At 50.8% G+C, this 140,937-nt stretch overlaps 2 protein-coding genes, 1 long non-coding RNA gene and 1 other non-coding gene across 10 annotated transcripts; 3 read left to right on the top strand and 1 right to left on the bottom strand.

Annotated features, from left to right (window-relative positions):
* The first annotated feature begins 24,801 nt into the window (after positions 1-24,801).
* Positions 24,802-24,871, top strand: LOC115835757. Its single transcript, XR_004030778.1, has one exon. It is a non-coding gene; the product is annotated as a small nucleolar RNA SNORD77 (small nucleolar RNA).
* A 23,493-nt stretch (positions 24,872-48,364) lies between these two features.
* UBL7 (ubiquitin like 7) lies at positions 48,365-63,627 on the top strand. 4 transcript variants are annotated; one of them, XM_030814753.1, is made up of 12 exons: positions 48,379-48,395; positions 48,774-48,884; positions 50,639-50,851; positions 52,922-53,041; positions 57,231-57,313; positions 58,093-58,177; positions 58,754-58,811; positions 59,545-59,678; positions 59,939-59,988; positions 60,253-60,420; positions 61,006-61,128; positions 63,377-63,627. In XM_030814753.1, exons 2-12 carry the CDS (start codon positions 48,794-48,796, stop codon positions 63,512-63,514), a joined length of 1,263 nt encoding a protein of 420 aa, XP_030670613.1. In that variant the 5' UTR covers positions 48,379-48,395; positions 48,774-48,793; the 3' UTR covers positions 63,515-63,627. The 4 variants fall into 4 exon arrangements, with proteins under 4 accessions (XP_030670614.1, XP_030670613.1, XP_030670612.1 ...); XM_030814752.1 differs by lacking the exon at positions 48,379-48,395 and adding an exon at positions 48,401-48,445; XM_030814754.1 differs by lacking the exon at positions 48,774-48,884 and having other exon boundaries at positions 48,365-48,445.
* A 9,032-nt stretch (positions 63,628-72,659) lies between these two features.
* SEMA7A (semaphorin 7A (John Milton Hagen blood group)) lies at positions 72,660-100,642 on the top strand. Of its 4 annotated transcripts, none has more exons than XM_030814750.1 (14): positions 72,660-72,679; positions 91,031-91,182; positions 91,673-91,714; positions 92,005-92,097; positions 92,299-92,383; positions 92,526-92,636; positions 93,257-93,396; positions 93,975-94,159; positions 95,010-95,118; positions 95,211-95,409; positions 97,919-98,046; positions 98,221-98,375; positions 98,575-98,636; positions 98,946-100,642. In XM_030814750.1, exons 5-14 carry the CDS (start codon positions 92,329-92,331, stop codon positions 99,305-99,307), a joined length of 1,506 nt encoding a protein of 501 aa, XP_030670610.1. In that variant the 5' UTR covers positions 72,660-72,679; positions 91,031-91,182; positions 91,673-91,714; positions 92,005-92,097; positions 92,299-92,328; the 3' UTR covers positions 99,308-100,642. The 4 variants fall into 4 exon arrangements, with proteins under 4 accessions (XP_030670610.1, XP_030670611.1, XP_003267255.2 ...); XM_030814751.1 differs by lacking the exon at positions 72,660-72,679 and adding an exon at positions 72,787-72,849; XM_003267207.3 differs by lacking the exon at positions 72,660-72,679 and adding an exon at positions 75,651-75,895.
* A 14,537-nt stretch (positions 100,643-115,179) lies between these two features.
* LOC115835401 lies at positions 115,180-131,086 on the bottom strand. The gene is made up of 4 exons (XR_004030365.1): positions 130,987-131,086; positions 128,532-128,614; positions 118,854-119,414; positions 115,180-116,629 (listed from the first exon to the last, which is right to left on the bottom strand). It is a non-coding gene; the product is annotated as an uncharacterized LOC115835401 (long non-coding RNA).
* Between the last annotated feature and the right edge of the window lie 9,851 nt (positions 131,087-140,937).

Raw genomic sequence — 140,937 nt, 5'->3', positions numbered from 1 at the left:
TCCCTCAACTTTTCTGGTTACTCGTAAGTATTAAAAGTCTTCCTAGGCTGGGCACAGTGGTTCATGTCTGTAATCCCATCACTTTGGGAGGCCGAGGCAGGTGGATCACCTGAGGTCAGGAGTTCGAGACCAGCCGGGCCAACAAAGCAAAACCCCGTCTCTACTAAAAATACAAAAATTAGCTGGGACTGGTGGCACATGCTGTAATCCCAGTTACTTATAAGGCTGAGGCAGGAGAATCGCTTGAGCCCAGGAGGTGGAGGTTGCAGTGAGCCAAGATCACGCCACTGCACTCCATCCTGGCGACAGAGAGAGACTCCATCTCAAAAAAAAAAAAAAAAAAAAAAAGTCCTGGCCGGGCAAGGTGGCTTATGCCTGTAATCCCAGCACTTTGGGAGGCCAAGGCAGGCGGATCATGAGGTCAAGAGATCGAGACCATTCTGGCCAACATGGTGAAGCCCTGTCTCTACTAAAAACACAAAAATTAGCTGGCCGTGGTGGCACGCACCTATAGTCCCAGCTACTTGGGAGGCTGAGGCAGGAGAATTGCTTGAACCCAGAAGGCGGAGGTTGCAGTAAGCCCAGATCACACCACTGCACTCCATCCTGGCGACAGAGTGAGACCCTGTCTCAGAAATAATAAAAAAAAGAAAAGAAAAAGAGAAAAAAAAGTTATTGTGTCATGCTAGTTTCCCAAATAATATCAGTTAAGTGATAAAAAACTTCCAGCCCCCTCTAACATCCATTACTGTAAAATTCATTTATACAGAGGCTCCACCCTGTTTCCCAGATTGGGCCTCTACGAGGTGGGTCCTCTATGGAAAAGGAGGGTGTGGCAGCTTAGCTCCTTCCTCATTCAGTGCTTCCCCTCCTCCCTTCTCTTGCTAGTCACTGTCTCTGAGACCCTCCAAACTGGGTGGCTGCTAGTCCATCTGGTGCCTCTGTAGATTAGGAATATGTTCCTCTTCTGGGTGTATGCAGCCCCATGGTGACAGAACTGTACCTCTGTGTGAATTAGGAAAACACTGCTCTTATTCCAAATAGATACAACCCCATGCCAGGGCGTACAGTTTGGAGAATGGAACTCAGACTAGGTTGCAGCCACCATATGCACCTTCATTTAGGCACCCTTTAGCAGTGAATGAATCACACAGCCATAAGGCCTGTTAAGGTTGGAACATATGGTGAAAGTAATAAAGGAGACGGTAAAGTTCACACTTGACTAGTATTGTCATGAATGGCATCTGTACTCTGGCAGGTGTTTAAGGCTTACTCTTTTTGTATGTGGGCTGTATTTCTGAGTTCCTTAAAGCTTCCTCCTCCCATCGTTGGGGATCTCATCTCTGCACTTTCTTTTTTTTTAAGATGAGGTTTCACCATGTTGGCCAGGCTGATCTCCAACTCCTGACCCCAAGTGATCCACCTGCTTTGGCCTCCCAAAATGTGGGGATTACAGGGATGAGCCACTGTGCCCCGCCTACAGTTTCTTCTGCATAAATGAATACATGGCTTTTACAGTTGTTTATTTACAATTCTTTCTCGAGACTCTAGGCATCTGGTGCTATGCCTCCACCTTCCTTCTGCTGAAGTCCACTTACTTTCCAGGCAGCTTTCTTGAACAGGATCTAAGGCAATGCTTCTCAGGAGTTCTTGCATGTTTGTGTCATACTTAGATTAGAGAAAATATGTTCATTTGACCCATTGTTGCAAGTGCTGCTATATCCCAAATCACAGCCTCTTCTCTACCCCACAGGATGCCTGCATTAACCCTTAACCCTTTACACTTCCCAGGCATAACTCAGACTTCAGCCACTGTGCCTCTCAAAGACGAAGAAACACATATTCTACTATGTGATCCCAGTAAAATTCGTTTTATTAGTGTGAGGTGAGGGGTATGTACCCCTTAGTATGAGGTTGGGGTGGAGGCAATGACTCAGTGACTCAGTTCAGCAATAGCTTTTTCTAAAACCTTGAATCTCTCTTTTTTTTTTTTTCAATCTCTTCAACGTCTTTTGCAGGCTGCGGATAGGTAGTGAATGAAGATTGAAAACTGGTTTTCTTTTTTTTTTCTTTCTTTTTTTTTTTTTGAGATGGAGTCTTGCTCTGTCACCAGGCTGGAGTGCAGTGACACTATCTTGGCTCACTGCAATCTCTGCCTCCTGGGTTCAAGTGATTCTCCTACCTCAGCCTCCCAAGTAGCTGGAATTACAGGCGCGTACCACCACATCCAGCTCATTTTTGTATTTTTAGTAGAGATGGAGTTTTACCATATTGGCCAGGATGGTCTCAATCCCCTGACCTCGTGATCTGCCCGCCTCGGCCTCCCAAAGTGCTGGGGTTACAAGCGTGAGCCACCGCGCCCGGCCTCTAAGGTTCCTTTAAATATCTTATGTATGACATATCTCTGGAAGCACACATAAGGAACAGGAAATATTGGTTACCTTTGGTGGGGAATTTGTTGGCTCAGGGCAGCAATGAGAGTGAGAATTTTTCACATATATACTTTTTTGAACCATTTTAATTTAAAACAATATGGTATGTAATATCAATTCAAAAATGTAAATTAAATGTACCTCCTAAATATATTATAGTCATACAATGGAACACTTGGCAAATCTTAAAAAGAATGAGCTATATATCCCGATGTACAAAAATCTCAAAGAAGCTGGTGTGGTGGTGTGTACCTATATAGTCCCAGCTACTTGGGAGGCTGAGACTGGAGGACTGCTTGAACCCAGGAGTTTGAGTCCAGCCTAGGCAAGATAGCAAGACCCCCCCTCCACCCCACAATTACCTCTAGGGAAAAAAAATAATAAAAAGAAAAATCTCAAATATCTTAAACTTGAATCTCATTTCTTAACCACAAAAAAGGCTTTTTTTTTTTTTTTTTTGAGACAGAGTTTCGCTGTTATCACCCAGGCTGGAGTGCAATGGTGCCATCTCGGCTCACTGCAACCACTGCCTCCCAGGTTCAAGTGATTCTCCTACCTCAGCCACCTGAGTAGCTAGGATTACAAGCACCTGCCCCCATGCCTGGCTAATTTGTATATTTTTAGTAGAGACGGGGTTTCACCATGTTGGCCAGGCTGATCTCGAACTCCTGACCTCAAATGATCTGCCCGCCTCGGCTTCCCAGAGTGCTGGGATTACAGGTGTGAGCCACCGTGCCCAGCCAGAAAAGGCTTGTATTTCTTGTACATGGGCATGTGTAGTGCAAGATGGACAACTTTTCAGGGCAGCTGTTTCTGCATCTGGTGACTCAGGGATCCAGGCTGTTTCCATTTTGTGGCTTCACCATCTAAACGCATGGCTTTCACAATTGCTGCAGCAGGGCAAGAGAGAGCTGGAGAGTCATAAAATGGCACTACATGCTTTGGCCCAAGAGTGCCCAATATCATTTCTGTTCATAGCCCTTGAGCCAGAACTAGTCTCATGCTCTCAGCCTCACCGCAAAGCAGGACAGGAAATGTCATCCTTTATGCCCAGAAAAAAGGAAATGAAATGAGGTTCAATATCATATGGCATCATGTCTGCCACAAAGACACAAACAAGTAACAAGAGGAAGGATCCTGAGGATCTAATATCAGGAGATTTACTTTATACTATTTACTCTATTTCTTTCTCTTTTTTTATACAACAAAAAGTGAGTATGTATACATACTCGTTCACTGTATTGTTTTGAATTTTTTAATCATTGGTTTGTGTATACCTTTTCAATGAAAGACTGTAATTTTTGCAATGGATGCTAAGATTAGTGGGTAAAAGTTTTATGAGGAACAGGATATAGTCTCAAAATATCTCCCCACAAGGTACTTATTGGCCGGGCATGGTGGTTCATGCCTATAATCCCAGAGTTTTGGGAGGCTGAGGCCAAGTTGGGAGGATTACTTGAGGCCAGGAGTTGGAGATCAGCCAGGGTAACATAGCAAGACCTGTCTCTACAAAAATAAAATATTTAGCCAGGCCTGGTGGCGTGTCTGTAGTTCTTGTTACTCAGGAGGATGAGGTGGGAGGATCACTGGAGCCCAGAAATTTGAGGCTGCAGTGAGTTATGATTGCGCCACTGCACTTCAGCCTGGGCAACAGAGTGAGACCTTGTCTCTAAAAAAAGAAAAAAGAAAAGATACTTATTAACTAAAAATGGACAAAGAATAACTTTAAAGTGGAAAACTGGCAGACACCACCTTGACCTAAAAATAAAAATTAACATCACCAGTAGTCAGTAATGTGACAAATAGATATCATGTGCCTCCTGATTTAATAAACCAGCTGATTTTTTTTTTTTTTTTTTGAGACGGAGTCTCGCTCTGTCACCCCGGCTGGAGTGCAGTGGCGGGATCTCGGCTCACTGCAGGCTCCGCCCCCCGGGGTTCACGCCATTCTCCTGCCTCAGCCTCCCAAGTAGCTGGGACCACAGGCGCCTGCCACCAAGCCCGGCTAATTTTTTGTATTTTTAGTAGAGACGGGGTTTCACCGTGTTAGCCAGGATGGTCTCCATCTCCTGACCTCGTGATCCGCCCGCCTCGGCCTCCCAAAGTGCTGGGATTACAGGCTTGAGCCACCGCGCCCAGCCAAACCTGCTGATTTTTAAACACAGCATCAGTTTTAGAATATTCCTGCCAAAATGTATAGCCTGAATCTAATCATGAGGGGAAAAAACAGATAAACCTAAAACAAGAACCTCATACAAAATATCTGGCCTGTATTCTTCAAGTGACAAAGGATTGTGGGAGGAAAAGTCAGACTGAGGAATTATTCCAGATTAAAAGAAACTAAAGAGACTTCTCAACTAAGTGCAGTGTGTGATCCTGGATTGGATCCTGAACCAGAAAAATAATTTTTCTTTCTTGTTTTTGAGACAGAGTCTTGCTCTGTTGCCCAGGCTGGAGTGCAGTGATGCTATCTCGGCTCACTGCAACCTCTGCCTCCCGGGTTCAAGTGATTCTCCTGCCTCAGCCTCCTGAGTAGCTGGGACTACAAGTGTGCACCACCATGCCTGGCTAAGTTTTGTATTTTTAGTAGAGACTGGGTTTCACCATGTTGGCCAGGCTGGTCTCGAACTCTTGACCTCAGATGATCTGTCCACCTCGGCCTCCCAAAGTGCTGAGATTACAGGCGTGAGTCACCATGCCTGACCTTAGAAAAATAATTTTTCTCTTTGCTGTGGAAAACATTATCAAGACAGTGGAGGATATCTGAATAAGGTCTCTGGGTTAGGTAATATTATTATATCAATGTTATTATTTTTATTTTATAATTGTGCTATTGTTATACAAGAGAATACAATATTCTTGTTTTAGGAAACACATACGTAAGTATTTAGAGATACAATTTCATCCTGTTTGCAATTTATTCGCAAATGGTTCTGGAAAAATAATTTCATATATCATACATATATTTGTGTGTGTATATATGTCTGCATGCATATATATTGTGTGTGTGTGTGTGTGTGTGTGTGTGTGTGTGTATATATATAGAGAGAGAGAGAAATGATAAAGCAAATGTGGTAAAATGCTAACATTTTGAGAATCTGAATAAATGTTACATGGGGCCGGGTGTGGTGGCTCATGCCTGTAATCCCAGCACTTTGGGAGGCCAAGGCACGCAGATCACAAGGTCAGAAGTTCATAGACCAGCCTGGCCAACATGGTGAAATCCTGTCTCTACTAAAAATACAAAAATTAGTCAGGTGTGGTGGCACACACCTGTAATCCCAGCTACTTGGGAGGCTGAGGCAGGAGAATTGCTTGAACCTGGGAGACTGAGGTTGCAGTGAGCCACGATTGCGCCACTGCACTCCAGCCTGGGCGACAAAGCAAGACTCCGTCTTGGAAAAAAAAAAAAAAGAAAAAAAGAAAATGATAAAGCAAATGTGGTAAAATGTTAACATTTTGAGAATCTGAATAAAGGGTATATGGGGCCAGGTGCCGTGGCTCACGCCTGTAATCCCAGCAGTTTGGGAGGCCACGGCGGGCGGATCATTTTAGGCCAGGAGTTTGAGACCAGCCTGGCCAACATGGTGAAAGCCCGTCTCTACAAAAAAAAAAAAAAAAAAACGGGCTGGGCACTGTGGCTCACGCCTGTAATCCCAGCACTTTGGGAGGCTGAGGCGGGCGGATCACGAGGTCAGGAGTTCAAGACCAGCCTGGCCAATATGGTGAAATCCCGTCTCTACTAAAAATACAAAATTTAGCATGGTGTGGTGGCACATGCCTGTAGTCCCAGCTACTCAGGAGGCAGAGGGAGAAGAATCGCTTGAACCCGGGAGGTAGAGGTTGCAGTGAGCTGAGATTGCGCCACTGCACTCCAGCCTGGGCAACAGAGTGAGACTCTGTCTCAAACAAAACAAAACAACAACAACAAAAACACACAAAAATTATCTGGGCATGGTGGCAGGTGCCTGTAATCCCAGCTACTCAGGGGGCTGAAGCAGGAGAATTGCTTGAGCCTGGGAGACGGAAGATGCAGTAAGGCGAGATCGCACTGCTGCACTCCAGCCTGGGTTACAGAGTGAGACTCTGTCTCAAAAAAAAAAAAAAAAAAAAAAAAAAGTACATGGGATGTCTTTGACCTTTCCTGAAATCATTTTGTAAGTCTGAAATTATTTCAAATAAAAAGTTGTAATAAGTCTAGGTGCAGTGGCTCACACCTGTAATCCCAGTACTTTGGGAGGCCAAGGTGGGAGGATGGCTTGAGCCCAGGAGTTTGAGACCAGCCTGGGCAACATAGTAAGACTCTGTCTCTACAAAAATTTAAAAAATAGCCACCCATGGTGGCACATGTCTGTAGTCCCAGCTACTTGAGAGGCTGAGGCAGGAGGACCACTTGAGCCCAGGAGGATCAATCTTGCCACTATATTCCAGCCTGGGCAACAGAGCAAGATCCTATCTCCAGAAAAAAAAAAAAGTTGTCATAAATGACTAGTAATTAACTACACTTACTAAATTTGTGAACTTTTGCATGAGATGTAGTGCTTGTTAGTAAATTCTATTTGTAATAGAATTAAAGTCCAGAGTAATTATTTTTCACATAATATCTCACAGAATTATTGTGAGGAACAAATGTAAATATGTATGAATACAGTCTATAAACCATTATTTGAATGCATTATTTGCACTATTATTGTTATTATTATTATCATCATCATCATCATTTTAGTTAAAGTGGGTAATTCTCATTGGGGAGTAATGGGTGCTGCTGTCAGAAAGTAACAAGAACAATATATGGAACAAGATATTGAATGCCAGGCTAGGGCACTTGAATTTTGCCTTCTGGAATACTGAAAAGTCATTGCTTACCAAAATGGCTGGGGAGAAAGTTGAATTCTTTTTCCTTTTTAACACAGACTGCTCATCTGCAAGAAAGTTTAAGTTTTTTTGTTTGTTTGTTTTTTGTTTTTTTTTAGACAGGCTCTTGCTCTGTCACCCAGGCTGGAATGCAGTGGCTTGATCTCGGCTCCTTGCAACCTCTGCCTCCCAGTCTCAAGCCATCCTCCCACTTCAGCCTCCCAAGTAGCTGGAACTATAGGCACACACCACCACACCTGGCTAAGTTTTGTATTTTTTGTAGAGATGGGGTCTCGCCATGTTGTCCAGGCTGGTCTCGAACTCCTGAGCTCAAGCAATCTGCCCACCTCAGCCTCCCAAAATGCTGGGATTACAGGTGTGAGCCACCATGCCCAGTGGTGAATTCTTAACATTTCTAAAAGGTATCCATAGAGATCAGATGATGGTTCAACCTCCTCATTTTGCAGTTAAGCTGATGGATTTGGCAGATGAAGCATGTGAATTAGAGTCTTGTGGATGAAGCTGTGCAGATTCAAAGATTGAGAGGGCAGAAAAAGAAAAACAAGGAGATAAGAAATGTCACATCACCAGGACCAATTACATAATTAGGAGGGCCCAGTGCAAAATGAAAATGTAGGGCCCAGCCGGGCGCGGTGGCTCACACCTGTAATCCCAGCTCTCAGGGAGGCAAGAGGCGGGAGGATAGCTTGAGCCCAGGAGTTCGAGACCTGCCTGGGCAATATAGCGAGACCCCGTTCTCCCGAAAAAGGAAAAAAAAAAAAGACAAGAAAATGCAGGGCCCAGGCCAGACGCGGTGGCTGACGCCTGTAATCCCAGCACTTTGGGAGGCTGAGGCGGGTGGATCACCTGAGGTCGGGAGTTTGAGACCAGCCTGACCAACATGGAGAAACCCCATCTCTACTAAAAAATACCAAATTAGCTGGGCATGGTGGTGCATGCCTGTAATCCCAGCTATTTGGGAGGCTGAGGCAGGAGAATCACTTGAACCCGGGAGGCAGAGGTTGCGGTGAGCCAGGATCGTGCCATTGCAGTCCAGCCTGGGCGACAGAGTGAAACCCCATCTCAAAAAAAAAAAAAAAAAAAAAAAAAAAAGAAAAGAAAAAAGAAAATGCAGGGCTCCTTGTTCGTAAGTTATTAAGAATTTCAGAGATATACCTAATGTAAATGACGAGTTAATGGGTGCAGCACACCAACATGGCACATGTATACATATGTAACAAACTTGCACATTGTGCACATGTACCCTAGAACTTAAAGTATAATGAAAAATATATATATTTATAAAAAAAAGAATTTCAAAACCATGAAAGCAGAACATTAAACCAAGTGTGGGGCCCTACTAAGTGTGGGTCTGGTGTGACAGCACAGGTTGCACACCCATGAAGCTGGTCCTAAACGTCATAACACACCAAATAAATACACATTCAGTAATTCATCCAAGGTCAGTTAAGGTCCTACTAGTGAGGTGCTTTCAGTTAAAAGGGACAGAAACCATGATTCAAACTGACTTCAATCATAAGGAAATGCAGACCAGCAGAAGGTTGGTTTTTAAAAATTATTATTATTTCAGACAGCCACCTGCCTTGGCCTCCCAAAGTGCTGAGATCACAGGTGTGAACCACTATGCCATGCCGAGCCTCAGATTATACATTTATTTATTTATTTATTTATTTATTTATTTATTTATTTATATTTATCTTTTTTTGAGATGGAGTCTCACTCTTGTTGCCCAGGCTGGAGTACAGTGGTACAATCTCGGCTCACTGCAACCTCCGCCTCCTGGGTTCAAGCCATTCACATGCCTCAGCCTCCGGAGTAGCTGGGATTACAGGCATGTACCACCACGCTCAGCTGATTTTTGTATTTTTAGTGGAGACAAGGTTTCACCATGTTGGCTAGGCTGGTCTCAAACTCCTGACCTTAAGTGATCCCCCCACCTCAGCCTCCCAAAGTGCCGGGATTACAGGCATGAGCCACTGCTCCTGGCCTTTAAAGTATTATTATTATTTTTGAAATGGAGTCTTGCTCTGTCACCCAGGATGAAGTGCAGTGGCCCAATCTCTGCTCACTGCAACCTCCATCTCCTGGGTTCAGGTGATTCTACTGCCTCAGCCTCCCAAGTAGTTGGGAACTATGTACCACCATACCCAACTAATTTTTGTATTTTTAAAAATTATTATGTATTTTAATTGATTTTGAAGATTGGGGGTTCCTGTGGCTCCAGCTGGTTGCCCAGGCTGGTAGAGTGGCAGTGGGCACGAAACATGGGCCTCACTGGCATGCAGCCTCCACCTCCTGGGCTCAAGCGATCCTCCTTCCCTGGCCTCCCACAGTGCTAGGATTACAATGTGAGCCACCATGCCCAGCCAGAAGCTTGTTCTTTAGGCAGAGTATGATCACTGGCACTCCATGTCACCAAAGGCCCAGCTTCTATCAGACAAGTCTCAGTGCTGTCCTCAGTGTATGGGATTTATCATCCAGCCTGACAACATCCAACATGAGTAATGATCTAACTCTTCCTGTTCTCTTTGGCAGGAACAAGGATGACTTTTCCAGGAGCCTCTTGCATCTCATTAGCTAGAATTGGGTCCCATGTCCATGGCAGGAGGAATGTGGAACCACGATTGGATTAGGCCATCAGGATGCCCTTCCTGTGGCTCAGGTGGGGGCATCTTGCCCTGAAGCACAGGGCTGTGTGGGGGAGAGTGGACACCTATGCAAAGTCAGGGCTCCAGTGGGAAAGGGGAGAAGGAGGGTGGGCCACAGTGTCCGACACACTGTTATTTCCACATTGCTGGTGCAAAGGCAGGGTGGTTAGCAATGCCATGCTGTGTGACAGCTGCTTGGTTAGTGGAAGGATGAAGTGCAGGGCAGGGAGCAGTGGGACGGGGCTGGAGGGCTTGGCAGGGGCTTGATCAGGTGTTTCACAGTAGGCAGTTGGGCTTCATCCGAGAGGCCAGTAGTGTTACACAGTATAATCGTAGGTGGTTCACAGAAGAATATTTTTATGTCGATAGGTGTATGTTTATTCTTATGTGTATTTTAAAAATAGTGGGCAGAACACAAAAAGCACTAGTCATAAAGAAAAAGATTGGTAATTTGAATTTATTAAAATGAAGAACTAATCAAAAGACACCATTAAGAGGGAAAAAAGGCAAACCATAGAGAGGGAGACTATATTTGCAATCCACACGTTCAACTTCGAGCCCTTGTCAAGAATACATGCAGGCTGGTGGCTCATGCCTATAATCCCAGCACTTTGGGAGGCTGAGGCAGAACGATCACTTGAGCCCAGGAGTTGAAGACCAGCCTGGGCAACATAAGGGGACCCTCATTTCTCCAAAAACAATTTTTTGTTGTTTTGTTTTGTTTTGTTTTGTTTTGAGACAGAGTCTTGCTCTGTCGCCCAGGCTGGAGTGCAGTGGTGCAGTCTCGGCTCACTGCAACCTCTGCCTCCCAGGTTCAAGCGATTCTCCTGCCTCAGCCTCCCAAGTAGCTGGGGCTACAACCGCCCGCCACCACGCCCGGCTAATTTTTGTATTTTTAGTAGAGATGGGGGTTTCACCAAGTTGGCCAGGCTGGTCTCGAACTCCTGACCTCAGATGATGTGTACACCTTGGCCTCCCAAAGTCCTGCTATTACAGGCATGAGCCACTGTGCCCAGTCCAAAACATTTTTAAAAAGTACCTGGGTGTGGTGGCAGGCACCTGTAGTTCCAGCTACTCGTGAGGCTGATGTGGGAGGATCACTTGAGCCCAGGAGGTCAAGGTTGCCATGAGCTATGATTGCACCACCACACTCTAGCCTAAGCAACTGAATGAGATTCTATCTTAAAAAACAACAACAACAACAAAAAACATACATACACATACACACCCACACATTTGTGTGGGAGATGGGAGAAGACATTGTGTGTAATTTGTGGCAAGTCCTAGCAGGGTCACTGGGGTTCTGGAGCAAGCCCATGCCATCTGGAGAATCACCCTTGGAAAAATACATACATACACCACAATACTACAAATCAATAAGGAAAAAAACAGACAACTAAATTAAGGGCAAGAAGCATGAACAAGCACTTCACAGAAAACATGAACAAGCGCTTCACATCCAATTGACTGATAAACATAAAAAGTCTTTCAACCTCATTAGTCATTAGGGAAATACAAACTAAAACCACAATGAGATACCACTTTACACTAATGAGAATGACTAAAATTAAAATAACTGATGATATCAAGTGTTATTGAGGATACCAAACAACTGGAATGCTCATTCAGTGTTCTGGAGGAGGTAAATTGGTATAGTCATCTTGGAAAACTATTTGGCAGTGTCTAGTAAAACTAAACAAACATAATCTACGACCCAGCAATTTAACTCCTAGGTGTTTACATCCAGAAATGCATACATGTGTATAATAAAAGACACCAACAAGACTGTTTATAGCAGCACTATTCATAACAGATACAACCTGGAAACAACCTAAATGTCCATCACTGGTAGATGGAATAAACAGATTGGGATGTGATTATACAACGGACTACTATATATCAATGAGAAAAGTAAACTATTGCTACATGTAATACGACAGATGAATTTCACAAACATAATGTTGAGGGAAAGAAACCAAACATAAAATAATACACATGGTAGAATTCATTTCATTTATATGAAAAGCTCAAAAGCAGGTAAACAATCTACTTGTGTTCATAGCAGTATTATTTATACTAACCAAAAGGTGGAAGTAACCCAAGTGTCCATTGATGAATATATGGATAAACAAAATGTGGCATATAGATGCAGTGGAATTTTTTATTATTATTATTTTTTTAGAGACATAGTTTTGCTCTTGTTTCCCAGGCTGGAGTGCAATGTCGCCATCTCGGCTCACTGCAACCTCTATCTCCTGGGTTTAAACCATTCTCCTGCCTCACCTTCCTAAATAGTGGGGATTACAGGCATGCGCCACCACACCTGGCTAATTTTGTATTTTTAGTAGAGATGGGGTTTCACCATGTTGGCCAGGCTGGTCTCAAACTCCTGACCTCAAGTGATTCACCCACCTGAAGCTCCCAAAGTGCTGGGATTTCAGGCATGAGCCACTGTGCCCAGCAAGATGCAGTGGAATATTAGTTGGCCTTGAAAAGGAAGGAAATCCTGTCACATGCTACACCACAGCTGAAACTTAAGGATATTAGGCTATGTAAAATAAGCCAGGCACAGAAAGATGCATACTGTGTGATTCCACTTACATGAAGTACTTTGAACAGTCAGATTTATAGACACAGAAAGTAGAATGGTAGGCCAGGCGTGGTGGCTCACACCTGTAATCCCAGCACTTTGGGAAGCCAAGGCGGGTGGATCACGAGGTCAGGATTTTGAGACCAGCCTGGCCAACATGGTGAAACCCCGTCTGTACTAAAAATACAAAGATTAGCTGGGCATGGTGGCGGGCACCTGTAGTCCCAGCTACTCAGGAGGCTGAGGCAGGAGAATCACTTGAACCCGGGAGGCGGAGGTCACAGCGAGCCGAGATTACACCACTGCACTCCAGCCTGGGCGAGAGAACGAGACACTCTCTCAAAAAAAAAAAAAAAAAGGAAAGAAAAGAAAAAAAAAAGAAAGTAGAACGGTAGTTAGTAAAGGCTTGGGAAAAGAGAATGGGGATTTATTTAATGGGTACAGAGTTTTAGTTTTGCAAGATGAAGAGTTTTGGAGATTAGTTGCACAACAATGTGAATGTATTTAACACTGCTGCACTGCACACTTAAAAATGGCTCACATGGTAAGTTTTATATTATGTGTATTTGACCACAGTTAAAAATTTAAAAAGCAGGTAAATGAGTCTATGGTGATAGAAGAAGGATAGTGGTTACCTTGGGAAGAGAGATTGACTGAGAAGAGGAATAAATGGGGGTTCTGTGATGCAGATAATTTCTGCTTTTTGAGCTGGGTGAGTTCACCAAATTGTATACTTAGGATTTATGTCCCTTCATGTCTGTATGTCATTGTGAGACACATGGTGATGTGTTGCCCAGATCACCTTCAAGAAAGGACCTGCTGCCTAGCTGCAGAGAGAGGGCAGCAGACAATACCAGCTTTCAGTTCCTTCAGAGCCTGCTTCAGCTGCAGGACTGCCTCACCTGAGATCATGCCCTTCCTGGGGTAGCCCACATCTGGTGACTGAGCAAGGCAGAGGTATAAAGGTTCAGCCATTTAGACTTGATGCTGGAAAGCCCTGATGAGCACTTCTCATTCTAGAGTGACCTGCTGATCGGCTGAGCTTGGTCGAGCCTGCAGCACAGGTTGACTTTCCCTCTGCCCAGTCCTGCTTTCTCTTCCTTCCTTTCACAGGTATGGATCCTTAATAAACATTTTGCGTCCCAAACTCTATCTCAGCATCTCCTTCTTGAGAATCTGGTCTTCCACAGTTGCTACCAAAGTAGATGAGAAAGGAGATGGTAAGATGGGGTTTGGAACTGGTTCACCACCCATTAGTGGAGGTGGGCAGAACACAGACAAATGGTAGCAAATTGGGAGAATGTACCAGTAGAACTGGATACTCTAAGGGCACAATGTGCCACGTACTTGAGATGTATGGAGGGAGTAGTAGCTATGAGGATGATGGAATTGGTGGCTATTGCCAAGCTCCATGGATGTGCTACAGGATAATAAACAACTTAGGTCCAGTAACATGCAATTAAAATCCAGGTTATGGGGCCAGATGCAATGGCTTATGCCTGTAATTCCAGCACTTTGGGAGGCCAAGGCAGGTGGATCGCCTAAGGTCAGGAGTTTTGAGACCAGCCTGGCCAACATGGCAAAACCCCATCTCTGCTAAAAATACAAAAATTAGTCAGGCGTGGTGGCACATAACTGTAGCCCCAGCTACTTGGGAGGCTGAAGCAGGAGAATTGCTTGAATTCGGGAGGCAAAGGTTACAGTGAGCTGAGATCGTGCCACTGTACTTCAGCCTGGGCAACAGAGCAAGACCATCTCAAAAAAAAAAAAAAATCCAGGTTATGAAAAGGAAAAGGCCTCTTTGGTTTATACAAATAAGCCAACATCTCTTGCAGTGAAAGGGTGGAGAAAAGCAAGGACAAAGCCTAGGACTTAATAATCTAAACAACTGGCCAGGCGTGGTGGCCCGCACCTGTAATCCCAGCACTTTGGGAGGCTGAGGTGGGCGGATCACCAGGTCAAGAGTTCAAGACCAGCCTGGCTAACATAGTGAAATCCCGTCTGTACTAAAAATACAAAAAATTAGCCAGGCATGGTGGCATGCGCCTGTAATCCCAGCTACTCAGGAGGCTGAGGCAGGAGAATCGCTTGAACCCAGGAGGCAGAGGTTGCAGAGAATGGAGATTGTGCCACTGCACTCTGGCCTGGGGGACAGTGCAAGACTCTATTTAAAAAAAAAAAATAATAATAATAATCTGAGCAACTGACTTCAAAGACAGTTAAATGTCCAAATAAGGCACATCTCTTATGCTAAAGTCAAAGTCCTGGTTGGAAAAGCTTGGGACCCTGACACATGGAATGACGATATCAGAATGGATGCTCCTAATGATTTATTTTTTTTTTGAGACGGAGTCTCGCTCTGTCTCCCAGGCTGGAGTGCAGTGGTGTGACGTTGACTCACTGCAGCCTCTGCCTCCAGGATTCAAGCGACTCTCCTGCTACAGCCTCCCCAGTAGCTGGGACTAGTCATGCGCCACCATGCCCAGCTAGTTTTTTTTGTATTTTTAGTAGAGACGTGGTTTCGCCATGTTGGCCAGGTTGGTCTTGAACTCCTGACCATACGTGATCCACTCGCCTCGGCCTCTCCTGAAGATTTTGACTCTACAAATTCCTCTGAATCTTCTGAGCCTACAGAATTGGCCCACTCTTCCCTATTAAGAGTTACCACTCTCTCCCTGCTGAGAGACAATTCAGTGCCTTTCTCCACAAAGCAACAGATCCCCCTCAGAATCTGCCCTCACATCCCCTCCTAGCCTATACTAGGTTAGCTGCAGCATAACCCAGCTGGAGAGGTGCTGGGTATCATGGGGTGAAAAGGGACTATATGCCACAGAAATAGCAAGACCTAGCAAGCATGTATTGGCAGAAGCCAGGGAGATACATGTGGAACTGGATTCTGAGAGTGCTTGATGGAGGAGAAGGAATATAAAATTGGATAGGGAAGAGTTTATTGACTTGGGAATCCCTCTTTGTTTCTTTTCGTTTCTTTTTGAGATGGAGTCTTACCCTGTCAGGCTGGAGTGCAATGGTGCAATCTCAGTTCACTGCAACCTCTGCCTCCCGGGTTCAAACGATTTTCCTGCCTCAGCCTCTCGAGTAGCTGGGATTACAGGCACCTGCCACCATGCCCAGATAATTTTTGTATTTTTAGTAGAGACGGGATTTCACCATGTTGGCCAGGCTGGTCTCGAACTCCTGACCTTGTGATCCGCCCGCCTTGGCCTCCCAAAGTGCCGGGATTTCAGGTGTGAGCCACTGCGCCCAGCGGGAATCTCTCTTTCAAAATACAAGACTTAACAGCCTGGCAAGGACAGTAGGAGATGGTACAATCTCACTACCAGGATGGATCCTAGAAGCATGGAAAAAGTGATGACCCATGCCAAAGAAAGCTTAAATGCCGGCATTGCTATGGCAGATAGTGATGGTAGAATTAAAAAGACTCAGGGAAATGGGTGTGCCAGAATGGATAGACTATAGGTAACCAGAAGATCTGCTAGCTAATTATGCCCCATGAGAAGGCCCAGAGAACACGTTTTCATCTGTTTTCTGTTGCTCTCACTGCATACCACAGACTGGGTAGTTTATAAGAAGTTTACTGAGCTCATAGTTCTGGAGGCTGGGAAGCCCAAGAGCCTGACGTCAGGATCTGTAAGATCCTTCTTGCTGTGTCATAACATGGCAGAGAACATCACATGGTGAGAGTGCAACCAGAAAGATTCTGGTTACTCTTGCTTGCTTTTATAACAAAGCCATTCCCATGAGAGAGCTTGCTTTTATAACAAAAAAGCAAAAAAACAAAGGTTGTTTTTATTACAAAGCCATTCCCGTGATAACAAACCTACTCCCATGATAATGACATTACTCCATTCTAGAGGGGAGAACTCTCATTACTCCATATATTCATTCATGAGGGCAGAGCTGACATTAATCCATTTACGAGGGCAGAACAATTAAGTTTCTAACACACATATTTTTAGGGGCCACATTCAAACCATAACAACACATTATTTATCAAGGCCATAAAGAATTTGCTGCCCGGCATGGTGGCTCACACCTGTAATCCTAGCACTTTGGAAGGCCGAGGTGGGTGGATCACTTGAGGCCAGGAGTTTGAGACCAGCCTGGCCAACATGGTGAAACCCTGTCTCTCCAAAAAAATACAAAAATTAGGCCGGGTGTGGTGGCTCACGCCTATAATCCCAGCACTTTGGGAGGCCAAGGTGGGTGGATCACTTGAGGTCAAGAGTTCGAGACCAGCCTGGCCAACATGGTGAAACCCCGTCTCTACTAAAAAATACAAAAATTGGCCGGGCGCAGTGGCTCATGCCTGTAATCCCAGCACTTTGAGAGGCTGAGGTGGGCGGATCACAAGGGCAGGAGATGGAGACCATCCTGGCTAACACGGTGAAACCCCATCTCTACTAAAAAAAAATACAAAAAATTAGCCAGGCGTGGTGGCGGGCACCTGTAGTCCCAGCTACTCCAGAGGCTGAGGCAGGAGAATGGCGTGAACCCAGGAGGTGGAGCTTGTAGTGAGCCGAGATTGCACCACTGCACTCCAGCCTGGGAGACAGAGCGAGACTCCTTCTCAAAAAAAAGAAAAAGAAAAAGAAAAATACAAAAATTAGCCAGGCATGGTGGTGTGCACCTGTAATCCCAGCTACTTGGAAGGCTGAAGCAGAAGAATCACTTGAACCCAGACGGCGGAGGTTGCAGTGAGCCGAGATTGTGCCACTGCACTCCAGCCTGGGCGACAGAGCGAGACTATCTCAGAAAAAAAAAAAAAAAAAAGGGCTGGGTTTGGTGGCTCATGCCTGTAATCCCAGCACTTTGGGAGGCCAAGGCAGGTAAATCATCTGAGGTCAGGAATTCGAGATTAGCCTGACCAACATGGTGAAACCCCATCTCTACTAAAAATACAAAAATTAGCTGGGTGTGGTGGTGCATGCCTGTAATCTCAGCTACTTGAGAGGTTGAGGCAGGAGAATCACTTGAACCCAGGAGGCAGAGGTTGCAGTGAGCCAAAATTTTGCCATTGCACTACAGCCTGGGCCACAGAGCGACACTTTGTCTCAAAAAAAAAAAAGTATATATATATATATATATATTAACACACACACACACACACACACACACACACACACAAAATTAGCTAGGTGTGGTGGCAGGTGCCTGTAATCCCAGCTACTCGAGAGGCTGAGGTTCGAGAATCGCCTGAACCTGGGAGGCAGAGGTTGCAGTGAGCCAAGATCGTGCCACTGCACTCCAGCCTGGGTGACTGGGTGACAGAGCAAGACTCTGACTCAAAAAAAAAAAAAAAAAAAAAGAAAAAAAAAGAAAGAATTTGCTGGTGAGAGGCTCACCAGAATCTCTAAAAAGGTAAGTACTCGCTCTCCTCTGTAGGCTAGGACTGATAATAGAAGAGACTAGTACAGAACTTGATAGCAATGAGGATAACTGGACACTGAAACAAACAAACAAAGACCAGATGGCAGTGCTTAACTTCCGGAAGCTAGGCAATGGCAATTATCATCATGGCTGGTGAGGTTTGAGTGGCAGCCAGGAGGACCTGGCCAACAGAGAGTTATGGAGATGACTAATAGAGCAAAATGTCCCTAGGGGCAAATTAGATGGGCAGTTGTTAAGGGTACTACTCAGCTTGTACTAGCAGAAGAAATTAAGCAAAGATGACTAGAAGACTGCAGGCCATCGCCCAAGAAAAATTCATAATCCCTTTCCTAGTGTCCAGACTAGAGCCAGCTTTAGACTTGGAATCCCATGATTAAAGAGGTGGCTGGGTCCCTAGAGGAAGGACCCTCAATACTATAACAAGAATATGTGATAATGATCCCCTCAGTTCTTTCTCAAAGAGACCAATGGCCATTTATTTGGGTAACTGTGCACCTGGGAAAGAAAAATACCTAGACATATCAAGGTCTGTTGGATGTAGGGTCTGTGTTGACAGTGATGCTGGAGGCCTGAAGCACCATCATAACCTCTCCTTGTTAGAGTGCAGGAAGCACATGGGGCCAGGTTGTAAGTGAAATCCTGTCTTGGGCCTGGCTTACAGTGCAGCCATTGGGTCCTTGGAGCCACTCAGTGGTCATTTCCCAGTCTTTGAGTTCATAACCAGGATTGGTTTACTCCTGGGGGACAACAAAGAAAAGTGTTGAGAGTAGGTACAGCAGAAATTAGTTCCATCCTTAGGATATAAAGGATACAGGGATGGTGGTTTCTATCATATATCTGTTTAATTCACCATTCTTGACCTTATAGAAACCAGATGATCCTGGAAGGTGACTGTAGACTGCCATGAGTTCAACCAAGTACTATAGCCCCAATTACAGCCATTAGGTAAGATGTAGTATCTTTGCTACAGCAGATTACTTTGGCCTCAGGAACATATTATACAACCACTGAATTGGCAAATGTGTTCTTTTCTATCCTAATCAGAAAAAGAAAGAGTCAGAAAAAAGTTTGCATTTACATGGAATGGGCAACAATATACATGTGAGGTTTTCCTCCCAGGGCTATGTCTTCCACTGTATGTCAAATACAGTCTGAAGAGATTTGGACTATCTCAACCTTGTCCAACCCATAGCTTGCAGGCTGCACATGGCCCAGGAGAGCTTTGAAACTTTCTTAAAACATTATAATTTTTTTTTTTTTTTTGAGTCTTGCTCTGTCATCCAGGCTGGAGTGCAGTAGTGTAATCTCAGCTCACCACAACTTCCGCCTCCCGGCTTCAAGCGATTCTCCTGCCTCAGCCTCCTGAGTAGCTGGGATTACAGGCGCCGTCACCATGCCCAGCTAATTTCTGTATTTTTAGTAGAGACGGGGTTTTGCAATGTTGGCCAGGCCAGTCTCAAACTCCTGACCTCAAGTGATCTGCTCACTTTGGCCTCCCAAAGTGCTGGGATTACAGGCGTGAGCCACTGTGCCTAGCCTTTTTTGTGATTTATTTTTTGGCTCATCAGCTACCGTTCGTGTTAGTGTATTTTATGTGTGGCCCAAGACAATTCTTCTTCCAATGTGGCCCAGGGAAGCCAAAAGATTGTATATCCCTGAACTATCTGGACATACTTTAGAGTTTCATGCTGATCTATTGCACTGATGACAGTATGTTAATAAGCCAGATGAACAAGAGATGGATAATACACTGAAGGCCTTGGTAAATAAGACAGGCACTTCAGAGGGCGCTCTGTAAACATTCAGGGACCTTCTACATCTATAAATTTTTTTTTTTTTGAGACAGTCTCACTCTGTTCCCCAGGCTGGAGTGTAATGGTGCAATCTCGGCTCACTGCAAGCTCCCCCTCCCGGGTTCATGCCATTCTCCTGCCTCAGCCTCTCGAGTAGCTGGGACTACAGGCACCCGCCACCACGCCTGGCTATTTTTTTGTATTTTTAGTAGAGACAGGGTTTCACTGTGTTAGCCAGGATGGTCTCGATCTCCTGACCTCGTGATCCGCCCGCTTTAGCCTCCCAAAGTGCTGGGATTACAGGTGTGAGCCACCATGCCAGGCAAAATTTTTATTTTTTTATTTTTTTGAGATGGAGTCTCGCTCTGTTGCCCAGGCTGGAGAGTACAGTGGCACGATCTTGCTCACTGCAACCTCTGCCTCCCAGCTCCTGCTTTAGCCTCCTGCCTCAGCCTCCTCCTTACAGGCACCCGTCACCACGCCCAGCTAATGTTAATATTTTTAGTAGAGATGGGGGTTTTGCTGTGTTGGCCAGGCTGGTCTCAAACTCCTGACCTCAGGTGATCTGCTCACCTCGGCCTCCCAAAGTGCTGAGATAACAGGCATGAGCCATTGTGCCAAGCCCCAACATCCCTAAAATTTTTAGGAGCACAGTTGTCAGGGGCATGTTGGGATATCCTCTTCAAAGTAAAAGACAAATTATTGCATTTTATGCCTTCTCCCACAAAAAAGGAAGTACAACACCTGGTGGATCACTTCAGATTCTAGAGTCAGCATATTCTACACCTAAGGACACTGCTGTAGTCTATATACTAGGTGTCACGAAAGACTGGAAGCTTTGAGCAAGGCCTAAAGCGGGCCCAGGGCATGACAGAGCTTTGCAGTAGATACAGGCTACAGTGTAAACAGTCCTACTCCTAGGACAATACAATTCAGCATACCCTATGGTGCTGCAGATTATCAGAAGTGGGAGAAGATGCTGTGTATAATTTGTGTCAAGCTTTGGAAGTGGCCTTGGGGCTCTGGAGCAAGACCCTGCCATCTGCAGTGAAGATTTAAACACTCTGTTGAAAAACAACTCTGGGCCAGGCGCAGTGGCTCACGCCTGTAATCCCAGCACTCTGGGAGGCCGAGGTGGGTGGATCACTTGAGGTCAGGAGTTCGAGACCAGCCTGGCCAACATGGTGAAACCCCGTCTGTACTAAAAATATAAAAATTAGCAGGGTGTGGTGGTGTGCACCTGTGCTCCAAGCCACTCAGGAGACTGAGGCAGGAGAATCACTTGAACCCAGGAGGCAGAGGTTGCAGTGAGCTGAGATCGTGCCGCTGCACTGTAGGCTGTGTGACAGAGCGAGACTCTGTCTCGAAAACAAAACACCACAAAAAAGCAACTCTGGTATGCTACTGGGCCTTAGTAGAAACAAAATGGTGGATCATGACCAAATGACTATGCAGCTGGAATTTCCCATTATGGTTTGAGTCCTCTCAGAACAGCCAATTCATAAGGTCAGCAGTGCACAGCAACACTGCATCATAATAGTGATGTGATATGGGCCAGGTGTGGTGGCTCATGCCTGTAATCCCAGCAATTTGGGAGGCTGAGTGGGCTGATCACTTGAGGTCAGGAGTTTGAGACCAGACTGGCCAACATGATGAAACCCTTCCTCTACTAAAAACACAAAAAGTACCTGGGTGTGGTGGTGCATGCTTATAATCCCAGCTACTTGGGATGCTGAGGCGGGAGGATCAGGTAAAGGATGCAGTGAGCCAAGAGGGTACCACTGCACTCCAGCCTGTTAAGACAGAGCGAGACTCTGTCTCAAAAAACAACAAAAACAACAACAACAAAACAAAAAAGAAAACAAAACGAAACCAAACCATTGATGCGATATGTCTAGTATCAGTCACAAGTAGGACCAGAGGACCTGGGAAAGCTGCATGAGCAGGTAGCCCAGACTCCCATGGTAGAGTCAGTTACTCTCCCTCAATTCATGCCTTTGACTTTATGAGGAGTCTTATATGAAGGAGCTGAAGGAGGAGAAAAAAGCCTGTGCTTTTTTACAGTAGGTCAGCTTAATATACAGGTGCAGGAAACAAGTGGGCAATGGACAGCATTACTCTGAGATAGTCTTGAAAGACAATGATGAAGGGGAATTCTCCCAGGAGCAGAACATTGGGAGATCCACTTTGGTGATCCACCTTGTGTTGAAAGAAAAGTGACCTTAAACTAGAGTATACATATATAGACTAATGGGCAGTAGCAAATGTCCTGCTTAATTTTATTTTACTTTATTTATTTATTATTTTGAGACGGAGTCTCGTTCTTGTCGCCCAGGCTGGAGTGCAATGGTGCAATCTCGGCTCACTGCAACCTCTGCCTCCCGGGTTCAAGCGATTCTCCTGCCTCAGCCTCCAGATTAGCTGGGATTACAGGCGCACGCCACCATGCCCTGCTAATTTTTGTATTTTTAGTAGAGATGGGGTTTCATCATGTTGGCCAGGCTGCTCTCGAACTCCTGACCTCAGGCGATCCACCCACCTCAGCCTCCCAAAGTGTTGGGATTACAGGGATAAGCCACCACGCTCAGCACCCAGTGCTCCTTTCTTTCTAGAAATACATCAAATAATTCTTTCTGGGAGCTGACAATTATTTTGTATTGAAGTATGTATACAGGTACATGTAACTACAAGTTGTTGCCCATGCTGGAGTGCAGTGGCTCGATCTCGGTTCACTGCAACCTCCACCTCCCGGGCTCAAGTGATCCTCTCACCTAAGCCTCCTGAGTAGCTGCGACTACAGGCATGTACCACCACACCCAGCTAATTTTTGTATTTTTTGTAGAGATGGGGTTTTGCATGCAGGCTGGTCTCAAACTCCTGGGCTCAGTGATCTGCCTGCTTTGGCCTCGCAAAATGCTGGGATTACAGGTGTGAACCACCCTGCCCAGCCTAGAAATTCTAATCGTGCATGTGCAGCTTTGTTTTATGTTTATTTCCCCATTGGGTTAGTAGTTAAAACAATAATTTTTCCTTTTCTTTTTATTTTGAAATAATGTTAAACTTACAGAAAAATTGCAAGACAAGGGCAAAAAAATTTTTTTTTGCCTTGAGCCATTTAAGAGTATGTTGCCAACAACATGCCCTGTTGCCCACGAGAATACTTTACTGTGCGTATTTCTTACAAACAGCAACATTTCCTTACATAAGTATAATACAACCATCCAAACTAGGACACTGACAATGACGTTTTACTACATTTCCATCAATATACTCCATTCAAGTTTCACCAATTGTCCCAATAATGTCCTTGCAAAAGAATCCAACCCAAGATCAAAACTCTGCTTTTGGTTTTCATCCCTCTTTAGTCTTCTTTAGTCTGGAACAATTCCTCAGTCTTTCCTTTACTTTCACGACCACTTTTGAAGATAACAGGCCAGTTATTTTATAGAATGTCCCTTGATCTGCGTTTGTCTGATGTATCCTCTTGTCTAGATTCAACATGGTGAAGATATTTAGATCAAATGAAAACCATGGGCTGGGTGCGGTGGCTCACGCCTGTAATCCCAGCACTTTGGGAGGCCAAGGTGGGCAGATTGCTTGAGGTCAGGAGTTCGAGACCAGCCTGGCCAACATGGTGAAATCCCGTCTCTACTAAAAATACAAAAATTAGCCGGGTGTGGTGGCGCGTGCCTGTATTCCCAGCTATTCAGGAGGCTGAGGTGGGAGAATTGCTTGATCCCAGGAGGCGGAGATTGCAGTGAGCTGAGATTGCACTGCTGTACTCCAGCCTGGGTGACAGCCAGACTCTGTCTCCAAAAAAAAAGAAAAGAAAAAAATAAAACCATGAATCCACCCCTAATACCTTCAATTCCAGTCTAATGCCACAGGGTTTATTCTAGTTTCCTCATTACTATATTTATTCTTTCATTTTAAATAGAAGCTTCACTCCCATTATTCTCAAAATATTTATTTATTTGATCAATCTCTTGTCCTGCCCCTCCATGAACCATTTCCTTACCTGGCTTGGACTCTGACACTCTCAGCTGGGCAGCTAGAGTCACTACCCCTACTTTCCTATAGAAACTCTCCTCATGCTTGGGCTCCAGCACCCCATTCTTACCACTACCAGTCCCCCTCTCCACACCACGGACTCCCTCTTCATTCCATTTGGGCTTTCATACTCTCAGCCCAGTTGCGAAATGGGACTTTTTACAACCAAAAGATTAAGAATGTACACTATACATTGTGACTCTGATGAAATCAGCCACGTCTTCATATAGGCATGAGGACCAAATTAACTATATTCTGAACTTAGTTGGGGTTCTAAAAGGACGTGCTGGCCATGCATGGTGGGTCACACCTGTAGTCCCAGCACTTTGGAAGACTGAGGTGGGCGGATCACCTGAGCCCAGGAGTTCGAGACCAGCCTGGGACAACATAGCAAAACGCTGTCTCTATAGAAAATACAAAAAATTAGCCAGGCATGGTGGCATATACCTGTCCCAGCTACTTGGAAGGCTGAGGTAGGAAGATCGCTTGAGCCAGGGAGGTTGAGGCTATGGTGAAGCAAGATTGCGCCACTGTACTCCAGGCCAGGTGACAGAGTAAGACTCTGCCTCAAAAATTCAAATATAAATATAAATAAATGAATAAATAAAAGTACCTGCTATGTTTTAATATTTAATCTACTTGGAACTTATTTTTGTATGATATAAAATGGAGGTCCAATTATTTTCCTGATAGATATCATCATCATTTATTATATAATCCATCCATTTCCCACTGAATTAAAATTGCACTGTTCACATTTTATGTTCTTAAAAACAGATATCTATTCCTGGATTCTCTTTTCTATTCCACTGGTTTATTTGTCTATGCCCAGGCCAATATTATATTGATGCTATTGTCGTATCTTTATAGTGTCTTCTGAGATCTAGTAAGCCAAGTGCACCCTTAGTGTACTTCTTTCTACATTTATTGGCTATTTACAAGTACTTTATTCTTTCCAAATAAATTGTCAGATAATTTAATCCAATTAAAAAGAAACCTGTTGGATACTATGACAGTTGAGTCGTTCAGCAGATTGAGTCATGAAGAGATGTATACCATCTGTCTGATGTATCTGGGGTGGTTGGGAAAAAAAAACTGTTGGGATTATATTGGAATTTTTTTCTTTTTTTTTCCTTTGCCCCAGCTGCTGGGATATAATAGGAATTTTATGAATTTTATATATATTTGTAGAGTTGTCCTTTTTGTGATAGTGTCTTGATATTCAAGAAAGAAACAATGAAGGTCATACAATGCCTGCTCATTATTCAGATCTTGATTCATTTATTTCCCCAACATACATATTTGAGCACCTACTATAGGCTAGACACTGTTCTAGATCCTGGGGATTCAACTGGGAACAAAACAAAGTTTCTGCTTTTTCAAAAAAGCAGAAACTTTAGTAGTAGGAGACAGGTAATACATATAAATACACACACACATATATATGTAAATAACTATGTAATACGTCAGATGGTATTAAATACTATGGCAAAAAATGAATCCAGCTAAAGGGGATATAGTGTGCTGGGAGGAGGGCTGTTTTTTTATTTAGTGCAAAAGATGATGTGGTGATATTTGACACAGATATGAAGGACACGAAGGAGTCATCTGTGCATTCCAGGTGGGGGAGACAGCAAACGCAGAGGTGGGAGTGTGCTTGGTGGGTTATGCTGGCAGAGGAAGAGCAGGCAGCCCGGCGTGGCTGCAGCAGGGTGAGCAGCCGGGAGAGGGGCAGGAAGTGGAGACAGAAAGGTCGCTGGGAGGCGCCATACCGAGTACAGCCATGGAGACCACTGTGAGTACTGTGGCTAAATAACTCAGGGAGAAGGGAAATTACCCTGAATTTTGAGCAGAGGAGTGACATGATCTGACGATCTTAACAAATCATTCTGGTGGACAGGAGTGGAAGCAGGCAGACCAGTTAGGACTCTGGCTTTGTCTTGCCTGAGATGGGGGTGGCTGGGAGGAGGGTGGGGGTGTGGGGGGGTGAGAGATGGGGATTCTGATCTGCCTGGCTCACGTGCCATTGCAGGCCACCAGAGGGCACTACACATACGTCCTTGGTGAGGCTGAGCTGTGACAGCCAGTCCTTCCCTCACCCTCCCCAAATGACAGGTTGTGATACCTCCTTATGCAATAACCACCCTACCTGCTTTGCTACTAGAATTTAGATTCTGGTCCAGACTATGATATGCCCATACTCAAAAGATGAACCGTGGTAGTACAAGCACCATCTGAGTCTCCGCGATTGCAGTCATCTAATGTCAGTCTTCGCTTGTTTCCAGGACCCTCCTATCTCTCCATCAACCTCTCCTGCATCAACCAGTGCATTAATGTAGCTGGGAAAACAGGTTTGCTGAATGTGACTGGGAGTTCCTTTCTTTACCATTATTTCTTATGGGAACACTGCCTTTTAAAACCTATAGTGCTGAATGAAAAGAGTGTTTTTAGACCAGGCGCGGTGGCTCATGCCTGCAATCCCAGCACTTTGGGAGGCTGAGGCTAGTGGATTGCTTGAGCCCAGGAGTTTGAGACAAGTCTAAGAAATATAGCAAGAGGCTGTCTCTACAAAAATTAGCCGGGCATGGTGGTGTGCATCTGTAGTCCTAGCTACTCAGGAAGCTGAAATGGGAGGATCACTTGAGCCCAGGAGGTTGGGGTTGCAGTGAGCCAAGATTGCACCACTGCGCTCCAGCCTAAGTAACAGAGCGAGACTCTGTCTCTACAAAAGTACAAAAATTATCCAGGCATGATGGCGGGTGCCTGTAATCCCAAATACTCTGGAGGCTGAGGTGGGAGAATCGCTTGAACCCGGGAGGTGGAGGTTGCAGTGAGCCAAGATCACACCATTGCACTCCGGCCTGGGTGACAGAGTGAGACTCCATCTCAAAAAAAAAAGAAAAAAAAGATACCCACATGTGGTTAGTGTGTACTGTATTGGACAGGGCAGGTTTACAGTGTGTGGAAGAATGTCTTATCATCTCCCTAGTATTCATGCTTCTCTTTCTTTCATCATAGAACTCCTCCTCCAAGTTTAACAATGCACATAAATATCCAGCTTGAGACACCATTTACCAACCTCTCTCAGTTAGGTGTGGCCATGTGTTTGTTTTCTATTGCAGTGTGACAAATGACTACAGACTTAGCAGCTTAAAACAACACCCACTTATTATCTCAGAGTTCTGTAGGTCAGAAGTCTGGGCTTGGCTGGGTTCTCTGCTCAGGGTCCCAAAAGGCTGATACCAAGGTGTCCATGGGCTAGGCTCTGGGGAAGAACCTACTTCTAGACTCATTCAGGTTGGCAGAATCCAGTTCCTTGTGGCTGTAGATCTGAGGTCCTGATTCCTACCTGGCTGTGAGCAGCAGGGGCTGCTCTCTGTTCCCAGAGGCTGCCGGGATACTTCCTGTGGTCCCTACATCTTTTCTTTTTTTTTTTTTTGAGACAGAGTCTTGCTCTGCCACCCAGGCTGGAGTGGAGTGCAGTGATGCTACCTTGGCTCACTGCAACCTCTGCCTCCTGGGTTCAAGCGATTCTCCTGTCTCAGCCTCCCAAGTAGCTGAGATTACAGGCGTGCACCACCATGCCTGGCTAATTTTTGTATTTTTAGTAGAGATGGGGTTTCACCATATTGGCCAGGATGGTCTCAAACTCCTGATCTCAAGTGATCTGCCCTCCTTGACCTTCCAAAGTGTTGAGATTACAGGCGTGAGCCACTGCACCTAGCTGGTCCCCTACATCTTCAAGGCAGCCTTGGTGCAGTGCCTTTCTTATGCTTGGAATCTCTCTCTGATGGTTAATTTTAGGTGTCAACTTAACTGGATTAAGGAAAACCTAGAAACCTACTAAAGCATTCTTTTGAGTGTTTCTGTGAAGGTGTTTCCAGAGATTAGTGTGTGAGTCTCAGTGGACTAGGTGGGAAAGATCTACCTGCAATGTGGGTGGGCACCATTCAATCTGCTGGGCGCCTGGAGAGAAGACAAACTGGGGAAAAAATGAATGTGCTGATCTACCTGCTGAAGCTGGGACACATTCTTCCTCTCCTGTCCTAGGACAATAACTCCAGACTTCTCGGCCTTTGGATTCCAGGACTTATATTAGTGGCTCCCCTCCCTGAGTTCTCAGGCCTCTGGGCTCGGCCTGAGAGTTATACCCTTGGCCTCCCTGGTTCTGAGGCCTTCAGACTTGGATTGAGCCATGCTACCAGCATCCCAGGGTCTCCAGCTTGCATATGGCTCATTGTGGGACTTTTCGCCTACCACAATCACATGAGTCAATTCCTCTAATAAATCCCCTCTCAGCCAGGTGCACTGGCTCACATTTTTTTGTTTCCCAGTGCATGTAAAAGTTATGTTTACACTATACTGTAATCTGTTACATGTGCAATAGCATTCATTATGTCTAAAAAAAACACAGTACACACCTTAATTAAAAAATACTTTCTGGCTGGGTGTGGTGGCTCATGCCTGTAATCTCAGCACTTTGGGAGGTGGACACAGGAGAATCAGTTGAGCCCAGGAGTTCAAGAACAGCCTGGGCAACCCTAGTGAGACTCCATCTCTTTTTAAAAAAATGCCCCCTTTATCTATCTATTTATCTATCTATCTATCTATCTATCTATCTATCTATCTAATCTATCTATCTATTCATCCATCCTTTCTATTGGTTCTGCCTCTCTGGAGAACCCTGATTAATACACTCTCTGTCTTCCCCTTCTGCCCAGCAGCCAGAAAAACTGATTTTCGAGGGCTTGTGATTAGATTATACCCACCTGGATAATCTTTTTGCTTTATAACAGAACATAATCTCAGGAGTGAGATCATGTTGATTTCTACCTATCCTCAAAGAGGACGAAAGGGATTATACCAGGGCAAGGATCATAGGAAGAATTCTTAGAGTTCCGCCTCCTATGCCATGTCATTAAATTCTGGTCAACAAGAAGTTAATGGCAACTCTGTTCTTCCAGTTGCTCTAAATACTGGGTGTCCTCCTTGGCCTCTCACTTCTCACACCTCACTGGTCAGTCAGAAAATTCTGTCAGCTCTGCCTGCAAAACACACTCAGCATTCAAGTACTTCCCATGCCCTCCTACTTCCCAATGCTGGGCAGGTCACCATCATCTCTCACATGGATTAGTGTAACTTCCTAGCTGGCTTTCTCTCCAGCATTCTGTTTGTTTTTTTTTTTCCTGAGGTGGAGTCTCACTCTTGTTGCCCAGGCTGAAATGCAATGGCACGATCTCGGCTCACCACAACCTCCGCCTCCCAGGTTCAAGTGATCCTTCTACCTCAGCCTCCCCAGTAGCTTGGATTACAGGCATGCACCAATGCCCGGCTAGTTTTCGTATTTTTACTAGAGACGGGGTTTCTCCATGTTGGTCAGGCTGGTCTCAAACTCCCGACCTCAGGTGATTTGCCCACCTCAGCCTCCCAAAGTGCTGGGATTACAGGTGTGAGCCACTGTGCCCGGTCATTCTGTTCTTAATACAGCAACCAGAGTGATCCTGATACAGCATATGCCAAACCATGTCCCTTAGCACTCTTCGGTGGGTCTCTATCTCATAATAAAGACCAAAATCCTTAATATGGACCACACGATTCTACTTTGGTCTCCATATTAGGTTTGTGGCCTCAAAATCCTATCACTCTTCTGGCTGGGTGTGGTGGTTCACGCCTATAATCCCAGCACTTTGGGAGGCCAAGGTGGGCAGATCACTTGAGGTCAGGAGTTCGAGACCAGCCTGTCCAAATGGCAAAACCCTGCCTCTACTAAAAATACAAAAATTAGCTGGCATGGTGGCACACACCTGTAATTCCAGGAATTTGGGAGGCTGAGGTAGGCGGATCACTTGAGGTCAGGAATTAGAGACCAGCCTGGCCAACATGGCGAAATCCCGTCTCTACCAAAAATACAAAAACTAGCTGGGCGTGGTGGTATGTGCCTATAGTCCCAGCTACTCAAGAGGCTGAAGCACAAGAACCACTTGAACCCAGGAGGTGGAGGTTGCAGTGAGCTGAGATCTCGCTACTGCACTCCAGCCTGGCAACAGAGCGAGACTCTGTCTCAAAAAAAAAAAAAAAAAAAAAAAAAAAAAAAAAAAAAAAAAAAAAAAATTATCACTCTTCTCCTCCTTCCCTTCACTGTAGCCTCATAGGGCTCCTTGCTGTTCCTTAAACATGTCAAAAAGTGCCTTAGGTCTTTGGTACTTGCTATTCTCTCTGCCTAGAATGTTGTTCCCCAAGATATCTACATGGCTAGCTCTCATTTCCTTCATGTCTTAATTCAAAAGTTGCCTTTCAGCCAGGCAAGGTGGAACATGCCTGTAATCCCAGTGCTTGGGAGGCTGAGGTGGGAGGATTGCTTGAGGCTACGAGTTCGAGACCAGCCTAGGGAACATAGTGAGACCTTTTTTGGCTCTACAGAAAATAAATAGCCGGCTTGGTGGCACATTCCTGTAGTCTCAGCTACTTGGGAGGCTGAGACAGAGGATACCTTGAGCTCAGGAGTTTGAGGTTGCAGTGAGCTATGATCATGCCACTGCACTCCAGCCTAGGTGACAGAGTAAGACCCTGTTTCTAAAAAACATAAAAATAAAAAATAAGCCCGGTGCAGTGGCTCACACCTATAATCCCAGCACTTTGGGAGGCCAAGGTAGGCGGACCACTTGAGGGCAGGAGTTTGAGACCAGCCTGGCCAACAGGGTGAAACCCCATCTCTACCAAAAAATACTAGCTGGGTGTGGTGGCGTGTGCCTGTAGATCCAGCTACTCAGGAGGCTGAGGCACGAGAATCCCTTGAACCCGGGAAGCAGAGGTTGGAGTGAGCCGAGATTGTGCCAATACATTCCATCCTGGGCAACAGAGCGAGACTCCATCTCAAAATAAATAAACAAACAAACAAAATTCAGCTGGGAGCAGTGGCTCATGCCTGTAATCCCAGCACTTTGAGAGGCCGAGGTGGGTGGATCACCTGAGGTCAGGAGTTTGAGGCAGGCCTGGCTAACATGGTGAAACCTGTCTCTACTAAAAATACAAAATTAGCCGGGTGTGGTGGCGGGCACCTGTAATCCCAGCTTCTCTGGGGGGCTAAGGCAGGAAAGTCAACTGAACCCAGGAGGCAGAGGTTGCAGTGAGCTGAGACTGCGCCACTGCACTCTAACCTGGGCAAAAGGAAGACTCGGTCTCGAAAAGAAAAAATTCAGGCCAGGCACAGTGGTTCATGCTAGTAATCCCAGTGAGGCTGAGGTGGGCAAATCATTTGAGCCCAAGGAGTTTGAGGCCAGCCTGGGCAACTGGGCAACATGGGGAAATCTTCATCCCTAAAAAATATAAAAATTAGCCCAGTGTGGGGCATGTGCCTGTAATTCCAGCTACTTGGGAGGCTGAGGTGGGGAAGTTGAGGCTGTGTGAGCTGTGATGGCACCACTACATTCCAGCCTGGGTGACAGAGTGAGACCCCGTCTCCAAAACACAACAAAAATTTACTTTTCTAGTGAGGCTTCTCGTGGCCACATCACTTCATATTCTCCTACCCTGCTTTAGTGTTTTGCACCTTAGTACTTTTCACTGTGCAACATACTAAAGATTTTTTTTTTTTTTTTGAGACAGAGCCTTGCTCTGTTGCCCAGGCTGGAGCGCAATGGCCTGATCTTGGCTCACTGCAACCTCTGCCTCCCAGGTTCAAGTGATTCTCCTGCCACAGCCTCCTGGGTAGCTGGGATTACAGGCACATACCAACAGGCCCAGCTAATTTTTGTATTTTTAGTAGAGACAGGGTTTCACCATATTAACCAGGCTGGTCGTGAACTCCTCACCTCAAATGATCCACCCGCCTCGCCCTCCCAAATTGCTAGGATTACAAACGTGAGCCACCACTTCTGGCCCACACTATAGATTTTAATTTTGCATCTTGTTTATCTCTCCCACCAAAATGTAATCCATTAGCACAGAGATTCTCTCCCATTCCCTCCCTCTCCTCTTCTTTTGTTCATTACTGTATCAACTTGGCATGTGGTAGGCACTCACAAATGTTTGTTGAATTAATAATACGGTGAGAGGGAGATGATGAGAGTTAGAGCATTCTTTTTGGCCGGGTGCAGTGGCTCACGCCTGTAATCCCAGAACTTTTAGAGGCTGAGGCGGGTGGATCACCTGAGGTCAGGAGTTGGAGACCAGCCTGGCCAACATGGTGAAACCCTATCTCTACAAAAAAAAAAAAAAAATTAGCTGGGCGTGGTGGCACATGCCTGTAGTCCCAGCTACTTGGGAGGCTGAAGCGGGAGAATCACATGAACCCGGGAGGCAGAGATTGCAGTGCGCCGAGATCATGCCACTGCACTCCAGCCTGGGTGACAGAGCAAGACTCCATCTCGAAAAAAAAAAGCACTTTTTTTGTTTTTTTAAAATAAGAGACAGGATTCCAGGCTGAGGTGTAGGGACACTATCATAGTTCACTGCAACCTTGAATTCCTGGGCTCAAGCCAACCTCTCGCCTCAGCCTCCCGAGTAGCTGACATTACAGATGCGTACCACCACACCCAGCTAATATTTTTATTTTTTGTAGAGACAAGGTCTTGCTGTGTTGCCCAGGCTGGTCTCAAGGGGTCCTCCTGGCCTCAAGAGGTCCTCCTGTCTCAGCCTCCCAATGACCTGGGATTACAGGCATGGGCCACCATGCCTGGCTGGGAGTTGGAGCATTCTAAGATCTTTATACTGTTTGGGAGGGAGGTGGTGATACTGATTAACTTTAGAGTTTGCTAAGCTAAATGTGCATGCTGTGCTTTTAAGGGATACCACTGAGAGAACCGAAATGGAACTATGACTTCAATGTGGATGGGAAGGGAAGGGCAAAAAAGAAAATTCGATTAAGCCAGTGGGAGGCAGGAATGAAGAAAAAGCAGCAAAGATACAATAAAAAGAAAGCACAAAGCTTCCTGATTCTTGTGGAATAATGGCAGATGCCTAAAATCCCTTCACAGTCCTTCACAAACCATACAGATTGACAATGAAAGCAACTTAAATAAATCACCCCACCCCTCACAGCATCACTAGGAGACAGGGCATACCTCAAACTTCAATTTACATGTAAATGGGGAGATAAATATCTGAAACCAGCAGAGCTAGGTCTAGAGCTCACTTCTGAATGGGGAGTCAGGAGTGTCGTGTGGAAGACAGCAGAGTGCAGCCAGGTCCTGGAGGTGGTGGCACACAGATAGCATTGGCTAGAATTAGCCCCAGAAGGAGAGGACCCTATCCTGAGAATTGGTGGATCAGAGAACTGTCTACTGAGTAATTGAAAGAAACATTCATGAACTAACAATAGCAGAAACAACATTCTCTGATGACAAAATGCAATACAATGACAAATTAACAAAATTAAAAGCAAAGACTTTCGAACTAGAATTTTTTTTTTTTTTCTGAGATGGAGTCTCGTTCTGTCACCCAGGCTGGATGGAGTGCAGTGGCGTGATCTCGGCTCACTGCAACCTCTGCCTCCCGGGTTCAAGCAGTTCTCGTGCTTCAGCCTCCCAAGTAGCTGGGATTACAGGTGCCTGCCACCATGTCCAGCTAATTTTTGTATTTTTAGTAGAAATGAGGTTTCACCATGTTGGCCAGGCCGGTCTCGAATTCCTGACCTCAAGTGATCTGCCCCCCCTTGGCCTCCCAAAGTGCTGGGATTACAGGTGTGAGCCACCCTGCCCAGCCTAGAAATTTTAAAGAACTCGATTGAGCAACTCTTGAGTCAACAGGGTAATACAAACCAAAATTGCAGAATTTCATAAAATAACTAATGAAAACGCAGCTTATCTGAACCTATGAGGTACTACAAAAGCAGTTATCAGGAAATGTATTACATCAAATATACCTATCAGTAAAAGTAAATATCAACTAAAAAGGAAAAAAGCAAAGTAAACCAAGAGAAAGTAGAAGGTAGGAATGAATATAGACATAAATAGAAATTAATAAGTGAGGGCCGAGGGCAGTGGCTCACGCCTGTAATCCCAGCACTTTGAGAGGCTGAGGCAGGTGATCACTTTGAGCTCAGGAGTTCTAGACCAGCCTGGGCAACATGGCAAAACCCTGTCTCTACTAAAAATACAAAAATTAGCTAGGCACATGCTGGCGCATACCTGTAATCTCAGCTACTCAGGAGGCTGAGGCAGGAGAATCACTTGAACCTGGGAGGCAGAGGTTGCAGTGAGCTGAGATTGCGCCACTGTACTACAGGCTGGACAACACAGTGAGACTCCATCTCCAAAAAAAAGAAAGAAATTAATGAGTTAGGAAACATAAAAAATGGTGTTTGGAGCTGGAGATGGCATGGGCACTGGTAGAGCTATTTTGGCTGTGGAGAGGTGACCCCTGCCTGGTCCAGGAACTCCCAACTCTCCCTGCACCCTCCTTGGCTCCAGCCTTTGAAGCATGTCTGCCTGCCCCACTCCTAGTTTCCTGCGTTTCCTCGTCCTCTGCCCCTCTCTGCACCATTGAAGGCAGAAGCATGGGGTGCTCCCCTGTGCCAGCCGTCCACGGACAGCACCAATGGGCAGAAGGCAGTGAGGTCTCTGATTCGCCTCTCTCGTTTCTCCATTCCACCTCCCCGTCCCCCTCCATTCGCCTCTCTCGTTTCTCCATTCCACCTCCCCGTCCCCCTCCATAAGAAGACTGGATGCCTGTGCTAATGCAGAGATTGAGAGACCCCAACATAAACCCTTGCTTGAAGGAATCTGATGCTTCTACCAGAGGAATGGATGAAAATGACCATGACAGGGAAACATGTTCCATTTATTTATTTATTTATTGGTGGTCTTGCTGTGGTGTCCAGGCTGGCCTCAAACTGTTGGACTCAAAGGATCCTCCTGCCTCAGCCTTCTTAGTAACTGTAATTATAGGCCACCACTCTAGGCTCTACTTCTTGCGAGAGTCTGGAATTCTACCATGGTCCGGAGAATACAGGATGGAGTGAAGCCATCTGTGTCCATAGCAGAGAGAGAGATGAAATCTTGGGAAAATGGGAAAGAAGCCCTATTGAATGTTTGCATTAATGTTTTTATAAATTGATGCCCACATCAACATGGACAAATATCATAATCATTATGCTGAGTGAGAGAAAACAGACTCAAAGGGCTACATACTGTATGATTCCATTTATGTGACATTCTGGAAAAGGCAAAACCTTAAAGTTACCAGCTGCTGAAATTGGGGATGAAGAGTGCTGAAAAAGAGGCATGAGTTATAATTGAATCTTGATTGTGGTGGTACTTATACTATTGTGTATATATGTCAAAAGTCATCATATTGTACAGTTAAAATAATTTTATTGTATGGAAATTAGGCCTAAATAAATTTTTTTTTTTTTTTGAGAAAGGGTCTCACTCTGTCACCCAGGCTGGAGTGCAGTATCATGATCTCAGCTCACTGCAACCTCCTCTGCCTGGGCTTAAGTGATTCTTGTGCCTCAGCCTCCCCAGGAGCTGGGACTACAGGTGTGCGCCACTACGCCTAGCTAATTTTTGTATTTTTAGTAGAGACGAGGTTTCACCATGTTGCCAGCCTGGTCTCGAACTCCTGACCTCAGGTGATCCACCCGCCTCGACCTCCCAAAGTGCCGGGATTACAGGTGTGAGCCACTGTGTCTGGCCATAAATTTGATTTTAAAACTAAAAAAAACCTGTTTGTATAACTTTGATGCAATTAATTTTTTTCTTTTTTTTTTTTTCGAGACAGAGTTTTGCTCTTGTGCAGGCTGGAGTGCAATGGTGCCATCTCAGCTCACTGCAACCTCTGCCTCCCAGGTTCAAGCGAGTCTCTTGCCTCAGCCTCCTAAGTAGCTGGGATTACAGATGCCCACCACCATGCCCAGCTAATTTTTGCATTTTTAGTAGAGACGGGGTTTTGCTATGATGGCCAGGCTGGTCTCGAACTCCTGACATCAGGTGATTGACCTGCCTCAGCCTCCCAAAGTGCTGGAATTACAGGCATGAGCCACTGTGCCTGGCAAAGAACATTGTTTTAATGTCAACTGACAATAAACTATCTATCTGAATCCTAAACCCAGCTCAGAAGATTTTAAGTCATATGACCTTGATTGTTAAATATTATTCTATTTGAATAAAAAATGGATTGTTTCAAAAAAAAATCTAAAAAAACATAAATTAACTGAACTGCTGTTTCTTAGAGAAAACAAATCAGTGAAGTAGACGAACTGCTAGCTAACCTAATCAAGAACAAAAGGATATGTTCCCAACAAAAAGAGATAGTATTTGAGGTGAAGGATATCCCAGTTACCCAGATTTGAACATTACATATTGTATGCTTTTATGAAAATATCACATGCACTCCATAAATATGTATGACTATTATGTATTCATAATTCTTTTAAAAAAAGAACAAAAGGAAAAAGGCATCAGTGTGCAAGATAAGAAATGACAGAGGACAACCACTGAAACAGAAGACAATTTACAAATCCTAAGATACTACTTTTCTCAAGTCTAGACAAAAGCCTTTGAAAACCTAAGTTAAATAATTTTCTACAAAAATATTACTTACCCAAATTGACCCTGGTAAACACAGAACATTTAAACAAATTAACGAATTGCTCTTTAACAAGTCACAAGGCCCAGATGGATTCACAGGAGAATTTACCAAACCTTCACAGCTACTTAAAATGCTCCAGAGCATAAAAAAAGAAAGCTTCTACTTATTTTTAAATGGCTGCATGCATTTTAAAGAAACTAAGAGGAAAAAGTAGTCTTTTCACATATTTATAAATTTGTCCTTACTTCACTCACTTTGTTTAAACAAGGTTAGGCACATATTAACCATTTCTCATGCTCATCAGTCTTTTCTGAAAATTCCAGTTTCCATCTGGTTCTGGCAAAGGGGTGCAAAGGAGAGATGGAGTAGCACCTACAACTGGAAGACAAAACTTTTCCAGATAACCTTGGCAGCGTTTTGCTGGCCAGAGAGGCCGCGGTCATCCCCAGTTGCAAGGGAGGTAGGGAATTGTAATGTTTTAGCTGGACACATTGTGATACGGTGTGGCTGTGTCCCCACCCAAATCTCATCTTGAATTGTACTCCCAAAATTCCCACATGTTGTGGGAGGCACCCAGTGGGGGATAATTGAATCATGGGGGCGGTTTCCCCCATACTGTTCTTGTGGTGGTGAATAAGTCTCACGAGATCTGATGGTTTGATAAGGGGAAACCTGTTTTGCTTGGCTCTCATTCCCTTCTCTTGTCTGCTGCCATGTGAGATGTGCCTTTCACCTTCTGCCATGTTGGTGAGGTGTTCCCAGCCACGTAGAACTGTAAGTCCAATAAACCTCTTTCATTTGTAAATTGCCCAGTCTCAGCAGCATTGCCCTTATCAGCAGCATGAAAAATGGACAAATACACATTGCTTCCTCCATCAAATTCAGGGTTGTACTAGTCAAGAAGAAAAGGAGACTGGTCACTGGGTAGAAGGAAAGCAGTGACTGCTGTAGCCCACCCTTGGCTATCCATCCTCACATGCACAGAATATACTCCCTTTCTAAGGGAGACAGTGCCAAAGTCTCACCCAGAGGCTACATCCATCTCAAAACCCAGAATCTCCAGCTGATATACAGCTTTCTCCATTTAGTCTTGATGTGAATCTTCAGAGCCCAGTAATCTGTAAGCTAAAAGGCAAGTTATCTTCCCCCAGCATGTCTCATATGCAATAATGGAGAAGGAACAGAATAAAACTTCAATGTAGGACAAGTAAGAATGTGAATAAAGGAGAGAATCTCTCTGTTTTAAGCATGTCAAAGCTATTGCAAATATTGGATCTGTAACAAATGTCAGATCCTGCTGGACAGGAGTGGCCAGGACTCCCTTCCAGGCAGGGAGTAATTTCCTTGTTCAGTCAACCTACTCTCTAGGAGGAATTCCCTTCTCTATTGTACTCTGTGGTCCAAGTTCCATCTTCTTTTGAGATGGCTTCTTGTTCATTACCCTCTTTAACCATATCTGAAGTGAACTTTGGGGAGAATATGCTTTCTGTTGTGCGAGTTCAGGAGCCTGGGATTGAAAAATTATATGCTTTTGCTGGCCAGGTTTTTAAATTTTCATTTTTGATGATATGATTCCTTAAAAATTGTTGTAGGCTCTCAGTGTATTTGCCTCTGGTTGATCCTATGTTTGAGTCGCCATAGCCAAATCTCCTATATACAGCCATAGTCTTTTAGGCCTGAAAACCTTCCTTTGTTAGCTACTGGCCTTTGTGTCCTGCCTGTCCCTCTAGCCTTTAACTTAATGATTATTGACTTGAGACAATTTGAAACAAAAGATTCTAGTGGGAAGAAACCACTTTGTGGACTCCACTTCCTCTGTTGAGTGATGAGTTCTTACAGGAAGGTGCTTAGGAAAGGTCCAAGATACCAACCAGTCTTACTTTCTTCTACTATATTGCTTGGCAGCCACCACTCCTATATGGAGAACAGAGCCATTATCTTTTTTTTTTTTTTTTTGAAACAGGGTCATGTTTGGCTCTGTTGCCCCGGCTAGAATGCAGTGGTATGATCACGGCTCACTGCAGCCTCAACCTTCCTAGGCTCAGGTGATCTTCTTGCCTCAGCCTCCCAAGTAGTTAAGACTACAGGCACATGCTACCACACCAGCCTAAGTTTTTGTAGGTTTTGTAGAGATGGGGTCTTGCTATGTTGCCCAGGTTGGTCTCAAACTCCTGGGCTCAAGCGATCTGCCCACCTCAGCCTCCCAAAGTGCTAGGAATACAGGCATGAGCCACTATGCCTGGCCCAGAGCAATTGTCTTTTTCAGCCCTGCAATTCTCCAAATTATGAAATGCTCCTTCAAAGTAGATTTGCAGGCCATAGGCAGAAGTACTACTTAGTGAATTAGCACTGCCTTCCTTTTTTCCTTCAGCCTGGATAACTCAAGTTCACTGGTCTCCTTCAAGAATTCATCGAAAGTGGAATGAAGTCACCAGCATGTGCCAACATTCTGAATAATTCTAGCCATTTACCCTATCACTACAGACTTGGTTGGTATGTGGGGTGTCTCTCATAAAATAGCAGATTGACTAAATGTTTTCCCACAGCATAGCAGGGTTGTCAGCATTCCCGTCGGCAGTATCTGTGCCCCCACTGCCAAAAGCTCCGTCTCTACCACTCAACGAAGTCCATGTTTCAGATGATATTATGTGCAGCACCCCACTTCAGTGGACCTAATTCTCTATGTGATAGGAATGCACTTGGCTGCACTTAACAAACCCAGCAAAGCAAAGGCTTAACAAGAAAGGGATTTACTTTTTTTATGTTACGAGGAGACTGGGATAGGCAGTCCAGGACTCTCACAGCAGCTCAAAGAATCTGGCTCTTTTTATCTTCTTCAGCCATCCTTAGTGTGTGTCTTTTGGCTTCACGATCACAAGGTGGCTGTAACTCTTCTGGTTTGTAGGTAGGAAGAAGTGAGTAGGGGAAGGCAGAATGCACAGGCCAGTTGAGACTGGCTTCTTCTTCTTTTTGAATCAGGTAATGAATTGCTTTTCCAAAAGTACCACCCAGTGACTTTCACTTGCACCTTATTGGCCACATTGACATCCTTAGCTCTGGAGGAATGTGGGGAGATAAATATCTAAAAACTCTAAATAAAATGGGGGTTCTGTGAGAAGGGGAGAATAGGCCAGGTAGTGTGGTGACTCACATCTGTCATTCCAGCACTTTGGGAGGCCGATGTAGGAGGATCTCTTGAGCCCAGGAGGTTGAGACCAGCCTGGGCAACATAGTGAGACGCCATCACTACAAAACATATATTTATTAGTTAATTACAGAGATGGGGTCTTGATATGTTGCCCAGGCTGGGCTCAAACTCCTGGGGGTCAAGTGATCCTCCTGCCTTGGCCTCCCAAAGTGCTGGGATTATAGGCATGAGCCACTGTGCCTCGCCTACTACAGAAAATTAAAAAAAAAAAAATTAGTTGGGCATGGTGGTGTGCACCTGTGGTTCCAGCTACTTGAGAGGCTGAGGTGGGAGGATGACTTGAGCCCAGGAGGTCAAGGCTGCAGTGAGCTGTGATTACACCACTGCACTCCAGCCTGGGTGACAGAGCAAAATCCTGTCTCAAAAAAAAAAAAAAAAAAAAAAAAGAATAAATAAATAAATAAATAAAGGAGAATAGATATTGCATAGTCAACTAGGTCTGCTAGACCAGTACAAACTGGTTTATACACAAGAAGTAATTTCTTGGCTTAAGTAACTGAAAAGTTCAGAGGGATTGTTGTTACTTGATCCAGCAGTTTACCAAAATCATCAAGAAGTTAGGTTCTTTCCAGCCCTCCCTTCTGCCTTAGTCCATGTGAGAATACTCTGAGGCTGGCTCCCCTTACAGTCATCAGAAAGCCCCCATGGCTATGTGCTTTCTCATTCACACCCAGTGAAAAATATAGTTTCAGCATCCTAGCATTTGTGGCTAACATGCTGAACCCATCACTAGGCTCAGAGGATAGACTGTGCTGAATGGCTTGGCTTATGTGAAGCCACATCCCAGGAACTACATGGATTGATCCTCAAAGGGAAAGTATGGTCTGTTGAAAAGAGGCCAGGGATCTCTATGAGTGATGTAGGAAAATGGATAAGACAACCAACAAATATCCTCCAGCATAGCTGAAGAAAGAGAAAACAAGAAAGGGGATGAGTTACCACTGGAGAGGCTGAACACAGGATAGTCCCTGAGGTGACATTGGTGATGCTCATCTGAACACTGCTGGGGGAGAGGGAGCCCTGGGCCAAGGTCACATCCTGTGCAGTTCTAGTGGCAGATCCATCTTTACTGTGAGGGTCCTGAAAGCACACTCCTATTCTCCCTTGACCCCCTCTCCCATTGTGGTGCTCTGATTCCAGCTCTCCAAGCAGGCTTGTGATTATATTTGGCTTTCCATGTGTTTTGTTGTTTTGTTTGTTTTTTGAGACAGAGTCTCACTCTGTTGCCCAGGCTGGAGTGCAGTGGTGCGATCTCGGCTCACTGCAACCTCCGCCTCCTGGGTTCCAGTGATTCTCCTGCCCCAGCCACCCGATTAGGTGGGATTATAGGCACCCGCCACCATGCCTGGCTAATTTTTTTGTATTTTTAATAGAGATGGGGTTTCACCATGTTGGCCAGGCTGGTCTCGAACTCCTGACCTCAAGCGATCCACCCACCTCGGCCTCCCAAAGTGTTGGGATTACAGGTGTGAGCTATGGTGCCTGACCCCATTTATAGCCTTTTGTGTCTAGCTTCTTTCATTCAACATGATATTAATGGGATTCTTCCAGGTTATTGTGAATAGGGGTGGCTCCATAACTCTCATTACATTATAGTGCACCATAGTTTGAATATAACACAATGTATTCATTCATTCTACTATTGGTGAATATTTGTGTTATTTCCCATTTAGCTCTATCAGGAATGGTGCTGCAATGAATATTCTTGCACATGTCTTTTGTGAGCACATGTGTGCATTTCTGTTATCTACATACTTAGGAATAGAATTGCTGGGATATAGGATAAGTGTAAATTCAGCTTCAGTGCATATTGCCAAACAAACGTCTCAAGTAGCTGTACTAATTTACACTCCTGCCAGAACCATGAGAGTCCCAGTTTCTTCACATCCTTGCCAACACTTGGTATTATCGATCTTTTAATTGTAGTCATTCTGATGGGTGTGTAGCAGTATTTCATTTTTAATTTACATATTTCTTATGACAAATGAGCATGAGTAAATTTCCATATGAACATTTAGATATCCTTTTTTGTGAAGTATCTGTTCATGTAAGATTCAAGTCTGCTTCATAGACTCTTCTACAAGATCAGAAGGGCAGCTAGGCAGGTCATGAGGCTCACAGCAAGAGATGCTAAAGATGAAAAAGAACTTTGAGGCCTGGCACAGTGGCTCACACCTGTAATCCTAGCATTTTGGGAGGCTGAGGCAGGTGGATCACTTGAGCTCAGAAGTTCAAGACCAGCCTGGGCAACATGGTGACACCCCGTCTCCACAAAAAATGCAAATACTAGCCAAGCATGGTGGTGTGCGCCTATAGTCCCAACTATTTGGGGGGCTGAGGGAGGAGGATAGCTTGAACATAGGAGGTCGAGGTTGCAGTAAGCCGAAATCATGTCACTCCACTCCAGCCTGGGTGACAAAGTGAGACCCTGTCTCAAACCACAACAACAACAAACAACTTTGCATCAGGCTGGGCACAGTGGCTCACGCCTGTAATCCTAGCACTTTGGGAGGCCGAGGTGGGCAGATTGGCTGAGCTCAGGAGTTCAAAACCACCCTGGGCAACGTTGTGAAACCCTGTCCCTACTAAAAATACAAAAATTAGCTGGGCATGATGACATGTGCCTGCAGTCCCAGCTACTCGGGAGGCCGAGGTGGGAGGATCATTTGAGCCTAGGAGGTTGAGGCTGCAGTGAGCTGTGATCACAGAGTACCTTAGGGGCACAGAACAGGGCATACTTCATATTTTCTCTTGTATTAAAATTATTCATGGAAAAACTTATGCATGTACATATCCCCTTCAGGATTCTGAGCTTCTTGTATATGCTTCATTTTCACATTTTCCTCAGCTCCTGACATAATGTCTTGCATATAATAGGCACTTGAATATTTGTGAAATAAAAAATATAAAAATTAGCCGGGCATGGTGGTGGGCACCTGTAATCTCACCTTGGGAGGCTGAGGCAGGAGAATCACTTGAACCTGGGAGGTGGAGGTTGTGGTGAGCAGAGATCACGCCACTGCACTTCAGCCTGGGAGACAGAGCGAAACTCTGTCTCAAAAAATAAAAAATAAAAAATAAATACAAAATGAAGACTAAAGTAAAAGGAACACAGAAGAAATAAATACAACAGATGATGCCTTAAGTAGAATGTAGAAAGGAGGAACATTTAAAAAATATTTTTAAAAATGAAGAAAGAGAAAAGATTTGAGAAAAGTGGCAGATATTGAAGAGAAACAACAAAGATATAACATACGGCTAACATGAGTCCTCTTAAGAACCAAACCAAAGCAAGAGAATGGAACTATTCTAAAACCTGTAATTCAAAAATCAATCTTTACTGAAATAAAAAAATGTAAATTACATTTTGGAAGAGAATACCACATAACTGAGACCACTGACCTAAAACAAACAGCACCAAGATGTAGTCAGGTAAAATGAATGGAAATTAAATAAAAAATTTTAAAAACTACTTGGGCAACCTGGTGAAAACAGCAAGTAACTTGTAAGGGAAAGAAAACTAGATTTTTGTCATCAGATGAAAATGAAATATCTTAAGAAAGAAAATGTGAGCCAACAATTTTATATTTAGCAAACTGATTTTCAAGCATAAAGGCCACAAATAAATTGCTATTAATATGCAAAAGCTTAGGGAATACCATTCACAGAGAATACTGTAGTCCTTCCAGGAAATCTACTAGAGAATGAGTTCAATAATAAAAACCAGTGGGCTGGGCACAGTGGCTCATGCTTGAAATCTCAACATTTTGGGAGGCCAAGGAGGGTGAATCACTTGAGGCTAAGAGTTTGAGACCAGCCTAGCCAACACGGTGAAACTCTGTCTCTACTAAAAATACAAAAATTAGCCAGGCATTGTGGCACATACCTGTAATCCCAGCTGCTTGGGAGGCTGAGGCAGGAGAATCGCTTGAACCTGGGGGTGGAGATACAGTGAGCCAAGATTGCACCAATGCACTTCAGCCTGGGTGATACAGTGAGACTCTGTGTCAGAAAACAAAACAAAACAACAACAACAACAAAAAACCAGTGGAAAGCATTAAACATGGAATTCTGATTTTATTTATTTATTTATTTTTGAGACGGAGTTTCGCTCTTGTCGCCCAGGCTGGAGTGCAATGGCGTGATCTCGGCTCACTGCAACCTCTACTTCCTGGGTTCAAGCAATTCTCCTGCCTCAAGCTCCCAGGTAGCTGAGATTACAGTGCCCGCCAGCACACCCCCACTAATTTTTGTATTTTTAGTAGAGAAGGGTTTCACTATGTTGGCCAGGCTGGTCTCAAACTCCTGACCTCAGGTGATCTGCCTGTCTCAGCCTCCCAAAGTGCTGGGATTACAGGCGTGAGCTGCTGCACTTGGCCTAAACATGGAATTCTTTGTAGTATTAAGAGAGTTAAAAAGAGGAAGTTAGAGTAATGAGTATAGGCTCAGATAATATATAGCACATCTGTTAAAATGGAGAGAAGGAATGGAGGGGATAGAATGAGAAGGGCATATGCAAACATTGTTTTTAAACGTCTCAATAATTATATTGGTGGTGATAGTATCATTAGTATTGTTATTTTGAGACAGCTGGGTATGTGATGTGGGATAAAGGAAATGAATAGTTATAGATATTCAAATACTGTTGTCCCTTATGTTCTTGAGAACTAGTATGCTCAGTGTGGAAGAAAGGAAATAAAGATGTAATATAGAAAATATTTAATTAAAATTCTGTAGTCTTACTTTTAGAGGCTGAGTCGGGCAGATTGCTTGAGTCCAGGAATTCAAGACCGGCCTGGGCAACATGGTGAAACCCTGCCTCCACAGAAAATACACAAATTAGCTGGGCATGGTGGTGTACAACTGTAGTCTCAGCTACTTGGCAGGCTGAGGTGGGAGAATAGCTTGAGCCTGGGAGTTTGAGGCAGCAGTGAGTCATGATTGCACCTCTGCACTCCAGCCTGGGCAACAGAGCGAGACCCTGTCTCAAAAAAAAAAAAACAAAAAACAACCCCTAAAACGAAAAACCAAAACCAAACCCAACCTCTGTAGTCTTGAATTTGAAGTAGCAGTATAAATGTTCTCTATTTCTATCTCCATGGATATAGATCTCCCCCTAGCTCCATCCAGTAATGTGGCTTACAAGTAACAAACAATTCAGTGGCAATAAGCATCCCTAGTGCCCAGATGAAAACCATATGAATTTCTTGAAGAAATGGCTGATTTTTATGCCTAGAGCAGGAAGTACAAGATTAGCCAGGAACTCTTGTCATGCTAGATAGCAGGGAGCTATCAAAAACCTCCAGAGTTATGTCAAAAGGACTCAAGAATCAAGTTGAAGAGGAGGCTCCATTGTTATGGTACTGTATTAGTCTGTTCTTGCACTGCTATAAAGAACTACCTGAGACCAGGTAATTTATAAAGAAAAGTGCTTTAATTGACCCACAGTTCTGCAGGCTATACAGGAAGCATGGCTGGGGAAGCCACAGGAAACATACAATCATGGCAGAAGGTAAGGGGGAAGCAAGCACATCTTCACATGGCAGAGCAGGAGAGAGAGGGCAAAGGGGGAAGTGCTATACACACTTTTAAACAACCAGATCTCGTGAGAACTCACTATCACGAGAACAGCAAGGGGGAAATCTGCCCCATGATCCAATCACCTCCCACCAGGCCCCTCCTCCAAAACTGAGGATTACAATTCAACATGAAATTTGGGTGGGGACACAGAGCCAAACCATATCAGGTACCATGAATTTCAACATGAGAAAATACAAGTATATTGTGGAAAATGAGAATCAAGTTTCTTACTGTTGCAGAAGGGAGGTAAAATTATAGAGAAGAGGAAGACTAGAGGAAAATATGTGGTATTGGATTGGAATTTGAGGTATTGGTGTGAACTCGTATTTTATACATACATACATATTTTGATATGTGTGCACATATATATGCTCACATATACATAGATCTATACATATATACATATAACATACACATCTATATGCACACATATTTAAATATATTTCATAGAAATATAGATGAATGGGTGTGTATATCAATGTTCATTTATTTGCTAGGTCTAGTCACTGAGATAGACTGGAAATAATGACATCTCAGCAGCAATAAACACACCTAGCATCCAGACTTGGCTTCTAAATACCATTCCTTACTAAAAGGAACTAAGGCTCTTTGGAGAAATGACTGATGTGACAGATGTGAAAATCTATGACATAACTTATGAAAATGGCAGAAAGATGATCAGCCTCCACCCAAATGGAATGGTTGATGAGCTGAATGAGATTGTAAGTTACATGGTAGTATTGTATTTATTCATTTCTTGATTTTGCTGGGTTGTACTGTGGCTGTGACATAGAATATATCCTTGTTTTCAGGAAATACAGAAATACTTAGGGTAATGTCTGTAATTGGCTCTTAAACGGATCGGGTGGAAAAACAAAAGAATAATATGCATAGTGAGAGAGTGAGAAAGAAAGAATGATGAGGTAAATGTAAACCATTAACAACTGGGGACTTTGGGTTAAGGGTATAAGGGCATTATTTTGTAATATTTTTGCAACTGTACTGTAAACTTGAAATTATTTCAAAGTAAAAAGTCTCAAGAATATTTGAGCACAGGAAAAATATTCAACCTAAGTAAAATATGTAGATTACTAAACAAATGTGCAGTGTAATCTAAATTTTGTTGAATATACATATTTAAAATTCAGTAAAATTATACTTTCAGAAGCATAAAACAAAGTTCACAATTGTCATCTATTGGTGATAGAATACCCATGCCCCTCTTAAAGCAAAAAAGACTAGCAGATATCAAGATCTACTCTAAAGTTATAGAAATCAAGACGTGTGACATTGGCACAATGACAGAAAAATACACCCATGGCACAGAATAGAGTCAAAAAATTGACCCAGACATACAGTCACCGGATTTATGACAAAGCTGCCACTGAAATTCAGTGGGAACAAAATTTTTATATAGTGCTGGATCAATTGTACACCCATATGGAAGAGAAGAATCTTGATGTCTAACTCCTATCATATACAAAGATTAATGTGAAATTAATCATAGACCTAAATGTGAAAGATAAAATAACGCAGAAGAAAACCTTGGATAATATCTTCATAACAAGGGCAGGCAAAGATTTCTTATATAGGACACAAAAGGCACTAACCATCAAAACAAAATTACAGGCCGGGCGTGGTGGCTCCCGCCTGTAATCCCAGCACTTTGTGAGGCCAAGGCAGGTGGATCACCTGAGGTCAGGAGTTCGGGCAGCCTGGCCAACGTGGTGAAACCCCGTCTCTACTAAAAATACAAAAATTAGCCGGGCGTGGTGGCAGGCACCTGTAGTCCCAGCTCCTCGGTAGGTTGAGGCATGAGAATCTCTTGAACCCGGGAGGCAGAGGGTGCAGTGAGCCGAGATCGGCCACTACTGCACTCCAATCTGGGCGACAGAGCAAGACTCCATCTCAAAAAAAAAAAAAAAAAAAAAAAAAAAAGTTTTTTAATGAAATTATCTAATACCATCAAGAGTAAAAAAAAAATCATGAACTGGGGAAAGTATTCACAATGTATAATTTTGATAAATTATGGCACTCAGGTGCAAGTAACTTAGTAGGCAGGAGAGGAAGGAGTCTAAAGAAGTCTGGTTAGGAAGGATTACTGAAAGAGGGGGTATATCTAAAAATGGGCAGGATGGGAAAGGGAGACTTTGGGAACAGCCATGGGTTCCTAATGCGCCCACAACATACATGGGAGTTATCCTGAAGGTAAACTCCCTGAAGACCGTGAAAGCCATTTGAAAACTCCCCATATAACTTATGAGAACAGAGGGGTGATCTGCCTTTAATGTTAGGCCTTCTGAGATCCTGCGATCTGTTCGCTCTCCTCAGTAACATTACCCCTGCTCAATTGCTGCCTTAATCCCAGGTCGCACATTGGAATGTGGGAATTCAGCGTTTACATTTACCCACACAGGATCAGCCTTCAGTTGCTACGATCAACTTCAGTATTTTCATATAATCACTTTTTTCTTTCCTTAGTTCTTGAATTATTAATTCCTTGAGAAGAGCCCAATCAGAGGTAGTCTTTCTTCAGTATTTTCGGTAATCTTAATTTCTGTGCAAAAAAATTTCTGTTCAATTTTAACCGTGCAGAACTTTGTTATCTAAAACACAGTTTCTCTATGAGAGTTCAGCGAAAATTCCCCTTCCCAAACTGATTCTATGAATGACTGTTAGATAAGCTTCACCACTGCATGTAGAGGGTGTACCAGGATCCCAAGTTAGTAGCTCTCCTCAAGGACCCAACTTTTGGAAGGGGTCATCGTCTGGTTCCTGGTATGCCTCCACAGGTAGGTCCGCCGCAGGATGTCAGCGGCGAGGAGCACAGAAGAGGCTGCCTTCACCAACGGACAGCAGTTTTCATCGTGAGGGCGGTCGGAAACCGCTGGGATGTGTCTAAAGGGGCCGCTTGGGAACCGGCCCTTCTGGAAGGAAGGGTCAGAGTGGGAGGGGATCCGGAATCCGCCTTACGGCCGAGTGTCCAGCAGCGCGTTCCTACCTGGCAGAACCGACGTACTTTATATGCTCCTCAGGGGAGCGCGGGAATCACCAGGCTGAAGAATGACTGGAAACGGAACCCTCTCCAACTAAAGCACCCGGACGCTCCGGCGCCGGACATTTCAAAGAGCGCGGAAGCCACGCCTTCCCTCGGAACCGGAAGCTTTGCAACTAGCGCCCCGTCTAGACTGGCTGTTTATAAGGGGGCGGGGGCCACAGCGGGAACTGCAACTCCCAGAATGCAGCGCGGAACTTCCGGTTTCCGGCGAGAGGGCCAGAGTGAGTGTTTACACCGGCGGCAGTGCGGCCGGGTTCCTTCCGCGGGACGGGTGAGGGCGCTGGGCCCCTGGGCAGCGCGGGCTCGATGTGTGTCAGCTAATTAGCTGGTCCCACTAGAGCGATGAGGTCGCCACCGGATAGTGTCTCTGCCCCATTACTAGCGATCTGTGACCTTGGGCCAGTGACTTTACTGAGTCTTGGTTCCCTCATCCGTAAAATGTGGCTAATGCCTGCCTTAGGGAACCGTTGTGAGGATTAAGTGAGACATGGTATATAAAACGACCTCCTCTGGCATAAACTTGAGGTGAAAGGTACCTTGAGGATGCTTTAAGGTCTGCTGGGCAGCTTCACAGCCTTTTCTTTCCTCTTCCCTACCAGAGGTCTCTTTGGAAGCAATAATGATGACTATAACAAGAACTTATCTTGCTTTGCAAGATTCTTCCGCCGTCAGAGTTTCTGATTTATTTTCTGGGGTTCCATGTATGCCAGGTATGGGGACAAGGATGACGAAAACTTTAGTCTTTTGTTTTCAAGGGCCTTCAAGAATTGGGGTGGAGGAGGGGGCAAGCAGATATTTGTAGCCCTTTTGTTCTGAGGGGATGTGGGAACAACAGAGGAAAGAGAGGGGACTGAGGTTGTTGAATCTGTGTTGGTTTCGGTAGGAGTTTGCTAAGAGGCCAAAAAGGGAAGAGAAATTACATGCAGAGTTAGATGAGCAGAGGTGTAAAATAGGGGAGAGCTTTGTTATGAGTGTGTGCTTACATGTTGTGGAGGCCCCTTGCAGGGTAGGGCTCCGTTGGGGAAGGAGGCTGGCAGGGAGTTTTGTAAGCCAGGCAATGAAGTTTAGACTTCATTTACATAGATGGTTTGGAGGCATTGGAAGAGGTCTTTTTTTGGGGGGCCGGGGTGAGGCAGGGAGGGACGGAGTCTCTGTCGCCCAAGCTGGAGTGCAGTGGCGCTATCTCGGCTCACTGCAACCTCCACCTCGCGGGTTCAAGCAGTTCTCCTGTCTCAGCCTCTCAAGTAGCTGGGATTACAAGCGCCTGCCACCACGCCCGGCTAATTTTTTTCTATTATAGTAGAGACGTAGTTTCACCATGTTGGCCAGGCTGGTTTCGAACACCTGATCTTAAGTGATCCGTCCGCCTCGGCCTCGCAAAGTGATAGGATTACCGGTGTGAGCCACCGCGTCTGGCTTTTTTTTTTTGCAACAGAGTCTCTCTCTGTCACCGAGGCTGGAGTGCAGTGACGGGATCTTGGCTCACTGCAACCTCAGCCTTCCGGGTAGGTGGCACTACAGGTGTGCACTACCATGCCCAATTTTTGTATTTTTAGTAGAGACGGGTTTCACCATGTTGGCCAGGCTGGTCTCGAACTCTTGAGCTTAGGCAATCCGCCCGCCTAGGCCTCTCGAAGTGCTAGGATTACAGGCATGAGCCACCGGGCCCAGCCCGACATTGGAAAAGTTCTAAGCAGAGAAGTGACTTGGTCAGATCTGTGTTTTAGAATGATGGGTTGTGGCCAGGCGCGGTCGCTCATGCCTGTAATCCCAGCACTTTCGGAGGCCGAGGCCGGTTGATCAAGAGGTCAGGAGATGGAGACCATCCTGGCTAACACAGTGAAACCCTGTCTCTACTAAAAGTACAAAAAAAAATTAGCCTGGCGTCGTGGCGGGCGCCTGTAGTCCCTGCTACCTGGGAGGCTGAGGCAGAATGGCGTGAACCCAGGAGGCGGAGCTTGCAGTCAGCCGAGATCGCGCCACTGCACTCCAACCTGGGCGACAGAGCGAGACTCCGTCTCAAAAAAAAAAAAAAAAAAAAAAAAAAAAGAATGATGGGTGTTAGGTGGCAGCATAGATATTTATAGATATTTGATAGGGAGAGGCAAGAGGCAGGGAACTTGTTATAAAGCTGTTCTACTGGTTCAAGCAAGAGTTGAAGAAAATTGGAAAAAGGAGCATACAGAAGGGAGAGGGTTAGATGATCTCTCTCACAACATTCCTATTAGGTTGGATGGCGTTTTTATGTCCACGTTAGGGATGAAGAAACTGAGGCCTAGAGAGCTGTTCATCACAGTATGAGTAGAGAGAGAACCCCAGATTCTAGTTCTGGCCTCCTGGTTGTGCGCCCTGTGCTTCTTCAACAGTGTCACATTGAATTGTCTTTCATTCAACCCTTTGGTGGGCGGGGGTGGAGTAGAGTGGTGGTCTGTCTTTTAACCACTGAGGTTTTGTTCTTTTACAGGGAGAAAGAGAGAGCGCGAAAGAGAGAGGATGTCTCTCTCAGACTGGCACCTGGCGGTGAAGCTGGCTGACCAGCCACTTGCTCCAAAGTCTATTCTTCGGTTGCCAGAGACAGAACTGGGAGAATACTCGCTAGGGGGCTATAGTATTTCATTTCTGAAGCAGCTTATTGCTGGCAAACTGCAGGAGTCTGTTCCAGACCCTGAGCTGATTGGTGAGTGTCTCTGGACTGGGGTTGGGCTGCTGCTCTGATCTCTTTTTGGGGAAGATACTTCTGGAATTACAAGAGTAAAGTAAGGGCGTGGGATTTGTTGCCTCATAATGTTAACACTCTAGGGAAGTGAGTGTTGGGTAAATAGAAACACAAATCATATAATGAAACTATTGGTTGCCATTTCAGCCATGTATTATACTGAACTACTTTATCACCAGGTTCTTTATGACATTGTGTTGTTTTTTGTTTTTGTTTTTGTTTTTTAGACAAGAGTCTTGCTCTGTAGCCCAGGCTGGAGTGCAGTGGTGCGATCTTGGCTCACTGCAACCTCTGTCTCCTGGGTCCCAGTTCAAGCAATTCTGCCTCAGCCTCCCGAGTAGCTGGGATTACAGGCACACACCACCATGCCCAGCTAATTTTTGTATTTTTAGTAGAGACATGAGGTTTCACCATGTTGGCCAGGCTGGTCTTGAACTCCTGACCTTGTAATTCTGCCCGCCTCGGCCTCCCAAAATGCTAGGATTACAGGCATGAGCCACTGCTCCCGGCCAACATTGTGAATTCTTTTTCTGAAAGAACAGGAGTTTGGGGTGAGTTAGAGAAGGAGAAGTTGGTCAGGGGAGGCTCCTCAGTATATTTGAGGTAGGTCTTAAGGGATGATTAGAAGGATTTTTGCTTGGTTGATTGAGTAAAGGAAAGGCAGTAAAAAAGAAACTGAAAGTGGCATGGGCAGTCCAGGTGGAGGAGGGAGGAATTTAAATATAATTAAATTACACTGGAAAGGTAATTTATAATAGCTAAAGGATCCAACTGGCAAAAAAGATGTTTTCAGTCATACTTGGATCGGGTTCATCCTATTTTGTTGTTTTTCCATTGATTTAAATTGGGCAGCCTCCACAATGTTAAACTCCAGAGCTTTTCTGTGGATAGATTCTATGTGAATCCTTTTTTTTTGAGATGGAGTCTTGCTCTGTTGCCCAGGCTGGAGCGCAGTGGCAAGATCTCAGCTCATTGTAACCTGTGTCTCCCAGGTTCAGGCAATTTTCCTGCCTCAGCCTCCTGAGTAGCTGGGATTACAGGCCCACGCAACCACACCTGGCTAATTTTTGTGTGTGTATGTGTGTGTGTGTATATATACACACACACACACAGACACACATAGAGATACATATATTTTTTGAGACAGAGTCTTGCTCTGTTGCCCAGGCTGGAGTGCAGTGGTGCAGTCTTGGCTCACTGCAACCTCCGCCTCCTGGGTTCCTGGGTTCAAGCCATTCTCCTGCCTCAGCCTCCTGAGTAGCAGGGATTACAGGCGTCTGCCACCATGCCTGGCTAATTTTTGTATTTTTGGTAGAGACGAGGTTTCACCATCTTGGCCAGGCTGGCCTTGAACTCCTGACCTCAGGTGATCCACCCACCTCGGCCTCCCAAAGTGCTGGGATTACAGGTGTGAGCCACCGTGCCCGGCCCTAATTTTTGTATTTTTAGTAGAGACAGGGTTTTGCCATGTTGGCCAGGCTCCAAAAGTGCTGGGTTTATAGGCGTGAGCCACCATATCTGGCCAGATTCGATGTAAGTCCATTTTATGAGTTTATATTTGCAAATAGTTGTTAAAATGTATTTAACTGGCTAGGCGTGGTGGCTCATGCCTGTCATCCTAGCACTTTGTGAGGCTAAGGCAGGAGGATCCCTTGAGCCCAGGAGTTAAGAGACTAGTCTAGGCAACATGGCAAAACCCCGTCTCTACAAAAAACTACAAAAATTAGCTGGGTGTGGTGGCATGTGCCTGTAGTCCCAGCTACTCAGGAGGCTGAGGTGGGAGAATTGCTTGAACCCAGGAGGTTGAGGCTGCAGTGAACCGTGATGGTGCCATTGCACTCAAGCCTGGGCAACACAGTAAGACCCTGTTTCAAAAAAAAAAAGTATTTATGAAGTTATTGAATAAGAGTATCTTTTAAAACATGTATCATTCTCCAGCTATCTATCCAATCAAAATAAGGTTCTCAGGGGACAAAAACCATCTAAATTTGTTTTGAGGAGCAAAATATAAGTGGACAGTTCTTTTTTTAGATCTCATCTACTGTGGTCGGAAGCTAAAAGATGACCAGACACTTGACTTCTATGGCATTCAACCTGGGTCCACCGTCCATGTTCTGCGAAAGTCCTGGCCTGAACCTGATCAGAAACCGGGTGAGTGAGGGGCAGCCCTTAGGCAGGCAGAGTTTCTGTAATATCCGCAAGGGAAGGGTCTGTGTGTTCTTGAGGCACAAGCCTGGGTGGAACAAAGGGATGATTTACTGAGCTGATGATAAATGATATCTTTATTACTTACTGGATTAGACCATGCTGATAAACAGAGTCCAATTTTGACCTTCTTACTGCCAGATCACTAATGGAAGATTTGTTTCTCCATTTTGTTTTTTGGTTTTTTTGAGACAGTTTCACTCTGTTGCCCAGGCTGGAGTGCAGTGGCACAATCTTGATCTTGGATCACTGCAACCTCCGCCTCCCGGGTTCAAGTGATTCTCATGCCTCAGCCTCCCGAGTAGCTGGGATTACAGGCATGAGCCACCATGCCCAGCTAATTTTTTTTTTTTTGTTTTTTTTTTTTCTGAGGCGGAGTCTCGCTCTGTCACACAGGCTGGAGTGCAGTGGGGTGATCTCGGCTCACTGCAAGCTCTGCCTCCCGGGTTCACACCACTCTCCTGCCTCAGCCTCCCAGGTAGCTGGGACTACAGGCGCCCGCCACCAAGTCTGGCTAATTGTTTTTGTATTTTTTAGTAGAGACGGGGTTTCACCGTGTTAGCCAGGATGATCTCGAACTCCTGACCTCGTGATCCGCCTGCCTCGGCCTCCCAAAGTGCTGGGATTACAGGCGTGAGCCACCATGCCCGGCCTTAAATTTTTGTATTTTTAGTAGAGACGGGGTATCTCCATGTTGGTCAGCCGGGTCTCAAACTCCTGACCTCAATCCGCCCCACCTCAGCCTCCCAAAGTACAGGCACCATTCCTGGCTTGTTTCTCCACTTTCTAAGTTTGTCATCCACTGTTTCCTAATGGGATAGGGAGTTTGTGTCTACTTAAACTCCTTTAAGTTAACAGTTTATTTTTCAGCGATACAAAGTAAACTTTGTATCCTTTTGTTATTATTGTTGTTCTCATTAGAAAAAAGCTGGAAACTTTTGGCACTTTCCTAATGCCGCAGTTTCTTCCCTTGTTAACAAATCTTCCTACAAACTGCCTCAGGTGGTGATTTGTTTAGTCAGCTAACTGCTCTTGCTATACTGGTAATTTATTTTCCTGAAGATATTCAAAGAGTATTTAAATAGCTCTTGGAGAAAATATACAAAGCCTCGGATGCCTTTTTGGTTTATAAATAGAAGGTGCTTGGAATTCATGATTTAAATTTTGCATGTGTGTTTTAAAAGCCTCCCCAAGAATAAAGCTAAGCTGTGTAAAAGAGATTAGCTTTGTTAAACTGGCAGGTTGACATCTTTTTATAACGTTCATGATTGCTGTGACTAGTTATCAGTTTGAAATTTACCCCCCTTTCAGTTCTAACTGTAAAAGACAAAAATGTCTTTCATACCCTGATGGGAAGTGAGAAAGAGGAACAGAGTTCCTGACATCCAGAGGTTGGCCTGGCACTCACAGCCAGGCCTTGGAGTCCTTTTGGGGAACGTGAACAATTGTACAGATCCCCAGTAGCAGTCAAGGCCACGCTGAGACCCCTATGGATTAAGACAAAAACAAGATCCCTATTATTGCTGAACAGAAACAAAAACGTGAGCATTATCCAAACCACAAAAGTGACCAAGTATCTTTCTATCTTGGCTGATGAGAGTAACAGCTGCTTCTTTGCCAATTACAGCTTCCACTTTGCTCTAGTTTTCCTTCCTTCTAGGTAAGAGTTATTAAGATACTCAATTATAAAATCACTCCCACTGCCCGAAAGCATCCTATCCAGAGTAAAACCTCATTTCTTTAAATTTTTCCCCAAATCAGCCAGACAAAACCAAAATCCTGTAAGAAGTCCTTTCTGGCCGGATGCAGCAGCTCATGCCTGTAATCCCAGCACTTTGGGAGGCCGAGGTGGGCGGATCACCTGAGGTCGGGAGTTCGAGACAAGCCTGACCAACATGGAGAAACCCCATCTATACTAAAAATACAAAATTAGCCGGGCATGGTGGTGCATGCCTGTAATCCCAGCTACTTGAGAGGCTGACGCAGGAGAATCGGTTGAACCCAAGAGGCAGAGGTTGCAATGAGCCGAGATCACGCCATTGTATTCCAGCCTGGGCAACAAGAGCGAAACTCTGTCTCAAAAAAAAAAAAAAAAAAAAAAGTCCTTTCTAATATCCTCTTACTGAGACAGCCCATGGTTTCCTGTGGTGTGCATTCTTCTCTCTGTACTGAGCAGTAAACCCAACTTCTTTAAATACAGATATGCCCCTCAGCTCTTTGGCTGGAGGGCACTAACAGAAGGAAAATAACATTTGTGGCTTCTGTGAGCCAGGTTTTTTCCCTTTTATACCTCATTTAATCATTACAGTGGCCCTGCAGGGTAGGTAACAGCATTAGCATCTTACGGAGGAAGAAAAGGGTTGGGGTATTTATTCAAGGTCAGCTACTTAGAAAGTGAATGCAAGAGCTGGGATATGGACCAGGGGTTTTCCTGGCTCAAGAGGAAAACCATTTCTCCTGGGCTGGCTGCCTTCCACTTCTAAAGGATGAATTTAGCTCAGAGATCTTACAGTGACAGCCATGACTCTTAGCTGAATACTGGCTTAAGATATTAAGAGTCCTTTTCCTCCCACCTTCTACCTGGAGGATTATTTTTGAAACGAATGACCTTTTTATTAGAAGGTTACAATAAACTTTTAGATCTGTGAAGAAACTGTTTTGTGACAGTGTTTTAGATATTTTCTCCTTGAGTGCTTTTCTTCACAAAGGAATCACATTTCATGTTCTCCCACAGATGAGGGCCTGTAGGAGGAGAACCCATTGTTGTCTGTCCTCCCACCTGGATCTCTTTGGTGGTTCTCCATGGCAGGTTACAAATCGCTTCAGCACGTCATGTTAGCCAGCTGTTTGAGCTGGGATGTGTATCCCAAGCTCCAGCCACAAAGAATGACTTGCTGTTGGCTCAAAGCACCACATTCTTTTATTCTCCCATGCCTTTGCACATGTTCTCATTTAGGTTTGGAATACCTTCACCGCCCCCCCCCCACCCCGCCCCAGTAAATATCAGCTCTCTCTTTGATACCCATTTTAAATGGTCTCCTCTGGGAGGCAGCTGTCTGTCTTCACCCTCCCTCTCAGTGGTGGCTGTCTGCCTTTGTGTTTCTGGTACCCTACTTGGGATCCACGTCTCTGTTGAGGTCTTCAGCGTGGCATTTTGTAATTGTGTGTTTGATGTAGTCTTATTTCTCCTCCTGCCCTAAGAGTTCCTTGATGGCAGGGGTTCTTATTTTTCTTATTCTGGTTCCTTGCCCAAAGCCAGGCATGGGGTAAATGCTTAGTACATGTTTGTTGAATGAATAAATTAGGTAATTTACTTAAGATGACTATTTTTCAAAAGATAGCCTCATGATCAGTACTGTCGATAAGGATGTGGCTGCCACCCTGAACCCCAGGGGTGCTATTCACCTTGCTTTGGGAGTGGTGCCCTGGAGTTGGGCAGTACACATTCAGTACAGTCACAAGTAGTGGCCCTTCGTGAGGATTTAAAAAGTGTGACCCAGGGCCGGGCACAGTGGCTCACGCCTGTAATCCTAGCACTTTGGGAGGCCAAGGTGTGTGGATCACTTGAGGTCAGGAGTTTGAGACCAGCCTGACCACTATGGTGAAACCCCTTCTCAACTAAAATTACAAAAATTATCCAGGAGTGGTGTTGCACACCTGTAATCCCAGCTACTCGGGAGGCTGAGGCACGAGAGTTGCTTCAACCAGGGAGGTGGAGGTTGCAGTGAGCTGAGATTGCGCCACTGCACTCTGGCCTGGGCAAGAGGTGAGACTGTCTGAAAAACAAAGGCAAAAACACCAAAAACTGAATGTTATTGGTCTAGAATTCCTGCAGTGGGATGTTGATCAGAGCACTATTTTTCATGTGGTAAGATTCTCCTCTGCTGCAACTTGAATTTGTTTGTTTTATCTGTGGAAGATGCTTATAAGCGAATGTAAAGATGCTTACTAGCAATTTTCACATCCATGGCACAAATGGGTTTTTCTGAGCGGGCACTCACATTCTTAAGGGGTGATGAGGGAGGGGAACGCACAGACCAGGCTGCTCCTTGGCACATGCTAAAATGGTGTTGCAATGTCTGTGGCAGAGACAGGGCCTGCGCTATAGGGTAACTCTGAGTGTCTTGTCCCCCAGAACCTGTGGACAAAGTGGCTGCCATGAGAGAGTTCCGGGTGTTGCACACTGCGCTGCACAGCAGCTCCTCTTACAGGGAGGCGGTGAGTGTGTGCTGCGGCCCCCAGCCAGGACTGTAGGAGAGGGTGTGAACGCTGGCTGGCGAGTGGTGTGGAGTGGGAGCTGGAAGCCCGTTGCCATGGCAACCAAGAGTTCCTTGGGGAGTTTTTGCCATGTCTGTGGGCCTCAGTAGAGCCCTGTCTTTCCCCAAGGAGCCTGTCTCAGTCAGGCATTGTTGATTCCCTCTAATGATAATGATACAACCTGCCCGTATGGTGACAGCCAAAAGATCCTCATACTGTTTCTGCTGGGCCTCATTCTTTGACTTTGGCTGAACTGCCTGCTTACTGCCCCTTGACCTAGATGTCCTCACTGGGGAAGTGGGCTGATGTCTTTCTGTAGGAGAGTTGAGAGGCAAAATTAATACAGCTGTGAACTTAGCGATATATACAAATATGAAATAGTAATTGTACAGAGATTGTAAAGGACTTTTGGAACCTAGAGAAACCTTTGTTACCGGGCTTGTAATGAGAGCTTTTATTTTGGAAGCATTAAACTGTAGGTGGGGAAAAGGAGCACAGAGATTTGAAGGTTTACTGTGGTCTTGCCTTTTTTTTTTTTTTTTTTTTTAAATTGTTTGTTTCCCCTCCAGTAAGCTACGATCTTAGAGCAAAAAGAGGTTCATCTGTTTCCGGGGCTATTGTTCCATTGTGGTGATGTACATGCAAGCACTTAGAGGGAGGAAGTCCTTCGGCAGAGTGTGGGCATTTGATGAGTGCATTGAGCTGGTTGGAGTGCTCAGCCCTCCCCATTTCTCCTGCAGGTCTTTAAGATGCTCAGCAATAAGGAATCTCTGGATCAGATCATTGTGGCCACCCCAGGCCTCAGCAGTGACCCTATTGCTCTTGGTAAGTGCAGGACTGAATTTGAGGAAATAGGAGTTGTCGGAAAAGGAGAAAACAGGAGAAGACAATTCCTCTAAAGAAACTTGGACTATCTTTTGAAGAATGACTGGTCTTGTGGGAAGAGGGAGAGTAATCAAGGTGTGTTTGATATACCTAGCCCTTTAAGAGCTCTCAGTCCCACAGAGAGATAATGGCCTAACTAACATCGTAAATAAGGGTATGAGGATGCCAAATGAGGACAGCAGTTAGCCCACATCACAGCAATCAGGGAAGGCATCCTGCACACCCTGAGTAAGGGAAGAACCCAGAGATACGGGAGAAAGAGACAGGTGTGTTGGTACCCAGTCTGTGATGTGACTGAAGTGCAGGGGAGGTGGAGAGCAGGGGACTATCCTCACTAGAGCAAGATGAGGAGTACCTGAATTGTGTTCCTTGGTGCTTTGCTTCCTCTACTTCTCATGAAGATTGGCTTGTTGTCCTGTGTCCCTGTTGAGCTGGTTGCTCTGAGACGCAAAGCCTCTTCTCCCTCCTGGATCTGGCTGATTTCCTTTCTTTGAGGTGAGCTCTGCTCTTTTTCAGGGGTTCTCCAGGACAAGGACCTCTTCTCTGTCTTTGCTGATCCCAATATGCTTGATACGTAAGTGTACCTGTTCTGTTAGAGGGTACCTTCTCTCTCCTCATGTGCTCAGGCCAGAAGCCTAATTATCACCCTGCCATCTGCTCTGGGAGCCCAACCATAGTCTCTCACCAAGTCTACCCTCTAGATACGTCAGGGGATGAGAAAGAGCAAAGGCCAAGAGCAGGGCTTTTGTCAAGAGTGTTGGGAGGAAGCAGGATTCTGAGGGAAAGGGTCTTGCCTGCCAGGCTCAGTTTAGGTTTCTTGTGGTAGAAATTAGGGAGCTTTTCAAGGATTTTAAGCTGGTGAAAGGAGAAGCAGGTGTACAGATCCGTAAAGTGTCAAAGCTAAAAGGGACATGTCCTCATTTTGCAAGTGAAGAAAACAGCCCCACCCTGGGAAGAGAAGGGACCTGTCCAGGGTTGCCTGATGTAGTAGTGGTGCCTAGACCAGACGCTCCTCATGTGCTCAGGCCAGAACCCCGAGCCTCCCAGGCTGCACCTTTCCCATCATGCCTTGCCTGCGGAGAGGGTGAAGAATCTGCAGTGGACCTCAGGAATTGAAGGCCTTGCCCCCATTGCTGGGGGCAGATCAGCAGGAGGATAAAGCTTCCTGGTGGAAGATGCTAAAGGCCGAGGAATTTGAGGGCAGGCACAGGTGGCTGCATTGTTGTGAGGGGGCACCCAGAACTCCTGTCATGGCTGAGGGTGCTCTTTTGGAGCCACCCTTGGGTTTCTTCCTGCTTCTGTCCTAGGTTGGTGCCTGCTCACCCAGCCCTTGTCAATGCCATTGTCCTGGTTCTGCACTCCGTAGCAGGCAGTGCCCCGATGCCTGGGACTGACTCCTCTTCCCGGAGCATGCCCTCCAGCTCATACCGGGATATGCCAGGTGAGCGCCTGAAAAGCGTAATGTGGGCCCCTCAGGAGCCGGCAGTGGCCCAGGAATTTGCTTTACTCAGCAGCTATGTATAGCGTTGGCAGAGGGCGTTCCTTGGGAACTCTCGGTTTGAGTCAGGAAGTGCATCTGTCCTGTAATTTTCCGAGGGGAGAGATGAAAATATGAATTTGGAGAGTAACTTGAGCTGAGATTCTGGAGCTGCGCCTGTGCCTTTCTGTTCTTCCTCCTGAAATCTGTTCGTCCTCCTCCAGGTGGCTTCCTGTTTGAAGGGCTCTCAGATGATGAGGACGACTTTCACCCAGTAAGTGGCCTGCCTGCCTGCCTGACATTTGGGGGAGATGGTGCTGGGAATGAGCTGCATCCTGGGTCCTGGCACTCCCAAGGCTGGGAGGTGGACATAGGCCATTGGGGGGCCAAGACCATGTCATACTATTTCTGCTTTTGGATTCCTTTCTGAACCTGGGAACTTAAGAGTTTCCCCAAGAACTATTCCTGGAGGTGGGTGGAGTTCATCTGGGAGTTTCATAGTACTGCTTCCCTGATTCTGAGTGTCTTCTTTCTCCAGAACACCAGGTCCACACCCTCTAGCAGTACCCCCAGCTCCCGCCCAGCCTCCCTGGGGTACAGTGGAGCTGCTGGGCCCCGGCCCATCACCCAGAGTGAGCTGGCCACCGCCTTGGCCCTGGCCAGCACTCCGGAGAGCAGCTCTCACACACCGACTCCTGGTACCCAGGTATGAAGACAGGGCCGGGAAGATCAAGGCTGGGCCCCCAAGGAACAAGCTCCCCAGCAGTAGAGTAGATTTGCCTTTGCTGACCCTGGTGCTAGATCTAGTTTAAGCTGAACCCTGGAGTCCTGGTGGGGATTTCTTACTGCAGCTTGAGTGACCTCCCCTTCACTTGCCTTGAGGACTCAGAAGTCTAGATTTTAACATGGTCCTGAGTAGTCCCTCCTATTAGTTCAGAAGACTCTCCCCTCACACTATATGCCCTTCCTCATCCCTGACAGGGAGCAGACATCACCAGCTTAAGCATTTCTGGGTGGCAAGTCACTTCAGCTTTCAAGGCCATCTCTCCCAGTGCTGCAGTGCTGGGGTCCTAGGCTGGGACAAGGGGCTCAGTGCAGAAGAGAATGGAACCTTTCCTGCCCACATAGAGAGCTTCTAGGTACCTTTGTTTGGTTGTCTCATGGCAGGTCTTTGTTGGGAGGCAGAAGTTGGGTACCTCAGGAGCGCTGTGAGGTGATATGACAACAGCGAGTATCTGCTATAAGATTGAGATGGCTCTGAGGGTAGCACTGACCACTGATTTGTCTCTAGGGCCATTCCTCAGGGACCTCACCAATGTCCTCTGGTGTCCAGTCAGGGACGCCCATCACCAATGATCTCTTCAGCCAAGCCCTACAGCATGCCCTTCAGGCCTCTGGGCAGCCCAGCCTTCAGGTCAGTATTCCCCACTTCCTGGTTTCCATGTGGCTTCCTTGTTATTTTGGATGCCCAGCCTTTTTTTTTGCCCTCTGGGGGTCCTTCACACCTGGCATGCTTCATTCTGGGAATAGCTGGAGCATGGCAGTGGGACAGGTGCAAAGTGTTCCCAGCAAGGGCACACTCTCAGACCATACACAGGGGTCACTAGGCTTCTCCTGACCCTGGTGACCATGGCCTGACTCCCTAGACCACCTGGCTTAGATAATCATGGCCATTTCATTCATTCATTCGGTGATCATTGACTGAGCATGTGTATACTAGGCCTGAGTCCAGATGCTGGGCTAGTGGCAAGCTGGTTCTCATCCCTGCCATGGACGGGCACCAGGCAGGTACTGAGCTGGGGAGCAACAAGGCAAGAAACCCAGCTGCTTAAAGTAAGGGCCTACGTCAGACAAAACTTTTCTGAGGGAGGGGTATTTAAGCTGATTGTCAGAAGAATTAGTTAGAAGTTAGCTAGCCAGGGAGGGAGGTTTGAGGTAGGAAGGGGCTGATTTCCAGGTGAAGACAGCTACCTGTTTGTGCGCATGTGTGGAGGTATATGTGACATACTCAAAACTACAAGGCTAGGATGCAGTGTCCAGTGTAGAAGATCTGCAGATGGGGCCAGAGAAAGAGCAGGAGCCTACACGCGAGGGGCTCGAATGCCAACCTAAGGAGATTAGACTTGATGACTTGATGTAGCAGTCACCAGGGATCTCTGGGAGGCATTGATTGATTGATTGATTGAGACAGGGTGTCACTCTGTCACCCAGGCTGGAGTACAGTGGTGTGATCACAACTTACTGTAGCCTCAACTTCCTGGGCTCAGGTGATCCTCCCACCTCAGCCTCCCGGGTAGCTGGGACTACAGGTATGCACCACCATGCCTGGCTAATTTTTTGTATTTTTTGTAGAGATGAGGGGTCTCCCTATGTTGCCCAGCCTGGTCTTGAACTCTTGGGCTCAAGCGATTCACCCACCTTAGCCTCCCAGAGTGGTGGGATTACAGGTGTGAGCCACCATACCTGGCCCATGGGAGGCTTTAAGGAGGGGAAAGGTCACCCTAGCAGCTAAGTGGAATACCTGAGGGGTCAGCATTGTAGTTCACAGCTCCATGCATGAGCAGTTTGGTTACTTCTGTTTTCCTCTATTCCACATTGTAAGCCTATGGGTAGAGCATCATTCCTGGAACTTGTCTGGGGTCATAAGGCCATGAAGTCGTAACGATAGGGTTCAGGCCTGTGTGGTTTTCACTGTTCCATGTGGTCCTTGTGGACAGTGAGGGAACAGGAGCAGGATTCGTGAACAACTTGTCTTCTCTGTTCTTGCATCTCCCTGTTGCTAGATGCCTGTTTACTTTATTCCCTAGCTCAGAAGCTTTCACTGGTTCCACCTGGCCTATAAAATGAACTCGAATTGATTTGTGTGAATTTTTTTTTAAGCCCTCCACGTTCTCATCCCTGCCTGCCTCTTTGACTTTGCTTTTCTTCCCCTTTGCGTTGCCTTCTTCCCACATGTGAACACGTTGTTTTCCCTAAATTGTGCTCATCCCTGCTGTCATGAAATAGAGATATTAATGAAGCTATGAAAGTACTAGAAGAAAATATGGGTGAATTTCTTCAAATCCTTATAGTAGGGAAGGGCTTTCTTGGCCGAAACTCAGTATCCAGGAGCCATTAAATAAAAGTTATGCATTTTGGGTTTGTAAAAGTGAAAAATTTAAAACATCTCTTACACTCCACAAATAGATATACCTACTATATACCACAAAAATTTAAGACATTTTAAAAAAAGGTGAAAATTTCTGCGTGGCAAACCAACCCAAACAAAAAACCGAAGCAAAGTCCAAAGGCTAACAAACTGGGGAGAAAAATCTGTAACACTCATCACATAAGGAGCAAAATCTTGCTGATGTGTGTGTACACATAGCAAGAGAAAGAAAGTAATTTAGCCTCTTGGAATTCAGACAGTGAATAATTCGTACATTCTCTTTTGATCCTCATGCCAAGAATTTCCTTTTTTTATTGTAAAACTTTGGATTTGTTCTCTTAACCCTCAAGCCTATCTTTTAGTCTTCCTAGAAGCACCGTGTTCTGTGGAACTCAGCATCAGCAGCTTTGCTGAGGACTCCCCCATCTTCCTTTCCTTCCCGGAAAGCACAGACCTAAATGAGTCTTCACTGGATCCCAGCTAACAGCTTCTGCCCATTCCTATCTTTCCACAGAGCCAGTGGCAGCCCCAGCTGCAGCAGCTACGTGACATGGGCATCCAGGACGATGAGCTGAGCCTGCGGGCCCTGCAGGCCACCGGTGGGGACATCCAAGCGGCCCTGGAGCTCATCTTTGCTGGAGGAGCCCCATGAACTCCCTGCTTCCCCTGAACCCCCAGCAAGTTGCAGAGGCTGCTGCCTTTGGGAAGCACTCATGAAGGTGCCTCCATCTCTCCCTTCCCCAATATACCTGATGGTCAACTCTCCTGCTTTGTCCAGTTCTTGACCTTTCTGGCTGATCTGAGTTGGTGGAGGCAGTGGGGCAAACAAGGTGTGCTGGTCTTGATGCTGTGGCATCGGAGCAGGGCTGGCCCCTAGTTCTGGGCCCTGGATGGAGGATTTTAGACCCCACATCATGGGATGCTGTGAGATACCCATGTTCACTTCTGGGAGAAGTTTCCAGCTGTAGCCCCCAGACTCTCTGGGCTTTGGAGTTCGGCAGCCTCAGGATGTGCCGAAGGCTGGGCAGGGCTGCCACCCAATCTTCCGGGTGGCTGCTGGATTACAGCTATGCCCAGAAGAGGCTTATGCTTCTGAGATGTCCAGTCTAGGGAGTGGCTGGGTGAACTTTCAGGGGAAGCAAATGGAGGCAGCTTGCCTTCCACATTTCTCTCTCTCTCAATGGCTTCCAAAGATTTCCTTGTCCACCCCACCAGTCTATTCTCACCAAGCATTTTTTGACACTTGTTCTGTAATGATGCCAGAATCCAGGCCTCAGAGCTTCGCCAGGAGGTAGGGCCCTCCTTGTCCTGAAGGCATAAATACAAGAGCAGTTAAATAGCAATACTAAACAACACCACCAACATGAACAGGGCTCAGCTTTAATACTGAAGAGAGGGCACCAACCCCCAAGCTGCTGCTCCATCTGCCTGTGCTCACTCATGTTCCCCTTGGCATGGCGTTCCCTGTGATGTTCCCTGCGGCATCGCAGACATATCCAAGTTGAGAAAGTGGGTTTTAAGTGCTTTGAATACTTCATTGGGAGAAAACTTCTTCCCCTCAGATGGTGTTTTGGTTCATTTGGGAATAACATGGGTGGAAAGGGGCCCAGAGGTCTGTTCCTGCCCTCTGCCTTGGCAGGCATTCCATCTCCACCATTCCCAGTCATGGTCATTTTGTTTCTGCTTGTCTCCTCCAGGAACAAAAGATTTACCACTTACAGCCTATTCTGTCCTTTAACTATTCGCCAGGGCATTACCCCTTGGTCCCCTCTCTGCCCTAAGGAACCACTCGGAACAAGCCTGCCTTCTCTTCTACCTTAGCAGGGCTTTAGTTACTTACGGAATGCCATGGTGGGTCATTGACTTGCCCCTTTGACCTGTCCTTCTGGTGTTGGTTCCCAGCACATCCTGTTCATTTCTCTGGATGACCTCCAGTGTATCAGTGATACTCTTAACGTCCAGATACAGCCTGAACAGGATGTTGTTCTTTGCCTCTTCCAGAAAATTTGAGAAGTCTCTCTGTGCATTGACAGAAAAGACTTGGAACTGGGCTTCTCAGTGCCAGGCCTCTGTGTGCCTCAGTGGTCTGCCTGGAGCCCAGCTGCCTATCTGTGGTTGAGAGCAAAGACCAGGAAGCTCTGTCTTTGAACACAGTGTCTCTTGCTTGTTTGTGGTGGAAACAAAGGCCAGTCCCATCCTCATGGGTCTGTCTTGGTCAAATGGGGCTGACACAGCCCTTCCTGTGCCCATGATACAGCCTGCCCAGAGCTGGTTTCCATTCTGTGGCAGCTCTCACCCTGTCTGAGGACTGCTTTCAAAGGTGCTGGGGTTCCTTAACTCCCCCATCCCATCATGCTGCAGAACATTTGGGTCACCCTGCCCTATCCCTTGGACCAACCCCCAATACCAGTTCCCAGAAAAGAGCCATCTCCACGGTTTCCCTTTCTCTTCTTTGTTGGCTCTTTCCTCCAGGGGCTTGGCAAGTTGGCTTTGCTTCCTGTGGCCATGTTTTGAGTAGTCTATGTGGAGTCTGATAAGTGCCCCCACTGAGCCTGGGGCTTTCCATGAGCCAAGGACTCTTTCCTCACCATTGTCCCATTCATCCTTTCTTCTTATTTTTATTATTATTATTTTTTATTTATTTATTTATTTTGAGACAGAGTCTCGCTCTGTCGCCCAGGCTGGAGTGCAGTGGCATGATTTCGGCTCACTGCAACCTCTGCCTCCCAGGCTTGTGCCTCAGCTTCCCGAGTAGTTGGGACTATAGGCGTGTGACACCACAGCCAGCTAATTTATGTATTTTTAGTAGAGATGAGGTTTCGCCATGTCGGCCAGGCTGGTTTCAAACTGCTGACCTCAAATGATCCATCCGTCTCAGCCTCCTAAAGTGTTGAGATTACAGACATGAGCCACCACGCCGGGCCTCCTTTCATCCTTTCAACAAACATTGACGGAGCTTCCACTCTGTGCCAGATAAACATGACGGTATCTTTGCTCTGACAATGCTGTGTTGTTGGTAAGATGGAAAAACAGATGATTACATTAAAGCCTAAGGAGAACTGGGCGAGGCAAGTCTAGGGGCTGTGGCGCTCACAGGAACGGGGGCTAATGTGGGCTAGGGGTGGGGGTGTGAGGGTGAGGGAAAGCTTCATGGAGAGAGTGGCACTACGCTGAGACCTGAAGGGTAAGGGAGAATTGGGCAGGAAGGTATATGTACTGAGGGGGCTGGGAGTGGGGAGCAAACCTGGTTTTTGTAGCCCTGTCTGTCAGGGTGGCTTGCAAGGCAAGTGGGTGGGCAGAGGCTAGATCATTTGAAGCCATGTAAGGAGTTTAGACTTACCCTGGACAATGGGAGTCACAGAATGGCAATCAGGGGAGAGAGTCCAGTGTGTGTTTTAGAAAGGTCATTCTGGCTGCTGTGTGGTTAGTATAGTGGGAGTAGAAGGCTGAGGGAGGGCAGGCATGAGGAAGCCGGGGAGAAGGCTGTGGCAGTGATCCACTTAGAACTGCTGGTACGCTGACCTGGCAGCGTGGCAGTGGGGAAGGAGAGGAGGAGGTAGAGAGGCTTTAGAAGTAACCAGATCTGTGGGAAAGGAGAGTATACTGTTGTCTCCACTGAACAGATGGGGACATCAAGGTTCCAAGGGTTGAAATCATCTGCCCACAGTCTCATGGGCAGGAAGTGGACAAGTGGTCCCAGAAACTCAGGTCTGTCTTACTCCAGAGCTGGCGCCCTTCCTCCCACTGCCCTTGGCCTCTGAAGTGTGGAGGAATGGGAGATGATGAGGGCTTAGATCCAGCTGAGGAGTTAGGGCTTTATCCTGAGGGCAAAGAGCACCCCTGAGGCAGCTTCAGGCGGGGCAGTGGGGGACCAGATCTGTGTGTGAGATAATCTAACAGCTGTGTGGAGGCTGGATTTGTGGGAAGTGAGATGGGGTAGGCGACCAGCTAGGAGGCTGGCTGGATCCTCCAGATGGGACACGGAGGGGGCCTCAACTGGAGCTGCTGCAGGGGAGCTGGGTGGAGGGGAGCTGCTAGGTGTGAAGGACAGACTAGCTCTGGGGGCTGAAAGTGGAGAGGCAGGCAGGATGTGAGCGGGTGGATGGTGGTGCAGCAGTAAGAATAAGGGACTGGGGTGACAATTTGGAATGAGGTACCATGGGACAGCCAGGTGGGGACGTGTGTAATTAAAGACAGTTGGATATCTTTGGGCCGAGGTAGTGATCAGGAAATTCTAAGTTGAACACTGGGCCTGTGTCATGTGAGAAGGCAATTAAGCTTTTCAGAGAAAGGTAGAGGAAAAGGGATACCCACTAAGGAGTTCAGCTTTATAGGAAATGGTGACTGATAGATGTGAGGCACGGAACAGGGGCAGGATCCGCTGCTTCTGGGAAGGTGAGAGCAGGAGTCAGCAAAGCTGAGGGAGTGAAAGGACCTGGACAAAGAGGGCATGCTCAGTGGGGTCAGATGCCACAGACAAACCTAGTAACAGAAGGGCTGACCTTGGACTTGTTGACTTGTGCCTTGGTGACCTCGGGGAGACATTCCACTGGAACCGGAGCCAGATAGCAGGGGTTGAGGACTGAACAGGTGAGGGGCAGTGGATGCAGAGAGGGCAGGGGACCTTGCTTGTGAGGGAGAGGATAGTTGTTAGAGGAGAGATGGGATTGAGTGTGAGTTTTTGCAGTTCAGCAGAGGTGAAGTTGGAAGTGATCACAAGAACTTTTCTAGGAAGCTGAGGGAAAAAAAGGAAAAGACCCCGAAATAGAATATGCAAATATGTAGAGATGGGTGAGTTTTCTAACAGATCCGTTCTCCTGATATAACTCAAATTTGGCTGGGCTGGTATGGGCTGGGCTGGCACAGCTTGCTGGGCACATGGGCCCCAGATCTGCTCCTCGCCTCAGCCCCATCTGGCCTGGGCCCCAGACCAAGCTCTCAGAGCCCTACCCTGAGGTGGCTTCTTGTTGCTGTTGCCACAGACTTTGGCAGTGGATGTTTGTTGAGGATGTTGGGGAGTTTATTCGGGCCTCCCTCTTTCTGCTTACCCAGCCTCTCCAGCAGGTGGGGTCCCCTCTGGCCCTGGGCTGGGCTCAGGTCAGTTCAGCTGTGCCCCTAGTTCCCCTGGGCCTGGGCCTGTCTCACTCTCGTAGGCTCTGAGATCACTGGGAATAGAATTCAACTTCTATGCTAGAAATGCTTTCGTGGCAACACAGGCACTGGCCTACTCTATCTTGGCAAAACTAGCTAATATTAATAGCGCACTACACAGCACAGTAGTGCTTATTTATCAAGCATCCTCTCTGTGCCAGGCATTGAGCTAGGCACTCACGTGTGCCATCTTAGTTAATCCTCATAGCGACTCTGAAAAGTAGATATTATTAGCCCCATGTACAGAGGAGTGCTTCCTGTATGCTGGGGAAGTGGCCTTTCTAGGGCTTGGGTGGGATTGTGTCAGCATGATTCCATCAGTGCACCCACCTGGGGCCTTGTGCCTGGCTGGCTGAAGGGTCTCCTAACCACTTATCTTGGGAGTGGCACCTCAGGTCTTGGAGGGGACTTAGGCTTCTAAGACTGAGGTTTAGATTGCTTTTCCACATATGACCTATCTTCATGGAGCGTCAGTTGTGCCTTGTTTGACATTTTCCCTCAATTTCTATAAGTGGATATTGAGTATGTGTATCAGAGATACCAGGCACTCAGAGCTGGGCCGGTGAATGTTCTAGATGGCATCAGGGCCCAGACAATGAAGTAACCCTAACAAGGACAGAAGCAAAGAAAGTCTAAGGTCCTGCAGTGAGGACCAGAAATTTTTTTTTTTTTTTTTTTTTTTTGAGACGGAGTCTCGCTCTGTCGCCCAGGCTGGAGTGCAGTGGCGCAATCTCGGCTCACTGCAAGCTCTGCCTCCTGGGTTCACGCCATTCTCCTGCCTCAGCCTCCTGAGTAGCTGGGACTACAGGCGCCCGCCACCACGTGCAGCTAATTTTTTGTATTTTTAGTAGAGATGGGGTTTCACCGTATTAGCCAGGATGGTCTCAATCTCCTGACCTCGTGATCCGCCCACCTCGGCCTCCCAAAGTGCTGGGATTACAGGCGTGAGCCACTGCACCCGGCCAAGGGGGACCAGAAAATTAATTGCTCTTATGCAGAATCAAGTCTCATTTCTTCTCCTGGGCCCAGATTCAATAATCTTTCTCAAATGAGCATCCCAGAGAGCCACTACTGATGGTTGAGAATTGGCCCAGGGATAACCCTGGGCTAAGATCAAGAGGATTTAACAACGTGGTGTCTCAACCCATTAAGAGTGCCTTTAGAGGTGCTAGAATAAGGAGGAAGGAAGCCAGTCTTTCAGCCCTTTACTGCTCAGCCTCCACACCAGGTGTTGTGTTCTGATCTGAGGCCTGATCTTTGAAAGAGAGAGACACAATCTGGACTGTTTAGCACCTAGGAGGGGTCGGTAAAAGTTTGTTAAATGCCTGACTGATCGTGTCTTAGAAATCAACCAGGATTAGAGAGCCTCTCAAGGAAAGCCCCATGAGGAATCTATTTGAAACTGGAGTTATTTACCCTGAATAAAGAGCCAATTTAGAAGGATGTGACCTCTGTGAAATCACTGAAGGGCTGTATTCCAGGAAAAGAGATTAGACATGTCCTTGTTGCCTCAGAGGGCAGATTTAGGACCACTGTTTGGGAGTCTTCCACCGGGGAAGAAAGCTCTGTGTCAGAGCTAAACAAGATGGGCAAGGCTGGCTTGTGAGGGAGCTCATCATCACTGGAGATATGTAAGCAGAACCTGCATGGCCGCCATAAGGAGTCCTGTGAGTGGCTCTCAGGTAGGACTGAATCCCCTTTGAGAGCTACTCCTAATTCCAGGAATTGAGATTCTTGGATCATTATATTCATGAAAGAAAGTGAACTGTTTGTGGGTAACCACACTTCTGCATGTGTATCTCCTCACTGAAGTGGCCTCAGCAGGCCCAAGGATCACATCAGAGCTGGGAGGGTCCCGGGACATCTTCTCTCCTATAGACATCACTTTATTTTTATTTCATTTTATTTCAGTTTAGTTTAGTTTAGTTTAGAGATGGAGTTTTGCTCTTGTTGCCCAGGCTGGAGTACAATGGCACGCTCTCGGCTCACTGTAACCTCCACCTCCTGGATTCAGGTGATTCTCCTGCCTCGGCCTCCTGGGTAACTGGGATTACAGGCACGCACCACCATCCTCAACTAATTTTTATATTTTTAGTAGGGACGGGGTTTCACCATCTTGGCCAGGCTGGTCTTGAATTTCTGACCTCAGGTGATCCACCCACCTCGGCCTCCCAAAGTGCTGGGATTATAGGCGTGAGCCACCACACCTGGTCGACATCATTTAAAAGCATATTTAATTCATCCTACAGAAGGAAATGCAGATGGAATGAGAAAGCTTTGTCTCTCTCTGATATAGAGAGAAGATAGACCAGGAGAAGAGATGGAGTTTTAGCTCCTCTTTCTCATTTTGTACACAAAGAAACAGAGGCCTGGACTGGGTTAGGGCCTTGCTGGAGTCAGTATCCAGGCTGAGACTTCTTCATCTTTGGCCTCCCAGCCATGTCTAGTCAGGAGATTTTGTTAGTCTAGATGGATTCTATGTGACATCCATGAGATTCTGCCCTGTGTCAGGCCTTGGACAGTGAGAATAGAGGCTCAGAGATGGATTAGGGACATAGGAATGGGAGGGAGAAGTTTGTCTCCAGAAAGTCTGGGGAGTGTCTATCACATAAAAGTGCACGTAGAATGTATGACTAGGACAGAGAGCAGAGATGCACTTGGTCTTTGCTAAGACTCGGCTCTGTTCCAGAGTGGCCACCAGGTGGCACTCCCACCACAAGCCCAGTGCCAACGTTGGCCAAGTTTGGGGCTTGGGGCTTAGGATGTTGCTGATTTGTCTGTGGAAGGCACAGGACCTGTAGTGTTTTCAGGTGAGCTGAGTGCCCTGCTAGAAGGAAAAAAAATCTGTCTCTTCTCTGCTGACTGAATATTCCTCTTTGGATTTTTCCTTTTTTTGTCTTACTTAACTTGGCTGGCCCTACTTAGATCTTAGCAATTTAGGTAGGGTTGATCAGATAAAATTGCACGTAGAATGATTAGGACAGAAAGCAGAGATGTAGGCATGGGATGCTGCTGGCAGCACGACCCTCAGGGCTAAGAAGGTGGTGGCAGTTCTGAGAAGTTCTCCATTCACAGTGGGCTGAACAGATGTGTGGAAGGTGGTGATCTCTGAACTGGTCTAGGAGGAAGAGGCAGGCACTTGAAGGGAATGTCCTGGCTGAGGTTTGGAGGCAGGCAGAGCACTGAGGAGAGGGTGAGGCATGGCCTGGGCAGCCTGAGAAGTGTCTTTTCAGCACTCCTTGCCTGACATGGTCTGCCAAGAGTTGGGCCAGGTACAGTGACTGTTGTGCCTGTGCCTGTGAGATAGTCACAGTGGGCACATGGTATGTTGGGGGTCCCAGATATGGGCCCCAGACCGTTTTTATTTGCCCGTATCCATCCTCCTTAACTTTTGAATTATTTGCCGATATTTTAAAAGAGAGTTTCAACAAAGAATTTCAATTTTTTTTCTTTTCTTGTTTTGGATGGAGTCTCGCCCTGTCACCCAGGCTGGAGTGCAATGGCACCATTCAGCTCACTGCAACCTCCACCTCCCAGGTTCAAGCGATTCTCCTGCCTCAGCCTCCCAAGTAGCTGGGATTACAGGTGTGTGCCACCAGGCCCGGCTATTTTTTTTATTTTTAGTAGAGATGGGGTTTCACCATCTTGACCAGGCTGGTCTCGAACTCCTGACCTTGTCAGATAAAAATGCACGTAGAATGATTAGGACAGAAATCATTGACCTTGTGATCCACCCACCTCGTTCTCCCAAAGTTCTGGGATTATAGGTGTGAGCCAACACGCCTGGCCTCTTTTTTCTTTCTTTTCCTTTTTTTTTTTTTGAGACAAGAGTTTCGCTCTTGTGGCCCATGCTGGAGTGCAGTGGTCCGATCTTGGCTCACTGCAACCTCCGCCTCCTGGATTCAAGTGATTTTCCTGCCTTAGCCTCCCAAGTAGCTGGAATTACAGGCGCTCGCTACCATGCCCAGCTAATTTTTGTATTTTTTAGTAGAGACGGGGTTTCACCATATTGTGCAGGCTGGTCTTGAACTCCTGACCTCAGATGATCCACCTGCCTTGGCCTCCCAAAGTGCTGGGATTACAGGCATGAGCCACCGCACCCAGCCCTCAATTTTCAGCTTCTCTTGAAAATCATACTACCTTTCACTACTGGGTTTGCTTCTTCATGGTTCCATGGGCTGGAGCTGAGTTGAAATTGCCTTATAGACAGGACAGGGTTCTGCAGACCCCAGCCCACCCACTCCCCTCGTTCTCATCAGTGCCTAGTCTCTGCCCCCTGCAATAGGTAGTAATGGTGGTAGGCAGTAGGAATTGTTGCTGCTGTTAGTAACCAGGTCTGAGCGGCCACCAAGCTCTGAGGCCTCAAAGCAGGGGTGGGATCTAGCATGGAGAGGGCTGTTGGGGATTGAATGCCCTCTGAGAGCTACTTCTAATCCTAAGAATTGGGATTCTTGGATCATTGTATCTATGAAAGGAAGTGAACTGTGTGTGGGTGACCTCACGTCTGCATATGTTATCTCCTCACGGAATCCTTCTACCTCCCACAGGCCTCTTGTCTGGAGTGGGTCACTCCTGTGAAGGCCATGTGTAGCCATGGAATCAGGGCTGAGGAGGAGGTCAGATAACCCTGGAGAATGGAAAGATGAGTTAAGTTGGACTCTGAAAGGTGAGAGGCTTTAGTTGGAATGTTGGGGGGATTGCCCGGGGCTTCTGCTACTGCTTCAGGACCATGAATCTCAGGTCTGTGTGTATCCATTTCTTTCATTCCAAAAGGAGCCTTCTTGGATTGGGCTGTGCCTCAGCTGTCCATGAGGCTCAGGAAGTGGTCTTCTCAAGGTATTTTTCTTATAGATAGAAGCCCTGCATCATTTCTTCCTCCCTCCCCTGAATGTGGAATCATGGAGAAGGGAGGGACAAGAATGTGCTTCCCCATCAGACATGTCAGCATCCACATGTGTTGCTTCCTCTGCTGGTCCACTTCCCATCACTGGCTGTGAGTGGGAATTGTGCCCCTGTTCTTGGTCCAGGCTCAAGAGCCAGCCTTGGCCTCCAATGAGGCAGGCAGGCCCCTGACACCACCTATACCATTCTGACTTGATTTTCCTATGCTACCTGAGGCAGGAAAGTCCATGCCTAAACTCTGGTCATAGTGCCTGCCCCACAGTCTAGCTGCCTTTCCCTTTATAAAGTTATTGCCTCAAGTCATGGGCTTAGTTCTCTCCTCCCCTGGCTGCCTGCAGCCAACTGAGAGAGTGGGCTGCCATCTTGCCTGGCCCTTTGTCCCCAGGTTGGCTGGCTTGTGGGGAGGATGGTCTTAAGTACTACTTCCTTCCCCCCTACCCCCCAGTCTGGAAAAAAAATTATCTGGCATCTACCCCAGTTTCCATCTGCTACTCTGTTGATTGGGAGATTGAGCCCATTCCCTAGTCTGCCCTCCTGGTCTGCCCTCCTGCCCAGCACCTGGTGACCTGGGCCCTGTCTAGGTCCTTCTGGGGATGGTTTGGACCCAGACATCAGCCACAGACAGGAGGCAGCAGTGCCAGGGTACATCACACAGAGAGAAGTCAAGGGTGTGGGTCCTTGAGAAACCACTTGAGTTTCAATCCATCCTGCCTCTAGTTGTGCGATCCTGGCACTTCACATCCCTTGTCTGTGCCTTGATTTCTTCATTTGTAAAGAGAGGTGACTAATAGCTCCTATCTCATAGGAGTGTGAAGATTGAATGAGTTCAGATGAGGCTATGAGATGGCACAGCACATAGGAACCACAGTGTTAGCAATTGTTATTGCAGTCAGAAAACCCATCTTCGTTCTACCATTTACCGGTTGACCTTGGGCAGGTCCATCCTTGTCCCTCCCTGTACCTCAGTTTTCTTCTCTGCAGTGGAGTTATGCTCCCTCCCTCAGTGAGAGGAAGAGAGTGGAGGACTGGCAGAGATGATGTAGGTGAATGTGGGTTATGTGTTTTGAGTTCCCATGCACATGGGCAATGTTATCATTGATTTTGAATCCATTTGAATTCTTAGTTCCAAAAGGCAGAGACAGGTGATTTCTTAGTTTGCCTTAGCTTTGCATAGAGAGGACAGACACTGAGGGCAAAACCTGTCTAGCAGATGAAACCGAATGTCCATCTTAGAGGCTGGCCTGGGCCAGGCTCCACTGCTGGCTTCAGGGCCACAGGCTTAGGTGCCGGCCTGGGGAGGAGCTCTTACACTGTCCACAGCCTCCCTCTCTGGGGCAGTGTGCCCCTGGCTATCATGAGGCTGTTGGCTCCACCCCGTGGGCGAGGAACCTCACTCTGCACTGTCTCTGGAGGTACCTTGAGTTTACCTTCCTGGCCTGCTGGGGTGCCTCAGGACTCTCAGGGAAGAAGGAGGGGACAACTGGAAGCAAAATGTAGAATGGTAAAGCCAAACTTCTTGGTAGCAAAACTTTCCTGGTTCCAGGAGGTAAAAACAATAACCAAATGGTCCTGGCCCCATGGAGCAGGGCAGAGGGCAGAGGGCAGCCAGCCCACCGCCTTTGCTGGTGTCTGCAGTGCATGAATCATATCTAGATCTGTGAGTTCTGAAGGTTGGATATTCACCTCTACTCCTTCCTCAGCCTGTCTCCTCTCAGTGCAGCCCTCCTTGGGCTAGACATCCAGTAAACACTGGATAAGTACTTACGGAGCTGGGTGGATTTTCCATTCATGGTTCCCTGGGGCACAAATGGAGGTGGTAGGTCTGGGCCCTGTCTGGTCTAGAGAGAGGAGACCCTTTTACAAAGGGCAGGCACGTAGTTCTGAGAGGAGGAGCTGATGGCAGAGCTGGCTGGGCTGCTCAGGTAACTGCAGAGGGTCTGGGCCTGGACCCCCCAAGGGAGTCCCCACTGAATGGTCAGGTTGCCTGAGATAGCTGAACCCTAGGCACTTTGTGGGCAGAGATCCCCTTAAGCTGCTCTGACCCTCCCTCCCCCACAGTGAGTCTTGGGCATGGGGGATGCTCCCCTCTCTACTTGGGGAAGGGGCCTTCCTAATTATATCCCCCTCCACTCACATGGAAATGAGTTTGGATTTTCTGAGCGTACACCAGCTGGCTTGGGGGGAGGCAGCCCAGAAGGCTGCTGGCTGGGGAAGGGAGGAAAAAGGAGAGGGAGGGGAAGGAGCCAGGCCAAGATGAAAAATTTCCAGTGTTCTCCCAGGCAGAGCAACAGCGGGTCCCTGAGTGCTCCCCACATATCATCGTTGTGCCTGCTGATAGGCTCAACAGGGAGCCGTGTCCACTTAGGCGAACCCATCCTCCGAGGACCATAGTCCTCAGGGTGCGAACCACTTAGCTGGCCATAGCAAGGTTGTTGGGTGTTGGACTCCTCTGCGCCCTTGGAGAGAAGTCCTCCACGACTTCTACGCCAATCTTTTTACGGGGTGCGGGGAGTGGAACTGAGGCCCAGAGAGGGGATAGGGCCTGCCGCTCCTGGCAGAAGACCACAAGTCTGGCTTGTCCGCAGCTAGGCTTTCCCCCTAGAGTTGCCCGGGAGAGGGTGGCGAAGGTTCCCCCAGCAGTTCCGCTCTCGCTCAGGAAAGCCAGTGAGGCGAGAAAAGGCTGCGAGGGGCGGGGGGAGGGGCGGGGTGGGGTCAGCGCTGGCTCCGCCTCCTGGCGGTTGGGTCTGCCTGCGGCCGGGCGCTGGCTCAGTCTCGGCTGATTGCCGCTGTCGCTCCCGGGGCCACGGGATGACGCCTCCTCCGCCCGGACGTGCCGCCCCCAGCGCACCGCGCGCCCGCGTCCCTGGCCCGCCGGCTTGGTCGGGGCTCCCGCTGCGGCTGCTGCTGCTGCTCTGGGCGGCCGCCGCCTCCGCCCAAGGCCACCTAAGGAGCGGACCCCGCATCTTCGCCGTCTGGAAAGGTAGGCGGCGCCGCGCGGCCGGTCGGGCGCGGGATCAGACGCTGCGCGGGGCGGGTGCGGAGTGTGCTGCACCCGGAGGGAGTGCGTGCGCGCGGCTCTGCGGGTCCCGGGCTGTCCCCGCGCTGTCCCCGCGTGGAGCGTGTGGGTTTGGGTGAGTGTGTGTGAGTGTGCGCGCTGGCACACCAGAGCCGGCTGTAACGCTGCGGCGAGCGAGCGGCGGGGGCTGGAGCCCCGGCTAAGTCGCACCAAGTCGCTGGCAGCCGGGAGCCGCAACGCCCGGGCGCCGGGGGAGGGGGCGGGCCCCTCTCTCGGCCCCGAGCCACTCTGGGTCCTCTGGCTCGGGGGCTTCAGCGCAGGACCCTTTCCCCGCCAGGGACCCCAACCCGGGTCCCCTCCTCTTGAGCTGCGGGTTCTGCTGGCGCGCGGGGCGCAGGCTGGGCCGGCGAGGGGGGCGCGGACCCCTTGCCGCCGCCGCCGCCGCGCTTCGGCAGCGGGAACAAAGACCCCGCCGCCTGCCCCCGCCCCCGCCCCGGCCCGGAGCTCGGGCCAGGCAAGGGGGTGGGCACCCTGCGGCGAGGCGGCGGGACATGGTGCGGTGCGGGGGCTTGGGGTACCAGGGCGCTGCCTCCGCAATGCCGGGACCGGCCGCTCCCCCCTTGCCCGCACGTGGCAGTTGTCACCAGAAATCGGCTCCAGCGTTGGGGGGCAGTGCCCGTTGGGTGGGGCACGGCCGTTGGGACCCCCAGGCGGTGTATCTAGGGCGGGGGTGCAGCCTTTAGGCCAGGGTAGATATAAGAACCTGGGGGACTGGAGTCTCCCCCAGGGCACCTCAGTTTAGACCCTGTACTATGGGACAGAAAGCCGGCTAGGCAGGGGGTTGAGGCTTTCTGCCGCGAGGAACTGATCTCCCCTCCCCTGCATTGCACACAAATGCCTCCCCGCCCCCAGGCCGACTCGGCTCTGTCCCCAAATTTGGCGTGTCTGCGGCCCCCCTGTCGTGATGGTGGGGGACTCGCAGTGGGGGCTGGGGGAACTGGTCGGGTCTGGCCCCACCGGGAGGCTTTTGATGCCTTTGGCAGTTTGCAGGGATTGCGGGAGTCTGAGCATTATCTGGGGCAGGTATTATTAGCAGAGGGGAAAAAAACCCATACGCAAAACGAGTGGCCCGAACTGCCGCAGTAGCTGAGGGAATGTGACTTGCCCAAGGTCACTGAGCAGTGTGGGAGCTCAGGTGCAGGCAGGGGCACTGATCTGGCACAGGATCAGTCCAGGTTCTGGGTTAGGGAGAGGAGAAGGATTTAGGTGGTTCAGGGACCATGAATGAGGTGCTCTGGGGACCAGCTCGGCTGCCCAGCCTGAGGTGCTCCTGGAGGAAGCCAAGCAGTGCTGCTAGAGCTCTGGCCGCCTGTGCATGGAGGAGGCCTGCACACCCCTCTGCCATCCCAGCTCCAGCCCAAGCTTCCTTTGCCCTCCCAGCAGCTTTGCCTTCCCTCAGTCCCCTTGGCTGTCTTGGACATCATAGCGTGTGGGCACTCTGGAGGGGACAAATGGCCATGTCTGAGTGTTCCGGAATCTTTCCCTCCATCAAACCCCTTGCATTTTGGCTCTGTTTGCCTGTTCCACGGTCTTCCCATGGCCTCCCACCCCCACCCCACTTAATGCACACCCACTTCTTAGCACTTAATGCATACATCCCAACCTGGGCACTTAGTTCCTACCCTGAGGCTATTTAAAGCTGCTTTCAGTCCTCTTACCCACTTTTCGAAGCTCCCAGCCCAGTTCCATGGCCTACCCCCCCTGCCCACAGTTCACTGCTGTAGCCACACTAGCTGTACCCTCTGCTTAGTAATGCACTGTTGAGCCCCGCTGGCTGGGGTCTGCCAACCGTTCACCAGTCTTGTCCAACGACAGTCTGTGGTCTCCTTCACCAGTGCCAGGTGCCCCACTGGCCAGACAGGCCCTGCCATTCACCTGCCCCCCACCCCCAGGGCCACCAGCTGGTGATGGTGTGCCCGGCTGACAGCTGCCTCCTGTCTCCTGTGGGGTGACACATGGCAATCGGACAGGAATGGGCTTGGGTAGGACAAACCCAGGAATAGGGTAAGAGGGGGTCTTGCTGGAAGCCTAGAGCTCTGTCTACCAGTGGTCGGTGGGAGTATGGTGGTATCCAGGAATGACAAAATCAGGGATGGTGGTGGTTCTGGAGCCATTTCTCTATGAGGCATAGATGGGGATTTTAGTTTTGAGTCAGGACAGCTGTGGGGACTGGAATAGGTATGGAAAGTTCTTTATTTTCTGCTGGTTGGATCCCCAAGTTCTAGAGAAAGATTAAAGCAGGGAACTCTGAGAGGGGCCCAGCCTGCACTGATCAGGGAGGTTGCTGCCTCTGCAGCCTGATGAAAGTCTGGCACAGTGTAGCTCAGGCCAGGGAGAGAGATGGGCCATCATGTACCTGCTGGGTGTCCTTGAGCTCCACACTTGTCTTTGACCCTTAGAGCTTGCCAGAGCAAGAAAGGCTCTAGGGGTTGTCCCCCAAGGGCTGTCACTGACACATGAGCCAGTCAAGGATGTGCATGTGTGGTCCTGATCTTCCTGCAAGCAGGGACTGGAAGGGAGTAGATTGCAGGTGAGGGCTGGGGCTTAGCAGGAGGTTGGCATGCCTGTGTAAGCTGCGTACCCCTCTTCCATTTGATTGGTGGTTGGAGGAGCTAAAGAAGGCTTGGAAGGTCCTGAACCCCAAGGTCAGAGGTGAACCAGCCTGTCCATGGGGAAACAGAGCCCACATCCCCAGTCTCAACCTGCCCAGCTGGTTCTGCCCTCCCTCGCTTTTGTCCAATGAAACAACGGGATGTTATTGTTGACTTGGTGGCTGCTGGGGAGCCATTCTGGGGCTGCTCCCCAGGGCAGGAGGTTGCTGTTACCTCCTCCAGGGGATGAGGTCACAGCTGGGGCTCCCCAAGCATCAGCATTTCCAGTGGAAATCCTTGCCCCCTTGGGGACTTAGATGTGTTCATACCTTCAAGGTGAACTCCCTCTGCAGAGTCTCATGGTGGGGGGGGCAATTCCCCGGAGGAGAGGGGGAGTTTCCTAAGCCGAGAGAGATGCTTGGTGAGGTCACCAGAGCTTCCTACTAAGCTCTGTGACCCCTCTGTCCTGGACAGTGAAGATTCTGAGAGCAGGTCTGGTGGAATGGACGCTGGCACAGGTCCAAGGATGACCATGGCATAGGGGAGAGAGTTGGGAGGTCGGGAGCCTGGTTCAGGCTGTGACCTTATTTGCTCTGTGACTCTGGGCAAGTCTTTGCCTTTTACTGAACCCCAGTTTCCCCAAATTCCCAAAGAGGGTAGGGGAGGGGGCTCATCCTTTTCTGAGATTTAATGTCTTAGGATTTCTGTCTCTCTGGGATGGGAGGGGCTGGGCAGAGTCTGTGGTGGCCTGTTTAAATCTTAGATTTCGAAAATCTGAAGGAGAAATTGAAACCTGGGAAGTCAGGGGAAACCCTTAAGTTTCGCGTTCTTTCTTATCTTTTTCTCTCGTGGGCCAAAGGCTGAGGATCATTTGGAGAAAATGGATCATTAGCTTGTGCCCTCAAGGGTGGACATATTCATTCAGCAAACATTTCCCGGGGCCAATCTTGTGCTGGTCTTGGGGCTGAGCTTGGGGATCTCGTGATGAGGAACAAGATGATTCTGTGCCCTTGTAGACTTCTCAGTTTAGATGGAGATGGGCAGATAAACCTGCAGGTACAACAGAATGTGTAACAGAGAGCAGCTATGGGCACTGAGGAGATGCCTAACCCAATTTTCCCAATCAGGGAGGGCTTCCTGGAAGAGGTAGCAAGCTGAAATGGGAGGAGGAGGAGCCAGCTGGGGGAGGGAAGGAACAGGAGGAAGGACCCTACTTAGTAGGATTTTAAACCCAAGAACTTACAGCTAGGATGACAGAAAGGAGATAAGCCATGCGAGGGGCCCCCATGTGAGGAGGCATTGAGTAAGCCTGGGCCTGGGGGGTCCCGAAAAGTTTGAAACTTGTCCAGCTGGGCATAGGTGAGGGGATACCTGTCATCCTATGGCTGGTGCAGCAGTGGGGAGGAAGGCCGCACCCACTGGAGAAGGGCCATGGCAGGCAGGGAAGGCCTGTCGAGTGCTGGCAAGGCCACAGCCCCGTCAGAGCTCCCTGGTGGGAGGCTGGGGCTGGGTCCGGGGAGACCACGACTTTCCCCATTGACTCCTGACTGCAGGACAGTCTCCAGCTGAGAAGGTCTGTCCCTCAGCTCTGTCTTCTCCTGCTCTTCCTCTGCAGAGATGGAAGGAGCATGGAGATGGCGGGGTAGGGGTGGCATGGATAGATCACTATCTGGGCTGAGGGTGGCACCCTGGGGGAAGCAGGGAAAGCTGGGCTCTGTTTTGTTTTTTGTTTTTTTTTTTGGAGATGGAGTCTCACTCTGTCACCTGGGCTGGAATGCAGTGGCTCGTTCTCGGCTCACTGCAACCTCTGCCTCCCAGGTTCAAGCGATTCTCCTGCCTCAGCCTCCCGAGTAGCTGGGATTACAGGCACCTGCCACTACGCCCAGCTAATTTTTTGTATTTTTAGTAGAGACGGGGGTTTCACCATATTGGCCAGGCTGGTCTTGAACTCCTGACCTCGTGATTCGCCTGCCTCGACCTCCCAAAGTGCTGGGATTACAGGCTTGAGCCACCATGCCCGGCCGGGCTCTGTTTTTTGAGGAGGGCCAAGCAAGGTGGGATGTGAAGCTCATCCCAGGGGGCAGGTCTGGCAGCCCTCAGGGGGCAGTAGCTGGAGTAGATGGGCCACTAGCTGACGGCCTGTCCACCCCCAGCTTCACACGGCTCTGTCACAAGAGACTGACTGCACTTCCCCTGCTTTCGTCGGCAGCTCTCGACTGAAAAGTTTCCGTCTCTTGATTTCCTTTTTTGGCCCAGCATGGCTGCCCCAGGAGCCTTCTTTCGTCCATGGTTGGGGGAGGAAGGGGCCCTTAACCTGTCCTGCCGTCAGAAGAGCCAGGGTTCCGTACCCTTGCAGGGAGGGCCAGCTACCAGGTGTATGGCCAGCTGTCCTGTCCTCAGGGAGCCAGGCAGTCCAGAAAGAAAGCAGGGGGATGGAGGGCCACGGAGCCTTGTTGGGCCCTGCCTCCTCAGAGGACAGAGTTCCCCCTTCCCTAGCCAGCCAGGCCTCGAGGGACTGTCCCCTCTCTGCCCCGAATGGTATGGGGTGGCTCTCCAAGCCCTTTACTCTCCCTGGCCCTGGCCTTGCCATCTCTCCAGAACTGTGCCCAGCCTCCTGGAGGACCTCCGTCCCTATGCTGCACCCCATCCGGAACACACGGCACACAGCTGCCACCTTCCCCAGGCCCTGCGTGGTGGCCTGGCACCACTGCCTCCTAGACTCCCACGGTTCTTCCCTCACCGCTCTCTGGCTCCCCCTCTCCTCTCTGTACCCCACTCACCCTCCTCCTCCTTTCTGTCCAGAAAGGAGGCTGCTGGTTCTTTCTCAGTTCCCCTGAGGAACCTTCTTGGATGACCCCAACCCACACAGCCGGACAGCGTGAGCTTAGGATGTCAGAAAAGAAACGTCAGAGATTAGCTGGGCCAGCCAAACATTCCACAGATGGGGAAACTGAGGCTCAGAGATGACAGGGACTGGCCTGAGGTCACCCAACGAGACAGGCAGAGCTGGGACCAGGGCTGAGTCTTCTGAGCCTGCATCTGCCCCAGCTCTCGGCCTGTTTCCAGCTTTCTGTCTGCCATCATACTCTGTCCCAGGCTGGGGGCCCCTTGAGTGCCTTTCCTCCTCTGCTAGCTCAGCTGGGCCCAGACTCTTCCTGCCCCAGTGCTGTCTGTTCCCAGAAGCCGCACCAGCCATGGAGTGTCCTCTCTTCAGGACCGTGGATTCGGACCAGCTCCATATACCTCTTCTGGTCTTTCCTCAGGTGGGCTGGGCCTCGGGTCCCAAGGACAGGTTGATCTGTGTCCTGGCTTGGGCTAATCAGGTTTTAACTGTCATGACAGCCTGGGATTAGGCTGATCCTGCCATGCCTTCTGCACCCCATGCTTCCAGCCAGAGGCTTGGGCTCTGTGCCAGCACCCCCGGGTGACCCCTCATCATGGAGGGCAGCCAGCCTAGGTCTGTGTTCAGCTCCTCTGGGGGAGAGGCAGGAAGAGAAGCCCTGGGTTTGCCCTTGGGGAGCCCCTGCATTCCTGGAGAGGTGGGTCTTCTGCCTGTGAAGTAGGGCGGACCCCTGGGGAGGTCAGGAATGACCTGCAGATGTAGCCTAGGACTGTGACAGGAGGTGAGAGCAGGAAAGGTCAGTGTGGGATGGTGCAATCAAGGAAGGCTTCCTGGGGGAGGAGGAGGAGCCAGGCTAGAGCTAGGGGCAGGGGCATAGGGTGGGGGCAGAGTGCAGCATAGACAGCTATTGATATTGTTGTTTGTACAGAGTCTCACGCCTGTGATCCCAGCACTTTGGGAGGCCAAGGCAGGTGGATCATTTGAGGTCAGGAGTTCAAGACCAGCCTGGCCAACATGGTGAAACCCTGTCTCTACTAAAAATACAAAAAAATTAGCTGGATGTGGTGGCACATGCCTGTAATCTCAGCTGCTTGAGAGGCTGAGGCAGGAGCTCTGGCCCAGCCTGTCGAGGAAGGAAGGTCACTGTGATGACTTCTGCACCCCATTGGTGGCCCAGGAATCTGTTCTACAATACCTGTCCCTCTGGCATGGGAGTTTGGCCTACCCCAGTCTTGCTTCTCTCCACTGTCTGAGCTGCTCCCTGGCATTGGAAGACATGGAGCAAGAGGAAGCCTGGTCCTCACCTTCAGGGCCCCATAGGCCAGATGAAATCCCATCAGACAGCGTGATCTGAGCAAAGATGGTGGTGCCAGATGGTTTGTGGTACAAGGTCGAAGGTACGGGCAGTGAGGGCTGGAGCAGTCTGGAATACTTCCTGGATCCAAGGGATTTAGCTAGATTTTCAAGGACAAGATCCATGTGCACAGAGAAAAGGAGAAAGGTCAATCCAGGGAAGGGAGAACAGGAGCAAAGTGCAGAGATGGGAATGAGCCGTGGCAGAGCTGTGCAGAGATGAGGTGGGCCTTGACTGCCCTGCCCTGAGGTTTTGGGCCCTGCTTGAATGGGCAGTTAGGAGCCATGGTGGATCCTTGAGCTGAGGAGTGGAGGTGAGTGTTTTCGCCAGGGCTGGCTGAGCGGGGACCTGGCTGGTGAGCACACTCTGCCCTTCACTGTGGTCAGCTTCAGAGAATGCAGTACTTTTTTTCTTAGAGACAGGATTTCACTGTCTCCCAGGCTGGAGTACAGTGGTGCAATCATAGCTCTCTGCAGCCTCGAACTCCTGGACACACGTGATCCTTCTGCCTTGGCCTCCCGAAGTGCTGGGATAACAGGCATGAGCCATGGCACCTGGCCCCACAGAGTACTTTATGTTCTGAGCAGAGATCTTGGGAGACTTGTCTTCCTAATCAGTCACTCAGGACGAGGGCCCCACGCTGCACCACGAGAAGATTCCTGCCCCACTGTTGTAACTTAGGATCTTTAAGATGGAGAGCACCCCTTCCATGATTAAGAGTGAGACAGGTGGAAATAAAGATTTTGTTACTAACAGGTCTTGAGGGATACCTGGCATACCTGAAGCCACACACAGGTGGAGGTCAGGGAGCACATGCAGGGTGGGGGGATCCATGGGCCAGCATCTTTATGGGGTCTGAGGTGTTATTCAAACAAGTTTTCCACAGGGAGTTTGTTTTGTTGTTGTTGTTTTGAGATGGAGTCTTGCTGTGTCACCCAGGCTGGAGTGCAGTGGCACGATCTCAGCTCACTACAACCTCTGCCTCCTGGGCTCAAGTGATTCTCCTGCCTCAGCCTCCCAAGTAGCTGGGACTACAGGCGCACACCACCATGTCTGGCTAATTTTTTTGTATTTTTGGTAGAGACGGGGTTTCACCATGTTGGCCAGGCTGGTCTCGAACTCCTGACCTCAAATGATCTGCCCGCCTCAGCCTCCCAAAGCGCCGGGATTACAGGCGTGACCCACCGTGCCTGGCCTCCACAGGGAGTTTTAATTGGTAGGTTTACAGCAAGCAGTCATGAGTTCCAGGAGGTCATGTTGTGACTGAGACAAGGTCACTGGCCTATCTGCACAGTCCATGCAGGCTGTGGGACAAGGCCAGTGGGACCAGTCAAGTGGGCTGTATGTAGCTGTCCCACAGGGAAGCAGTCAGCAGGAGATGACTGTCTAAGGTAGATATCTGGATTGAGCACACGGAGGAACTGGGAGGAGGTGGGGAGCTGGAAACGGTGTCAAGGTTGACTGAGCCCTGCTTCTAGTGTGAGAAAACCCAGCTTATATTCAAAACGGATGCCAGGGCAACATCAAAGCATAGGAATTCACTACATTCACCTGGGCCTGCACACCTGTGCTCACTTGCACACACTGTCTTCAGGGTGTTATAGGCAGAGGGCAGGCCTTCATTGGCCAAGTAGCCTCTAATTGGGTCTCACCCTTTGTGGGCTTTGGTCTCCTCATCTGTCTGGGAAGGGCTGGCCTTGGAAGCCTCCAAGGGCCCATCTCTGGAATACAATGTTAGAAGCACAGATTCTGGAGTCAGCTGGCCTGAGTATGAACCTCTGCTCCACCCCTTACTAGCTGTGTAATGCTGGGTAAGTTACTCAGCTTCTCTGTGTCTCATGGTCCTCATCTGCAAAATGGGGATAATAAAAGAACCTACTTCATGAGAGTTCAGTGATTATTAAATGAGTTAATATAATCTAAAAATCATTTGGAATAGTGCTTGGCACATAGTAAATGCGATGGAAAGGTTGGGTGGTAGGGGCATCATCATCGTCGTCATCATCCTCCTCCTCCTCTGGCATCTCTGGTTTCTGATGGAATGCAGCCCTGGCAGCCCAGCCCCTGCCAGTTCTCCCTAATGGGCTTTGCTGGCTGGCTGCCCTTGCTCAGTCTCCCCTGCTGGTTCAGGCTAAGGCTAAGACTGGGGAACCTTCTGTTTCTCAACAGTCTTCCACCTGCCTCCCTCCCTCCACTTGGGGTGGTATAGCCATCCTCCGCCCTCTCCCCGACCCCTGCCCTGGCTCTGGGCCCAAGGGCAGGCCCTGCACCGCTACACATTGTCTGCTTTGAAGGAGCCACCAGCTGACTTCGGCCCCACTCTGGGGCTTTTGGAACCTGCTGGGCTGGAGAACAGCCGGAAGGTAGACAGGACATGATGTTTGTCCTGGGCTTCTGGCCTTCCCTGGGCGTGGGCTCAGGGCCTCTTACCCACTCCAGCTGGGCCTCAGTGCCAGCCTTCCTTCCCTGAGTCCATGAATCTTGCTCAGCATAGCCCCTCACCAAGGGGCTTGCTTTCCACACTGTCCCTTCTCCCCAGGACTTTGCCCCAGACAGTCTCCTCAATAGCCAAACCTTCTTCTGGTCCTTTGAGCACAGTGGTGCCGTGGGGAGAGCATCCAGACCTTGGTGGCTTGGAAGGGAATTAGTTTTCCTGTTTGTAAAATGGCAATGCAGGTTGTCCTGCCTTCTTTGCAGGGTGGCTGGAGGTTTTGTGGGCTGGTCAGTGGAAGCAGATGAGAATGTCAGTTTCTTCTGCTGCCTCCACTTCCAGAAAACTGTCTGACTTCTCTGGCACTCAGAGTCACACTTTCCCAAAAAGACCCATGGACTTAACCCTGATTGTTTTGTGATTTGTTTCAAAAATCCTGGTGGGTCATAAAACCCAGGCCCAAGCAAGTACCAGCACCCACCCCGACTCGCACCCAGCTAATCCACAGGGAGGAAAATGAACCCAGGAAGGCCCAGCCCCAATCACCGTCACAGCCAGCCAGCTGTCCAGCCACCAAAGAGATAATGAGGCTTCTTGGAGCCAGAGCTGAGCCACACATGAGATATACTCCCCTCCCACCCACAGCTGACCTTGGTGGATAGGAGGATACTCCCCTTTGGCCCAGCACACAGCTCGCTCTTCCCATAGCTCATAAAGAAGTTAGACTTCTCACTCCTCCATGAGCTGAGTGCTGTCTCGAGGCCCCACCACCTGCCCCAGCTCACAGGCTCTGCCCCTGCCAGGCAGCTAGCTAATCTAGAACCTAACCCTGCCTGAGTGTTGTCAGGACCCACCTGCAGCCATGACCTATCCTTAGCACGAAGCCGGTGCCACCGTGGAAACCAGGCTTCTCACACCCCCTTCCTGGCCATATCAGGAGAGACAGAAACATTTGTTTCTGTACTCCCACCCCTAGTGGAAGGGTTTCCTCTACCACTCTGACATGCACGGCACCTGCACTTCCACCATTAGTCACTCCTTTGGATTTAAGGCTTTGATCACTAAAGGCCCCTGGGAGATCAGGGCCTCACCTGGAAGGTGGGTGGGCGGGTGATTCCCTTTAGTTATCAGGTTAGTGACTCGGCACCTAGTGAGCAAGAGAGGGAAGGGTAGAGTAGGGATGATTCAGGGAAGTAGGGAGAGGCTGAATATACAGCTTTTTGCAAATCAGAGGCTCTCCAGGAAGCCCAGGATGTGATCCTGGAGAGAAGCAGCTGGGTAATGGCTACTGGAAACTTGGAGCTTCCCTCGCTCTGTGTCCTTGGGCCAGTGGTATAGCCTCTCTGGCCTCTGTGTCCTTCAGTTCAATGACTGTTTAGATCCTCTCCCTTCCACCTTGACATGTGGATGTGGGATTCCAAAGGGTGGAGAGGCTGCAGGCTAATTCCTGGGCATCACGTGGGCCTTCCCTCTACTCTCTTTGCTAGAAACGTAGTTGGGCGAGGGTGTGAGGTAGGCCTGGCAGTGCAGGGGTGGGGGCACAACTGTGGGAGGAGGCTCCTGCCAGATGTGCTGGCTCTCCAACCTGAGGTCGGCCTGATTTCTGGTCTTTGGCCCAGGGCCTCTCTGACTGCCTGACTTAGGCATTCTCTGTGGGGGTGCCCACATTCCTGCCATTTTCAGAGCCTGACTCTCTGCCCACTTTCAAAAGGCTCCTTGGGGTTACATTCAAGGCCCACTGGGTCAGTGGGTCAGGTTGCAAGGCTGGCTTTGCCAGGCCAGAGCATGGGACCCAGCCCCTTCATGGACAACAACACCTCCCACTCTGCCCTCCCCTGGAGCTGCACTCCTCTTTCATAAACAACAAGAGTATGGGGACAGCAGGCCCGACGGTGACAGCACCAGAGTGAATAAGAAGAGGAAGCGTGCTCCATCAGGCAAGCCTGAGTTAGGAAACGCACGCCAGAGGCCCAGACTTACCACAGTTGGTCAGCTGCTGGGGTGGTGTTCGAGGGTAGGGTCCCCAAGGAGTCAGGCCCCATTCTTTCCAATGGGATCAGAGCCCTGTGAGCACCTGGCCCTGGGGCTGTGTCTGGTGGAGGTTATCTCCTACAACCCAGCCATCCTTGCAGCCCTCCTATCTGGCTGGAGCTGGGCCTTGCTGGCCCTGCCACCATGAGAAATGGGACTCAGTGGAACTATGGAGTCCGGCTGGGTACGGGGCAGCCTGAATGTGCTTTCTTGGTCCAGCACGAGTGAGGATTGGCTCAGAATCACATGGGGCGGGAGGTGGGTTGTCTTGTTCCTGGCCTGCCTCTGGGCTATGCTCTCCCCATGTGTCCCTAGCCCCCTCCCCTACCTGAACCCCTGGTTATTCTGGGAGCTTTTAGCTACCACTTAGCCACTAATGCGTCAGGCTGGGGAGTGAGGGGGGAGACACGGTGCCAGACGGTGCTCCTTTTAGACAAGCAGGATGGGAAGCGGGGGGAGCCAGGAGGTGGGGGACGCCAGAGGATGGGGAGGCATTTTCCACTCCTAGCCCTACTCGTAGAGTTCAGGCAGCAGGGGAGAGTGGTGGGCAGTGGGTCAGTGTGTCCTTGGACAGGATGCATCTTCCCTCCCCCATCACACGTGGGCCTCAGCTCACCTTCCCGATTCTTCTCTCATTAGGACTCTGCCAGGCTGCAGCGCACGGCCTCTGTCCTCCATACAGCCGCCTTCCCCACCTTTGCTCAGGTTGTGCCCTCTTCCTGGCATTCCCTCCCTGCCTGTTCTGTGCCCATCCAGCTTTTATCTACCTCACCTCTCCCTTTGGGTTCATAAAGCATCACAAAGAAAATGTTCAGGGACATGACACATACTCCCTTGGCCTGGCCTTTTTAGGGGCAGCCCCTGGCCTCGCTCAGCCCCTGCCTGGGCAGAGACTTGAGGCCTGGCCCTGATGGCTTGGTGCTGCCTTCACTTCCAGGCAGCCCTCCTGCCCCTGAGCCCCCAGCCCCCGCTCCTGCCAACCTTAACAAAGCTTCCTTTCATGTATTCATCGAGCTGCTGCTGCTCGACACTTCCCCGGGCACAATCAGGCCTTTTGAGGGCCTCGGGCGGTGCGGGAGCCCAGGCTGGGGCTGGGGTGGAGAATGGGCCAAGGCCTTGTCCTGGGGCTGAGCTGGTGTCATTCCCTCTAGCCCATACGCATCACCAAGAACAGAGCTGGGAGGGGCAGGAACCTGGGGGTCATGGGAGGCCGTGCTCCTGGGCTCCTGTTCGTTTTCCTGCAAAATGGGACGAACAGTCCCTGCTTCCTCCACCCTAGCCGTTGTGGCTAGGGTTTGAAGGGGACTGGGCTCAGGCCTGCAGATCCGCATGGGATTGTCCAGGCCCTAGTGCCGCAGCTCCTACCCAGGGACCAGCAGCCCTCACCCTCCCTTCATGTCTTCAGCAGATACTTTGTGGGCAGCCCTGGGGTCCATGCTAAGACAGTTTTGCCGGACAGCTGTGGAAGCTTTCTGTGGTGTGGCTGTCTGACCCCTCAGATGTATTCCCAGGGTAGGGCCAGGCCTCCCCATCAGACCTTGCTCTCCAGGACCCAGTCATGCCTCTGCCATCAGGCTCAACTCCCCAGGGCAGGACTGCTTTCCTCTTCTCTTCAACAGCCCTGCAATTCCTAGACCAGGGCGCCCCGCCCAGAGTCCTGTCTGGTGCCTCTTTTCCCTTGAGTAGTTGTACATTGGCCTTGCTGGCCCCCTCGGAGACCTGGGCCTGTGGGCTTGGTGCAGGAGTGGGGCTAAGGCGACTGACGGAGGTGGCTAGCACAGTCTGACGGCTGGAACTTTTCTGCTTTGACTCCCAGGGGCTATGGATCTCAGGTCCTAGCCCAGCATCTCTAGATGCAGACACGCACCTTTTCCTGGCTGCCAGGCTGGCTATCGGTGGATGGGAGGGGAGCAGGAGGAGAGTTGAGGCTGCAGACTGTCTGGATCCCAGGCTGGGCCGTGGGGGATGGTGGCTGTGGCTTGGGCTGCGCGGTAGAAGGGGAGTTATGGGAGCTGAGTCAGGAAGACCGTGTCTGTGACCCCAGCACTCTAATTCTATCCCAGGAAGGGAGAGGGAGCAGGGCAGCACCCAAGACCTGCCAGCTCTCCCTCCCTCCCTCCCACCGAAGTGCCAGTACCTCTCAGCCCTTGCTCTGCACATCTGGGGCCTACAGGGAGGGAGGCTTGGGGGCCAGGGAGGGCGATATCCCCAGAGCTGTTCAGTTGGGCTGTTTGTGATGTGCACCAGGAGAGCCACGCCACGCAAGGACAGTGAGCTCAGCACTTCTCTCTGTAGCCTGCCATGCTCCTGAGAACTGATACTCCAGCCTGGGACAAGCTAATCTGTCCTGCCTGCTGGTGTGACCTTGGAATGTCTCCCAGGGTACCTCAGCATTCTCCTCTGCACAGTGCGCCAGGGCACAAAAGAGGTGAAGAATGCTCACTTCCGGGGGTGACCTGGCCATGAAGGGATGTTTCTTAAAGAATGAAGGTGTGGTGGCACAGTGTGTGGTCCAGCTGCTCCTTGCCCCTGTTAAATGCAGAATCAATAGGGATGGCTCCAATGGGAATAAGAGGGATCGGGGACAGAGTTGAGGAAATGGTAGTTCTTTTTGGTCAGAGCTGGAGCTTGGGTGTCACTGCCAAGCTGGCTGCCCCAGACTTTCCTGCAGCTGAAAAAACAGTGGTCAGACCCAGTTCCTGGGTGAGGCCCCAGGCTGGTCAGAGGTGGGAAGATGCTGGGTGTGGCTGATTGCTGGGGGCACAGCCACAGGCCATCCCATCCCTATAATTTACTCCTGCAACCAGGACAACCTCAGCAGTGTCACTGGAGATGAGACATCTCCCCAGAGGCAGTGGCTGCAGTCAGTTTCTTTTTTGGGGAAAATTTTCCCAGTCAGCCCTTCTGCTGAAAGGCCCAGGCTGTGCTCTCTGAAGGTCTCCCTGTTCCAGAGTTGCTGGGGAGGAAGAGCTGATCTGATCTTCACCCCCAGGAGAGCTAGCATCCTCATGGGTGAAACCAGGCCAGAGTGGGCCATGGAGCAGAGTCCAGCTTGGTAGGCAGGAGTGTAGGCTCTGGTTCAGGATCTGCTGCTGACCTTCTTCCATGTGCCCTTGGGCTGCCCCTCCCTTGGCCTCTGTTTTCCCATCTGTGAAATGGGAGGGAGTAGATGTTGAGATTCCTTTGCTACTCTAGTCTAGTGCTCACTAAGGGGCTGGGGATGGGCCAGGAGGGGTTGGAGAGGGATTCCTGGAGGAGAAGGAGTTCTGAGCATTATGATTCCTGGGAACGTGGACTCCAAGGGGGGTGCTTGGAGGCCCTGCTGCCTGCTGAAAGGCCCGGGGTCGGGGGGCGCCACTTGCTTTGGCTTAGGGCAGCAGAGAGCCTCCCAGAGCATGGCCAAGGAGCCCTGGTCCTCCTGCCGGAGCCCAGCCCTCAAGAGTGTGTGCCAGAGGAGGGGGTCTGTTCCCCCAAGAGGTCCCTAAATCCTTCCCCACTCTGAGGTCACATATACTGTGAAAGAAGGAGAGGCTGCCACACTAGGGGAGGGGCCATGCTGTGGGTGAGGACAGCTGGTTGCTGGAGCCCACCGAAGGATCTCTTACTTCTCCTGTCCTAGACTCTTTGAGTCTGGGTGCCACCCTAGCCCAGAGCTTGTCTGAGGCCCTGCCAGGACCCTGAGCACCAAGCACTGGTTGTCAAGCAGGTTCCGGTGTGCCACGTGGAGGGGACCCAGAGTCTTCTCTCTCTGGACCTGGCTTCAATGTTCCTACTAATTTCTCCTCCTCAGGCCATGTAGGGCAGGACCGGGTGGACTTTGGCCAGACTGAGCCACACACGGTGCTTTTCCACGAGCCAGGCAGCTCCTCCTTGTGGGTGGGAGGACGCGGCAAGGTCTACCTCTTTGACTTCCCCGAGGGCAAGAACGCATCTGTGCGCACGGTGAGCCTCTCTCTTCCCCCAACACCCCCCTACCCTCTTATCTCCCCTCTGGCCCTGCCGAGGGGCCTCAGGGAATCCGAGGGAGTTGGCATCTCTTCCTAAACTGCCCCCACCTCCGTATCCTATAAATGGCTCCTGGGGGAGGCTCCCTAAAGGTAGTCCAGATTGGAGTGGGGAGCTGGGGCGGTGTGGAGAAAAACAGGAGCTAATGGGCCTGGCCAGCTGGGCAGCGCTGCTGCGGAAAGCCCAGGCTGGAAGCTGGGCCCCAGAGCCCATGGCTGGTCTTCTGAGCCCTCTGGGCCTGAGCTCTGGATATGAGACCCTGTTTGACCTCAGGTAGATCACTTACCCTCTCAGAGCCCCAGTTGCTCATTTGTCAGATGAGAATAATGGTTGCTTCCTTTGGGACTTATCCTGAGGCTGTGTGGAAAGCATTTCGGGGATATCTCACCCCTGGCAGAGTGAAGTAATGCTTCTCCCCTTCCCCCAGGTGAACATCGGCTCCACAAAGGGGTCCTGTCTGGATAAGCGGGTGAGTGGGGCAGGGAGTATGGAGGGGTCTGAGCCACTTGGTAAACGGAGAGGAGACCCTGAGGGTCTAAGGAAGGAAGCATGGCTCTGCCCCACGAGTACCAGACTGATGGGGAGATGTGGTCCTCTGTGCTTAGGGGATGGCGTCAGCTGCACCCTCTCTGGGCTGTCCTGGAAGGCTGTCACCTATGCTCAGCCCTTCCGTCACCTTCTTCCCTGATGCTGGGGGTCCTAGTGCTAGGCCTGCCAGGGCCTTCCAGCAACCAGTTTCTCTCCTCCCTTCCCGGGCAGGACTGCGAGAACTACATCACTCTCCTGGAGAGGCGGAGTGAGGGGCTGCTGGCCTGTGGCACCAACGCCCGGCACCCCAGCTGCTGGAACCTGGTGAGAAGGCTGCTCCCCATGTGCCTGATCAACTCGCCTTCTACTGGGTGGGCTTCTGCCCTTCATGGTGGGAAGGAGATGGCGAGACTCCAATGCTGGCCTTGCCCTGGGAGGATGGGGCCCCTGGCCGAGAAACTGGCCGTCATGGGAGGCAGTGGCTGTGGGATTATGTGGCCGTCCGACCCTCTGGATCTCCCACAGGTGAATGGCACTGTGGTGCCGCTTGGCGAGATGAGAGGCTATGCCCCCTTCAGCCCGGATGAGAACTCCCTGGTTCTGTTTGAAGGTAGGGCAGTGCTGGAGCAGGCGCCCCAGGGGGATGCTTCTGAACTGGGCTGGCCCAGTGGTCAGCTCTTTGTCCAGTGTCCGGAGGAGGGACTTCCAGGAGCTGCCTGCCCTTACTCATTCCTCCCTCCCACCGTCCCCAGGGGACGAGGTGTATTCTACCATCCGGAAGCAGGAATACAATGGGAAGATCCCTCGGTTCCGCCGCATCCGGGGTGAGAGTGAGCTGTACACCAGTGATACTGTCATGCAGAGTGAGTCAGGCTCTGGCTGGGCTGAGGGTGGACGAGGGGGTGTGAGCACCTAAGGTGGCAGATGGGATCCTGATGTTTCTGGGAGGGCTCCCTGAGGGCCGCTGGGGCCATGCAGGAAAGCAGGACCTTGGTATGGGCCTGAGGAGTTAGGGTTGGCTGGGAGCAGAGGAACAGACAAGGTGTAGCAGTGGGATGGGCCCAGCCCTCTTCGGGAACACAAACAGAAGGAGCCCCAGACCCAGCGCAGGGTCCCCAGGAGCCAAAGTTTATCCTCTGCTGAGTTCATGTGGAGGCAGCCCCCAACTCCCTGCTCATTAGGGCTCTGCCAGTTGGGCAGAAGTGACATAGGGGCCCCCAGGGACCTTCCCCCAGTCCCCAGGCATGAAGTCATTGCTCCTGGGCCGATGACATCTTTGTAGGAAGAGGGCAAAACAGGTGTGGGGTGGAGGTGCGGGGTCTAGGGCCCCTTGGGGTGTTGGACCTGATGTTCTGAGTCCTATTCCAGATCTGATTTGCCATGGTTTGTGCAGACCCGAAGGAGGGAGGAGAGTGTGCAGGGTTGGTATGGTCTCCCGGGCAAGCTTCCCAGCCTTAGGCCCACTCGCCTCTGTCCCTGGCAGACCCACAGTTCATCAAAGCCACCATCGTGCACCAAGACCAGGCTTACGATGACAAGATCTACTACTTCTTCCGAGAGGACAATCCTGACAAGAATCCCGAGGCTCCTCTCAATGTGTCCCGAGTGGCCCAGCTGTGCAGGGTGAGCAGGGGCGTGAGGGCTGCTGGCTGCATGTCTGTGCATGAATAGGCCTGAGTGAGGGTGAGTTCTGTGTATCCGTGTGCATGTAGAAGTTGTGTGGATGTATGAGTGGGTCTGTGTCTGGGACTGTGGGAGCAGCTGTGTGTGCATGGAGCGTCACGTGTCTGTGGGTAAAGGTGGCTGAGCTGTGCACATATGATGGCGTGTGAGCGTGTGTGAGTATGATGGTGTGTGTGTGTGTGTGTTTTGCCTGTGTGAATGTGCTGTGCCACATGTGTGGGTGTGTGAGTCAGTAAATGTGTGTCTGAGTCCGTCTGCTCTGTGGGGACCTGGCACTCTCACCTGCCCTGACCCTGGGCACCGTTGGCCCTGGGCTCTGGATCAGCCAGGCCTGCTGGCTGGAGTCTCATCTGGAGACCTGCCCTGAGTCCTGGGGCACCCCCGGCAGGTCCTGGCCCCTCACAGCCTGCCTTCCTCCTCTGGGCCCAGGTGCTGATATTGCTGGCAGTGGTTTCCTGGGGTGTGTAGGGAAGCCTGGGCAGGTGCTGAGGGGCCTCTTCTCCCCTCTACCCTTCCAGGGGGACCAGGGTGGGGAAAGTTCACTGTCAGTGTCCAAGTGGAACACTTTTCTGAAAGCCATGCTGGTATGCAGTGACGCTGCCACCAACAAGAACTTCAACAGGCTGCAAGACGTCTTCCTGCTCCCTGACCCCAGCGGCCAGTGGAGGGACACCAGGGTCTATGGTGTTTTCTCCAACCCCTGGTGAGTGGCCCTTGTCCTGGGGTCGGGGCTGGCATTGGTTCAGTGTCCAGTAGGGACAGGAGGCCTTGGGCCCTGCTGAGGGCCTGCCTGGTGTGGCGCGAGCAGGGGCTGCAGGCTCAAGAGGCGGGGCTGTTGCTGGGTGGGGGATGGGGGGACAGCCAGTGCGATATGTGTACTATTGTGTGAGTGAGTCTGCACTCATGGGTGTGTGTGCATGCCCTATATGCACACTCATGACTGCACTTGTGCCTGTGTGTGCCTGTGTGTCCCAGAGTGGACACTGGGCCCAGGAGGAAGCTGCTGAAGCATCTCTCGGGGAACTGAGTGCTATTACACCTGCTCAGGCACTGCCTGAGCCTGATAATTCACACTTCTTAATCACTCTCATTGATTGAAAATATGGCAGGCAAAAGTGTTGGGTGTGTGTGGGGAGAGCTAGGGATAGAGTGGAGAAAGCCAAGACCCTGCTCTGTGGCTCCTGGGTGGGTGGGGCCCACCAGGCTGGGAAGGGGTTGGGAGCCTGGCCTCCTGGGGCATCAGCATCCCACAGCCTGTGCTCAGGGAGGGCTAGAGAACTGCTCAGCCTATGTTGGGGTTCCTCCTGCCTTGGGGTTGGGTAGAGCAGATGGCCTCTAGACTCAATGATTCCGTAACAGGACACAAGGTTGTGGTTTTAGATTGCAGCACAAAGAAATTAGGCTGAACTCCTTCTCTCCTTCCTGCTCTCCATCCCTCCCCATTTTCAGTGGTGTTTGGCAACTCAGTGCGAGGCACAGGGCTGGCCTGGGTGAGTGGAGGTGGATGGGTGGGTTCTGGGCCCCCCATTGAGCTGGTCTTCATGTCACTGCAGGAACTACTCAGCTGTCTGCGTGTATTCCCTCGGTGACATTGACAAGGTCTTCCGCACCTCCTCACTCAAGGGCTACCACTCAAGCCTTCCCAACCCGCGGCCTGGCAAGGTGAGTGTGACACCAGCCGTGGCCCAGGCCCAGCCCTCCTTCTGCCTCACCTCCCACCACCCCACTGACCTGGGCCTGCTCTCCTTGCCCAGTGCCTCCCAGACCAGCAGCCGATACCCACAGAGACCTTCCAGGTGGCTGACCGTCACCCAGAGGTGGCGCAGAGGGTGGAGCCCATGGGGCCTCTGAAGACGCCATTGTTCCACTCTAAATACCACTACCAGAAAGTGGTCGTCCACCGCATGCAAGCCAGCCACGGGGAGACCTTTCATGTGCTTTACCTAACTACAGGTGAGAGGCTACTCCGGGACCCTCAGTTTGCTTTGTAAAAATGGGCGTGAAAGGTGTTAGGGATAATGTAGTTAACATCTGGTTGGATCTTTACACATGGAAGGAGTAATTGAGTGACTAGAGTTGTCAGGGGTTAATGTGTGTGGGTGTGGAGAGTCAGGCAGGGAGAGCTTCCTGGAGGAGGTAGGAGCAAGAGGGAAAGGGGGATGGGAGAAAAGCAAGCATTGGGATTTGGAGGCGGAAATCTGGAAAGTCTGAGCAAAGCCAGGTGCACCTTTGGTCCAGATGTCTGACTCAGGGAAGAAGATGGTAGGAAGAGACGTGGCAAATGAGGAGGAGGGGCCTGAACCACAGGGATCCTGGCCTCTGCCAGGCAGAATGAGGGAGTCAGGCCCTGCACCTGTCTTTGAGATTGTGCAGGTGAGAGGAAACATTTGAGGAGTTGGTGGGACACAAATTAGGCATGAGGAAGGAGTTCCAGGGGGCAGAAGCTTTGCCATCTCACAGAGGACAGGGGCAGCTTCTCCTCTTCCCTGGAGTAGGCCCTGCCGGGGGAAGCTGGGTGGAATGCCCTGGGAGATGCTCCTGCATTCTGGAAAGCCACAGGACACGGAGGAGCCAGTCCTGAGTTGGGTTTGTGGCAGCTTCCCATGCCAGCTGCCTTCCTTGAGACTGGAAAGGGCCTCTAGCACCCCTGGGGCCATTCAGTTCAGGCCCAGGCGCCCACCCTCGGTTGTTCACATTCCCCATGTGATCTCCTGTTGCTGCTTTACCTTGGAACTATCTCGGCTTTGGTGACCTTGTAGGAAACTGGAACCCCAGCACCATTGTTTGGCTCCTGGAAGCCTTGGGGAGAGGAATTTCCCCCTGCCTCTTTACCCCCCATTCATCCCAGCTACACCCTTGGGCCCCCGTCTTTGCTTGGCTCCAGTAGTGGCTGGCACAGCTGTTGTGGTCAGCCAGGGATGGCAGGGCACTGGGGAGCAGGAGAGGAGAGGTCACACAGTGCAGAACTGGGAGCAGGAGCTAGGACAAGGAAGGCTGGACTTGGGCCATGGATTCCCTTCCTGCAGACTTGAGAGGTGAGCACACTTGAGTGATTAGAGAAGGTGTCTTGGTTCTCTCCAAGGGCCATGCAGGAGGCACCATTTTGGAGCCTGCATCATTCATATTGAGGCTAGATTAAAAAATAGTTTTCTGAGTCCTCTGCAGAGAATGGGAGGCTCTCACAGCTGGGAGAAGTATTGGCTCTTTTCCTGAGAATTTTGCCAAGGGGATGCTGTTACTGGGGCTGGTTTGGAAGGAGGTATAGGGCAGTATGTCCGTGAAGGCAGTGGCTGGGGTGGGGGCTTATCAGGCCCAAGGAGCATCTGGCCACATCTCAGAGTCCACAGATGAGGATCACGGATGTGTCGAGGAAACATCCTAGGCAGGCGATCATCTGACTGCTTTTATGGGGCAGGTGATGCCCTGGGAAATTGGGAGGGAGGGAGAGAGGGAGGTAGGCTGTTCTAGAAACTGGGACAGCAGGTGAGGTAGGATTGGGAGGACCAGGGGTCAGGGTGCCCATTGGTCCCTAATTGTGAACGGAGAGAGCATTGGTCTAGGAGGGAGGCAGCTCGGTTATAAGACCTTGGGAACTCTTGATTTAGAATCCAAGATCCTTTTTAGATCTCAGATTTTATAAAATTAAGATATCCCCTAAGATCAAATGCAATGTGGAGTCCTGAATTGGATCCTAGAACAGAAGAAGGACATTTGTGGAAAAACTAGTGAAATCCAAATAAAGTCTGTAGTTTTGTTAATAGTAATGCACCAATGTCAGTTGCCTAGTTGTGACAAATATACCGTGGTTATGTAAGATGGTAACATTAGGGGGAACTGGAGAAGGGTAGATTGGAGCTCTCTGTACTATCTTTGCAACTTTTCTGGGCATCTAAAATTACTCCAAAATAAAAAAATGTATTTAAAGTAAATATATTCCCTAAGAGTCCAGGAGGCAGGGGAGTTGTAGAAGTAGCTGAATGGTTGGGCTCTGACAGATTTGGGTTCCAACTTGGTCTCTGCTGCTCGCCAGCTGTGTGACCTTGAGCAAGTGTGGCTTAGCCTTTCTGAGCCTGATTTCCTTATCTGTGGAGTGAGGAAGATGACAGCCACCTTGCAGGGCTGTTGGAGGGTTAAACGAGGTGATGCATGGACAGCAGCCGCGCTGTCCTTGCTGGTGTGGGGCTCCTGCTTCTGTTCTTCCCGTGCAGCCTTGGGAATGTTGGAGGCGGTATCCAGGGATCCCTGGACCTCCCGGGATGGCCTCTCTGGACCAGCCTTGGAAGGTTCCAGGCTGCCCCTAGGCTCCCACATTCCTCCCCAGTCACGCTCTCCTCTCCCTGCCCACACCAGTCCTGTGACCCTCGCCTGAGCTGTGACTTCCCACCTCTCCCCGGCCTAGAGGGAGGCTGCCTGGCCCCACAGTGGGACTCCCGCCCACTGACCCTCTGCCCACCACACACAGACAGGGGCACTATTCACAAGGTGGTGGAGCCGGGGGAGCAGGAGCACAGCTTCGTCTTCAACATCATGGAGATCCAGCCCTTCCGCCGCGCGGCTGCCATCCAAACCATGTCGCTGGATGCTGAGCGGGTGAGCCTTCCCCTACTGCGTCCCATGGGCTATGCAGTGACCGCAGCTGAAGACAGGGCTCCTTTGCACGTGAATTGTTGGTTCTTTTAAGAGCTTCTAGGCCTTAGGGCCTGGACATTTAGGACTGAGCGTGGGGTGGGGCCCAGGCCTGACCCAGTCCTGCTGTCCTTCCAGAGGAAGCTGTATGTGGGCTCCCAGTGGGAGGTGAGCCAGGTGCCCCTAGACCTGTGTGAGGTCTATGGCGGGGGCTGCCACGGTTGCCTCATGTCCCGAGACCCCTACTGCGGCTGGGACCAGGGCCGCTGCGTCTCCATCTACAGCTCTGAACGGTACGTTGGCCGGGATCCCTCGTCCCTGTGAGAAGGTGGGCGTGGGAGAGGGGGAGGTGTTGTCGGGCTGGAGGAGGTGGCAGTACTGGGCCTTTCTGGTGGGACCCTCCTCTCTGCTGGAACTGCATTGGAGTGAGGACAGGAGGGCCAGGTCTGCAGCCTTGTATCTGCTGATCCTCTTTTGTCCTTCCCACTCCAGGTCAGTGCTGCAATCCATTAATCCAGCCGAGCCACACAAGGAGTGTCCCAACCCCAAACCAGGTACCTGATCTGGCCCTGCTGGCGGCTGTGGCCCAATGAGTGGGGTACTGCCCTGCCCTGATTGTCCTGGTCTGAGGGAGACATGGCCTTGTCCTGTGGGCCCCAGGCACATGGGGCAGGATACAGTCCTGCCGAGGGAGCCCTCTTGGTGGGATGAGTGAGATGGGAGAACAAAGGAGGAAGCTGAGGGCTGGGTTCCCCACGCTCATTCAGAAGCCTTGTCCTGGGATCCCAGTCTGTGGGGAGGACACATCCTCCCCTGGGAGCTCTCGGTCCCTCCTCACGGCTGCCTCCCCCCTGCCTCCCCAGACAAGGCCCCACTGCAGAAGGTTTCCCTGGCCCCGAACTCTCGATACTACCTGAGCTGCCCTATGGAATCCCGCCACGCCACCTACTCATGGCGCCACAAGGAGAACGTGGAGCAGAGCTGCGAACCTGGTCACCAGAGCCCCAACTGCATCCTGTTCATTGAGAACCTCACGGCGCAGCAGTACGGCCACTACTTCTGCGAGGCCCAGGAGGGCTCCTACTTCCGCGAGGCTCAGCACTGGCAGCTGCTGCCCGAGGACGGCATCATGGCTGAGCACCTGCTGGGCCATGCCTGTGTCCTGGCCGCCTCCCTCTGGCTGGGGGTCCTGCCCACACTCACTCTTGGCTTGCTGGTCCACTAGGGTCCCCCGAGGCTGGGTATGCCTCAGGCTTCTGCAGCCCAGGGCACTAGAACGTCTCACACTCAGAGCCGGCTGGCCCGGGAGCTCCTTGCCTGCCGCTTCTTCCAGGGGACAGACTAACCCAGTGGAGGATGCCAGGCCTGGAGACGTCCAGCCGCAGGCGGCTGCTGGGCCCCAGGTGGCGCACGGACGGTGAGGGGCTGAGAATGAGGGCACCGACTGTGAAGCTGGGGCATCGATGACCCAAGACATTATCTTCTGGAAAATATTTTTCAGACTCCTCGAACTTGACTAAATGCAGTGATGCTCCCGCTCCAAGAGCCCATGGGTCGGGGAGTGGGTGTGGATAGGAGAGCTGGGACCCCATCTCTGGACCCTGGGGCTGAGGCCTGAGTCCTTCTGGACTCTTGGTACCCACATTGCCTCCTTCCCCTCCCTCTCTCATGGCTGGATGGCTGGTGTTCCTGAAGACCCAGGGCTACCCTCTGTCCAGCCCTGTCCTCTGCAGCTCCCTCTCTGGTCCTGGGTCCCACAGGACAGCCGCCTTGCATGTTTATTGAAGGATGTTTGCTTTCCGGACGGAAGGACGGAAAAAGCTCTATTTTTATGTTAGGCTTATTTCATGTATAGCTACTTCCGACTGCATCTGTATGAAAATACCAAAACTACATGCTGGGGGGGTGGGAAAGGGAGGGGCTGGGAAGGGATGGGTTGGGGAGGGGGGTGATCCCAGTCTGAGGCTCCCGGGGATGAGATAAGAGTCTGGAGACGGGCATGGGTTCTTGGAGAGTGGCATGAGCTGGCTCTGCCCTGGGAGCCCGGTCTGAGGGGGACGTTGTTGGAGCCCCCAGTGTTGGGGGTGGTTATGGGAGGGGGTGGGGTGAGGGAAATAAGGGAGAATGAAGGAGAAAACTGAGCCCTAGTTTCACCGTGTTCATTTAGAAGGACGAGCCGGGTCCTCAGGGGGAGGTTCCAGGACTCTGCCCTTGGCGTTGAGGGTTGGGGGGCGGGGGGCCTCCTCCCTTCCTCTCAGCCCCCTTCCCCAGGGGCTGTGCTTCCATGCTCCTAGCCTCCCACCTTCGCTCAGGACATGTTATAACTTAGGCTAAACTGTGAAAATTCCGATGGGGATGGCCTGGGCCGAGCTCTCCAGGCAGGCGGCCCTGCCCCCAGCCCTGTCCATCCATTTCAGGGGGCAGCTGGGCCCTTCTCCGGCTGTGTCTGGCCACCCAGGGCAGGGGCTGGGGCCAGCGGCCTTCCAGCTTTGGCCCCTGCACCTCTTCTCAATGCACTTTAATAATGTAACATATTACTAATAAACGAGCTATTTATTTACCTGCGCCTGTTCCTTGCCTGCAAAGCTGTCCTGGTCGGGGTGTTGGTGGGGGCTCCTGTTTATTACTCGCCACCCCCTGGCTACGTGAGCATCACATGCATTCTTTCATGTCCTGGTTAGGGCCCAGAAGCTGGCTCAGCAGGTCTGTAGCTAGTGAGAGGCAGGAATGGGGACCTGAACCCACGACTCCTCAGCAGCGTGCTGCTTGCCCGAGCCTTGACCCCAGAGCCCCAATAGCACATGCACCCCTTTTCCCCATTCCCAGCCTCCACCTCCCACCACTACCCCTGGAAGGCCTGGCTGGGCCATGCTAGAAACAGCCTCGGTATTCCCTGCCTTCAAGGGGCAGTTCTGGAGGGCAAGCTGATCAAATGCGGCCCTGTGGGATGCTGTGGCCTTGAGTGTGTGTGCAGGAGGCTGGTGCCGCCTGAAGAGATGAGGGAATGGGATTTGCTCCAGGCAGGGTAGGGGTCTGGGTAAGGGTTGGAGAGTAGGGAGGGACCTGTGGGGAGGATTTATGAGTGATGAGGTGGGATTTGAGTTGTAGAAACTCAGGACTCCCTCCAAGATCAAGTAAATAGGTTTTAGAACACATAAGTTTGTGCAGGAAGGAGCCTCTGAGGCTGGGGTGGAAGGATGCAGGGGAGGTAGGAGGCTGTCCAGTGGCGGGTGGAGGTCAGGATGAGGGCAGTGGCCCTGGGATGAAGGGCAGGGACAGTAGGGGGCACTGCAGATAGAAGTCCAGATGTCCCCCAGAGGCCTCCCCTCCCCCTTGTTCCCCTCTCTCTGTCCCCTGTCCCTGGAGGCAAGGACCTAGGCCTTTGGGGTCTGCTAGGCATTTTTCCTGATCAGTGACAGCTGGAGGGGTCCATGGCAGACTTGGGGCAGTTCACTTCTCCGTCTGAGCCCAGCTTCTGGTTGGCTCTGGCAGACCCCACAGGACTGGAATCGCCCCCACCCACAGTGCCCCCTCCCACTTCAGTTTGGTCTGCACTCTCATAGCCAGCCCATTCCTGAGGATTCTCCCCATCCTTTTCTCCCCCAACACTCAGCGTGCCCTGGGGGACCAAGGTCTCAGCAGGTACATGGGACCAGGGGGTCTTTGGGAGTTTGGGGGACCCAGAAGAGCCCTGGGTGGCTGGGGCAGAGACCTGGGGCTGCTGCCACCATTTGTGGTCCTGGGCAGACCCTCGCCTTTCCCAAGCCTAATTTCTCTCCTGTGTAAAAGGCAGGGCTGGACCTGGGCTTCTGTGGACTCTCCTGCACATCTTGTCTGTCGCAGTCTGTCCGTATTCCAGTGCACAGCCAAGCATCGGCAGCAGGACGGGGGCTTCACAGGCTCCCGCTCAGCAAGCTGGAGGCTGGTGGCAAAGCAAAGGATGGGAGTGAATTCCAGCCCCAAATGGTCTGAGCGGCGAGTGGAGCAAGTGTGGGCTTAAGCCTTGGTCCCTCCTGGAGTGCTGGTGGTCTCCACTGAGTTGCCTGTCCCCTCTGGGCCTCAGCAGTCTCCCTCTTTCCAGAGATGCTCTTGGTGCTCTGATGGGTCCATGGCAGGGGATTTGAGTGATGGAACCCACTCCTTTGTCTCTGTGGAGGCACCAGGAGAGGCTGGGCTGGAGGGAAGCCGTGTGCATTAAGGCATGAAATGAGCCCGTGTAAATCCCATGTAAATGAGCTGGCAGGGAGGAGGCCAGCCAGGCACAAGCCTCCTGCCCTGTTTTCCCCAATGGACAAGCAGCGCAGCAGGCCTCTGGCTGGCGGTGTGTGGGCAGGACGGTTAGGCTGGGCCCGCGTGGTGGGAGGATCTGCTCTAGCCATAACCACACGATATCCACAGCGCCAGCACTGGCTTCTTGAGGGCCAGGCCAGGGATAGGAGCCAGGCCAGGGGCAGGAGCCAGGCCCATCCTTCTCCCCTCTCTTGTGCATTCTCGTTGGGGAGGAGGAAGAGGGACAAGACTGAAAGCTCAGCTCTCCTGGGGAAGGCAGCAGGGAACTGGAGATTTTGTTCTGCCTCCCTCCCACTTTAGGAATGTAAAGAGTCACTACGGTTTATCCCCCATCCACATGTCCTGTCATCCTCTCTCCCCGAGGGAAGGCTGCTGTCCTCTTGTCTCTCTGCTACATTAAATCATTTAACAGCTCCCTGCACCTGCAGACCGATCAGTCTGGATCCAGCATTCATGGCCCTGCTATCCCTTCCCGTCTCTCCTCAGACTTCTACCTTCCTTTGCTGGAAGCTCTCTATGCATTTGCTCCTGTGATTCCTTCCCCTGGAATGCCAGGAGGAGGATGCTCCCAGGCAAAGATTTCAGAATGACCTGGAATTCTCCAGAGGAATCCTGGATCCCCCCTACACTAATGCCTCAGCCTGTTCACTCCTGATCTTTGGGAGGGTGCACCTGGAAGCAAGCTCTGGGGTCCCTGGGGAAGAAGGCACAGCCCCTGCCCTGGAGACACTTAAAGCCTGGTAGGGAAGGGCGGTGGGCTGGACAGTGACCATACGTGTGACAGTCCTAGGTGGGAGGTGGGAGCTCGAGGGGGCACCTAACCCATTGAGCGGAGTGCTCAGGGAAGGCTTTGAGTAGGGCCTTAGAGGACGTGTAGAAGTTCCCCAGGAGGAGAGTGACTGAATGGAGAGGGAACAGCATTTACAAAGGCCTGGGAGTGTCAGAGGGCCTGGGGTGTTACGGGCTGGCTGGAGTAAAGTGAGCTCCATGAAGCCAGAAATCCTTGTCGGTTTTGTTCACAGGTGTATCTCTAGTACCTAGAACAGTGCCTGGCACATAGTAGGTGCTCAAGACATTCTGACTGAATGGATGAATAAGATGAGAGAAGGGAGAGTATCTAGAGGTGAAACTGGATGACTCCATCAGTTCCCCATCCTGGGAACTAAAGCAAGATCTTTATCCTGCAGACACTAGGGAGCCATTGAAGGATTTTGAGCAGGGGTGGGGTAGATGACAATGATAATAATGGTGAGGATAATGGGATCCTGAGATCCATGTTTTCTTACACCCCATTTCTTACACCAAAGACCCACTCCTCACCATTTCCTGGTGTTTCTAGCTCCTTATATGGTCCAATTTTAGCCTTTTGCTTACTGGAAAAGAAAGTGCAGCCATCCTGGCTACAGTGCCAGACAGGAGGTCTGTAGGCGTGGGCCAGTGGAATGGGGCTGAAATGGCTAAATCTGGCTCAGGAAACACTTTTATGTCAGTATTGGTTAACTCTGGGAGGAAGAGACCTTGGGAGAAAAACAAAAACAAAATCCACATTCTCAGGGTCACCAATGGCCATGAGTCAGCTGCCACCAAGGGAAGGAGCACAGAACCACATTCGGGAGGCGCTGGCCCTGTTAGTATGCTGGGGCCTTTCTGTAGGGTGGTGTTCACACCAGAACCGCTGCACTCAAACCAAGTCAAGGTCTCAGAACTCTGGCAGTTCTTTCAAGTTGGGCAAAATAAATGAGCTCAGAAGGGCTTAGGTAGAGGTGAACACGTCCTTGGTGCTGAGCCTACATCATGGTGGGCAAACACATGGCTTGCAGCTTGATTCAGCTGTAGCCTATGCCTGGAGCAGGCATCGCTGATCAATTGTGGCATTCCTTTCCTGAGCTCAGATGAGTGATTTTCTTCAGAACTTGCATTCTCTGGGGGCTACTGGGCACTTGAAATAGGGCTCATCTGAATTGAGATGTGCTGTAAGTATAAAAGACACACTGGATTTTGAAAACATAATATGAAAAAAGTTACCTCAAGTTTTTACATCGATTACACTTTGAAATGATAATATTAGAGGTTGGGCGTGGTGGCTCACACCTGTAATCCCAGCACTTTGGGAGGCTGAGGCGAGTAGATCACCTGAGGTCAGGAGTTTGAGACCAGCCTGGCTAACATGGTGAAACCCTGTCTCTACTAAAAATACAAAAATTAGGTGGGCATGGTGGCGTGTACCTGTAATCCCAGTTATTCAGGAGGCTGAGGCAGGAGAATCGCTTGAACCCAGGAGGCAGAGGTTGCAGTGAGCTGAGATTGCTCCATTGTACTCCAGCCTGGGCAACAAGAATGAAACTCTGTCTCAAAAAAAAAAAAAAAAAGGAAATGATAATATTTCAGATATAAGATATATTTGGCTAGATAACATATAAAAGTTAATTCCACCTATTTCTTTAACTTTTTTTTTTTTTTAGATGGAGTCTTACTCTGTAGTACAGAATGAAGTGCAGTGGCAGGACGTTGGGTCACCACAACCTTCGCCTCCCAGGTTAAGCGATTCTCCTGCCTCAGCCTCCCGAGTAGCTGAGATTACAGGCGCCCGCCACCGTGCCCAGCTAATGTTTGTATTTCCAGTAGAGACGGGGTTTCACCACGTTGGCCAGGCTGGTCTCGAACTCCGGACCTCAAATGATCTGCCCACCTCGGCCTCCCAAAGTGCTGTGATTACAGGCATAAGCCACTGCTCCTGGCCTTCTTTAACTTTTATCTAGTGTGGCTACTGGAACATTTTAAATTATGTGTGTGGCTCATATTGTATTTCTGTTGGACAACACTGTTATGGAATATCCGCTCTGCGGGGGCAGGGAGTTTTGTCTTTTTTTGTTCACAGCTAAATTTCATAGCACCTAAAATAGCACCTAGCACACAGTAGGTGGTCAGTAAATTATTTGTGGAATGAATGAATGGATCCTCACCAGCATTTCTCCTTAGGAGTCACCAGCAATTGATCAGATGGAACATATTTGCTACCCCGAGCCTAGTGGATGCTACACCACAGTGCTAACAACCCCCGTTTGTGCTTTCTGACTTTAGAGCTTGTGTCGCTCTCCTGGGACTGTCCTGATACCCAGTGGGGCAGGTGAAAGTGGACTCTGGTGAATGCACTGCTCCGCTGAGGGTCTTCTGAAAGGGAATGTTTCCGTTCCTTCTGATCAGGAAGCAGGGCAGTGTGCAAATGGTATGGAAATCACTTCTTGTGGGTGTTTGCCTATCTAGGGTGCTGGGGATACTTCCAGTCCACTTCCTCACCCCAGCCCTTGGTCCCTAGAGACAAAAGAGAAAGCTCTGGAGACTTTGTGCTCTGGGGGCAGATCGGGGGAACTGGGACCCCCTTAGTCTTTCCCCAGCGAATAAGGGCTTGTAGCCCAGAGCATCCTCATCTCTCAATTCAGCAGGAGCCTAAAAATAGTCTGCAGTTTCAGCCTCCCCCACAGCCGCCCGCGCCAAGTGGGGCCCTGCGCCCGGCAGCTCCTCCACAATCCAGACTGTCTGCACAATCTGCCCCAGCCACCGACCCCCATCTCCTCGGCCTCTCTCCCATCCTGGCCCCTGAGAACCCTGAGCTCAGCACTCCCTGCTGTCAGGCCTGCTGAGGGTCTGCCTCACACTCTGCCTTTCCTAACAGCCTGGGCCCTGACCCCTGGATTTCCAGACCCCATGTTTTGTCCACTCTCCATTCTGGAGGGGACGCTAGCCAGACACAAGTGGGGTGAAGGTGTTCCAGGTAATGGAACCAGCACATGCAAAGCATGGGGTGCGAGAGAGCACAGCATGCCATGGAAAGGGTGAGCCGGAAGGGCTGGGTGCACAGGACGGAGTGGGGGGGCCAGTCCCAAGCTGGAAGGCAGCACTGCAGGTCTGTTGGCTCCCACCCCACGCGTGGATGCCCTGGAGTAGATGATGTCTTCGTCCAGCCCACAGTGGAGCAGGACTGCCCCTCAGATCTGGCAGCCTGCAGTAGCTCTGGTGCCACCCACACCTTGTGTAGAGCCCAGAAGGAACGCTTAGGTGCCAGGGCCTGTCTCCCTGTTTTGGGTCTTCCACATCTTTCATTTGTGGGAAGCCCTGGTGCCTTCCGGCTCTGAGCTTCTGGGGTTCCTGCCTGCTCAGCAACACAGGAAGTCTCCTCAATGAGGTCCAGCAAGGGGAAGTCCTCCAGGCAACCAGTACCTCGGTGGCAGAGCTGGAACGAAACCCTCCATATCCTGATGCCCAGCTGGGACCCGTCCCTCCCCTCAATGTCGGGCGACCACTGCTGAGGACACATCCTGGTCAGAGCCTGAGATATGGGGCTTGGGGACCTGCCCTGCGGAAGGGTTTCCTGGTGGCAGGAGTGAGTGTGCAGGTGACACTGCTGGCCCATGACGGTTCCACACTCTGAGTGAGCAAGGTCCCAGCTGCAGGAAGTGGTGGCAGCGGAAGTCACAGTCACCTTCCTCTCCTGGGGGCCAGCTCTCGGGGAAGCCAGGGGAAATGCTGAGCTCATGGGCTGTTCTTCCCACAGCTGGTTCCCAAGGCCTCTTCTTGTCCCTGACATCTCTCCACGGCCTCACCACAGCCCTCAGAGGCGGAGTGCCAGGGTGGGCATTACTGTCCCATTAGGCAGAGCAGGTGCAAGGCCAGTCTCTTGCTCTGAGCTACCTGCCCCTTCAGAGCCTGGCCTAGAACCTGGACTCCTGCCTCTTCCCACCTCCACACAACACCCTCCCCCAAGGAAACAGGGGTGGGTGGAATCTAGAAGCTTCTCAGGCGAGGCGAAGGTGTTGGGAAGGCATTAGAACTTGAGGTTTTCTCACCTCCACCAGCCCCTCATTTCCCAGCAGATGTGAGACCTCCTTGGTGTGCATGTCAGCCCGTGACAGGTCAGTCTCAGGATGTTTCCCCCAGCATGGGGCCTGTCAGAGGTGCTGCCCTTCCCCAGCCACTTCAAGAGCCCAGAGTCACTGGGAGCGCTCCTGCACCCTGGAAGGCATCCGAGGGATCCAAGCCCATTTCTCAGCTTGAGGAAACGGCAGCCCCTGCAGAGGGCCCTGACTGGCCCTGTAAGTGTGGAGGTGGGGGCGTCCTAGCCCTGATACATCCTTTCCTGAACTCCACCCCAATGATGGGTATAAACACAGGCAGAACATCAATGAAGTGAGATGAGAGTTGTCTGCCTTGGCAGCCAGCACCAGGGAAGATGGAATTGTGGCTTGTCTACCTGTCTGGCCTTCTGTTGTTCTCTGTCTCAGTCTCATTCTGTTTCCCTGTTGGTCTCTGTTTCTATTCTCTCTCTCTGTCTCTCCTTGTTCCTCCTGTTTCTCTCTCTGGCTTGACCTCTTATACTCACTTACACAAAACAAGTATGCATATATACAAGATGCGGGCACATGGGACCACACGTATGACCTGCTCACCCGTACACATGTACAAACATGCACATCTGTGCACACATGCATCCACACAGAATCCTCCCTCCTCAGATCCTGTATGTGTATTCAGAGAAGGGGGCGGTGGCGAAGCTCTCTTTCCATGTGTCCACAGGCTCAGGGAGAACCCACAGCTAATTTCCAGGCTGTTCCTGCCTCCCTGTCACTGGCAACTGGGAGCTTGGAGGAATAGGCTGGGATCCCCACTGATATCTGGGACTCTGGTGGAGATCTCTGGGCCATCATAACCTGCCAGTGAAGAGCATGAGAGGGGAAGGGGAGTCTCTGGAGGTGAGCAGAGGGGATGAGACAGGAAGATGAGACGTGGAGTTAGCAGTGTGCTGGCCTGGAGGGCTCTCTGCCTCCTTCCCCTCCTGATGCTCTTCCTGGGGTCCTGCTGACATGCCCTATGACCCACCTGAGAGCTGGGGACCAGGGACGACTGGACCACAGGAGGCCCCAGAGGGAGGTGCCTGCAGGGAGGGAAGCCTGGTCAATCATTTGCCCCACCCACAGAAAGCTGGAGGCTGGACGTCCCTAGGGTGGGTGGCCATGATGAGAGAGCCTTTGTTCCTGTCCTTTCAGGACAATGGGCCGGATGAGGCCCCACCAGGTACTTGCGTTTTCTGGGTGGGTCGGGGCTTTCCTGGAATGCTCAACCTTCCTGGTGTCCCAGGGTTGAGGCAATTGTGTGGGAAGAGGGCAGGCAGGAAGCCCTTACGGTCAGTAAGGACCTGTCCTGCCCTGGAGTCTGGGTTCAGGTGGTCTTCAGAGCCTGCACCCCTCCACCACTCTCAGCATGTGGGCCTGCTCCCTGTTCAGAGCAACCCCCTTACTGAGCACCTGTGTGCTGCAGGCTGTGCTGGGAGGAGGCTTGTGAAGAGCAGGTGAGCTAGGGCTGGGCAACAGAGAAGGAGGCGCCCCTTTCGCTGCTGGGGCAGGAGTTAGAGCCCCCACGGGCATGTTTTGGTGTGGGGACAGACTCAACAGGAGCCTAGGGATCTTTCTGAAATGTGACACTTGCCTCCACCCTCCTTGCCAGAAAGGGACATTGCTCAGCCACCTGGCTCGGCTTCAATAAGCAAGTAGTAATAGTGGTGAACAAAAGCCAAATGCGTAAGTCACGCACCTGCCCGGGACTGCTCTGAAACTTTATACGAATTATCTTGGTTAGTTTTCTCACCAGCCCTTTGAGGTTGATACTATTATTATTGTCTCCATTTCATAGTTCAAAGAACTGAGGCTGAGAAAGGGTAAGTAGTTTACCAAAATTTCACAACAAAAAGATGCATCTAATCTTTGTCCTCAAGAAACAGGGGTTCTACTTTTACTTTTTTTTGAGACAGGATCTTGTTCTGTTGCCCAGGCTGGAGTGCGGTGGCATGATCTTGGCTCACTGCAACCTCTGCCTCCTGAGTTCGAGTGATTCTCTTGCCTCAGCCTCTTGAGTAGCTGGGATTACGCCATGCCTGGTTAATTTTTTTTTTTTTTTTAATTTTTAGTAGATACAGGGTTTCACCATGTTGACCAGGCTTGTCTCAAACTCCTAACCTCAAGTCATCCACCTGCTTCAGCTTCCCAGAATGCTGGGATTACAGGTGTGAGCCACTGTGCCCGGCCCCAGTTCCTGCTCTCTTTGCTGGGTTCGCGGTTAATACAAGTGATACACACGGCAGAGGGAAGCAGTCAGGTGGGTCACTCTGGCAAAATGGCAAAGATCAGGTCTGGGACAGAGTCTGCCCCAGTGACTGGGGTTCCCTACACAGAGTCCATTAGCACCCGAGGCTTGGACCTCAGAGGAAGATGATGGGATCACCTGTTCCAAGACACCCTGAGGCTCTGAGAAGGGGAGGTCACCTGTCAATCTGTCCTACTTGGGACCGAGGTGGGCTGAGAGGCCCTCTGCTTGGGCTGCAGGGCCCCTGCAGGGGTTGGGGCTCAGCCTTCTCCTCTCATTGGTTCCTGCGAGAACCATCTTAGGGAGCAGCTGCTGTGGGGGCTGCTCTCCCACAGCAGGGAACCCACATCCTGCTCCATTACAGCAAAGTGAGCATCCGGTGGGGGAAGGACCCCCACGGGGGCCTGAAGCTGATGAAAGTTGAGTCAGGGTGACTCAGTGGAAGGCCTCTGCCCACTGCTGTCTCCAAGTGGAATACTGTGGTCAGACCAAAGGAAGAACTTCCCAACCTCTGGTCCCACATCTGGAATGCATGCCAAAAGGGGGTCTCTGAGAGGGCACGGCAGTTCGGCAGTTCTCAGGCTCTGTCATGCTACATCCTGACCTCAGAAAGACCCCGGGAGGCAGACTGCAGATGGGGAAACTGAGGAAAGAGACAGGACCTGTACCAGAGCTGGGACTGTAGCTGGACCTTGAGTCTGCTCATCATGGGGCACCTGCCCAAGGAGAGGGCAGGACCCCACTGCAATGCCCCCTAGGTTTCCCCAGAGCCCCTCTCCTCCCACCTGCCCCTCAGAGGCCTTGTCTCGAGGTAGGAGTGGAGTGAGGGGGTGGGAGTTTCCCTGAGCAAAGAATAGATCTCCTGTAGGATGCTGTTTTAAGAAACACAAAAATAGACAAGCCACCCAGCCAATCAGACAAGTTTGGCCTTCCAAACCTGTCCCTGGGGTGGCTGTTGTTGCCTTTTTATTTATTTATTTATTTATTTATTGAGAAAAGGTTCATATAACACAAATTTTGCCATTTTAAAATGCACAATGCAGTGGTTTTGAATGTATTCATAATGCTGTATGACACCTACCTCTAGCTAACTCTGGAACATTCCATCACCACCAAGAAACCTCGTGCCTGTTAGCAGTCACTTCCCCTTTCCTTGTCCCCCAACTAATGTACTTTCTGTCTCTAGGCATTTGTCTATTCTGGACATTTTTTAAAAAATTAAATTAAATAATTTATTCAGAGATGAGGTCACGCTGTCTTTTCCAGGCTGGATTCAAACTCCTGGGCTCAAGTAATCCTCCTGCCTGGGCCTCCCAAATAGTTGGGACTATAGGCGTGAGCCACTGCATCCAGCTTCTAGGCATTCCATATAAATGGAATTGTACATGTCACCTTTTGTGTCTGACTTCTTTCACTCAGCATACTGTTTTCAGGGGTTATCATGTGGTAGCCTGAACAGGGATGCCCCATCTTCTCACTGCTGAATGAGAGCTCATTGTGTGGCTAGGCCGTGTTGCTTATCTGTGCCTCAGTTGATGGACTTGGACATTGTTCCCACTTTTCGGCTGTTATAATAATATCCAGAATAACACTGTATGAATATTTGTGTACAAGTTTTTGTGTGATCAGATGTTTTCAACTCTTTGGAACATCTATTTACCTGGGAGTGGGACTGCAGAATCCCACGGTAACTCTGTGTTTAACGTTTTGGGCAACTGCCAAACAGCTTTCCACAGAGGTGATACCATTTTACATCCCCGCCATCAGAGTGTGAGGGCTCTAATCTTGCCACAGTCTCACCAACACTTGTTATTCTCTCTGCCTTTATTCTTTCAACACACACACACACACAGAGAGAGAGAGAGAGAGAGAGAGAGAGAGAGAGAGAGACATTGAGACAAGGTCTTGCTCTGTCACCCAGGCTGGAATACAGTGGTGCAATTTTGGCTCACTGCAATCTCCGTCTCCTGGTCTCAAGCAATCCTCCCACATCAGCCTCCCAAGTAGCTGGGACCACAGGTGCATGCCACCACACCCAGATAATTTTGTGTATCTTTTTAGAGATGGGGTTTCACCACATTACCCAGGCTGGTCTCGAACTCCTGAACTCAAGAGATCTGTCAGCCTTGGCCTCCCAAAGTGCTGAGATTTCAGACATGAGCCACTGTGCCTGGCCTTCAACACATATTTTGCTGAGCCCCTGCTTGGTGTCAGGCCTGTGCTGGGGTAGGGGATGCAGGGACCCAGGCTGCTCTTGCAGAGCCAAAGGGACATAGATGTGACCCAGTGGTGGCTGGTGCTAAGTGGAGGGAAGGAGGAGGTGAAGTGATGGGAGTGACCTGCATGGACAGGCAGGGCAGGCTTCAGGGAGGCAGCGTTTGTGCCCTGGGGAGGTCTTGGCTGTTACTGTCCAATCCCAGCCTCTGCCCCTTCTCAAGTCCCCAGGATGAGTGGTGGTCAAGGTGCCAGGTGCCTCAGTGTTATGATGTGAAAAGTCTCAGCCTGGCCTGAAACTCACCCATTAGAGCCCTCACCTGCAGATTCTATGCCCACAGCCCAAGCCAGATGAGGAAACTGTGGCTCAGAGAAGGGAATGACTTCGCAAAGGTCATCCCAAAAGGTAGTGGCAGAGGGAGACCAGATCCCTGATCTCCAGGTGCCCAGCCTGGGGTCCTTTTAGCTCTGATGGGATGAGGCCTGGGGCAGCATGAGGTTGGGAGCAGGGAAGGTGGGGGAGGGCAGGAGGCTGAGAGAGCCCAGGTGAGAATGGGCCAAGCTTGAAAGGTTTTCCCAGGCTGGGGGAGAGGCCCTGGTCAGGATGTGTATGGGTAAGGGGTGAGATACAGAGGGCCCTGGGGGCGGGCCCAGACCTGTTTCTCCTCTGCCCGGTTTCAGTTCTGTTTTGCTTGTCCCCTGAGACCCCAGCGTTCAGAGTGGGTTGGGGTGGTGGGGTGACTCTTAGCCCCCACCTTGATCCCCATGGTGGGGGATGAGGAGATGGGCTTAACTCCAGACACCACTTTCAGTCCCCCTTCCTGCCCCCACCTAGGGTCCCCCAGTCTAAGGGCGGAGGCGGGAAGCCTGGCTGGGTCCATCCTCACAAGGAGGGGCGAGCTGGGCAGAGCCTGGCTGGCCTGCCCTGCTGCCATACCTTGGAGCCCACAGCCTCCAGTGGGTAGTGACTGGCCCCATATCTAGGCATAGGTAATGTTTGCTTAGTGAGCTCATGTGCTGTGGGACTAAGTCGAAATGCTCTGCCCCTCACTCATACTCCCTTATTGACCCACAGGGCCCCAGGGTGAGTCACGCTCACATCAGGTATTGTGGGTGTATGAGACAAGATGGGATGCAGTTTCCAGTCCCCCTGCCAGCATGCTTAGGACACCAGGAAGGGCAGTGGGTGCTGATGGGCCCCAGATTTACCAAAGATGGCTCCAGTTGGAGGCCTTGAACCACCGTGGGCTTGTCAAGGGACTTTGTGGCCCTAGGAGGAGGTGTCTGGGGCTGCTCCAATGTCTTTGGGGCCTCTCAGATTGGGGTGGATCCTTTGGGAGTGCTGGGCACTGGCAGAGACTCAGGCCGCAGGGAGGGGACCCGCTTTCCCTCTGGCTCCCTCTGGAGGCCTCGGCTGTAGTGCTGGGTGCTGGCTGTCCTCAAACCCGTGTCCTCCAGCCCCTGACGTCTTCTCATTTCCTCATCTCAGGTTTCAGCCCACTCAGGCTGACGTTGCCTTCTGATCTCGTTTCTCAGCAGCTCCCAGGCCCGTCTCCGTGGCTGCTGTGCAGAAACGCGAGTGGTTGGGGGAAGTCCACATGATGCTGGCCTTGAAGAGCCTCCTACCAGCCAGGCCTCAGGAGGGCTCACTTCCCCATTGCGGAGCTCCTGCGGGGACCCAGGGGCAATTTCTGGGTCTTCAGCACAGGGCCTCTGAGGGGCTGGCTTTTCCTAGGGGCTGCCCTGGTGCTGTGGCACCGTGGGGTGGGGGATTTTGGCAACGCCAGGGGCTCGACGTGGCTGAAACTTCCCTGGACAGCTCAGCTACCCCAGGTAGAAGCCTCTGTCCCTTCTCAAGCCAGGCCTGTTCCAGCTTCGAAGACAGACGTTGGGACGTGCTGCATGCCTTTGGGACGAGTAGCCCAGTGGGCTTAGAGCTATGACAGTGAACCCAGATGGGGGTGCTGTGAGGGACTGGTCGGGTCTAAAACCAACAAAGTGCTGTGTGAGTGCATAGGTGCAAACAGGCTGCTCCAAGGAACTCTTGAATTGTCTTTGGGGAAAAGTGGGAGTTAGCTGGAAAAGAAGGAGCTGCGTGGTCAGAGGCGTGGAGGCAGGCAGTGGAATAACCCATGTGGAGAACTGCAAGCATTTCCACATGACTGACTGGAGTGTGAGGGGGTGTAGGAGACCGGAGGGCAGGCGGTGGGCAAGGGGCTGAAGAAGGACTCTGAGGGCTCAGCCAAGGAGCAGGACTTTTCCTGAAGCAGCAGAGAGGCAGAGAGCCAGGCCCCTCCTGAGCCCTCTCACTTCTGTGCAGGGACACCTCCCAGTGAATTAGGCCTGGGCCTCAGAGGCACCCCGACCCTGGCTGCTGACTCAGCTCTGCCTCTGTGTGGGCCAGCGGGAGGCTGCCCACATGAGCCACGGAGCCATGGCACAGCCTGGGGCTGGCTCTCCTGGGCTGCCCTCCACCCAAGGTCTTGAGGTTCTGCCATTCCCTCTTCAAGGGGTCTGACCACCCAGCCCTAGCTGGGGACGGGCCCTGTAGCCTGCTCACTGGTGCCTGGGGTGCCGCTGCCAGTCCCGCTCTGGCGCTGATGGGGAGGCAGAGGCAGCCGTCAGAGAGAAGAGCCCAGGTGGGGAGAATGTGGGCAAGAGGCCATGCTCCCTCCTGCAGCCTTCATGAAGGCTCAAAGTGTTTTGGAAGTGTCTGGGGGCTGGCATTGCCTCCTCGGCTAACTCCAACGCCTGCCAGCTCGGCCCCCACGTATCACGCTCAAGTGGACCGATCCTGACTGAGGCAGAAAGTAGAGCTGGCCCCTCGCCATGGGCTCCAGCCCTACTGCTGAAGGAGGCAGGATGGCACAGAGGTGAGGGCGTGAATTCTGTGTCACTCAGCCTTGGGGCTAGATCCTGGGTCTGGTGGGGAGCACACTGGGCTGGCAAGGCAGTGGGAAGCAGCACGTCGTGCCTTACTAGCTACCTTTGACCCGGTAGTCCCACTTCTGGGAGTCTGTCTTACAGAGACAGCCGCACGAATATGACAGATGCACACACACTAAGCTGCATACTTGTGATGGCAGAAGATCAAAAACATTCTTAATAGCCATCAACTTGGGACTGATATATCCCAATGGTATGTCCCCATGATGGAATTCAAGACAGCTCTAAAAAGAATGTGAGACTGGGTGCGGTGGCTCATGCCTGTAATCCCAGCGCTTTGGGAGGCCGAGGTGGGCAGATTACTTGAGGTCAGGAGTTGAAGACCAGCCTGGCCAACATGGCGAAACCCTGTCTCTACTAAAAATACAAAAATTATCCAGGCGTGGTGGTGTGCACCAGGTACTCGGGAGGCTGAGGCACAAGAATTGCTTGAACCTAGGAGGCGGAGGTTGCAGTGAGCTGAGATCACACCACTGCACTCCAGCCTGGGCAACAAAGCGAGACCCTGTCTCAAAAAAAGAATCTGAAAGTTTTCTGTGTATGAAAGTGCAAAAAGGCTCTGGGATTTCTGTTAAGTAAGAAAGCAAGTATAAGTCAGTGAAGAGTAGAGAAAACGCCCAATGCCCAGGCTGGGGCAGGAGGCAGCATGACAGGCTCGGGAGGCCCTGGGGAGTTTGGTGGGACTGGGAGCAAGAAGGGACAGACCAGGCAAGTGAGAAGGAGACCAGCTTGGGAGGGCCCCTGGGTGCAGAGAAGAAACTGAAAACTACCAGGAGCCAGGGGACAGTTTTTAGCAGACTCGGATCTCCTTTGTCTGGTAACAAGATCTGGCAATTGTAAAGCAATAATCCACATTTATAATGTGCTTTGCATGCACCATCTCATTTAAACCTCTCAGCACTCCAACCCCTATGAGAGAAGTGCTATTATCACAACATGTGGAACTGGAGCACAGGAAGGTTAAGGAACCAGTCCAAAGTCACACCGCTGGTAAACAGCAGAGCCAGAGAAAGGACCCTGAGCCCACGCCAGAATCACCTTGTTATCCTGCCTTTCACAGTGGTGTTGGACTGGAAGGGGATTGCTGGAGGCCAGGGACAGTCAGGGGCTGTTATGAGATGGGAACTCAGACGAGAAACAGTGAGGGCCTGGGGAAGGCAGCGAGTTTGGGATGGGGACTCAAGTGTAGATTGAAAAGCTCTGCAGGATGTGGGAACAAGACCTGGTGGTGAGTGGGGCCCCAAATCCATTCATTCATTCATGCAGCAAAAGTATAGAGTGCCTACTGGGTGCCAGGTACTGTCCTGGGAGCTGGGCTTACATCAGTCACCAAAACCAACAAATGCCCCTGCCCTCAAGGGGCTTTCCTTCAAGCTGATGGAAACAGACAATAGTAATAGACATAAGAAATATATAATTAGGTAATCTGTTAGAACCGTGGAAAGCTAAAGTAAAGGTAAGGGGGATTGGCAGCCCATGTCCAGGAGACATCTGAAGTTTTAAGTGAGGTGGTCAGGGGAAGCGTCATCAAGAAGGTGACATTTGAACAAAGACTGAAAGAAGGTGAGGGGTGAGCTGTGCAGGTGTTTGGGGAAGGGCACTCCAGGCAGAGGGAACAGCCAGGGCAAAGGCCCGGGGCGGGGGCATGTCTGGCGCGTTCGAGGAACAGCAGCGGGGAGGCTGTCACCCCTGTCCATCAGTGCCTGTCTCTTCTTCTGGGCACAGGGAAGGGCTACACTTCTTCCACTTGGGGTTAGGCCCAGCTGTGTAATCTGCTCTGGCCAGTGAGATATGAGTGGAAGAGACGCCTGTCACTTCTGAGCTGAAGCATGCAGGAGTCAGAGAGTGATTCCATGTTCCCTTCACCCTGCCTGGAAGCAGGTGATGCTCCAGATGTCCCCGACGTGGTCATGAGAGAGGACGATGCAGCGTAGCCCTCCCTGCCGACCCTCATGACATGAAGCTGGAATGAGAAATGCCCCTCTCTGTTTTAAGGCCCGGTGACTAGGGATGGTCACCACGGCACACCCCAGCCTGCCTCAACTGATACCCCAGGGGAGGCCTCTGCAGTGCAGCCAGAGAGAAGAGGGTGCAGGGAGGAGAGCAGGGGATGTGGGCAAGGAGGCCAGGGCACGCAATCATTCCCCGGCTTTTCCTGAGAGCGACACAGGAGCCATTGGGAAGCGTCAACTGGAGAGGTGCGATCCAGTGACATATCTGAACAGGACGGCTCTGGCCACTGTGCTGGGAACACCTGGGGGCAGGAGTGAAAAGGTGGGAGCAGGGAGACCAATTAGGAAGCTCCTGCAATGATCTAGATGAGAAATGATGGGGGCCTGGCCCAGGGTGGGGGCGGCAGTCAGACTCTGGGTCTCCTTTGAGATTAGAGCAGCAGGGTTTGCCAGTGGACGGGAGAGGGAAAGGGGTCTGGGATGCCTCAAAGGCTTTTGGTCTGAGCATCAGGAAGGAGAAAGCTGCCAGCCGGGGGTGGGGAGAGTGCAGTGGTGGGGGAAGTGGGTTGGGGTGCTGTGGGGAGCGGGAGCTGGAACAGCTGAGATGCTTGTTAGACATCCAAGTGGAGTGTCGTGTGGGCGGCTGAGGAGCGGCCTGGACGGGGGAGGGAGGACAGCCAGGCTCTGTTTGGGTGCGGACAGTATAGACAGCATCTAACGCCTTGAGACTGGATGAAATCAGGAGGGGTGAAAGCTGGTGCCCCTTTCCGCATCTGGGCTGAGGACAAGGGAGAGAGAAGGGAGGGCATCTCGAGGGACATTCTGGAGGTGGTCTGGACCTCAAGAGCCAGAGGGCGGGGGGCTTGAGGATGCAGGAGGAGGGGCAGACTAGGGGTGGGAGAGGTCTGTCTCCCTGGGCGGAGGCGAGGGAGGGGAGAAAGGCCAAGGACAGACCCCTGGGTGGGGCTTCTTTGAGGGTGGCCCCAGGAGGAGGAAGTGGAACCTTGAAGGGGACAGTGATGAAGTGGGCAGGGAGGTGAGAGGAAATCTGGGTGGGCGTTTCAGGAGCCAGGAGCGTGGGCACGTGTTTTAAGAAGAGAAAGAAAGAAGGGTCTGTGCTTTGGAATGGTGTTGAGGAGTGGAGGCAGGGGTGGCAGTGAAGTGCCCCGGACATAACAGCAGAGAGGTGATCAGTGGCCTCGGTGGGGTGTTGGGGCAGGGGTTAGATCCCAGGAATTAAGGGGATGGGGAGGAGGGGGTTAATGGAGGCAGTGGGTGTAGGCCGTGCTTTCCAGAGCCGAGGGCAGAGGCTGGAGGTGTGGGGTGCAGAGCTATTGAGAGAGGGGTCCTGTGGGATGGGAAAGACTCAAGCAGCTGGTTTGATGCCCAGAGGCAGCAGTAGGCAGTGGGGGGAGGCTGAGAAGCCAGGGAGACCAGGCAGAATGTCGGCAGGTGCCCCACAGCCTCACTGGCTCCTGAGTCCTGAGTAAGGAGGGGAGACAGGCTAAGGTGGTGATGGGAGGGGGAACACAGGCAGAGGCAAGGAGGGGCAGAGGCAGGAGTGGAGGGAGCGTCAGCCGCCTTGATAGATAACTGATGTGACCATGTGGTGAGAAACCCATAGAACACAGGGGAACACCTCCAGGTAGGGCAGGCCTGCAGGCACAGAGGTGGAAGCAGGAGTGTATGGGGGCAGCTGGGTGGCCTTGGCAAAGCCATGGAGGCAGGGAAGCCTGTGGGACTTGGGGGAGCAGGATGAGAGGGGCCCAGGGGAGAGAGGCTGGGGCCTGACCATGGAGACCAGCCTGCCAGGCATGGGCATCTGCAAGTTGCTCAGCAGCCCTTGGGTGCTGCTGGAATCTTGGCCAAGCTCCACCTGATGGAAGATGCCCACTGCCCCTGCGTCTACCTCCTGCTTGGGCTTGGGAGGGCCTCCAGGCGTTCACGTCCTCTCCAGGCCTGGCCTCAAGGTCCCAAGAGGGGACAGGTGTCCAGAGGCAGGGTTGGGCTGGATGAAAATTCAGGTGAGAGGACCTGACTTTGGTAGCTTGCGCCTTCTGGGCACACCTGGAAGTCACCTACTGAATCATCAGAGCCACTTGCCTGGGGGTGGAACTAAGGTTTCCTAAGAATCCACCCACTTCCTCTTTTCTAAAAGTCCCTTTCATCACTTCAGGGAAAAGGAATTCGTCTTTGTTGATATCCCTGAACACACAAGAGCAGGTCATGATTTACTTGGCGTGGTGCTCATGATGGCTTCATGGGGAGGGCACTGTTGTTCTCCCCATCTGACAGGTGGGGAAGCTGAGGCTGTGCAGGTACTGTGACCTACCCAAAGTCACATTGTGGAGTGAATCTGTGGAGGTCACAGACACGGTATGGACACGGGGGGCCTGGCCATGTTGTTATCCGTCTCCTGCACGTGGCTGCCAAGAAGCCTTTGTGGCCTGGTGAATTCCTGATCTCCTCATCTATCTTGGGTGCCAGTTTGGTTTCTTGAATGCTTGAGGTTCCTGTCACTCTCACGGACGTATGACAGAGTTCTTCCCTCTCCCGTCATAGGCACTTCATGCAGGGCCCCACGCTACCACCGTGGGCTTCCTCATTCTTGCTTCGAAGGTCATGACCTCCTGGAGGCCCAGGAAAGGACATAAACCCTAATCCCCCTGGCTGGACCATTGGCTCCCTGAAGGCAGGAACCAAGTCCCAGAGCTTCATTCCCCACTTCTTTTCAGAGCCGACTCAGTCCTGGTGCCTAGGGGTGGATGGTGGGGGTCATCCCAGGAGGCACGGGTCCTGTAAGAAAGGAAGTAGCACCTACTGAGCTTTTGTTTGTTTGTTTGTTTTTGTTTTTGTTTTTGAGGTGGAGTCTCACTCTGTCGCCCAGACTGGAGTGCAGCAGAGCGATCTCGGCTCACTGCAAACTCCGCCTCCCGGGTTCAAGCAGTTCTCCTGCCTCAGCCTCCTGAGTAGCTGGGATTACAGGTGCATGCCACCACATCCAGCTAATTTTTTATGTTTTTAGTAGAGGCGGGGGTTTCACCATGTGGGCCAGGCTGGTCTCGAACTCCTGACCTCAAGCAATCTGCCCACCTTGGCCTCCTAAAGTGCTGGGATTACAGGCGTGAGCCACCTTGCCCGGCCTTTGGATGAGCCAGGCTCTAGCACCATCTCCCCTACTCCTTTACAGGAACCCTCTGAGGACGATGCTACTGTCAGCACCCCCATTTTACAGGTGAGGGAATGAAGGTGACATAGCTGGCTTCCAGCCCTCATCTCCGAGCCCAGAGCCTGTACGCTGTGCACTCGAGCAGGCAGAGAGACGTGTGGGGCATTCTTGGCTGGGCATTTGTAGGGGGCTGGGACAAGCAGACAGCAGGCCTCTGTGGGTCACGACAGGGGAGCCAGGTCAGCCCTGTCACGCATGGGCCCCAGCACTGGCAGGCAGCCCCCCTCAGGGGCCAATCCCAAGTCCCCACTGGGACGCCCAGCAGCGAGTGCTCTATGGTGCCCTGCTGACGGGGGGGTGGGGGGGGGGCCTGTGAGGCAGGCCGTGAGCCAAGTGTCCCCACACAGCCTATCTCAGGCCACTCACAGAAAAGGAAAGAAAATATCTTGAGATCTTTTCTGGCCTTATCAGCCCCACACAGAAGCCCCACTGTGGTGTGGTAACAGGGTCGGCGAGTGTGTGCTCAGATAAGCGCCAGGCGTTTCTGAGAACCTGCAAGGCACCGTCCTGGGTTCCCCCTCTCTAGAACATTCTTCTTCCACATGCTGCACAATTGGTTCCCTTAGGTCCTCAGGGCATATTCTCAGAGAGGCCCTCCTTGACCAGCCTTCTCAACCCCTCGCCCTCCCCTCCTGCCTCCAGCTTTGTCTCCCTCCTGGACACTCCCCTTCTCTGGGAGCCTCCTGCGGGTTCCCAGCTGGTGTCTGTTTTCCCAGCATGAGGGAAGCTCCTGGAGGGCAAGAGGCACATCTGTCTGGGCCTCCGGTTCCTGGTGCTGCTCAGTAACGTCCACTGCCAGAGTGAGGCAGGGAGGGAGGTCTCAGCCTATGCGTGTATTTTATCTAATCCCTCTAACGACTTTACAAGGCAAGATTTATTATCTTCGTTTCATAAATGAAGGAGCTCAGAATATACAGCAGCTTGTGGGAGATCACAGAGAGTGAGTGTTAGTGGGGATTTGAACCAGGGGGGTCTGTGAGGATCTAAAGAGACGGGCGATGCCCCCTGAGCTGAAGGGGTGGGGCAGGAGACCCGTCTTAGCCTGGGCTCAGCTGCAGCCTCACTCTGGGACTGTGGGCCTCAGGCTTCTCTTTGTATACTGGGTCTGGGGTCGCTCCCTGAGCTAAGATCCTGGCTCCAACGGAAGAAAGGTGATTTGCAGTGAGTGGGGCATGGGGTTTTGGAGCCTTGGAGGAAGGGGCTGAAGCTGGGTAGGGAACGAGGGGCAGGATCCTCCTGAGGTGCCAGCATGGGAAACCGTGGGGGAAGGGCTTGGCCACAGGAATGAACTCAAAAAAGGGATTGAAGCACCCTGAGCTGGATGCACAGGTGGGTGAGCCTTGGTGGCAGGAGGGACCTCCAGGGGAGGGCAGAGCAGCCCCTTCCAGGCTGTGTGTCTCTGGGCCACACGCTTAGCCTCTCTGTGGCTTTCCCGGCTTCAAGCAGAAGCCCAACCCTGGGAGAAGCTGCTCTCTGGGGATCCCCTGCTCCTAGCCCCAAGGACCCAGCCTGCTGGGTCCCACCAGCCCTGGAGCTAGGTCTACAGGTGCATCTGGCCTCCCTCAGCTGCTGGCGTCCTGCCCAGCCCTGCTTTGGCAGCGCTCACTGGCTGGAGAGCAGGGGTCTCCTGGGGGTGGGGCAGGGGCCAGGGCTTGCCCTCTGATCCCACCCCTGACATTGCCTGGGCCCAGGGCAGGAGTAAAAATGGAGGCCCACATACTATATGTCTGGATATTTCTTTTTTTTCTTTTTTCTTTTTTTTTTTTGAGACAGAGTCTCATTCTGTCACCCAGACTGGAGTGCAGTGGCACAATCTCGGCTCACTGCAACCTCTGCCTCCTGGGTTCACGCAATTCTTCTGCCTCAGCCTCCCGAGTAGCTGGGATTACAGGCACACACCACCATGCCCAGCTAATTTTTTTTTGTATTTTTAGTAGAGATGGGGTTTCACTATGTTGTCCAGACTGGCCTTGAACTCCTGACCTCGTGATCCGCCCGCCTCGGCCTCCCAAAGTGCTAGGATTACAGGCGTGAGCCACCGCGCCCGGCCATGTCTGGATATTTCAAAGCTGTAAATGAAGCCAACAATCTCTAAATAGGATATGCTCTATCCTCCTACATTAACAAATACACCTTCATAACACCCTGAGGACCAGGTTTGCACTTAGAATTTTTGGGCTCCTGGAATGCAGGACTGGATTGTGGCAGGCAGAGGCTGAGCCAACCCCAGCTCCCATCCCGGGCTCCCCCTTGGGCAGTGTATGACCTTCCCAGGCCCATCTACATACATAGCAGTGGCTGCCCCTTGGCCACTCCCGAGGCCTTGGGGTGTGCACACCCGCTGCAGATCGGTTCTCAGGAAGGCAGGCCCAGCGGAAAGGCCCATGCGGGCTATGGAGTTAGATTTGGGGCCCTGTGGGCAGGGAATTCTGGGGTTCTGCATTTGGAGGGGGGATGTGGGGCTTGGGTGGACACATTTCCTTGGCTCATGGACTTCTTTTCCCTGTTGGAGGGGCAGGGCCAGTGGAAGGCTGGAGTGGAATCCTCTAGAATGCAGGTGCCAGGGCAGGGCTGCTTCTTGCTTGCATCTAAGGGTAATGCTGTCCCCGGGCACTCCCAGAACCTGGCTATGGAGCAAATGTCCCTACCCTGCTTACATCTCAGCATCCGAGGTACCCTGGAGCCGCACTGGACTTGCCTACCTTGCCCCACTCACAGTCTATGGTGCTGGTCTTCCCTCGCCCTGGACACTGGCACTCCTCTCTGGCACCAGCCCCTCCCTTCCTGCCCAGCATGCCCACCTTCCTCATGTGGCCGGGGAGGGGCGCCTCCTGTTCCCCACCTCTCTGGGACCTTGGTCTCCACCGGTCCATGTGCTGGCCCTGCCTGGAATGGCTTGGTGGACCTCTTGGTGCCGAGCCCTCCCGCCCTGACCGGGGGCCCTGCAGGCAGTGGACAGCCCTCCCTCGCTTGTGTCTGGAAAGTGGGGCACCAACTCCACTTTAGCCAATGTTTCTCGCTCACTCAGCTGAAAAGCCGCTGCTTCCCCGAGGCTCCCAGCCCTCACCCCACCAGTACTAGCAGCTCCTTCCCTGATGCTGTGTGACAGGCCCAACGTCAGGGCTCCCACACCTGGCCAGCCGCCCTGCTACTGGGTGCCTCCCCCATAACACCTGCCACAAGGCAATCAGGGCACTGCAGCCCCTGCTGTATGGGTGCTGTCTGCCTTTGGGCCCAGCATGGGTCCTTCTGGGCTCCCCTGTTCCTGTCCAGTCTCCCCTCCCACTCTGAGGGGGATGGTGGCAAAAAAAGTGGGGGCGACGAGCGGACCCTGCTGTCAGGGTTGAGAGGTGATTCAGAGGCCTTTTCTGTCACGAGAGAAGGGGGTTGGGCCCTGGGGAGAGGTGATGGGGATTTTTGGACTGAGCTGTGCCCCAAGGTCCTTGATCAGCTTTGCCCCCCGAGTATCTGATCAGAAACATGCTGGCTGGAACACCCAGGGAGAGGCCGTCCTGTGCCTCCTCAGCCTACAGTCCACGGTGCTGGCCGCCACCTCAGGAACGACTCCTGCAGACGCGGCCCCTTCCCATGTTTCTTTGTTCACGGCTGGCCTGATTGTTGCTGTGTCAGCATCGGCACCGTCCCCTGCCAGGCATGGTCGCAGTCCCACAACCAGCATGGCTCCCTAGGGAGGACACTGCCGGGTGGGAGGCTCCCGGCTGTGGGGACCAGGTCTGGGCCTGGGCAAGGAGAGTGCCCATCTCATCCTGCCAGATAATGGATAGAGGGAGAGGCACCCACTGCCCCCTTTGCAGCTGTGGGTTTCCCTGGACAGGCTTGTGCCTGCCACCCTGGGGAGGCCCCTCCTTCTCTCTCCTCATCCGGATGGCCTGGCCTGTCTCCCTCCTGCTATGACACCCCTCCCTGCTGGCCCACCAGGGTCCAGGAGCCTGAGCTATTGGGACATACCCAGCTTACAATGGACAATGAGCCCAGATGTTCCTCTGCAAGCCAGCCAGCGCTGGGAGGGGAGACAGGCCAGGGCGGTCACCTGAGGGGGATCCCTGAGTGCCTCCTCTGCTCCGCCCTTTGCACCTGCTGAGCCCATCTCAATGCCTTCCTCCCTCCTTGTTGCCCTTGAGCCCCCCACAGCACCCCTCTCTGAGAAGCCTTCCTGACTGCAGAATTCCCCAGCGTGAGTCTGAGTGAAGGACCCATCACTACAGGTCCCTGTCCTGGGAGCCAGCCCAGATATCCTTTTAGCCTTAGCCCAACCCCCTGCTTGGCTCATGCTAGGCCCTTGGGCTCAGTAGAGACTTTCACAAGAGGTGGGGGCTCATGGTGGCCACAGCATGCTGGCCTATGGCTTGTGGCTCAGTTGCCCATCTGAGAAATAGGGGCGCTGTCACTTCCTCTGCCAGCAATGGCCTCCATCCCTCCCCGCCGCTTGGGTTTCCTTTATGGAGCAGCTCAGCTGCTTCCCAGTTGGGAAGCACCCTGCTCCTCTGGGAGGGGCTCAGGAAGCAACTGAGGATCTGACCTCATGTTTGCGTCCGTCCAGCCCTGTCTGGTGCTGCCAGATGTCTGAGGAGCTTCTGTGGGGGAGGGGGAAGGGGTAGGAGATGGGGCTGCAAGACTAGGGGCTGGATCTAACCCCAGCCCCTCTTGGGATGAGGCTGTTGTCCCTTTTGATGGGGAACTGAGGTCCCAAGTTGAGGGGAGCTCAGGCTGCAAAGCTGGCCGCCCGTGCCTTCCTGCTCAGAGCTACCCCTGGCATGTGCTAAGGAATTTGCAGGGGAAAAAATACAACTGGATGTCAGGCCTTGAGGCCACCTGAAGCCCACAGGCTATGAGAATGCAGGTTTGGGCTGGAGCTAGCACAGAAGCAAGTCTGCCAGGGGCTAGGAAAGGCAGGAGGCTGACCTCAGCTTGGGGGATGGGGTGGGAGGGCCAAGAGGACAACAGGCGAGGGAGGCAGCAGTTGGTCTGAGTGCCCTGAGGAGCCTGCCCAGGTGGGAGGCTGCCAGCCAGGCCCTGGGAAGGGGACCTCTGGGGTACTGCACCCTCTCTGGGAGTACCACTGAGCAGGGGGGGCAGGAAGGCTGGGCTTATTGCGTTTCAGGACCAGTCACTTCCTCTCTCTGGACCACACCTTTCAGATGAGCTCACCACCTACTTCAGTGCCCAGCCCACCCTGATGCTGCAGGAGCAAATAAGGTGATGAAGACTCTGAAAAGCAGAAATGTGGTATTATTAGCAGAAGTCATATTTGACTTGCTAATTCACTTCCTAAAAATAGCTACATTTATTATAGCATGGGGAGAACCCCATGCTAGAGTTGGCGCCCTGGATTCTTGGTGTGGCTCTGTGACAGCTGTGCTGTGTGACCTTGGGCTGGGTCCTAACCATCTCTGGGCATCTGATTTCTAGGTGGAGGCTGGATAGTCCCTGAGGGCCATAGGCCCTGAGATTGGAACAGCAGCTGGATGCAAAATCATCAAGGAGGATGTGGACTGGATGTGGGCTCTGGAGGACTGGCTTCCTCTGAGTCATAGGTCAAAGCAATTGGTGTCACTGAGGCTACCCCTGTAACCTGTTGGAGGGGTATTGAGTCTTGTGTCTTGCCTTGATCTTGAAGCCCCAGGGGGAGGTTGCCTGGTCCCCACCACAGAGCCCAACCATTAGGAGGCTCCAAGGACTGCAGATGAAAAGGGTCACAGAGAGGAGCTAGAGCCAGATGGGGTGGGGTGGGGTGGGGGAAACCGTGGGACATCCAGCTGGCTGGGGAACCCACTCATTCACAGCACGTTTAATGAGGGCCTACTATGTGCCTAGCACTGACTCTGCCACATGCTGCAGAGACAATGGAGGGTGAACTAGACCAGGCCCCGGTCCCTGCCCTCCTGGAGCTTCAGCTCTAGTACAGGAGGCAGGCACTCATCACTAGCCACACAACTAAACTCTACAAAGGGCTCAGAGATGGGTGCATGGTGCCAGGAGCACATGTAATGGGGGATTTGACTTAGCTGAGAGGTCAGAGAAAGCTCACTGGAGGAGGTGACATGGGTTGAAACCTGAAGGATGAGTAGGTACCTGCTAGGCAAAGCAGAGGTGGTAGAGGAATTCTAGGCAGAAGGAAGAGCAGAAGCACTGGCCAGGTGGTGAGCAGGGGGTGCAGAGGGGCCAAGGGGAAGCCAGAGTGGCTGCAGCCGACACCAGGACCCAGGAGTCCTGCCTTTACCATCAGCTTGGTGAAAAGCCCCTGAAGAGGAGATTTTTGATCTGAAGCAGCTGCTATGTGGGCCTGATGGTGGTTGAACCAGAGTGCGGGGGTTTAGATGGCCATGGGCCAGACTCAGACGTCAGCATGAGGCAGCGGAAGGGATCAAGGTGGTTGTGTCTAGAGACGCTGATTCATAGAAACTCTGGCCTGGAAGTGCACATGTCTGAGGACACAGGTTACCTGATGGGTGTTCCTTCCTCCTTCCTGCACTCTCCTGTCTGGTTTCAGCTCTTCTCTCAGCCCCATGAGTCACCGGCTCCTCTAGGCGGTGCAGGCCTGGGACCTGCCAGGATGCTGCCCCCACCCCCTGAATGTGCCCCCATCCCCTGAATGTGCCCCCATCTCCATTTTCCTTGCCCCTCTGTCCCTGGGTGCCTGCTGTGACTCCCCAAACCCCTGCCCCCCCTGTCTGCTCTCTGTGTGGTGGAACCATCAGCTTGGGAGAACTGAAGAGTTAATTGTAGGACAACTGGCCCTGACAGGGGCTTTCCAGTAGACAGTGCATGAACTTTGGTGCATGGTGGCATTGATGGGAAACCAAGGGGAGTGGTGCTGAAAGGGGCCCCTTGGAGACCATCTGTCCATGCTGCACAGGGCACGGTGGGCTTGGGGCCGAGGACTACCACGAAGTCTAGTAGCACGGGATGGGAAGCCCTAGCCCCCTGGCATTTTAAATCTTGGGAGAGGCAGGTGTGTGGGGCCTTTCTGACCGGGGGCCTCAAGATCCCCTGCCTCTTAGATCTTGTATTGCCAGCTACTGTGGGACTTTTGCCCCAAGAAGCTGGACTTCTGGGATTTTGAAGGGAGGCCTTGGGGGCACTCATTATAGCAGGGGTTCCCGCTGGGACCACATCCAGAAGTTTGGTTAGGAATACAAGCCCTCGCCATTGGGAAGGGTCCCAGGGCTGATGGGGGTGACACGGAGCCCCCTGCACCCTGGCCATCTCTCCTGGGGGCCAGAGTGGCTCATCTTCTTGACCCCTGCGGCCCTGCTCACTCTCCCATGCCCCTGCTCTTCTTTAGCCGTCCTGGGGAAAATTCTCTCTTGTCCCACCTAAGAGGGGCCTGAAACAGCAATAAGGACATCTAGCCCCTGTCTCCACACAGCACTGCAGTTGGCTACTCTTTCCCCACTTTCTCCTAGAGCATTATTTTGGGAAAGGGACACTCCCGGAATTGAGGGTGGATACTCAGTGTAGAGGCCTTTAGAAGTTGCTCCTTAGGTCTAGCCTCCTTTGCAGGACAACTTTCTGTGGAAGCCTGTGGCCTGGGAGACAGTCTCTTCTCCAGCCCCTTCCCTTCGCGAGAGAGCAGACTTTGGATGGAGCTGGGTGCATTTCTAGAATGTTCTCTCAACTGGTGGAGGTGCAAGGAAAAAGGAAGGGCTTATTTCCTCCCTCGCTCAGGTTAGAAGGACCTGAGCATCAGAATGGGCCCGGGAGTCCCATGCTCAGTTCTGTGTGCTGCTCTTCCCACCCTAGAAACCCTGCCTCCCACCTATGCCTTCTGTGTCCCCAGCCCTGATTCTGCCCTGGGACCTTGGGATGGGCCTGAGGGCGGTGGCTGGGAGCCTGGGAGCCATCACTCCTGGGGCAGTACTGCCCCCTGCTGGCCACCCAGAAAGGCCCGGAGGCTAGAAGTTTCATTCAGTGCCTGCTGGTCAGCCCAGTGCCAGCTGATTGGCCCCGTGGGGCTGGTTCTCTTCCTGACTGGGTGGGCCTCAATTTCCTGATCTGTACAAAGAGTAGGGTGACTCAAGGAGGTTCCTCCCAGGTCGCAGATTCGGAGCCTGCTCCTAGCCTGCCTCTTCATTCCCGTTCCTGCTCTCCCTGCCCTCAAGGCCTCCCAGCCCCTCCTGGCCTCTCTCTGTACTTGGCAGGTCCCAGTGCCGGCAGCCCCCACCTGCCCTCCACTTCCCTGGGCCCCCCTCCTGCCGCCACAGGCCGCCTCCCCTCCTACTTGGCCCCTCACTCAGTGCTGGGCCTGGCTGGCTGAGGTGGGCGGAGGAGCACCCCCAATCCTCCTCCCACTCTCCTGGCAACTGGTAAGAGATCATACATTATCCAGTTTGCCAACTGTAAAATGGGATAATAACACCCAACTCCCAGAGTTGTTATGAGGATTAAACAAAATAATGACACTTTTGCGAAAGAGCTTTGTAGGTAGGTGGAGAGTCTGTGTCAGAGGAGGGGCCAAGAGTAACTTGGGCAGGCTGCCTGGATGGTCCCTGAGGCCAACAGCGGAAGGCTGGACGACTTAGACAAGCCCTGGCTAGACACCACCCACCCTCCTGGGGTTGGAAGTCAGGTCAGACTCCTGGGAGTCCAGTCCTGATCTCCTGTGGTGAGAGAGGCCTGGAGTCTGGCAAAAGAACTCTGCCAGGCATAGCTCCATGACTTACCAGTCCCAACAGAGACATGAGGGCGGTTGGGGAGACAGAGACAGACCTCTCAGCACCCCTGGGACAGGAGGGGCTCTCAGTCTCTGCAGAAAAGAAAGCAAGACATTCCATAGGCACCATAGGCACCAAGACATTCCAAAGGCACAACGTTGATCAGAGACTTAAGACTATCCTGAAGGCTCTCCACTCATCTCAGGAGAAAGTTCCCAGGCCTTAGTTGAGCATTGAAGGTCTTAAGGACTTAAGGACCTGGCTCCTGTGTGCCCTTTTCTGCTTTGTTTTATCCCCTCCCTTCTGTCCCCTATCGGCCACTCTGAATTCCTTGTCAACCAGACTATTCACAGGCAACTCTAGGACGGAGGTACTATTAAGACAATGATGCACAGAGAGGTTGAGCAGCTTGCTTAAGGCCACACAGTGAGTGAGTGGAGGAGCAGGGGATGGAATGCACTGGAGCCCTGCCCCTAACCTCCATGCTATGCTGCTCTCAGGACACATGGGAGGGGGCAGGTTTAGGTGGGGAGAGCAGGGAGGGGCCTTTTCAGAATTTAGGGGACAGAGGATGGTGGCCTGATGGGGAGGGCTCGGGGTCTGGGAAGAGAGGGGTGGGGTTTGGAGACCCTTGGAAGAAGGAGCAGGGGGAGCAGCAGTTTGACGCTTTGAAGACTGGATGAAAGGGGCCTGGGGTGAGGGGCAGGGGCAGAGGAAGCTGGTGGGGTTGGATTTGGGTGTGGCATAGGTGTGGGCCTGGGGGTCACCCAGATGGCCCAGTTGTGGGAGGTGGGATGCTGGGGCTCAGGAGTGGAGCCACTTGGGATTGCCAGCTCTGTGCCCAGGACTGAGTGTGGGCACCTGGCAGGGGGTGGTATGTACAGTGAGAAGTCCCAGGGAGCCCCCACATCAGGGCTGTCTCAGAAACTGGTGGGGCTAAGGAACCAGGCGAGGTTTAGGGGAGCCAGACACCTGCCTAGCAGAGGACCAGTAGCGGGGGCAGGATCCATTGTTACACCCAGGGCAGAGGGAGCAGTAGCCCCAGAGACTTGAGATGGGACCTGTGGGTAGAAAAAAAAGAGGAGGCGGGGCGTGATGGCTTATGCCTGTAATCTCAGCACTTTGGGAGGCCGAGGTGGGTGGATCAAGAGGTCAGGAGTACAAGACCAGCCTGGCCAACATGGTGAAACCCTGTCTCTACTAAAAATATAGGCTGGGTGCGGTGGCTCGCACCTGTAATCCCAGCACTTTGGGAGGCCGAGGTGGGTGGATCATGAGGTCAGGAGTACAAGACCAGCCTGGTCAACATGGTGAAACCCTGTCTCTACTAAAAATATAGGCTGGGTGCGGTGGCTCGCACATGTAATCCCAGCACTTTGGGAGGCCGAGGTGGGTGGATCACTTGAAGTCAGGAGTTTGACACTAGCCTGGGCAACAGGGTGAAACCCCATCTCTACTAAAAAATACAAAAATTAGTTGGTCGTGGTGGTGGGCACCTATAATCCCAACTACTGGGGAGGTGAGGTGGAGGTTGCAGTGAGCCAAGATTGTGCCATTGCACTCCAACCTGGGCAAAGAAGTGAGACTCCGTCTCAAAAAAAAAAAAAAAAAATTAGCCGGGTGTGGTGGCGGGCACCTGTAATCCCAGCTACTTGGCAGGCTGAGGCAGAGAATTGCTTGAACCCGGGAGGCGGAGGTTACAGTGAGCTGAGATCGCACCACTGCACTCCAGCCTGGGCGACAGAGCAAGACTCCATCTCAAAAAAAAAGAAAAGGAAAAAGAAAACGGAAAAGAAATTGCACAGAGGAGGCTGGATGTGGTAGCTCATACCTGTAATCCCAGCACTTTGGGAAGCTGAGGCGGTTGGATCAGCTGAGGTCAGGAGTTCGAGACCAGCCTGGCCAACATGGCGAAACCCTGTCTCTACTACTAAAAACACAAAAATTAGCCAGGTGTGGTAGTGCGCACCTGTAGTCCCAGCTACTCAGGAGGCTGAGGTAGGAGAATCTCTTGAACCCGGGAGCTAGAGGCTGCAGTGAGCCAAGATCATGCCACTGCACTCCAGCCTGGGCAACAGAGTAAGACTTCATTTCAAAAAAACAAAACAAAACAAAACAACAACGACAACAAAATCCCCAAACAATAACAAAAAAGAAATTGCACAGAGGGAAGCTTATCTTGATGGAAGAAGAGCTTTCTCATTAATGGAGTACCCAAAGGTCACAGAGGCTTGGGGTACTAACTCCCAGTCACAGGAGGCATCAGAGGCAGGGCTGGATGGCTGCTCTGCAGGGTGGGGGCTGTTGCTAAGGGATCTTCAGTGGTGGTGATGGACGTGAGGCCAGGGAACCTGTATCTAGTGGAAGGACCATTGCTTTCTAAACTTAAACAGCCCCTTTCCTGGGGAACAAGCTCTAACTCGTGCTGTGAAACCACGATCCGCCCCGGCATTCTAAGACTCACCTGCTGTGTAGATGGAGGCCTTCTGCATGACCAGAAGGAGTCCCTCTCCCCCTCCCCATGTCTCAAGCTCATCATCTTGAGGGCCTTTCCCCACCTCTCTTCATCCCACACCCACCCCAGGGCAGGCCTTTGAACCAAGGTTTCTCCTTCCTGGTCTGGCATGAAAGGAAGCCAGGAGGGAGACGTCAGCAGCGGCCACGGGTACTCCCACTCTATTCTGGCTGGCCTGGGGGCTGCAGTTGACAGGCTGGCCCCAGGGAGGGGTTCCTGAGATGTTTCCTTAGACGCATAGCTGGAATTGCACAGCTTGGTAATTAGGAGAGGCAGCAAAGGGTTCTATAAATGACTGTAATTAAGGCCAACATGGTGAAACCCGTCTCTACTAAAAAATACAAAAAAATTAGCCAGGCATGGCGGCAGGTCCCCTTGTAATCCCAGCTACTCAAGAGGCTGAGGCAGGAGAATTGCTTGAACCCAGGAGGTGGAGGTTACAGTGAGCCGAGATCAAGTCACTGCACTCCAGCCTGGGCGATAAGAGCGAAACTCTGTCTCAAAAAAAAAAAAAAAAAAAAAAAAAAAAAAAAAGCCTGTAATTATACTTAATTTCTGCAGCCAAACCAGGAATTTCCAGGATCGCCTGGGGGAACCAGGTGAAGGGGAGAGGAGGAGGGAGGGGAAGATCTGGTTATGAAGTGTCAGTTGTGGGCCAGACCTCCTCCATGAGCTATATACATGTTCACAAGGCCCCTCTGCAGACTTCTTGGGGGTCTAGACCACCAGCGGGCCTGGAACCCATCTGGTTCAGGACCCCAATTTGACAGAGGTGAGAAGCCTAGAGAATGGAGTGGACTTGGTCCAAGTGACAGAGGCATCAACAGCAGAACCTGGGCTGGAACCCAGCCATCCTATCAGCCAGACTGAGACACACATTTTTAGTTTTTGGACCATGCCAAACACTTTGTTTTCTCCTGGTCTTTCCCCAGTGTCCTCTCTAGCCTGGCACTCTCCCCTTACCCCTTTCTGGGATACATTTACCCTGCCCTCTGTTCTCTATAATGCTGCCTCCTCCAGGAAGCCTTCCTTGAACCCCTGCACAGAGTGTCTCCTCTGGTTCTCCATGGCCCCCATGCATCCCTCTGTCCCCCAACAGACCGCCCCACCCTAGGTAGATCTGTCTCCTTCAGAGAGCAGGGACCACACTCAATTCCCAGTGATGGGCTGCAGCCAGCTGCTGCCGGCTCATAGGTGCTGGTGGCCACATTTTCAGAATTTTGCGAACGAGTTGTTAAGCACAGTCGTTAGTACTTAAATTATATAACCTTACAATTAAATGCATTTTGTTAAAAAAGGAAATACCCACTAGAAACTCATCATTTCCTAATTATTTTACTATATGTTACCATTATTCATGCTTGTAAGGTAATCCGTGTCTATTGCACCTGGTGGTGCACACACTTTGTGATGGTGTGAACCAGCTCCATGCTCAGTGACAAAATACTGGTGGCTTTATATCTGCCAGGGTAGGAATATTTGCACCACAGAAATGGGCAAAGACTACAAATCAGGGCCCCTCACCCCAGTCCAGAGAGCTGGTTGTTAAACACTGTTCAGCTCACCCCTGAATTTGCCTCTGACTTTCTGGCCCTGACAGCAGGCTTGGCACCTGGCAGATCTGGCAGGTGCTCAGTGAGGGAAGGGCCACCGCGTAGGAGGAGAGAGGATGCAGCCTTAGCCATGGGAGGAGGGACTGCCTGCTTCTGCCCCCAGTGCTGGCTCTGGCCTCTGCCCCATTTTCTGACCCCCACCCAGGGCTCTCACAGGGGTGTAGGTAAGCCCTGTGGCAGGGGCCTGCATCTGGGATTTGGGTGAAGCCACTTTCCCAGGCCAGGGCTGAGGGGCCCCAGAGAGTCAGGCAGGTGTAGGTGGCCTTGGCAGGGCTCACAGAGAGCTGGGCCTGGAGGGGTTCCTGGCTCTTCCTCTTCCAAATTGTACATGGCAGTGTGCCACCTTCCTGCACCCCTCCCAGCCTGGCCACAGCAGGTGGAGTGGGTGGAAAGGCTGTGGGGCTGGGAGGCTTCAGAGAGGCATTTAGTAGGTTTCAGCATTCTGCAATGCACAGGTCAGGTTTTGGGCTAAGGATGTTTGCAGAGATGTGTTGGGGTTAAAGGTCACACCATACCTATAAAAACTGGAAATGGTCAATTATTGTCAGTGTCAAGAAGAAAAATTGCCCCTTTGTTGCCCTTTCACTATAGCAGAGTGCTATTTCAAACAAACCAATACGCAAATGCCAGCCCACAGGTGTGTTCTGGGAGGGATCTATCTAAGAATGATCTGGCCCTAAGTATCAATAGTGCTGAGGCTGAGAAATCCTGCCCTGGAAAGATGTTCTCACACACACCCAATTTCAGGGGACCCTTCAGTCCCGAGTAAAGAACCCCTGATCTCTGCAACCTTAGTTTACAGAAGAGAAACTAACCAAGAGCTGAGGTGGGGGTAGTAAAGAGCGTGCTCAAGATCACCCAGTAAGTCCCCCTTGTGCACTCAGCAAGGTGCCTGCCCACAGTAGTGGCTCAGTAAATGTTAAATTGGGAAGAAAATCAGGAAAGGATTAGGCTCTGGCCTGAAGCTCTTCTCAAGGTTGCCCTGGAAAGGATCCCACCAGCATCCCTTTGATCCTTGTTGGACTCCAGCTTCTTGGCAGCAGTTGCTGCTGCTGATTGGCATCTTCTTGACTGACATGAGGAGGCCCGATCCTGGCTGATGGTGGAGGCAGGCAAGGCTGCCTATAAGACAAGGAAGGGAGTGGGTCAAGGTCAATTTCACACATCTATGCCAGAGAGGACACAGTGGTTACAAGGGTAACCACCATGGTGGCAGGCACCCAGGGTATTGGAGAGCTGGGCCACCCATGGTGATGGGTGGGCTAGGACAGGTTCCTGCTAGGTGTGTGGGGTGTGTGTGCAGGTTAAGCTCAGATTTTCTGACCCTACCTGCCTGATGACCCAAGGTCCTTAATTAGCTAGATGCTCCTGTCTGGTGCTTGCTTCTGGAACTGGCCTTAAAGAGCCCACAAGGGTAGTATCTGTGGAGGCCTCAGCTGCCACCTCTGCTCTCCATCCTCCCCTCCCTCTTCAATGGAAGCAAAATTGCATAGGTTTATGAATGTCAGATTTATAGCTCTACTTCAGGGTTCATATCCCAGATTTGCTTCTTACTGGCTGTGTGACCTTAGGCAAGTTATTCAACCTGTTTTTGTTCTCAGCTGTAGAATGGGGTTAACACAATTATATCCACCTTGGTAGGGTTAATGGGAGGATCAAGTTAATTTTTTCTTTTTGAGACCGAGTTTCGCTCTTGTTGCCCAAGCTGGAGTGTAGTGGTGCGATCTCGGCTCACTGCCACCTCCACCTCCTGGGTTCAAGCGATTCTCCTGCCTCAGCCTCCCAAGTAGCTGGGGTTACAGGCATGCACCACTATGGCCGGCTAATTTTGTATTTTTAATAGAGTCAGGGTTTCACCATGTTGGCCAGGCTAGTCTCGAAAACTGCTGACCTCAGGTGATCCACCCACCTCGGCCTCCCAAAGTGTTGGGATTACAGGCATGAGCCACCACGTCCGGCCCAAATTACTTAATTTTTTAAACAGATCAGTCAGAGGGATGGCTGGCCTAGAGTAACCAGTCAACAAATATGAACTAATACCAGTACGGTTTTTACTGGGTTCCTCACACCCTCCACGGATGGTGAGAACTAACTTAAGGCTCCTTTTCTCTCGAGCATCTCCATCTTTCTGCTGCCCTCTAGTGGAGCCCGGCTATATGTCCTGAGAGGACAGGAGATGAACTTGGTTGTGTCTGGAGAGGTAATTTCTTGCTTCAGATTTCAAAGAAAGTGTGCCATTTAAGGAAACCTGGTGATTGGCTCTTGTACAGAGTCAAACAACTAGTTTCTCCCCCATCCTCCCAAACGGAATGCACTTGTGGTTGGCATTTGTGTACTGGTTTGTTTGAAGCAGCACTCTACTATAGTGAAAGGGCAACAAGGGCAATTTTTCTTCTTGACATTGATGATAATTGGCCATTTTCACTTTTTACAGGTGCAGTAACCCCAACATATTTCTGTAAACTTCCTTACCTGAGCTTTTATAGCAACCAGGTGGGGCCACATGTTGTCCCAGCCTGGTCCCCTGCTCCCATGGACCCAGCGAGAGGCGAAAGGACAACCACAGAGGGTGGGGGCTCTGTGCTGGGCACTGGGTGTGCAAAGCTGTATGTTGTAGGGAAAAGAAAGAGAGATCAGACTGTTACTGTGTCTATGTAGAAAGGGAAGACATAAGAGACTCCATTTTGAAAAAGACCTGTACCTTAAACAATTGCTTTGCTGAGATGTTGTTAATTTGTAGCTTTGCCCCAGCCACTTTGACCCAACCTGGAGCTCACAAAAACATGTGTTGTATGAAATCAAGGTTTAAGGGATCTAGGGCTGTGCAGGATGTGCCTTGTTAACAAAATGTTTACAAGCAGTATGCTTGGTAAAAGTCACCGCCATTCTCTAGTCTCAATAAACCAGGGGCACAATGCACTGTGGAAAACCGCGGGGACCTCCGCCCTTGAAAGCAGGGTATTGTCCAAGGTTTCTCCCAATGTGATAGTCTGAAATATGGCCTCATGGTATGAGAAAGACCTGACCGTCCCCCAGCCCGACACCCGTAAAGGGTCTGTGCTGAGGTAGGTTAGTAAAAGAGGAAAGCCTCTTGCAGTTGAGATAGAGGAAGGCCACTGTCTCCTGCCTGTCCCTGGGAACTGAATGTCTCGGTATAAAACCTGATTGTACATTTGTTCAATTCTGAGATAGGAGAAAAACTGCCCTATGGCGGGAGGCGAGACATGTTTGCAGTAATGCTGCTTTGTTATTCTTTATTCTACTGAGATATTTGGGTGGAGAGAAACATAAATCTGGCTTATGTGCACGTCCAGTCATAGTACCTTCCCTTGAACTTAATTATGACATAGATTCTTTTGCTCATATGTTTTTTGCTGACTTTCTCCTTATTATCACCCTGCTCTGCTACTACATTCCCTTTTGCTGAAATAATGAAAATAATAATCAATAAAAACTGAGGGAACTCAGAGGCCGGTGCTGGTCCTTGGTGTGCTGAGTGCCGGTCACCTGGGCCCACTGTTGTTTCTCTATACTTTGTCTCTGTGTCTTATTTCTTTTCTCAGTCTCTCATCCCCCCCGACTAGAAATACCCACAGGTGTGGAGGGGCAGGCCACCCCTTCAGTATGTGATGTAACCGTGGACCCTGGAGAGAGGTTTCTTTAAGGGAAAGATGAGGATGGAGTGGGGCAGGGGGCAGGATAGGAAGGGGTCTGGATACCTACCTGGTTTGACTGCTGGGAGGTCAGTGAGAGCGAGGGGCAGGGCAGGCCAGAGTACTGGATTGGGATAGACCCCGGGCCCCCGGCTGGGGAAACTGAGTTCCGGGAGGGACAAAGCTGTGCCGCACACCTGGCTACCTGAGGGACCCTGGAGCTTGGTCTCTCGCAGCACGCCTGTGTCTGCGGGCAACACGGCTGATGGCCACTCCAGATGCTCGATCAATTCTGCAGCTCAGGCCCCGTCTCAGAAGGCTCCGAAACACCTGCGCCAGGTCTCTGCGCCTTCCCCACGTGTTCACGCTCCAGGTCCTCACGCCTCTCAGCCCTGGCCTTGGTCCCGCCCCCTCATGGCCAGCCAATCCGAGAACCCCAGCAACCCCCTCGTCCAATGCGGCGCCTCCCGGTCCGCGCCCGCTCCGCCCCCTCCACCACAGCCTCTGCGGGTGGACACTTTCCGCTGCTGGGGTCGCCGGCGTTTGTTCCCCGAAGCCAGCATCCCAGCTGCGGCCCGCCCCAGGAGGTGCTGGAGGGGACTGCGGCCCGGGCCCCGGAGCCAGTCGTAGGCTCCGGAGCCAAGCGTGTCCCCGGGCCTCGCTCCCAGGATCTCCCTTCTGAAAGCCGCACCTTCCTCTCGTGCGCCCTCCCCACGGGCAGGGGATACATCCCGGAAGCGGTGCAGGGGAAGGATCTGTGGACAGGGGCAGGATCTGTGGACAGGGGCGCGGACTCTGGCTTCAGCCCTGTTCTGGCTCTCCTGGATCCTCCCCTCAGGCTCTCAGCCTCCTCATCTGACAAACGGGGATTTGCGGCTGCCGGGGTTGGCTCTGGGACCATTTAGCATTTAGTGCGAGTTCGGACGGAAGGGACCATGTAAACCAAATAAGTCCACTGTGGGATGTGGCTGGCTCTCCCACTCCTTTCCTGGCCCACCGGTAGGGCCCAGACTCAGCCCGGGGCCCCCAGTCCCCTGCCTTGCGAGCCCCCCTCCCTCCCGCACGCGGGCGGCTGGGTGTCCGAGCCCGGCGCTGTTGCTGTGGGCTGTGGCTCCACCTAGTGGCACGAGGTTTGATCTGAGAGGCGCCGGCTAAGCCTCTGGAGTGAAGGAAGCGGTATCTGAATGCCTCAGAGAGAGACTGGAGCAAGGACAAAGTGGCATTTCTCTGCCTCAGCTTCTGCCGCAGACCTGGCTGAGGGTGGCCTCAGTCCACTCCGCCCTCTGGTTCCGAGGGGAGGCTGGGGTACTGTGCACTTGCCTGTGCCACTGTATTAGCTTTTTCATGTTTTCCTTGTGGGGTGCTGTCCTTGTGCCACGTGGAAGCCTCTCATAGCCCTCTGGCCCCATGCCCACCTGCCTGGAACACCGAGGCTATAGTCCTGGAATAAGTGTGGGCCACTGCTCTGTGGCCGACTATGTAAACCAGGCAGGTGGCCCTTCCCCTCCTGCCCCCACTACCTATTGTCCCCAGGAGGGAAGAGGTGCCCATGCCAACCTCCGTGGCTCACTGGTCTTGAATCTTAGTGCCCTTAGCAGCCTCAGCCACTGGTTGCAGTACGAAGCTTCTTGCTTACATGGCATGACATGGCATGGGTTCTGTGCCCTGGTCTGACTGGCCGCATCCTCTTCCTCCTCTGGAACTGGACTCTGTCTCCATGGTCCAGCCACGATGGGTGTTTTTCCTTATGTGCCTGTGTAAAGGGGTGCGAGGTGTGTCGGGGGAGGACAGGGAAGAGCTGTTGGCCTGGTTACTTATGTACTGTCCGCTAGAGAAGCCCGCAGTGGGGGCCTCCCAAGGGCCCATGTGAATATTTGACAGCTGAAGAAAAAATGATTGGCTCTGAAATAAGAACACTGCAAAATTGAAATCAATAAATTCTTAATCAAGTGTCCAACTGTAACATTATATCAACCTCATTAATTGTTAAATTTAGTATTCATAAAAATTTCATTACATCTGAAAGAATGTGTGGGCTAGGTTTTTCTCATTTTGCAAAAATTCCCAATTGTAATTTAAATCAGTTACTCCTAGCCAAATGGTTTCAAGAGCAAAATTATAAATATCCTTCCAAAAACTTTACAGCAAATTTTTAATATTTTAACGTGTTTTCACGGAGGAAGTGAAGTGAAGCTGTAAAAATAAAAATGAAGCTGAACGCAGTGGCATGCGCCTGTATTCCCAGCTACTCAGGAGGCTGAGCCAGGAGAATTGCTTGAGCCCAGGAGTTCAAAGCCAGCCTGGGCAATGTATAGAGGGGGACAGGGAGCCACAGTGTGCACCCAGGCAGGGAGTGCTCTGAGGGTACTCGTTCACCCTTCAAGTGGGGTGTGGGGGCTCCTCTGGACTTACAGGAGTGGTGAGGACTTAGTGGAGCAGCGAGAGGCTGCCCTGGGTAGCTAAGATGAGGGCTCAGGTTCCAGTTCACCATGTGGAGTAAGTTCTCATAGGAGGGCTGCAATGGGTGGGCCCCTAGGACCAGCCTTCAGAGATGCGCCTTTGCAGGGGCCCCCAACCTCGCAACGCTCCTCTGCTGGGGGCTCTGGGCCTTTGACTTCTGGGTCCAGTCTTCTCCCCTCCTTCGCCCTGTAGGGTCCAGCCCCACAGGGTTGGTGGGTCTCTCCCCGTGTGCGGAGATGAGAGAGTGTAGAAATAAAGACACAAGACAAAGAGATAAAAGTAAAGGCAGCTGGGTCTGGGGAACCACTACCACCAAGTCACGGAGACCGGTAGTGGCCCCGAATGCCAGGCTGCACTGATATTTATAGGATAGAAGACAAAGGGGCAGGGTAAGGAGAGTGAGCCATCTCCAGTGATAGTGACGTGGGTCACATGTCCACTGGACAGGGGGCCCTTCCCTGCCTGGCAGCCAAGGCAGAGAGAGAGATGAGACACAGAGAGAGACAGCTTATGCCATTATTTCTGCTTATTAGAGGCTTTTAATACTTTCACTAATTTGCTACTGCTATCTAAAAGGCAGAGCCAGGTGTACAGGATGGAACATGAAGGTGGACTAGGAGCATGACCACTGAAGCACAGCATCACAGGGAGATGGTTAGGCCTCCGGATAACTGCGGGTGGGCCTGACTGATGTCAGACCCTCCACAAGAGGTGGAGGAATAGAGTCTTCTCTAAACTCCCCCGGGGAAAGGGAGACTCCCTTTCCCCGTCTGCTAAGTAGCGGGTGTTTTTCCTTGACACTTAACGCTACCGCTAGACCATGGTCCGCTTGGCAGCGGGCGTATTCCCAGACGCTGATGTTACCGCTAGACCAAGGAGCCCTCTGGTGGCCCTGTCTGGGCATAACAGAAGGCTCGCACTCTTGTCTTCTGGCCACTACTCACTGTGTCCCCTCAGCTCCTATCTCTGTATGGTCTGGTTTTTCCTAGGTTATGATTATAGAGCGAGGATTATTATAATATTGGAATAAAGAGTAATTGCTACAAACTAATGGCTAATGATATTCATATATAATCATGTCTATGATCTCTTAGATCTAATATAACTCTTGTTGTTTTACGTATTTTATTATACTGGAACAGCTCGTGCCCTCGGTCTCTTGCCTCGGCACCTGGATGGCTTGCCGCCCACATCACCCCAATTACTCCTGCCGCCAAAGCTATGTCAACTCTGTCCTGTATTTCGTTTCGTTTCACTCTTGTTGGACAGAAGGAATAGCCCAGGATCCATAAAAAGAAACAGTCCCCAAAGCAGGGTCCCCTTTGCTCCAGGACACAGAACATTCAGTCTTCATAATCCTTGACTACATAAGCCCTGGCCTGGGCAGGAACAATGTGTTTCATTCCTTCCTCGGGAATGTCTCTTTAGCATACATGACCCCTCCCAAGGCCAAACAAACAAACAAACAGGGAAAAGTCCCAAACAGCAAAAGGAATCTATTTAATAATAAAATAGTTTTAACAGCCACATCTGATACTTAAGATGAGAAATGCCATAACCTTGAGTCCCATCTCTAGGTCTGGTTTCTCTCCAAACATCTTAGGTCCTTGCCTCTCCCTCCTCCCTTTAAACTGTTAGAGTGGGGTGGCACCAAAACAGATGAAACACCCTCAGAGGAAGAAATAGGGTAGAGTCGGGGGGAGCAATCTGACTTAGTGAAATACCCTGAGCTGTGCATGTGAAAACAAACAGGGAAAGAATCACCTAATTTTCATGCATGGTGTCCATACCCTAAGCTGAGCAAGAGGGCGGTGTTTAAGGCAATGATATTAGGTGGGCTACTTTGAGAACCTGTGACTCTTTTAAGTGCTTTTTTATCTTGCAACAGCTCCGAGAGGCAGGTCTGATTATTTCCATTTTAAATATGAAAAAACTAAGTCTCAAGTAGCTCAAGTGTCTTGCGCTATGCCACGCAACCACTCAGTGGTTGAACTAGGATTTGAACCCGAGTCCATCTGGCTCCAAAACCGTTGCTTGTTTCATGATACAAAACTGTATTATTATGTCTATGGTCTGGCCAGCACCTCTGCTAGCGGATGTGTTGCCATCCAGAGCAAAACAACATTGCCCAGCCTCCCTATACCCAGGTACAGTCATGTGGTTACTGAATGGAA

The sequence above is a fragment of the Nomascus leucogenys genome, chromosome 6 (genome assembly GCF_006542625.1).
Source record: "Nomascus leucogenys isolate Asia chromosome 6, Asia_NLE_v1, whole genome shotgun sequence".
NCBI lineage: Eukaryota > Metazoa > Chordata > Mammalia > Primates > Hylobatidae > Nomascus > Nomascus leucogenys.
Note: the sequence above shows the minus strand (reverse complement) of the source record. Positions and strands in the feature narration are given on the sequence as shown.

Excerpts from the sequence above, each read along its gene's own strand:
- UBL7 (XM_030814753.1), top strand. The coding sequence starts at position 48,794 with ATGATGACTATAACAAGAACTTATCTTGCTTTGCAAGATTCTTCCGCC. Across the intron at positions 59,679-59,938 it reads CTCATACCGGGATATGCCAG|GTGGCTTCCTGTTTGAAGGG; the intron begins GTGAGCGCCTGA and ends GTCCTCCTCCAG. Across the intron at positions 59,989-60,252 it reads ATGAGGACGACTTTCACCCA|AACACCAGGTCCACACCCTC; the intron begins GTAAGTGGCCTG and ends TTCTTTCTCCAG.
- SEMA7A (XM_003267207.3), top strand. The coding sequence starts at position 75,724 with ATGACGCCTCCTCCGCCCGGACGTGCCGCCCCCAGCGCACCGCGCGCC. Across the intron at positions 94,160-95,009 it reads GGTGTTTTCTCCAACCCCTG|GAACTACTCAGCTGTCTGCG; the intron begins GTGAGTGGCCCT and ends ATGTCACTGCAG. Across the intron at positions 95,119-95,210 it reads CCAACCCGCGGCCTGGCAAG|TGCCTCCCAGACCAGCAGCC; the intron begins GTGAGTGTGACA and ends CTCCTTGCCCAG.